At 39.8% G+C, this 143,653-nt stretch overlaps 21 protein-coding genes and 1 long non-coding RNA gene across 22 annotated transcripts; all 22 read left to right on the forward strand.

Moving 5' to 3' along the window:
- The first annotated feature begins 2,684 nt into the window (after positions 1 to 2,684).
- Positions 2,685 to 3,665, forward strand: LOC133133433 (olfactory receptor 1F1-like). Its single transcript, XM_061249530.1, has one exon. The coding sequence runs from the start codon at positions 2,685 to 2,687 to the stop codon at positions 3,663 to 3,665; it is 981 nt and encodes a 326-aa protein (XP_061105514.1).
- Positions 3,666 to 5,774: 2,109 nt separating this feature from the next.
- LOC133133434 (olfactory receptor 1F1-like) lies at positions 5,775 to 17,666 on the forward strand. The gene is made up of 4 exons (XM_061249531.1): positions 5,775 to 5,845; positions 13,027 to 13,156; positions 14,267 to 14,401; positions 16,632 to 17,666. The coding sequence occupies exons 1-4, from the start codon at positions 5,775 to 5,777 to the stop codon at positions 17,664 to 17,666; spliced, it is 1,371 nt and encodes a 456-aa protein (XP_061105515.1).
- Positions 17,667 to 21,287: 3,621 nt separating this feature from the next.
- Positions 21,288 to 22,268, forward strand: LOC133133436 (olfactory receptor 1F1-like). The gene has a single exon (XM_061249533.1). It carries the CDS (start codon positions 21,288 to 21,290, stop codon positions 22,266 to 22,268), a length of 981 nt encoding a protein of 326 aa, XP_061105517.1.
- Positions 22,269 to 25,373: 3,105 nt separating this feature from the next.
- LOC133133437 (olfactory receptor 51F2-like) lies at positions 25,374 to 26,306 on the forward strand (the record flags this gene model as incomplete). Its single annotated transcript, XM_061249534.1, has 1 exon — positions 25,374 to 26,306. A coding segment is annotated over exon 1 (933 nt), but the record flags the coding sequence as incomplete, so codon positions are not given.
- A 6,046-nt stretch (positions 26,307 to 32,352) lies between these two features.
- On the forward strand, positions 32,353 to 33,333 carry LOC133133438 (olfactory receptor 51E2-like). The gene has a single exon (XM_061249535.1). The coding sequence runs from the start codon at positions 32,353 to 32,355 to the stop codon at positions 33,331 to 33,333; it is 981 nt and encodes a 326-aa protein (XP_061105519.1).
- A 2,807-nt stretch (positions 33,334 to 36,140) lies between these two features.
- LOC133133439 (olfactory receptor 1F1-like) lies at positions 36,141 to 37,112 on the forward strand. The gene has a single exon (XM_061249536.1). The coding sequence runs from the start codon at positions 36,141 to 36,143 to the stop codon at positions 37,110 to 37,112; it is 972 nt and encodes a 323-aa protein (XP_061105520.1).
- A 2,170-nt stretch (positions 37,113 to 39,282) lies between these two features.
- LOC133133440 (olfactory receptor 51E2-like) lies at positions 39,283 to 40,263 on the forward strand. The gene has a single exon (XM_061249537.1). The coding sequence runs from the start codon at positions 39,283 to 39,285 to the stop codon at positions 40,261 to 40,263; it is 981 nt and encodes a 326-aa protein (XP_061105521.1).
- A 2,794-nt stretch (positions 40,264 to 43,057) lies between these two features.
- On the forward strand, positions 43,058 to 44,029 carry LOC133133441 (olfactory receptor 1F1-like). The gene has a single exon (XM_061249538.1). The coding sequence runs from the start codon at positions 43,058 to 43,060 to the stop codon at positions 44,027 to 44,029; it is 972 nt and encodes a 323-aa protein (XP_061105522.1).
- Positions 44,030 to 47,393: 3,364 nt separating this feature from the next.
- LOC133134052 (olfactory receptor 1F1-like) lies at positions 47,394 to 49,093 on the forward strand. Its single transcript, XM_061250435.1, has 2 exons — positions 47,394 to 47,525; positions 48,089 to 49,093. Exon 2 carries the CDS (start codon positions 48,122 to 48,124, stop codon positions 49,091 to 49,093), a length of 972 nt encoding a protein of 323 aa, XP_061106419.1. The 5' UTR covers positions 47,394 to 47,525; positions 48,089 to 48,121.
- A 5,151-nt stretch (positions 49,094 to 54,244) lies between these two features.
- On the forward strand, positions 54,245 to 55,225 carry LOC133133442 (olfactory receptor 52E4-like). Its single transcript, XM_061249539.1, has 2 exons — positions 54,245 to 54,686; positions 54,906 to 55,225. Exons 1-2 carry the CDS (start codon positions 54,245 to 54,247, stop codon positions 55,223 to 55,225), a joined length of 762 nt encoding a protein of 253 aa, XP_061105523.1.
- A 5,231-nt stretch (positions 55,226 to 60,456) lies between these two features.
- On the forward strand, positions 60,457 to 61,272 carry LOC133133443 (olfactory receptor 4E2-like). Its single transcript, XM_061249541.1, has 2 exons — positions 60,457 to 60,904; positions 61,088 to 61,272. Exons 1-2 carry the CDS (start codon positions 60,457 to 60,459, stop codon positions 61,270 to 61,272), a joined length of 633 nt encoding a protein of 210 aa, XP_061105525.1.
- A 3,297-nt stretch (positions 61,273 to 64,569) lies between these two features.
- LOC133133444 (olfactory receptor 1-like) lies at positions 64,570 to 65,541 on the forward strand. Its single transcript, XM_061249542.1, has one exon. It carries the CDS (start codon positions 64,570 to 64,572, stop codon positions 65,539 to 65,541), a length of 972 nt encoding a protein of 323 aa, XP_061105526.1.
- A 4,945-nt stretch (positions 65,542 to 70,486) lies between these two features.
- Positions 70,487 to 71,458, forward strand: LOC133133445 (olfactory receptor 1-like). The gene has a single exon (XM_061249543.1). It carries the CDS (start codon positions 70,487 to 70,489, stop codon positions 71,456 to 71,458), a length of 972 nt encoding a protein of 323 aa, XP_061105527.1.
- An 8,583-nt stretch (positions 71,459 to 80,041) lies between these two features.
- Positions 80,042 to 81,013, forward strand: LOC133133446 (olfactory receptor 1468-like). The gene has a single exon (XM_061249544.1). It carries the CDS (start codon positions 80,042 to 80,044, stop codon positions 81,011 to 81,013), a length of 972 nt encoding a protein of 323 aa, XP_061105528.1.
- A 13,975-nt stretch (positions 81,014 to 94,988) lies between these two features.
- LOC133133447 (olfactory receptor 1F1-like) lies at positions 94,989 to 95,969 on the forward strand. Its single transcript, XM_061249545.1, has one exon. The coding sequence runs from the start codon at positions 94,989 to 94,991 to the stop codon at positions 95,967 to 95,969; it is 981 nt and encodes a 326-aa protein (XP_061105529.1).
- A 5,124-nt stretch (positions 95,970 to 101,093) lies between these two features.
- On the forward strand, positions 101,094 to 102,068 carry LOC133133448 (olfactory receptor 8G17-like). The gene has a single exon (XM_061249546.1). The coding sequence runs from the start codon at positions 101,094 to 101,096 to the stop codon at positions 102,066 to 102,068; it is 975 nt and encodes a 324-aa protein (XP_061105530.1).
- A 4,928-nt stretch (positions 102,069 to 106,996) lies between these two features.
- Positions 106,997 to 107,968, forward strand: LOC133133449 (olfactory receptor 1E16-like). The gene has a single exon (XM_061249547.1). The coding sequence runs from the start codon at positions 106,997 to 106,999 to the stop codon at positions 107,966 to 107,968; it is 972 nt and encodes a 323-aa protein (XP_061105531.1).
- Positions 107,969 to 113,272: 5,304 nt separating this feature from the next.
- LOC133134134 (olfactory receptor 1F1-like) lies at positions 113,273 to 114,244 on the forward strand. The gene has a single exon (XM_061250578.1). It carries the CDS (start codon positions 113,273 to 113,275, stop codon positions 114,242 to 114,244), a length of 972 nt encoding a protein of 323 aa, XP_061106562.1.
- A 3,646-nt stretch (positions 114,245 to 117,890) lies between these two features.
- Positions 117,891 to 118,859, forward strand: LOC133133451 (olfactory receptor 1F1-like). The gene has a single exon (XM_061249548.1). It carries the CDS (start codon positions 117,891 to 117,893, stop codon positions 118,857 to 118,859), a length of 969 nt encoding a protein of 322 aa, XP_061105532.1.
- Positions 118,860 to 123,981: 5,122 nt separating this feature from the next.
- Positions 123,982 to 125,147, forward strand: LOC133132144 (uncharacterized). Its single transcript, XR_009709076.1, has 3 exons — positions 123,982 to 124,092; positions 124,516 to 124,563; positions 125,040 to 125,147. It is a non-coding gene; the product is annotated as an uncharacterized LOC133132144 (long non-coding RNA).
- LOC133133452 (olfactory receptor 1F1-like) lies at positions 125,097 to 126,062 on the forward strand. The gene has a single exon (XM_061249549.1). The coding sequence runs from the start codon at positions 125,097 to 125,099 to the stop codon at positions 126,060 to 126,062; it is 966 nt and encodes a 321-aa protein (XP_061105533.1).
- A 14,958-nt stretch (positions 126,063 to 141,020) lies between these two features.
- Positions 141,021 to 142,296, forward strand: LOC133132830 (olfactory receptor 52Z1P-like). The gene is made up of 2 exons (XM_061248586.1): positions 141,021 to 141,976; positions 142,251 to 142,296. The coding sequence occupies exons 1-2, from the start codon at positions 141,042 to 141,044 to the stop codon at positions 142,294 to 142,296; spliced, it is 981 nt and encodes a 326-aa protein (XP_061104570.1). The 5' UTR covers positions 141,021 to 141,041.
- Positions 142,297 to 143,653: the final 1,357 nt, after the last annotated feature.

Genomic DNA, 143,653 nt, shown 5'->3' on the forward strand with positions numbered 1-143,653 from the left:
GAGCCCCAGGGCCCCAGGGTCCTGACTGAATCTCCAGGGTCACTTTGAAATCTCTGAAGGTGTCAGGCACCAGAACACTGAACCCAAGAGCGAGACCACATAAGTTAACATTAAAGTCTTTATTAACAGTGCAGTTCAGACAGGCAGGGTTCGATAACCAGCAAACCGGTAATGGCAGAGATTAGGCAGTTTAGGCAGTTTGTAAACGAGAGTCCAGGCAAAGGTTCGGTTTCCAGGCAAATGGGTGCAACAAGGATAATCCAGAGAATGGTTGAGGTCACAGGCAAAGGGTTGAAAACAAACAGACAGTCCAAACAGAAATGAAATCCAAAATCAAAATCCGAAAAGCCAAAGGGAGTCAAAACACAAACAAATCAGAACAAGAGGGAAATCCAAAAAACAGAAGTCGAAAACAAAACAAGTTGCACAGGAGATCATACAGAAATAAATGCTGGAGAGTATGGCTATGGCATATGACAATCTTACAATGAATGAGACAAACAGAGGGAGTTAAATACACAGATATCGAAGTGGAAATAAAATCAGGTGTGCAAAACAATCAGGAAGTGAGACACGTGAAACGAATGAATGAAGTGACAGAACAGACTACAGTGAGCAGAAAGGGTAAAAATAAACTAAAACACTAAAGATGAAACGGATAATATAAAACACGGAACCTGACACAGAAAATTAAAGCTAGTCATCTTCCATTTTTGTCGTAATTTTTGTAATTATAGCATATGAAGCTCATGATAATGAAATAGTTTTCCAGTTAACCAGTCCCCACACTTAGCTGCTAACGTTATCCTTTTTATTTCCGGACAATAATCTTTGGATACACTTTTCATATTTGGATCTCTGTAGTTCAATTCAATTCAATATTGCCACCCTGGGGTTGGACTGGGCTAATTATTTAGCTGTGTTGTGCTGGTCTTATCATGAAAGGCACACTTCAAGTTTCATAACTTCACATCTTTTTGGATTCATTAGCATTTTTGTCATGCAATATCAATATCATCTGGTCACATTTTGACAAAACCAGCTGAAAAGTAATCTGTGTATGAAGGTCTGTAACGTGGCAACATGCCACCAATTATTGTGCAAATTGGCCTTTTTTGTACGAAGAGAACCATTTTAATTGTTTTCCACATAATTTTAACTGTGTTCCTGTGATGCTTGTGATGGACACAGTTTTGTCCATCCCCCCCCATGCAGGATAGCCCTGGAACACAAAGTCAGTCATTTATCATTGCATCACGTTGCATTCATTTTACATTCACATTTCTCTTGTGTACTGTTACCTTGGTGTGCTGCTCTGTGTCCACACTCTGGGATATAAAAACCACAGTGAACACTTTGGCTCACCAAGTTCTACAACTTTTATCATCAGTTCAAGGATATACATTCACTCAAAGAGAAATATTGAAAGACATTGGCTTCGTAACAGCATTAAAATAGTTACTCTGTATGAGAGATAGATACATTGAGAACATATTTGCTCTTTTTGCCTATTATTACTGGTAAGTAATAGGCACAGCATAATTTAATCCTCCTTTATTTATTTCAAAGAACTGAAAATGTCTTCATTGCTTGATGTGCATTTCACTCATTCAAATTTGATTGAAACACTGGAACTATAATATCTTTACTTTCTTTTAGAAATGGTAAGAAAAGTGTCTTTAAGAAAATTAATATTTTATTCAGAAGAAAATATATTACAATGCAAAACTTTGGCATACAAAACAGCATAAAAATAGTTAAAAATAATTAGTAAACTGAATTTTTCCTTTCAAAAAACTAGATTTTTGGCTTCAGGAGCCAAACTTCACTTTAGATTTCCGAGAGAATATTTTAAATGAAATGTAAAATATTATATCATATATATCATAATTCAGTGTCATTAGGCCTACTAATTTCTGATATTGCTCATCATTCGGCTCTTTTGTTTTATCCTTCTGAGTGCACCTACAATTATCACGTGTTATGTGCCTTAATATATAATATATTATATAAGGTATAGTTATATGATGATCTATGAAAAATATGTAATGAGTTTGTAACGTGATTGTTGTATGTACTGCAGGGTTGTGCTACAGAGACCCTTTCAGGGTCAGTTGTGAGCAAACGGCAGACCAATCAGGTAAAACCCCAGTCATGGCAAGACACAGTTATTGCGCAGGATATAATTTACCTAAATGAATGAATGAAAAGGAACAATTCTAACAAATATATTCTGATTTTTTAAAATCAAAACAAAGGGGAACATTGTGCAAAAGCAGCTTTGGAATTCCATCTTTTGTTTTAGACTTTCAAAGGACACTCCTTAACACAACAATGATCTGAGCCTGGGTAGTGTCTGCAGATCAATATTTGACCTCTATTAACTTTGTAATGTTTGAGGAATTCATACAGTTATATAAGTATATTTTAGCTTTGGAATTCTGGCTTGTTTTGGTGTTCTTGTTTTTGTTGTATGAGACACGCATGGGCCATTAATGCAACAATGTACAAAATTCAGTAATACATTTGAACTTGTATATTTTCTGTATCTCAATATTTGATAAACCACCTGTTGTTAATTTGTCATGTTTGGGGAATTCAGGACTGGTGGTTAACCGATTTTCAGTTCCTGAAGGACTGTTTTTTTACAGGGTGAGAAACTGTGAGGAGCAAACAAAACTGCAATGAGCCCCCTGAATTCAGCCCTCTTTAAAAACACCACTAATGATAATATAGTCCATCCTGATTACTTTGTCATTAGTGGTTTTGCTGGCATTCCCCAAACAAAATACTACTATGTCTTCTTGTGTTTTGTTTATGCTCTGACTATAATAGGAAACACTTTTGTCATGTTTATGATTTACATTGACCACTGTCTTCACAGTCCAAAATACATTGTCGTTTTTAACTTGGCTCTGTCCGACTTGTGTGGAAGCACTGCACTTGTTCCTCTGGTGATTGATACCTTCCTTTTTAAATCGCATTTAATGTCCTTCCATGCCTGCTTAACTAGCATGTTTTTTGTTTTGGGGTTTATCACGGTGCAGTCATTCAGTCTAGCTGCTCTGTCCTACGATAGATGTGTTGCTATCTGCTTTCCACTGAGATTCAATGACATTGTGACAAATAAATCAATGTCATTCATCATAGCCATATTATGGATCATTGCCGCACTGGCTTTTCTCGTAGCTGTGATTTATATTAACAAACTGTCCTTCTGCAGATCCAATGTGATAAACAGTTATTTCTGTGATCACGGACCCCTCCACCTTTTGGCGTGCAATGACAACACTCCAAGTACTGTGATGAATTGGGCATGCCAGGTCGTGATTTTCTGGTTACCAGTAATTTTTATTGTGAGCTCATACATTTGTATAACCAGAGCACTATTGAAAATCGCAGCAGCCTCAGAGCGCCTGAAAGCCATGAAAACCTGCACCTCTCATTTGATCTTGGTGGCCGTGTTTTATCTTCCGTTGTGTGTGTCCTTTGCACTGGGCGGGGCCCTGCACATGAACGCCCGGATCATTAACATGTCACTGGCGAGTGTCATGCCGCAGATGCTGAATCCATTCATCTACTCACTGAAGACAGATGAATTCAGAGAATCCATTAAAAAGCTGTACAGAAGAAAGAAGATGCACATCACCGGAAGGAATACATGAATACATTTTTTATTTACAAATTACTGACCATCAAGTTTGACTATGTTATTTTTTTACCCTCCAATCAACTGATAACTGTAAGACAAAAATCTAATTCAATCAAATGATTTGAATGTCTGTGGCAGACTTGGACTTCAATATGTACAGTTATAGCGCCTTTTCCGTAAAAAGGGTTAAATATACAAAACAGGTTTGAGGCACTGTTTTTCAAAGCACTTCATGAGCCTTAAATAGATATAATTATAATTATACATTCATAACCATACAATCACTTTTTTATTACTTTATATTTGCCTTGCAATATACCACTCGTTTTCAGGAAAAAAAAAATGTCTATATTTCCTATAGTGAAGACGAGGGGCAATTAAGTATGACAAATCTGTGAGAAACATCAGACTGAGGTGCAGGAAGTGAAAGGGATAGTTTCTGCATGAGAAAGTGCCACCAGAATCTGAGATAAAAATAAAAATGGTGGTATATTTTCCGACATTTTATACAGTAACAGAGGGTCACAATAAGCCCACACAACACATGCAAAATTGGTACAGGACTTCTGAAAACATATAATTATTTTTATTTTAATCCCACCAAAATAGAAAATGTTAAAAAATCATACAGTATCAAGATGAAAAAAGGTTCACTGGTTATTACACTGAATGCTCATCCAAAAAATGAGGGTTCAACAAATATTATATCTCTTTGTCAAAGGCTGCATAAGGTTTGATTGAAGGCTCAAAACAATGAACTCCTCAAAGCTTCCTCAAAGAATGCAGGTTTTTCAGGTCTGATCTACCTTGACAAAAAACATGCTGGCTATACCTTAGAATGTTATTATTTTCAATAAATAATTCCAGTTTGTCTTGAATGATAGATTCCAGTATTTTATATGTGATGCAAGTTAAACTGACAGGCCTGTAGTTTCCTAGATCAGTACGATCCCCTTTCTGATACAGTATATTGATATTATATTACCCTGTTTCCAGTCATCCAGTTTCTATAGACTGTCTAAAAATACTTGCCAGTGGTTTAAAAATCTCCCTTAACTCTTGAAGTATCCTTGGGAATATGCCATCAGGGCCTGCTGCCTTATTTGTCTTTTCTTCATCCCCTATCTCAATATTAGCTTAGACGTTCTGAGTACTGACTATACCTTCCGGCCTGTGAGTAAAACTATTGTTTAAACTCTCAACAAAGTAGTCATTTAAGGCATCAACAGTATCTTTATTAGTATGGTAAAACCTTTGTTTCACTTTCAATCCTGAGCTCTCCTTTGAAACAAATACAAAAAGCACTTCTAGAGTTGCTTTATTTCACTTGAGGAATACAGCTGAAATGAGGAAAATGCTGTACATGATGCTGAAAAGTTAGTCCAAGCCTTTGTTACATCCAGATTAATGGGTTATTGTAACGCCCTCTTTTCAGGAGGTGCAAATGCCTCATTAAAGCCCCTAGAGCTCATTCAAAAGGCAGCTGCTCGTATTATAACCAGAACAAAACACTTTGAGGATATCATCCCGCCCTATGGGCTCACCACCTGCAGGGGTCAGCATCGGAGTCGGGTGCGGGTCAGGTGAGAAACCTGGAAGGGGGTGATTGGGAGGAATGGTCTGCCTGATCTTAACCCGAGCGGTGTCTTGTTATTGGACTTATGTGCTGGTCATGGATTGTCCATAACGAACACTATGTTCGAGCATAGGGTAGCTCATAAGTCTGATTGGTACCAGAGCACCTTGGGCCAAAGATCGATGATCGAATTTGTGGTCGTATGTCTTGGACACTCGGGTGAAGAGAGGAGCAGAGCTGTCAACTGATCACCACCTGGTGGTGACTTGGATCAAGTGGCCGTGGAGGCTGCCGGACAGACCCGGTAAACTCAAACGTGTAGTGAGGGTGAACTGGGAACGTCTGGCGGAGGCCCCCGTCTGTGTAGTCTTGAACTGCCACCTCTGGAGGAACTTCTCACACATCCCGGGGGAGGCTGGGGACATGGAGTCCGAGTGGGCCATGTTCAAAGCCTCCATTGCAGAGGCGGCAAGCAGGAGCTGTGGCCAGAAGGTCATCGGTGCCTGTCTGGGTGGCAACCCAAGAACCCGCTGGTGGACACCAGCGATGAGGCAGGCCATCAAACTGAAGGCCTTTCGGGTTTGGCTGGCCCGGGGGTCCCCTGAAGCAGCAGGCAGGTACCGGATGGCCAGAAGGGCTGCGGCTTCGGCAGTCGCTGAAGCAAAAACCCGGTTATGGGAGGAGTTCGGGGAGGCTATGGAGAAGGACTTTCGGTTGGCCTCGAGGAAGTTCTGGCCAACCATCTCAGAAAGGGAAAGCAGGGCTTGTCTCAGGCTGTTTTCAGCAGGGGAGGAGAACTGCTGACCCGGACTGCGGATGTTGTCGGGCGGTGGAAAGAGCACTTCGAGGAGCTCCTGAACCCAAACAACACGTCCTCTGTGGAAGAGGCAGAGCCCGAAGACTCGGGGGAATCTGCACCTATATCCCTGGCCGAAGTTGCTGAGGTAGTCAAAAAGCTCCTCAGCGGCAAGTTGCGGGGGGTGCATGAGATTTGCCCCGAGATGCTGAAGGCTCTGGATATTGTTGGTCTGTCCTGGCTGACATGCCTCTTCAGGCAAGGGGGACCGGAGGTTGTGCTCCAATTATCGGGGTATCACACTCCTCAGCCTCCCTGGGAAAGTTTACTCTAGGGTGCTGGAAAGGAGCCTCCGACTGACGGTCGAACCTCGGATTCAGGAGAAGCAATGTGGCTTCCATCCTGGTCGTAGAACAGTGGACCAGCTCTTTACCTTGGCGGGGTTGCTGGCGGGGTCATGGGAGTTTGCCCATCCAGTCCACATGTGCTTTGTGGACTTGGAGAAGGCTTTCGACCGTGTCCTCTGGGGAACCCTGTGGGGGGTACTGCGGTAGTATGGGGTACCGGGGCTGTTGTAACGAGCCATCCGGTCCCTGTATAACCAAAGTGAGAGCTGTGTCCGCATCCTTGGCACAAAGTCAAGCACGTTTCCAGTGGGTGTGGGACTCCGCCAAGGTTGCCCCTTGTCACTGATATTCATGGACAGGATCTCAAGGTGCAGCCGAGGTGTGGAGAATGTCCGGTTTGGTGACCTCAGACTTGCATCTCTGTTTCTTGTGGACAACGTGGTTCTGCTGGCTTCATCGGACCGTGACCTTCAGCACGCACTGGAGCGGTTCGCGGTTCGAGTGTGAAGCGGCCGGGATGAGAGTCAGCACCTCCAAGTCCGAGGCCATGGTTCTCTGCCGGAAAACGGTGAATTGCTGAATTGCTCCTTTCAGGTTGGGAACGAGTCATTGCACCAAGTGAAGGAGTTCAAGTATCTTGGGGTCTTGTTCACGAGTGAGGGTAGAAGGGAGTGTGAGATCGACAGGCGGATTGGTGCAGTGTCAGCAGTAATGCGAGCGTTGCACCGGCCCGTCGTGGTGAAGAGGGCCGGCAACGCTCTCGATTTACCGGTCGATCTGCGTCCCAACCCTCACCTATGGTCACGAGCTTTGGGTAGTGACCGAAAGACCGAGATTGCGGATACAAGCGGCTGAAATGGGCTTCCTCCGTAGGGTGGCCGGGCTCAGCCTTAGAGATAGGGTGAGGAGCTTGGACATCCAGAGGGAGCTCGGAGTAGAGTCGCTGCTCCTTGGTGTCGAAAGGAGCCAATTGAGGTGGTCATCTGATCAGGATGCCTCCCGGGCGCCTCCCTTTAGAGGTTTTCCGGGCTCGTCCAACTGGGCGGAGACCCCGAGGTAGACCCAGAACCCGCTGAAGAGATTATATATCTCTCCTGGCCTGGGAACACCTCGGGATCCCCCAGGAGGAGCTGGAATCCGTAGCTGGGGAGAGGGACGCCTGGAAGGCCTTAAATCTTAAATATAGCAAATCTTTTAGTTGGGGGACACGGCTTGGTGTTGGCATGGATCATTGAGTCTCTGGTGGGATCTAGCTGTGGTCTGGTGTTGATCGCCTTAGGGTCGCCCTCATGTCTGTGCCAGTTCCCTGCCTCTTGTCTCCTAGTTATGCTGCCATAGTGTTATTCTGCCAGGGTTTTCCTTATCGCACACAGGCATCTCTTTCCCCCATTTTCTGCTGTCCTGCTTCTCTTTTTCAAGTATACCACTTACCACCCACTCCCTCCTGTCCTCCTCCAGGCTGTGGCCTGGAGCTGTACCTCAAGCACCACAACCTGACCGCGGCTTTAGCTAACCTGCCACTTCTGCTCTCCTTGTGCCAAGAACTGACCTTCCCGCAATTACATTCTAATCATAATGTAAACTATCCCTATAACTATAGGTATTGGTTTCACTCCTGTTTCAGCCTTTGCCTTTGTAGTATTATTCTACTTTCCCCCGTTATAGTCTGTTCTTATTTACCCAGTGTTTGCGTGTTGCCAGTTTGTTTAGTTTTGTTGGACAGATTTCTGGTTTGACCTTGGACTTTGTTTAGGCTTACTACGGATTTTGGATTACACCAGAGTTTATCAATTAAACCTATTTCTGCACTTGGATCCTGCATACCTGAGTATCGTTACAAGTTCAAACAAGTTCCAAACAAGCCAAACACATTTGATGATTCTCGGACATATCAGCTCACAGTAATTTGAGAAGGGGAGAATATATATATATTTTTTGTCCAGCAGTGCTTGGGCCCCTACATTTTTTTTATTAATAAATAAATAAAAATTCCAAACAAGGAACACACAATCAATCCTTATCATTGCATCATGTTTCTTTAATTTCACATGAGGAAATATGTTGTCTCATGTTCCCTTGGTATAATGCTTTATGTCATCACCGGTATATAAGAATGAAAACACATGCCATGACTCACCACAATCTTTTCCAACTGATCTATTATCAAGTATCATCTACTACAAGAGTATTATTGAAAGACATTGGTCTATGCAAGTTTGCCAAATTATTGGTAAGTATTATGCATGCCTTAACTTATTCCTTAATTTATTTATTTCAAAGTGCCAATTTTCTGCCTAGCTTGCTGTGGATAGCAGTTATTCAAACTGAATCTAAAATAATTTGAATGTGTTTTGAAACAGAAACAAAAGTATTTTTAAGTCGAATTAGTCTAGCACAGAACCAAATATATCTCATAGACTAACATAAGACCTGACATATTTCTCTAACCTTTCCCTTCATAGGTTTCTGAGAGAAAATCAGAAATCATCTTTCAATAAGGGGTAGCACCACCCTGTCGAGCAATTATTTCCTAATAACTGACACGTTCCTAGGGTATTATCTCTTAATTAATTTGGTGCTTTTCAATTTTTGAGGGATTACTTACCCTCTTAAATCGGAGAAATAGCTATGCATCACATTACATTTTAAGTCCCATATTCACATTGTAATATATTGCAAATGATTATATTATTTTATATCACTGCAGTGTAATTGCATTGCAATGACCATGTAACTGTTTCCCAATACAGTGCAAGCACAATTCGAACATGAGACTTTAGTCTTTATAGTATTCCATTTCTGACATAATGTGGCCGAAGAGAGTAAATAATCCCATAAACATAATTAAGAAAAAGCACCTCATCTTTAAAAAATGAACAGCTTGGTAAAATACTGGGAATGTATACACAGTGGTACCCCAGGACCGAGTCTGAGAGACAATGCGATACATAATATAATTTGCCATAATAAATAAATGAGCATGAACAACAATAAGCCCGGCGGCACGGATGGTGCAGTGGGTAGCACTGCCGCCTCACAGCAAGGAGGTCCTGGGTTCGAATCCCCGTCGGCCGGGGCCTCTCTGTGCGGAGTTTGCATGTTCTCCCCGTGTCTGCGTGGGTTTCCTCCGGGAACTCCGGTTTCCTCCCACAGTCCAAAGACATGCAGGTTAGGCTGATTGGAGAGTCTAAATTGCCCATAGGTATGAGTGTGTGAGTGAATGGTGCGTGTGCCCTGCGATGGACTGGCGACCTGTCCAGGGTGTATTCCTGCCTTTCGCCCAATGTATGCTGGGATAGGCTCCAGCCCCCCTGCGACCCTGTTCAGGATAAGCGGGTTCAGATAATGGATGGATGGATGGATGGAACAACAATAAGAGAAATAATGATAGAAATATTCAAAATATTTGTATTGAATCAAAACATATTTGGCACTTGGGGCAGGTGCTTGGACAGGTGCTGCAAAGAGTTCATGCCTCATTTGGCCTGATGGACCTAAGCCTCCTGCCAGAGGGGAGGGCAGGGTGGCAGCGTGGCTGGGGATGCCCATCATTTTGGCTTTGCGTGTGAGTCTGGTGGAGTAGAGTGCCTTAATAGTGGGGAGGGGGCATCCAGAGACTTTGGAGGCAGATTGCAACACATTCTCCAGCAGCTTCTTGTCCTGGGCAGAGGTGTTGCCATACCATAGTCAAGACCCTTTCATGCGCCGCTCTGTACAACTCTCATGGCTTTAGGCGATACACCAAACTACCTTAACTGTCGTACAAAGAATGAAGTGTTAGCTTCCCACTTACGGGTGTTGGATACAGTGGTGCCCAGGAACATAAAGTTCTCCACAATCTCCAGTCAGGCCACTGATGAGATAATAATGAATAATTAAATAGGAGCTTCTGTGGTTTATGCAGCTAATGTGCATAATAACCACACATAGTTAACTTGATAGTGTTTCAGGATTACTGCAGATTAACCCATTGTTTATTTTCAGGTCTAAAAGGACTGGTGTTTCACAGGGGGAGAAACAGTGAGGAGAAAACAAACTTGTGATGAGCCCCCTGAATTCAGTCTTTTTTATAAACGTCACAATTGCCAATATTGTGCATCCTGACTTCTTTTTTGTGAGTGGTCTTGCCGGTATTCCCCACACAAACTACTATTATATCTTCTTGTGCTTTGTTTATGCTCTGACACTACTGGCAAACACTTTTATCATGTTTGTGATTTTCACTGACCACTGTCTTCACAGTCCAAAATACATTGGAGTTTTTAATTTGGCTTTGTCTGACATTTGCGGAAGCACTGCACTCGTTCCTCAGATGATTGACACCTTCCTGTTTAAATCACACTTAATCTCCTTTGAGGCCTGCTTAACAAGCATGTTTTTTGTTTCAGGGTTTCACACTATGCAGTCTTTCAGTCTTGCTGTTCTTTCCTATGATAGATGTGTTGCTATATGCTTTCCACTGAGATACAATGAGATTGTGACTGGTAAATCAATGTTGGTCATCATAGCTATGTTATGGAGCATTGCTGGACTGGCTTTTCTCATAGCTGTCATTTTTATTAGCAGACTGTCATTTTGCAGATCAACTGTGATAAAAAGCTATTTCTGTGAGCACGGAATCTTAACTCATTTGGTGTGCAATTCCAACACACCAAAACTTTTGATTCGTTGGACATATCCTGTTATGATTCTCTGGTTTCCAGTACTTTTTATCATCTGCACATACATTTGTATAGCCAGAGCATTATTAAAAATTGCAGCAGCCTCAGAGCGTCTCAAAGCCATGAAAACCTGCACCTCTCATTTGATCTTGGTGAGTGTGTTTTATCTTCCTTTATGCTTTGCCCTTGGACTGGGCTCTACAATTCACCAGAACACCAGGATTCTTAACATGTCTTTGGCGACCATCTTGCCACCTATGCTGAATCCAATCATTTACTCACTGAAGACTGAAGAATTCACAGAATCCATCAAGAGGCTGTACAAAAGAAAGAAGATACACATTACTGTAAGAAAAAAAACGAAAAAAAAGTTTTAATCACAAATTACTGACTAGCATGTTTTACTATGATCATTCATTAAAAGGGTTAAATATACAAAAACATTTCTGTTTTGCTCAGATTGATTTCTCGATGTGCACAGGGACTGCTGGTTTTCTTTTCAATATTAACAGGAACTGTGAACCTAAGAAACCAGTCATATAATTCATCCGATTGATCTGTTAAGTGAGCTACAATGAAACCCAGCAGATGAACGTGTCTCTTGGACCAGAGTTAAAGATCCATAGTCACGACTGTCATGACCCCGAGGTGGTCCAACCACAGTTCTAGACTGCTCTGATTAGGGGGTCAGTCTCTGATATTAGGGGGGCACTTTTTTATTCAGGGCACTGTGTATTTTGGCTCTGTACTCCAGAACACTGGATTTGAAAGGAAACAATAAACGGAGGGTATGTACATCCATATTGTGTGACCTATTTTATACATACTTTAGACTTGATTGCAAAAGGAATCTTGGACTTTTGTAACTGCTTTCTGGGCATTATATGCTGGATTCACCATGTGTGCACATCTCACAAGCTGGCTAGATGTCTGTCCTAACTGAAGAGGTTGAGTACGACCAGACTTCTTTAGCTATGTCTTTAACCATGTATTTGGTAGGTCACTTAGGGCCAATTGCACTTAGGGCCAGGGCGAATTAAAACATCAATGAAGGTACTACACTTCTATTATAAAGCAGGAAAATAGTAAAACAGATTACAGAGTCAAATATTTTCATACCTGGCAACAATTATGACTACACACGATGAGTGCAGGAGTCTGGCTGCAGAACTCCCAGATGCTTTGTTTCCCTTGTTTAAGAACCCAAAACCCAGCCTTTGATCCTTCAACAAAAATGTCATAAAAATACTCATGAACTTTCTTATACCTGCACTACAGAAGTGATTGAATACATCTGACTAATCAAAAACAGCTGATAAGCCAACTGTCAAATAATTTTGTTCTCTCCTAAAATGGAGGGATTATGTATAAAAAGGGATGTAATGATGTAGTAATGAGTCTTGACTATGAGGTTTTTTAGTGGTGAGGCTCCGATCCCCATCCTTGTTTAAAACTAAAATAGTAATTTAATAATGGCAAAAGAACAAATCTCGGATTTGGTCAAAAAAATCCAGGACCCTTCTGGGGAAATCAAAGTCAAAACCTCAAGGCTGGAAACAACTTGCAGAAGGTGATGGAAGATAAACTTTTTTTGAAACGTGGTTACCCAAAGTGCTTAACCGGGAAACCTCAAATGGCAAAATCTGCTTTGATTTACAAATCACTCCGCAATCAGGAGGTGAGCCTGACAAGCTGCCAGCTTGCTTTCCTTAATTGGTAATTGTACCAAGGTAATTGGTCTGCTCAGCATCAACTGGTCGATTAACTCACACAGCTGCCACTGGTTTCCTCTGACACAGGGAAAGGGATAAAAGAGCGGAGTTTGTGGCAGTAGGATTCAGGCAGCCAGGGAGAAAACAGGCTGAGGGCCACAATATTTTGTTGGCTGTAACCTGTTTTCTTCTTGTCTTTCTTTTGTTTTTGCTTGGGGAGAAATCCTGGGGGGGGGGGGTGTTCTTTTAGGTGTGATTGAGAGTGTGGTGGAGGGGTGGCAGATCTGGGACTGTGACAGCAGCCGAGCGCAGAGTGGCGGTGGTGCCGGCTGTGGAATCGCGAGGGATGAGAAAGCAGCTGGAGCAAATCAGCAAGAATGCGAATGCGAGTGTGCCACTTTCAAATGGAAGTGTGAGTGTGTCCCGTTCTGTCCAGTCCACAGTCTTCTCCTCTCCATAGTCCCATTCCCCTGACTGGAGGATACTGTAATCTGGGAAACCCACAGCATTCGGCCGTGGCGGTTCCAGACACCAGGAAAGAGGAGCAGTCCCTGCCTGGCTTCTCTTTTGGTTTTGGTTTTTATTTCGGGATGCGGAGATGGCACCTGCAGCATGGGAAGAGCTTGCATCCCTCCCTTAGATTTGTTTGTGTTCGTGTGTGTGTGGACCCCCCCTTCTCCCTGGTTTGTTGATGCCCCATGAACTGTTTTTATAAAAAATGTAATAAAGACTCTGCTTACATTATCCCTGTGTCCTGGTTGTTCGTAGTGGGTGGATTCGTGGAACTGTGGTGGGTCGGGTGAACTCACTGATGAGTAGGTTTATCAAGGTCCTCATTATTTGTCATTTTTCAAAATAAAACGTTTAACTTGATTTATTGTCTGAGGCTACTTTAATTGGTATATTCAGTATTTTAAAGGCACAGTATTTACTAGTTACGTCATGTATTGGACAGAATTGAGGAGTATGGTATTGGTACTCGTACACTATCTGACCATGCTCTCATTCATATTTCAATAGCACCACCATGTCACAATTTGTTATCCTGACACTGGCATCTTAACTCATCTCTGTTGAATAGACCGCCCTTTGTAAGTTATGTCAGAGTACACCTCAACAACCTTGTCAACTAATAACAATGCTGACATAAATCCTCCCAAGTCCAGCAAACCTTAACGTTTGGGGCAAAAGCGAGACACCTTCCGGCCCTCACTGTTTTGGAAGAATATCCTTGGAACACCTCCTTAGAAGCTGCCCAAAAGCCCTTGGAGACGGGTGCCATGACCAGGAGCTTAAGGCTGAGAGTGTAGCCACATCCATTATCACCAGCAAGGGCCAACACCAGCCGAAGACCATCACGATCCTCAGAGCTGGAGAGAAGCCCCACCTACAACTAGAGTAAAGTCTGGACTCCTCACCACTACCACCAACTGGCAACTAGAAGTGGACCTGTGCAAGCTGCTGAAGTTCCCAGCCCAGATAACATCAACGCGGCTATGACCAGACACGATCATCGTTTCAGAGTCCACCAAGCAACTGGTCATGCTGGAACTCACAGTGCCCCGGGAAAAGTGCAGGGACGAGGGCCAAGGAGAGGAAGAGCACCAAGTACCTGGAGCTTGTGGAAGAGGCAGAAGGCAAGGCTGTCAAACTCGCTGTGAGCCTGTGGGGGTGGGCTGCCAAGGATTTGCAGGGCATTCACTCTGCAAAGTCATTACACTACTGGGCATTACCAGGGAGGCAAAGAGAAAGTGCATCTGCGGCATGTATCTTTCATCTTAAGATTAACATAAAACAAACCATCCAGAAGCTTATTTTAAAAAAGCTGATGCTACTAGATCAGCTCTAGATAAATTGCTAATGCAAACACCTCTATGTTTTACGCCAGACGCAGGCTGGGAGACAAGCCAGGCCAGTTGATTTCACGGCTGGCTGCAGGCAGGCAAGACTCCAATACAATCTCCGTACACATTAGAAATAACCCATTATTTGTAACACATTTGCAGTATAGAAGGAAATAATTACTAGGAGAAGGGGCGTTTCCTCATATGGGTCCATACTGATAGGTTCACGGTTTTTACTACTGCTAGTTGTACCAGTACCTTAAACATACACTCAGTTAGCACTTTTTTAGGTTGACCTGTACACAAGATTGTTAATGCAAATATTTAATGAGCCAGTCATATAGCAGCAACTAAATGCATAAAAGCATGCAGAAAAAAGCATGTTGTTTATGAGAGAGGTCAGAGGAGAAGGGCCAGACTGATCGAAGCTGACCAGAAGGTGACAATGAGGCAAATAACCACGCATAACGACGGCGGTATGCAGAAGAGCATCTCTGAACACACAGCACGTCAAACCTCTAAGTAGATGGGCTACAGCAGAAGAAGACCAATACGTCTAAAAAATAAGTGTAATTAATACCCAATGCAAAGTTTCCACTTATGGTTGAACATAACAGATTATTAGCTTTGTTCTTTATTATATGCTGCCTTTTTTCTTCATTTTTATTAAAGGTGCCAATAATTCTGCTCTTTTCCACAGTAGGCATCTGAGGGAACCATGGACATGAGAGCTGTTGTTTGGAGAGACGGGGCTGAAAAGAGACACAAGGCACAGAGAGCAAAAGGCACAGAGTGAAAGCTACAGTTAGGTTTGGTTTGCCTTTATTATTTTAGTTTGTTATATCGTCCCCCAATCCTGTGAGGGTGAAGGGAGCAGACTTTTTGTTTATTTTTTGAGTTCGCTCTCTTTCCCTCTGTTTTCTCTTTTGCTCACCGTTCCTCGCTCTGCATTGTGAATTCAACAAACATAATTGTAAAAACATAATTCAAAATGGCACAGGATCTAGGCTCTTGAATGTCAGAATTTTGTTGTGTTCACTTTTGTCTTGTGCATTCAGCTGTTTAAGCTGCGCTATAGTTTAAATTATCCTAGAGTGCAGAAATTCAAACAAGTCAAACAAGTTTGGTATTTCTTAGGCATATAGTACCAACTGACATTTATTTGAGGTGAAAAGGGAAAGAGACAAAACAGATCCTTAAATGAACATGGGGTTTTCAGCAGCTGCACTATTAGGATCCCGAGATAGATGGACAGACAGACAAGGAACAGACAAGGGACACAAAATCAATCATTATTATTGCATCATGTTGCATAAATGTTGTATTACTCTTGTGCCCTGTTACCTTGGTGTACTGCTCTAGGATATAAAAACCACACTGAACGCTTTGGCTCACCAAGTTCTACAACTTTTATCATCAAGTTCAAGGATATACATCTACTAAAATAGAAATATTTAAAGACATTGGCTTCGTAACAACATTGAAATACTTCCTCTATCTGGAGGGATAGATACATTGACAACATATTTGCTCTGTTTGCCTATAATCTCTGGTAAGTAATTATATTTAGTTGAATAATTTTTTTATTTCAAAGAGCTGGAATTTTCTGCATTGCTTGACGTGCATAGCAATCATTCTACTTTCACACTGGAACCAAAATCGGTTTACTTTCTTTTAAAATGTGTCTTTAAGACACTTAATATTTTATTCAGAACAAAATATTTTACAATGAAAAACTTGGCATACATCTTTCAAAACATTCCCTTTTCTGAAATTGAAAATCAAATATTGATGTTTCATCTGAATTATTGATATTGCTCCTCATTCGGCTTTTTATTTTTCTCTTTCTGAGTGCATCTACAATTGTCAGGTGTTATTTTATTTATCGGCATTTTATTTTAATGCTGAAAGGGATAGTTGTATGAAAATGACACAAAACAGATATAATGAGTTTGTAACATTATTGTTATATGTTCTGAAAGGCTGGGCTGTGTCATGTTCGGGGAATTCATTCATGGAGGTTAACATTTTTATTATTTTCAGGTCCGAGAAACGGGTCCACAGGGTGTGAGACAGCGAGGAGTGAACAAACCTGCAATGAGCCCCCTGAATTCAGCCTTATTGACAAATGACACTAATGACAATATTGTCCATCCTGACTACTTTTTCATAACTGGTCTTGCTGGTATTCCTCACGCTAACTATTACTATATGTTCTTGTGCTTTGTTTATGTTCTAACTGTACTGGGAAACACTTTTATCATGTTTATGATTTACACTGAGCAGTGTCTTCACAGTCCAAAATACATTGTAGTTTTTAATTTGGCTCTGTGCGACTTGTGTGGAAGCACTGCACTCGTTCCTCAGATGATTGACACCTTCCTGTTCAAATCAAATTTAATCTCCTTTGGGGCCTGCTTAGCAAACATGTTTTTTGTTATTGGTTTTCTCGCTATGCAGTCTTTCAGTCTCGCTGTTCTTTCCTATGACAGATGTATTGCGATATGCTTTCCACTGAGATACAATGAGATTGTGACTCATAAATCAATGTTGATCATCATAGCCATATTATGGATCATTGATGGACTGGCTTTTCTCATAGCTGTGATTTTTATTAACAGGCTGTCATTCTGCAAATCCACTGTGATAAAAAGCTATTTCTGTGAGCACGGACCCATTCTGAGTTTGGCGTGCAATGACAACACTCCAAGTTCTGTGATTCATTGGTCACATCCTATTATGATGTTCTGGCTTCCAGTACTTTTTATCACAGGCACATACATTTGCATAACCAGAGCATTATTAAAAATTGTAGCAGCCTCAGAGCGCCTCAAAGCCATGAAAACCTGCACCTCTCATTTGATCTTGGTGAGCATTTTTTATCTTCCTGCAATCATTGCCGTTGCATTGGGCTCAATCATTCACCAGAACGCCAAGATTCTTAACATGTCTTTGGCGGTCATCTTGCCACCTATGCTGAATCCAATCATTTATTCACTGAAGACAGAAGAATTCACAGAAACCATTAAGAAGTTTTACAGAAGGAAGAAGATACACATGCCTGTATGGAATAAATGAAAAAATGTTTTATTCACAAATGACTGACAAGCATGTTTTACTATGATTATTCATTAAAAGGGTTAAATATACAAAAACATTTCTGTTTTGCTCAGTTTGGTTTCTCAATGTGCACAGGGTCTGCTGGTTTTCTTTTCAATATTAACAGGAACCTTGAACCTAAGAAACCAGTTATATAAATCATCTGATTGATCTGTTAAGTGAGCTACAATGAAACCCAGCAGATGAACGTGTCTCTTGGACCAGAGTTAAAGATCCATAGTCACGACTGTCATGACCCCGAGGTGGTGCCAACCACATTTCTAGACTGCTCTGATTAGGGGGTCAGTCTCTGATATTAGGGGGGCACTTTTTTATTCAGGGCACTGTGTATTTTGGCTCTGTACTCCAGAACACTGGATTTGAAATGAAACCATAAACATGAAGTTACAGTGCAACCTGTTCGCTCTGATTTGAGGGCATGTCCATCCATATTGTGTGATCTGTGCAGGAAGAATATTCTTTATTTATTTTAGAACCATTTTATATGCACTTTAGACCTGATTGCTAAAGGAATCATGGACTTTTGTAACCACTCTCTGACCATTATATGCTGGATTCACCATGTGTGCACATCTCACAAGCTGGCTGGATGGCTCACTAACTCAGACGTTTTTATGTATAACTGACGTGGCTCAGGGATGAAGGTTGTAAAGCATGTTTGTACTTTTATTTTTCCTATAAATTATATTTTATTTTGATTTAGAGTGGCAAAACTATTTCAATATGATTGAATATTATAATTATGCATATCATATAAATGCGCAACGGGTTTCAACATTAAATTGGTTATGTCTCATTCCAGTAATCCTGATTAATTAATGCTTAAGTGTAGTTGATACTTTACAATAAGATAAATATGATTTATAATTTCTTGATATAAAAATGTTAAAATGCATTGATTTGCGCTGTAAGGTTAAGACGGGAGTTTAATATGATCCTGATGCCCACTGTTAAGTGCTTTTATTTTGATATGTGGGGTGAAATAGGGAAAAACAGATGGAAGATTGGGGCGAAATAGTTTTTTTTTTACCTCGCTCTCTCGTTCTCTCGCTCTCTTTATAACCTTGAATTCTATGTATTTTGTGGATAACCTTTTTTATTTTTGTAACGATTGCTTCAAGAATTTCAAGTAAACAGTTAAATGCAAGAAGTGGATTCGTGGAATATTTTTCAAGTTTTCTGTGGATTGAGGGAGTATATTGAGCGGCAAGCTAAAGCTTCAATTGGAATTTAGGAAACTACCGTTGGTATTCATCAACATACACACATGGATACGAAAAGAACTTGTGTCCACAAGTGTTTGATAAATCAGGTGGAATTTGTTAGTTTGGTTCCCATCACACGCACATTTGCACACGGATTTAGAAAATATTGATAAATGAGGCCCAGGGAGTGCAGAAGTATGGCTGCAGAGAACACCCCTGATGCTTTGTGTCCCTTATTTAAGACCCCAAACCAGGCGTTTGGTCCTGGAATCAAAAAGTTATAAAAATAGTTATAAATGAACCATTTGGGATTTTGAGCCAAAGTTCCCGGGCCCTCCTCATGAGGTGGGTGCTGGTCGAGGTGTGGGGATAGACGGGGGTTGGTTTGCAGTTTTCTTCTAGGTTATTCGATGTTTGCTAAGCCCAAGGTATACTGCTGTGGAAATTAGACCACTGCACTAGTCGCACTGAGACAATTAAAATGACACCAAACATTAATATGCTCTGAACCTGAATTGACATGAAACATCCCATGCCATTGGCACGGTTTCAGTGGCCAAAACCTGAAAAGAATGAGGGAGTAAGAGTCCCCTCAGGGAAGATGGGTGTTTGAAGGTGCTTAGAAGGAAATGTGGGGACTATTGAGGATGTGTGCTATTTTTATGACCACAGCATCAAAGGAAGTGCCTAGACAACTTGATGCCTCACCAGCACACTAATACAGGTCTAAGTATAAGGATGGCAATATTGAGGATTAATCATTTCAGTCTACCTTACAGACCAAACAATAGGCTTACCAAAGCAAACTATTTGGAACCGTGGTGGTCTTCCTTTGTCTCCTATGTCCTTTGCAATTACTGAGATCGCCAGTGCTCTCTTTCTTCTTAATAATGTTTCAAACAATTTCTTTTGGTAAGCATATTGCCATTTGTCTCTTACAGTTTTTTTTTTTCTCGGCCTCATAATGACTATCAACTCTGGTCCTCATGTTGACTAATGCCAATAACAGACTCCAAAGACAATCAAAAGCCTAGAATCAATATTGAACGCGTCCTTATACCTGCACTATTGTAAGTTATTGAATAAATCTGACTAATCAAAAACAGCTGAGAAGCCAACTGTCCAATTATTTTGTTGTGCTCAATTTTGTCTTGTGCATTCAGCTGTTTAAGCTGTGCTATAGTTTAAATGACCCAAGAGTCCTCAGACATACAGCACCAACTGACATTTATTTGAGGTGAAAAGGGAGAGAGACAAAACAAATTCTTAAACAAACATGGGGGTTCCAGCAGCTGCAGTATTAGGACCGCTAGATAGATGGAGAGACACTCAATCATTATTATTGCATCACGTTGCATTCAATTTGCATGAGCATTTCTCTTGTGTACTGTTACCTTGGTGTGCTGCTCTGTGTCCACACTCTGGGATATAAAACCACAGTGAACACTTTGGCTCACCAACTTCTACAACTTTTATCATCAAGCTCAAGGATACACATCTACTAAAAGAGGAATACTGAAAGACACTGGCTTCATAACAACATTACAATAACTGCTCTATATGAGAGATATTTTCCATTTTCCTATAATTATTGGTAAGAAATTTTCTGCATTGCTTGACATGCATAGCAACCATTCTAATTTAACACTGAAACAATAATACCTTTATTTTCTTTTAAAATGGAAAGACACGTGTTTTTAAGAAAATGCATATTTTAAAACTTTGGAATACAACACTTTCACATTTCTGAGAGAAAATGTGAAAAAGTAAAATGTCAAATATTTATACTAATTATTGATATTGCTCCTTATTTGGCGCCAAGGCACACCCAGACACCCAGTTATTGCACAGGACATTATTTACCGAAATGAATGAATGAAAATAAATGACAGAAATAATATTCATTTTTTATATCAAACCAAAGGGGCACAGGTACTCATACAATATTTATTCAATCACAGATTAATGGGTTAAAAGAAGCTTAGGAATTCTGACTTTTGTATTGTACTTTCAGAGGACACAACAATGAACAATAAATAAATAATCTGAGCATGGGTAGTTTCTGTAGATATTTGCCCTCTATTAACATTGTCATTTTTGAGGAATTCATTTGAGTTTCTTAAAGTATATTTTAGACTTTTTTTCTTTTTTTTTTGACAGACAAGGACCATTAATACAACAATGCACAATAATTAAATAATCAGTAGAATTTTAGAACTGTATTTTCTGTATCTCCATATTTGACAGACCAACTGTTTTTCAATTTTGTCATGTTTGGTGAGTTCATTACTGGAGGTTTAACCTTTTTTATTTTCAGGTCCAAAAAGACTGGTTTTCAGAGCGTGAGAAACAGCAACGAGTGAACCAACCTGCAATGAGCCCTCTGAATTCAGCCTTATTTACAAATGGCAGTAATGACAATATTGTCCATCCTGACTACTTTTTCATAAGTGGTCTTGTTGGTATTCCCCACACTAACTATTACTATATCTTCTTGGGCTTTGTTTATGCTGTGACTGTACTGGGAAACACTTTTATCATGTTTATGATTTACACTGATCACTGTCTCCACAGTCCAAAATACATTGTAGTTTTTAATTTGGCTCTGTCCGACTTGTGCGGAAGCACTGCACTTGTTCCTCAGTTAATTGACACCTTCCTGTTTAAATTACATTTAATATCCTTTGAGGCCTGCTTAACTAGCATGTTTTTTGTTATTGGGTTTCTCACTATGCAGTCGTATAGTCTCGCAGCTCTGTCTTATGATAGATGTATTGCTATATGCTTTCCACTGAGATACAATGAGATTGTGACTAGTAAATCAATGTTGGTCATCATAGCCATATTATGGAGCATTGCCGGACTGGCTTTTCTCATAGCTGTGATTTTTATCAACACACTGTCATTCTGCAAATCCACTGTGATAAAAAGCTATTTCTGTGAGCATGGACCTGTGCTCCGTTTGGCGTGCAATGACAACACTCCAAGTTCTGTGATTCATTGGACACATCCTATTATGATTTTCTGGTTTCCAGCACTTTTTATCATCTGCACATACATTTGTATTGGCAGAGCGTTATTAAAAATTGCAGCAGCTTCAGAGCGCCTCAAAGCCATGAAAACATGCACCTCTCATTTGATCTTGGTGAGTGTGTTTTATCTTCCTTTATGCTTTGGCGTTGCTCTGGGCCCTATCATTCACCAGAATGCAAAGATTCTTAACATGTCTCTGTCGACTGTCTTGCCACCTATGCTGAATCCCATCATTTACTCATTGAAGACAGAAGAATTCACAGAATCCATTAAGAAGCTGTACAGGAGAAAGAAGATGGACATGATTGTCACAAATAAATGAAGAAATGTTGAAATCACAAATGACTGACTAGAAACTTTGTCTTTGATGATTCATAAAAAGGGTTACAGCTATTTCAGTAAAAATGGCACCTAGAGAAGTTTACTGACATGTCATGGACAAATGGTTTGAAGAATCATAAAAGTAATAAACTTTATCAGGGTTACTTCCAGCATTCTCTTTGTCAAATTTGGTGAAGATATATGAACTTTTTTGAAAAAAAAAAAGGAAAAAAAAGTGTTGTTACTTGAGGTTACATAAGTAGCATAACCTAACATAACATAAGGTAATAGCAAGAACAGGCCATTTCCTACCCCTAAGTGTACCTACAGCCTAGTTTTCCTAAAAGATTAATAGAATCTAACACCGTATAAAGCCTGGTTTTGAAAACCCCCAGTCTTTCTGCCTCCACTACATGTACTGGCAAGCTATTCCACACATTGCCCACTCGCTGTGTGAAAAAATACTTCCTAATATCTGTACAGAATTTCTCCTTTGCCAATTCCCATTTGTGCCCTCTCGTTCTGCTGACCGAATACACCCTGAAGAATCCCCTATAATTCACTTTGTTAATCCATTTTAATGAATCCCCCCCAAGTCTCCTTTTACTAAACTTAAAGAGATTTAACATCTTAAGTCTCCAGTAGGCTGTCTATATCCAACAGTATCTATGACACATGACATAAAATGCATAGAATATGGAAAGCCAAAAGGGTGAGAACAGGGAGCATCGGCAGCAATCATGATGACAGTCAGCACCACAGAAATGCCCGGCTTGAACTACAAGACAAATTGTTTAGGCTACTGCGATAATTTAGGAAGGCATATAGTGTCCATGCCAAGTGTCCGAATGGAAATGAAACGTGCATTAACGCTTGCCACATCTATGGCAATGTGTGAAGGTGCCTGCACATCAAATCCGGCACACAACGCCTTCCATTCATTTTATATAGAGAGCCGTGTGGTGCGTGATGTCCAAGGTCCGGCGAGTGCTGTGCATGTTGAACGCTTCTGTATTTGCATATCGTGATCGGCCCGTGTAAATCACCTGTGTCCAGCGCAGCTTGCCTAGCTCACAAAACTAGGACCAAACTTTCAAAAGAGGTGTTGCAGATAAAATATGAATGAAGATTCAGCAACTGCATTGCCTATTTCTCGCCTGTTTTCAGAAACATATTTTACTGGACTGTTTAGGAGGAATAAAATAAATGGTCGCAATTTACAATAAGGTTCCATAAATTGGCAACAATCCTCCCCCTGAGAAATGCAGGGTTAAAGGCCTTGCTCAAGGGCCCAACGGCTGTGCGGATCTTATTGTGGCTACACTGGGAATCAAACCACCAACCTTGTGGGGCCCAGTCATGTACCTTAACCACTATGCTACAGGCCACCCACAAGTTAATCTGTACAGCTCTGTTAATGTATCTGTACATCATTAATTCAGGTTAAGAACTGCATTAGTTATTGCCAATTGGAAAGAAAAAGTCAATGTTAATGTATTTGTTAATGGTTACCTAGCCATTACAAGTTCTTTATATGTATGAATGTATAAATATTAATGTACAAATACATTATTTAGTTGTTAACAAGTGCATTAACTAATGAAAAGTTAATTTCATGCTTTATTAATGTATTTGTCCATAATTAATTCATGCTAACAACTACAGTAGTTAATGTCAATTCATGAACCTTATGTGACCAAATAAAAAAATGCAAAGAAGGACCACAAAATCCATCATTATCATTGCATCCTGTTTCATTAATTATACATGAGCATTTACTTTGTGTTCTGTTCCCCGGGTGTGTCACGTTGGTGTGTGCTCTGTGTCTCTGTGTGGGATATAAGAATGACTGTTAACGCTTTGGCTCTTCACAGTCTTTTCCAACTGATCTATCATCATGTTCCAGGAAATACATATACTAAAAGAGAAATATTGGAAGGCAGTGGCTTTCTAACAATAGAAAAAAGATTTTTATATGTGGGATAGATAGATATATTGAAAACATATTTGCCTGACAACAAGTTTGCCTGAAGTTATTGGTATTGGTAAGTATTAGGCCCATGTGAATTTCTTAATTTTAATTCTTAAGAGCTGCAATTTTCTGCTTAGCTTTAAGCCCATGGCTTATTCTAAATTCTAAAACAATTTAACAGTGTTTACACAAGTAACTTTAAAAAGAATCAAATATTTGTCATATAAAACTGTACATATCTTTCAAAGCTTTCAATTTATAGAATTCTGAGAGAAACTATTAATTATTTCTGTTCATAATACTATTTATTGATTTTGCTCATCATTAGCCTCTTTGGTTTTACCTTTCTGTGTGCTCCTACAATTGCCATGTGTTATTTGCATTTCAATACCTTTCATTGTAATGCTGAAAGTTGCAGGAATACAATACAAATGTAATAGAAAAAGTTGGAATGAGTATCTAACATCATTGTTATTGTGTTCTACAAGGCTGTGCAGAGACATTTTGAGCTGTGAGAAGAGGGCTCATCACTCAGGTAAAATCTTTTAAGGGCACCCCATTATTGTACCAAAATGAACGAGTTATGAGAGCAACAATTACGTTACAAATATTAGCTCAGGAGGTAAGGGCAGTTGTCAGGCAGTTGGAGGGTTGCCGGTTTGATCCCCCACCCTGGATGTGTCCCTGAGCATGACACCAAATCCCCAATTGCTCCTAATAAGCTGATTGGTTCCTTGCATGGCAGCCTTTCACCATTGGCTTGTTTGTGAATGGGCTGCCCAGAGGTCCCCTAACCTTGAACGTGCCTGGTGTTCTATGATGTAAGAGAAAGGTGTTATGCGAGAATGCCTAACTAGAATAAAATGTTTTTCTGTTACAGATTAATGGGTTGCGTGATGCCTAGGGATTCTGTCTAGTTTTTCAGTTTGAGACACTATTAATACAACAATGAAAAATAATGAATACTAAATCTGAGCTTCTCAGATTTCTGTAGCTCAGCATAACCTGCCCATTGTTAACTTTGTCATGTTCATGAAGAGTTCATTACTGCATGTTAATCTATTGCTTGTTTTCAGGTCCTGAAGGACTGGTTTCTCACAGGGTGAGAAACGGTGTGGAGCAAACAAACCTACCATGAGCCCCCTGAACACCAGTATTGTGCATCCTGACTTCTTTTTCATAAGTGGTCTTGCCGGTATTCCCCATACAAAATACTACTATGTCTTCTTGTGCTTTGTGTATGCTGTGACTGTACTGGGAAACTCTTTTGTCATGTGTATGATTTACACTGAGCAGTGTCTTCACAGTCCAAAATACGTCGTAGTTTTTAACTTGGCTCTGTCCGACTTGTGTGGAAGCACGGCACTCATTCCTCAGGTGATTGACACCTTCCTGTTTAAGTCACAGTTAATCTCCTTCGAGGCCTGCTTAACTACCATGTTTTTTGTTTTAGGGTTTCTCCATATGCAGTCTTTCACTCTAACTGTTCTGTCCTATGATAGATGTGTTGCTATATGCTTTCCACTGAGATACAATGAGATTGTGACTAATAAATCAATGTTGGTCATAACAGCCATATTATGGATCATTGCAGGACTGGCCATTCTCATAGTTGTGATTTTTATCACCAGACTGTCCTTCTGCAAATCCACTGTGGTACCCAGTTATTTCTGTGATCCTGGACCCATACCACATTTGGCATGCAATGACAACACTCCAAGTATGGTGATTCGTTGGACAAATCCTGTTCTGATTTTCTGGCTTCCATTACTGTTTATCGTGATCACATACATTTGTATCGCCAGAGCATTGTTCAAAATTGCAGCAGCCTCAGAGCGCCTCAAAGCCATGCAAACCTGCACCTCTCATTTAATCCTGGTGAGTGTGTTTTATCTTCCCATGTGCATCTCATTTGCACTGGGCCCCTCCATTCACCTCCATGCCAGAATAATTAACCTGTCTCTGTCCACTGTCATGCCACCTATGCTGAATCCAATTATCTACTCCCTGATGACTGAAGAATTCAGGGAATCCATTAAAAAGCTGTACAGAAGAAAGAAGATACACATCAATGTAAAAAATTAATGAATAAATGTTTTTTTTTTTATCACAAATGACTGTCTGGCAAGTTTATTATTAGTATTTTCTCAGATTTGTACATGACATATTTTTATCTGTGAGCAAATGCATTAACTAATGAAAAGTTAATTTCATGCTTAATGTATTTGTCCATCATTCATTCATGTTAACAACTACATTAGTTAATGCCAATTCATGAACCTTATTGTAAAGTGTGACCAAATAAAAAAATGAAAACAAGGTCCACAAAATCCATCATTATCATTGCATCCTGTTGCATTAATTATACATGAGCATTTACTTTGTGTTCTGTTCCCCTGGTTTGTTGTGTTGGTGTGTGCTCTGTGTCTCTGTGTTTCTACTAAAAGAGAAATATTGAAAGGCAGTGGCTTTCTAACAATAGAAAAAAGAGAAGCTTTATATGTGAGATAGATACAGTACTGTGCTGAGTTTTAGGCAGGTGTGAAAAAATGCTGTAAAATAAGAATGCTTTCAAAATTAGAAATTAATAGTTTATTTTTATCAATTAACAAAATGCATGAACAGAAGAAGTGGAAAAAAAACTAAATCTAATCAATATTTGGTGTGACCACCCTTTGCCTTCAAAACAGCATCAATTCTTCTAGGTATACTTGCACACAGTTTTTGAAGGAACTCGGCAGGTAGGTTGTTCCAAACATCTTGGAGAACTAGCCACAGTTCTTCTGTGGATTGAGGCAGCCTCAAATGCTTCTGTCTCTTCATGTAATCCCAGACAGACTCGATGATGTTGAGATCAGGACTCTGTGGGGGCCATACCATCACTTCCAGGGCTCCATGTTCTTCTTTACGCTGAAGATAGTTCTTAATGACATTGGCTGTATGTTTTGGGTCATTGTCCTGCTGCAGAATAAATTTGGGGCCAATCAGATGCCTCTTGATAGTATTGCATGATCGATAAGTATCTGCCTGTACTTCTCAGCATTGAGGAGACCATTCATTCTGACCAATCCCCAACTCAATCCAGCATTTGCAGAAATGCAGCCCCAAACTTGCAAGGAACCTCCGCCATGCTTCACTGTTGCCTGCAGACACTCATTCTTGTAAGTAAGTCAATTTTATTTATATAGCACCTTTCACAGACAGAGTCACAAAGTGCTTCACAGGATCAAAATAAAAATAAAAATAAGTAATAACAACAATAATAATACATAAAAGGACAGTCAATAAAACCAACAAATCACAAATAAACTAACATGAAATAAACAGACATACTGTCACAAAAACTGTCTGAAGGGATGTGACTTTAGCTGCTTTTTAAAAATTTCCACAGATGCCACAGCTCTTAAGTCCAGTGGAAGAGTATTCCACAATTTAGGTGCCACCGATTCAAGGGCTCGGTCACCTAGAGCCTAGTGCGAGGGATAACCAGTAAGCCCTGATCAGAAGACCTCAGAGACCTGCTGGCAACATATGGGTAGAGGAGAGCACGAAGCAGGTGCATGACCATGGAGGGCTCTATATGTGATGACAAGAACTGGATCCTGAAATTGACAGGTAGCCAGTGTAAGGAGACCAAGATAGGAGTGATATGACATGACCTCCTGGACCTGGTCAGCAGCCTGGCAGCAGCATTTTGGACCAGTTGTAGCTCAGCTCATTTCCAGCTCAGAGTGTGATACAATAGACCTGAGTTTAGTAATGCTTCTAAGGTGGAAAAAACATGTACGGGACAAAGAATTTATGTGCTTGTCAAGATGCATAGCCTGATCAAAGATAACACCAAGATTTCTCAATTTCGAGTGCACATTTGATTTAAGAGACCCAATACAATTTACAACATTAGAAACAATATTATCAGCAGCAATGATGAGGACTTCAGTTTTGTCTGCATTTAACTGAAGTCCATCCAGTAACTGGCCATCCAGTCCTTAATAGCAGACAAACAGTCATGCAGTACATTAAGTTTATCAATCCTGTCAGGTTTAAAAGAAAGATATAACTGAATGTTGTCCGCATGGTAGGAAATACCTTCAAATTTGTTAATAATGACACCTAAAGGAAGCATGTACAGAGCAAACAAAATGGGACCCAGAACAGAACCCTGAGGGACACCACAGGATAAGGCAGCAGACTCAGATTTGTACGGGCCAACAGCCAATCAGAGAGATTACATTACATTACATTACGTGGCATTTAGCAGACGCTCTTATCCAGAGCGACGTACAACAAAGTGCAAATCAAACACAAGAACAAGTGCAAAAGCGGACCTGAGAGGATAGTACAGTTCAGAGATAAGATGAGAACCAATCTAGAGCACTCCCAGAGACACCCACCCACTCACTAAGCCTATCTATCAGAATGCAGTGATCCACAGTATCAAAAGCTGCACTGAGATCCAGCAGCACCAGGATAGAGCAGTCACCAGCATCAGAGGACATCGTAATGTCATTTGAAACTCTGAGAAGAGCCGTTTCTGTTGAGTGCTTCTGGCGAAAACCAGACTGGAATTTGTCAAGAATGTTGTGGTGATTTAAAACATCAGTGAGCTGATAGGCAACTATTTTTTCTAAAATCTTTGAAATAAAAGGCAGCTTGGATATAGGCCTGTAGTTCTTGGGAAAAGTTAGGTTTTTTAAGGAGCGGCTGTACAACTACCTGTTTAAAATAGGAGGGGACGCAACCAGATTCCAGCGAGCTATTGATGATAGAGACCAAACACGGACCTACTGAGCTAATAACATCTTTCAGCATAGATGTTGGTAAGATGTCTAAAGGGCTAGAGGAAGATTTCATAGAGCTCACTAGATCAGTTTAGTCTTGCAGGGAGATGGGAGAAAAACAACTCAGAATAGACTGTTGGGTAGGACATACAGGAAGGGGGGAGGAAAAGGGGATGATTCTAGACCTGACACTAGCAACCTTGTCCACAAAAAACGAAAGAAAATTACTGCAGTCCCTATTAGAAAAAACAGGTACAGCAGGAGGTGCAGGGCTGACAATGTTATTAATTGTGTCAAAAAGGACTTTTGGATTTTGCCTACTAGAGGAGATAAGATTGGCAAAATACTTGCCCTTGCGTCCTTAACAATGCTGTTAACTTTTAGTTGAATTTATTTTAGGTAAATGCGATGAACCTGGAGCTTGGTGGAAATCCACAAGCGCTCCACTCTCCGACATTTGCGTCTAAAACAACGAATATCGTCATTTAACCAGGGGGATGAAATTAGGGGCACAGATCTGGTTTTCAGGGGAGTGACTTCATCTAAAATGACAGAGCAACGCGAGTTAATAGAGCGGACCAAACAGTCAAGATTAACATGCGGAGGCTGCACTAGATCTACGCAACTGTCAAAAGCAGTGGAGAATTTATCTGCGGAAGAACGATTTAACATGCGCGAGCACTTCACTGAAATGAAAAAAATCAGTACTGCTGATTATACTGCAGTGGTAATTAGACCATTGCACCAGTCACACTGAGACAAGCAAAATGACAGCCAACATTAATATAATCTGAACTTGCTTTGTCATAAACATCCAGTGCTTTATGCATCATTTCAGTGACTGAGCCCTGAGAGAAATGTGAGAGGGAAGGGGTGATAGAGAAGAGTCAAGAGAACAGTTGTCTGAGGACGCTGTGTGAGTTTTTCTTTCAACCCCTCCCGTGCCCTAAAAGGTACGGGGAAGGGGCTGAGGCCCATGGGAATTGGGAACGTGTGTTGGTGTAAACTTTATGACAGCACTACCAGAGGTCCCCTTCACCTGCTCTCTGATAATGTGCAAAGGTTTATACAGACAGTCTGCCCTACATGACCGTGGAATAATTATTGGTGCCAGGCAGGGTGGTTTGAGTCTCTCAGAAACTACTGATCTGTCCTCCTGGGATTTCACGCAGAACAGTGAGCAGCAGTTCTACAAGCAAAAACATGTTGTTAATGAGAGAGGTAGTAGGTGAAGGGCCAGACTGGTCAAAGCTGGCAGGAAAGTGACAGTAACGCAAATAGCAACACATTACGACAGTGGTATCTCTGAACACAAATGCACCAAACCTCTAAGCGGATAGGCTACAGCAACAGAGACCAATAAGTAACAAAAAAAAGTCTAATAAATACCTAACAAAGTGCTCACTGAGTGTTTGTGCAACCATCTGCTCTGACTCATATGCTTTTGTGCCACTTGGGTTCCAAGTGCACACCACTCAGCCACACCTGTATGGGATGCAAGGAGAGAAGGCCCAATTGTTGACATTTTTTTTTAATATAGCATCTTTATCCAAAGCGCTGTACAGTTGATGCTTCTCATTCACCCATTCATACACACACTCACACACCAACGGTGCTTGGCTGCCATGCAATGCGCCGACCAGCTCATCAGGAGCATTTGGGGGTTAGGTGTCTTGCTCAGGGACACTTCGACACAGCCCGGGCGGGGGATCGAACCGGCAACCCTCCAACTGCCAGACGACTGCTCTTACTGCCTGAGCCATGTTGCCCCGATTGTATTCCAATTGTATTCCTGCTGATGCCACATCAGGCCCAAGAGGACAGTGTTTTACTGTTCATGCTTTTAACCATTTATGTATTTCTTTCTACATAAATGGTTAAATGTACCACTTAGCAATATAAATTCTACTCCCACCCATTGCTGTTGCTAGTGCAGCATTGATACCCACTGTTATTTTGTTAATAAAACATATTGGAGCCCTTTAAGGAATATAAACAAAACAGCCGTTAGGGAAATTAGGTTGCAAACCAAGAATCGTTATCATCACGGTTTATTAATTAATCGTTGCGATTAAGGAATCCTAAGAGTGGTGTAAGTGTAACGTTAATATTGTAAACAAGGTCGTATTAACATTACAAAATGCATATATAGAAAGTCGTTTTTTTTTTCTTTCATTTAGACAGTTTATTGTGTGTATTGTGTGCGTACTGGACTTTTTTTTTTAATTACCCAGACATAGATGAGATGTTCGATTTCATTTTAATTTTTGTGCATTCACAGGCTCAATTTCCATGTTAGCATAACATGTTAGCTTAGCATAAAGACTTAAAGCCTATAGGAGTCAGTAGCCTACCTCCTTCAAAGTGAAGAAATACACCTTATAGCAACTCTGAAGCTGTCTTATTTTCATGAGGTATCATGTGTAATTCAAATACCTTGTGGAATCATCATTGCATCATGTTGCATTCATTTCACATGAGCATTTCTTTTGTTTTCTGTTCCCTTGGTGTAATGCTCTGTGTCAATTCTCCAGGATATAAGGAGGACAGCGAACACGTGGGCCCAGCACAGTCTTTTCCAACTGACCATCTAACATCAAGTTCAAGAAAATATATCAACTAAAACAGAAATATTGAAATGCAGTGCTTTCCTGCATATCTTCTAAATGCAAGATTGATTTATTGACAACATATCTGCTCTGTACCAGTTATTGGTAAGCTATTGGTAAGTTACTTTGATAAAACAGTGAAATTATTTTAGATTCAATATTTGATTTGAAAAATTGCTGTGCTTAAAGCTAAAAGAAAATTGCAGCTATTTCAAAGGAATGAATTCTAATAATTCTAATAAATACCTAATAAATTTCAGGTACTCACTGAGTACTTTATAAGGTTTTTTTTTTATTAAAGATATTTTTTAGGCCTTTTTCAGCTTTATTGGACAGTATATAGAGACAGGAAGAATGGGGGCGAGAGAGAGGGAAAGACATGCGACAAATGTCAGACGGTGGGATTCGGACCGCCGACGTTGCGGCTCACAATGAGCATGCGGTCAGTGCTCTACAGGCTGCGCCACCGAGACACCCTATTAGGGATTTATTAGACTTATTACAATTTATTCCTGCAATCTTCTTTGACTTATTGATCTTCAGCTGTGTAGCCTATGCACTTAGAGGTTTGACATGTTGTGTGTTCAGAGATGCTCTTATGCATTGGTAATGTGTGGTTACTTACCTTACAGTCACCTTACTGTCACCTTACTGCTTATTTTCAGGTCCTAAAGGACTGGTTTTTCACAGGGTGAGAAACAGCGAGGAGGAAACCAACCTGTGATGAGCCCCCTGAACTCAACCTTCTTTAAAAACGACACTACATCCAACATTGTGCATCCTGACTTCTTTTTCATTCGTGGTTTTGCCGGTATTCCCTACACAAAATACTATTATGGGTTCTTGTGCTTTGTTTACGCTCTGTCTCTACTGGGAAACACTTTTGTCATGTTTGTCATTTACACTGACCACTGTCTTCACAGTCCAAAATACATTCCAGTTTTTAATTTGGCTGTGTCCGACTTGTGTGGAAGCACTGCACTCATTCCTCAGATGATTGACACCTTCCTGTTCAAATCACATTTAATCCCCTTTGAGACCTGCTTAACGAATATGTTTTTTGCTTTTTGGTTTGTTGCTATGCAGTCTTTCACTCTCACCGTTTTGTCATATGACAGATGTGTTGCTATATGCTTTCCACTGAGATACAATGAGATTGTGACTAGTAAATCAATGTTTGTGATCATAGCCATATTATGGATTTTTGCAGGAACGGTCATTTTCACAGCTGTGATTTTTATCAGCACACTGTCATTCTGCAAATCCACTGTGGTAAACAGTTATTACTGTCATCATGGACCCTTACTTCGTTTGGCGTGCAATGACAACACTCCCAGTACTGTGATTAATCGGACACATCCTGTTGTGATTTTCTGGCTTCCAGTACTTTTTATTACAGCTACTTACATCTGTATAGCCAGAGCATTATTAAAAATTGCAGCAGCCTCAGAGCGCTTCAAAGCCATGAAAACCTGCACCTCTCATTTGATCTTGGTGAGTGTGTTTTATCTTCCGATAGCCTTCTCTGTCGCACTGGGCTCTACCATTGAACAGAACACCAGGGTTATTAACATGTCTATGTCAACTGTCTTACCACCTGTACTGAATCCAATCATTTACTCACTGAAGACAGAAGAATTCAGAGAATCCATTAAAAAGCTGTACAGACGAAAGAAGCTTCACCTCACTGTAAGGAATGCATGAATAAAGGCTTTAATCATAAATTAATGACTGGTAAGCTTTCACTGAACTCTGAACTGAAGAGCAATTTCCAATAATTTCCATAAGGTTTCAATAAATATGGATGTGAATAGTGAGAATACCCCTTTGACTGCATACCACCCTTAGGATGTTAAGGATACTAATCCTCAGCATCCATTTTTGACCAAAGACAAATATTCATCTCCAGGACCAGTTAAAGATCCATAGTGATGGCTGTAATGGCCCTGATGTAGGATCAGTCCAAATGCAGGACACATTGATGGTCATTATTAATTAGTCACCACTGCACCTGATTTTTCTAAGTAGGCATAAAATAAAATAAAATCACAAATCTTGCTTGTCAAAATCAAATGTCTGCTCCATTGTTATAAAATCCAGTTATGCCAGTTTGACCAACTTGAAAATTGAGCTGGTCATAGGCTAGTCTAGCTGGGTATGAGCTGGTCAACCAGCTAGTGCTGGTAGCTTGTCTGAGCTAGTAGCTGATCAATCCGCTATCGGCTTTTTCAAAAACATAGCTTAAGCTGGTTAGGCTGGTCGGAACTGGCCAACCATCAACCAGCTGTTTGAAAACCTGGCTTGAGCTGGGTTTTTTCCCACCAGGGCTGGCTGGACATGAATTGTATGATTTGTAGGATTTAAAAACACAAATGACGGCCAAATTACATTTTCTTTCCAGTCATGGCAAAAGTATGGCAAAATGACAGGACTAGCTTGCTACCACAGTCAGCTGACCCGTATGAATGGGAGCAGTGCACAATGTGATATGCTCGTTATCTCAGCCATCTCTCTCCTCCCTAACCCGGCATGCCATCCGAAGGTGCTGCCTCGCTCCTTTGTGGCAAGGCCTTTGGTTTTGGACCCCTTTCATCCTCCTCCTCACTGATCTCCAGAGGCGGCTAGGTTGCACCTAGTCTGCCCAGTCCAGTCCCAGGAGGAGTTAGATTGCTGGCACCTGTTCAATTAGACGGACAGATCAGCTTTTTATCGGTTTTGGGGAGTCAGTGCAAGGCCAGGCTGTGTCTAATTAGCGTCTGACTCACTGGGCGGTAAGGCTGTTACTACAGGAGTGCTGGGTTGCCCCCTCCCACCTTCCAAATGCATGGGATCTATTCCTACAAGTTTCACCACATGCAGTCCCATGTAATTCCAATGGAGGGAAGAAGTAAGTCCACTTGCCTAAGTAGCTCAAAATCAAATACTATTTACAGCACAACAGCTACCCTGAATCACTCTCTCTGTGAGTTCAGTCAACATCCCCTTTGCTTGCATTGGCAGTATCTCCAATTTCAAATGATCAATTGAGGTGCATGTCTTATGACAGAGGCCTACTCTGCCAAAATGTTCACGTTCACTGCTAATATCTCTGTACCGAGATTGCATTGGCCAGCCAAACAGCGAGCATTGATCAGCTATGGCTTCTATGTTAAATGAGCTAAATGTTGTTTTTCAGTTGCATTCTCCTTTAATGCACTTCAAGCTTGTGAAAAGTGACCCAGTTTAGTCCACTTAAGTACAACTATGGGCACAAAAGTTATGTACTTACTAGATTTAAAGTGTAGCCAATGAAACACAAAATGTATATAGTTCATATTTATTAAAAGTATACATACTGTTAGTATGACTAAATGAATCCAAACAAGGAACACGAAGTCAGTCATTTTCATTGCATCATGTTGGATTCATTTCACATGAGCACATGAGCACTTATTTTGTTTTGTCCCCTTGGTGTCCACACTCCAGGATATAAGAAGGATGGTGAACACTTTTGGCTCACCACACTCTTTTACAACAGATCTGTCGTCAAGATCAAGAACATACATCTACTAAAATCTACTAAAAACATTGAAAGACATTTGACTTCCGAACAACATAAAAAGAGTCATTTTTGAGCGATAGATACATTGAAAACACATTTGGTCTGTGAATGTTTTCCTGACATTATTGGGAAGTATTTGGCTCACCTTAAGGTATTCCTTCATTTAATTGTTTCAGAATGCTGCAATTCTTTTGCTTAGCTATAAGTGCAGAGCAATTACTCGAATTGAAAATTGAATCTAAAATAATCTCAGTGTTTTAAAAGTAACAAAAGTATCCGAAAGAATAATACTTATACAGAACCAAAAAAACATGTCTTTCAAAGCCTTCATTCCCAGATTTCTGAGAAAATGTAAAATGTAAAATATTTATAAGCATATACTCTTTATTGATTTTCTAATCGAAGAGTAAGGCTGTAAGCACTAGAATAAAGATGGAATGAGTATGTAACATGATTGTATGTGCAGCAGGACTGTGCAGAGGCTGTTTTCAGCACCAGGTGCTCATGAGAAGGGCACCAACAAACGCATTTATTGTACAGAATATAATTAACCTAAATTAATTAAAGAACACTAATGTCTTGAACAATGATAAAACAATTATGATTTTATTTATCAAATCAAAGGGGCACCTCGGGCACTTTGGGTTAAAGTAGCAGGGGCTTAGATACATAGAGACCCCCTCCCATCACACCATTGCACATGCCTGGTGTTTTATGATGTCAATAAAGGCAGAATGTGAATCTAATGTGTAATATGTTGGGGTACTGTGTTTCTGTGTTTCTCAGTTCAGAGCCACACTGACATACAACATCTCCTCATACAACAATGAACAATAAATAATACATCTGAACTTTCCACTGTGCAGTTTCCATCGCTCATTTGATAACCCATTGTTAAGGTTTGAGTTCAAGACTGCAGGTTAATCTATTGTTTTTACAGGGTGAGAAACAGTGAGGAGAGAAACCTGAGATGAGCCCCCTGAACTCAACCTTCTTTAAAAACACCACTATTGTGCATCCGGACTTCTTTTTCATTAGTGGTTTTGCCGGTATTCCTCACACAAAATATTACTATGTTTTCTTGTGCTTTGTTTATGCTGTGACTGTACTGGGAAACACTTTTGTCATGTTTATGATTTATACTGACCACTGTCTTCACAGTCCGAAATCCATTCCAGTTTTTAATTTGGCTGTGTCTGATTTATGTGGAAGCACTGCACTCATTCCTCAGATGATTGACACCTTCATGTTCAAATCACATTTAATCTCCTTTGAGGCCTGCCTGACTAACATGTATTTTTATTTTTGGTTTATCTGTATGCAATCCTTCACTCTCACTGTCTTGTCCTATGACAGATGTGTCGCTATATGCTTACCACTGAGATACAATGAGATTGTGACTAGTAAATCAATGTTGGTGATCATAGCCATATTATGGATTTTTGCAGGAACAGTCGTTTGCTTAGCTGTTATTTTTCTCAGCGCACTGTCATTCTGCAAATCCACCGTGATAAACAGTTATTTCTGTGATCACGGACCCATGCACCATTTGGCGTGCAATGACAACACTCAAAGTACTGTGATTGATAAGACACATCCTGTTATGATTCTCTTCTTACCGGTTTTTTTTATCATAGTCACGTACATCTGTATAGCCAGAGCATTATTAAAAATTGCAGCAGCCTCAGAGCGCCTCAAAGCTATGAAAACCTGCACCTCTCATTTGATCTTGGTGAGTGTGTTTTATCTTCCTATAAGCATTTCCGTTGCACTGGGCCCTATGATTCACCATAATGTCAGGATCATTAACATGTCTATGTCAACTGTCTTGCCGCCTATGCTGAATCCAATCATTTACTCATTGAAAACGGAAGAATTCAGAGAATCCATTAAAAAGTTTTACAGAAGAAAGATGATAGACATGACTGTATGGAATAAATGAAGAAATGTTTTAATCACAAATGACTGACTATCATTTCACATCTTTTTTTAACCTTCCACTCAACTCTGTCATATATCAAAAAGCTGTCAAATGCAACAAGGGTCTCAAAGAAAAGACTATACTTTTCACACTGAATTTCACCTTGATTTCACCTTGGTCCAGTTCTCCAATAGCTTGCCCATAGTGAAAACCTATTTCAATATGAACTATTATTGTATGTGGTATTTTACAAGCAAATCTTCAGCTGTTAAAAGAAAAACGCCTGTTTAAAAAACTAATTAAAATATGCTCTGACTCATATGCTTTTGTGCCACTTGGGTTCCAAGTGCACACCACTCAGCCACACCTGCATAGGATGCAAGGAGACAAGGCCCAATTGTTGGCATTTTTTTTATATAGCACCTTTATCCAAAGCGCTGTACAATTGATGCTTCTCATTCACCCATTCACACACCAACGGCTGCCATGCAAGGCGCCGACCAGCTCGTCAGGAGCATTTGGGGGTTAGGTGTCTTGCTCAGGGACACTTCGACACAGCCCGGGCGGGGGATCGAACCGGCAACCCTCCGACTGCCAGACGACTGCTCTCACTGCCTGAGCCATGTCGCCCTAGTTGTATTCCAATTGTATTCCTGCTGATGCCACATCAGGCCCAAGAGGACAGTGTTTTACTGTTCATGCTTTTAACCATTTATGTATTTCTTTCTACATAAATGGTTAAATGTACCACTTAGCAATATAAATTCTACTCCCACCCATTGCCTTTGCTAGTGCAGCATTGATACCCACTGTTATTTTGTTAATAAAACATATTGGAGCCCTTTAAGGAATATAAACAAAACAGCCGTTAGGGAAATTAGGTTGCAAACCAAGAATCGTTATCATCACGGTTTATTAATTCATCGTCACCATTAAGGAATCCCAAGAGTGGTGTAAGTGTAACGTTAATATTGTAAACAAGGTTGTATTAACATTACAAAATGTTTATATAGAAAGTTTTTTTTTTTTTTTCATTTAGACAGTTTATTGTGTGTATTGTGTGCGTACTGGACCTTTTTTTTGAATTACCCAGACATAGATGAGATGTTCGATTTCATTTTAATTTGTGTGCATTCACAGGCTCAATTTCCATGTTAGCATAACATGTTAGCTTAGCATAAAGACTTAAAGCCTATAGGAGTCAGTAGCCTACCTCCTTCAAAGTGAAGAAATACACCTTATAGCAACTCTGAAGCTGTCTTATTTTCATGAGGTATCATGTGTAATTCAAATACCTTGTGGAATCATCATTGCATCATGTTGCATTCATTTCACATGAGCATTTCTTTTGTTTTCTGTTCCCTTGGTGTAATGCTCTGTGTCAATTCTCCAGGATATAAGGAGGACAGCGAACACGTGGGCCCAGCACAGTCTTTTCCAACTGACCATCTAACATCAAGTTCAAGAAAATATATCTACTAAAAGAGAAATATTGAAATGCAGTGCTTTCCTGCATATCTTCTAAATGCAAGATTGATTTATTGACAACATATCTGCTCTGTACCAGTTATTGATAAGCTATTGGTAAGTTACTTTGATAAAACAGTGAAATTATTTTAGATTCAATATTTGATTTGAAAAATTGCTGTGCTTAAAGCTAAAAGAAAATTGCAGCTATTTCAAAGGAATGAATTCTAATAATTCTAATAAATACCTAATAAATTTCAGGTACTCACTGAGTACTTTATAAGGTTTTTTTTTTATTAAAGATATTTTCTAGGCCTTTTTCAGCTTTATTGGACAGTATATAGAGACAGGAAGAATGGGGGCGAGAGAGAGGAAAAGACATGCGACAAATGTCAGACGGTCGGATTCGGACCGCCGACGTCGCGGCTCACAATGAGCATACAGTCAGTGCTCTACAGGCTGCGCCACCGAGACACCCTATTGGGTATTTATTAGACTTATTACAATTTATTCCTGCAATCTTCTTTGACTTATTGATCTTCAGCTGTGTAGCCTATGCACTTAGAGGTTTGACATGTTGTGTGTTCAGAGATGCTCTTGTGCATTGGTAATGTGTGGTTACTTACCTTACAGTCACCTTACTGTCACCTTACTGCTTATTTTCAGGTCCTAAAGGACTGGTTTTTCACAGGGTGAGAAACAGCGAGGAGGAAACCAACCTGTGATGAGCCCCCTGAACTCAACCTTCTTTAAAAACGACACTACATCCAACATTGTGCATCCTGACTTCTTTTTCATTCGTGGTTTTGCCGGTATTCCCTACACAAAATACTATTATGGGTTCTTGTGCTTTGTTTACGCTCTGTCTCTACTGGGAAACACTTTTGTCATGTTTGTCATTTACACTGACCACTGTCTTCACAGTCCAAAATACATTCCAGTTTTTAATTTGGCTGTGTCCGACTTGTGTGGAAGCACTGCACTCATTCCTCAGATGATTGACACCTTCCTGTTCAAATCACATTTAATCCCCTTTGAGACCTGCTTAACGAATATGTTTTTTGCTTTTTGGTTTGTTGCTATGCAGTCTTTCACTCTCACCGTTTTGTCATATGACAGATGTGTTGCTATATGCTTTCCACTGAGATACAATGAGATTGTGACTAGTAAATCAATGTTTGTGATCATAGCCATATTATGGATTTTTGCAGGAACGGTCATTTTCACAGCTGTGATTTTTATCAGCACACTGTCATTCTGCAAATCCACTGTGGTAAACAGTTATTACTGTCATCATGGACCCTTACTTCGTTTGGCGTGCAATGACAACACTCCCAGTACTGTGATTAATCGGACACATCCTGTTGTGATTTTCTGGCTTCCAGTACTTTTTATTACAGCTACTTACATCTGTATAGCCAGAGCATTATTAAAAATTGCAGCAGCCTCAGAGCGCTTCAAAGCCATGAAAACCTGCACCTCTCATTTGATCTTGGTGAGTGTGTTTTATCTTCCGATAGCCTTCTCTGTCGCACTGGGCTCTACCATTGAACAGAACACCAGGGTTATTAACATGTCTATGTCAACTGTCTTGCCACCTGTACTGAATCCAATCATTTACTCACTGAAGACAGAAGAATTCAGAGAATCCATTAAAAAGCTGTACAGACGAAAGAAGCTTCACCTCACTGTAAGGAATGCATGAATAAAGGCTTTAATCATAAATTAATGACTGGTAAGCTTTCACTGAACTCTGAACTGAAGAGCAATTTCCAATAATTTCCATAAGGTTTCAATAAATATGGATGTGAATAGTGAGAATACCCCTTTGACTGCATACCACCCTTAGGATGTTAAGGATACTAATCCTCAGCATCCATTTTTGACCAAAGACAAATATTCATCTCCAGGACCCGTTAAAGATCCATAGTGATGGCTGTAATGGCCCTGATGTAGGATCAGTCCAAATGCAGGACACATTGATGGTCATTATTAATTAGTCACCACTACACCTGATTTTTCTAAGTAGGCATAAAATAAAATAAAATCACAAATCTTGCTTGTCAAAATCAAATGTCTGCTCCATTGTTATAAAATCCAGTTATGCCACTTTGACCAACTTGAAAATTGAGCTGGTCATAGGCTAGTCTAGCTGGGTATGAGCTGGTCAACCAGCTAGTGCTGGTAGCTTGTCTGAGCTAGTAGCTGATCAATCCGCTATCGGCTTTTTCAAAAACATAGCTTAAGCTGGTTAGGCTGGTCGGAACTGGCCAACCATCAACCAGCTGTTTCAAAACCTGGCTTGAGCTGGGTTTTTTCCCACCAGGGCTGGCTGGACATGAATTGTATGATTTGTAGGATTTAAAAACACAAATGACGGCCAAATTACATTTTCTTTCCAGTCATGGCAAAAGTATGGCAAAATGACAGGACTAGCTTGCTACCACAGTCAGCTGACCCGTATGAATGGGAGCAGTGCACAATGTGATATGCTCGTTATCTCAGCCATCTCTCTCCTCCCTAACCCGGCATGCCATCCGAAGGTGCTGCCTCGCTCCTTTGTGGCAAGGCCTTTGGTTTTGGACCCCTTTCATCCTCCTCCTCACTGATCTCCAGAGGCGGCTAGGTTGCACCTAGTCTGCCCAGTCCAGTCCCAGGAGGAGTTAGATTGCTGGCACCTGTTCAATTAGACGGACAGATCAGCTTTTTATCGGTTTTGGGGAGTCAGTGCAAGGCCAGGCTGTGTCTAATTAGCGTCTGACTCACTGGGCGGTAAGGCTGTTACTACAGGAGTGCTGGGTTGCCCCCTCCCACCTTCCAAATGCATGGGATCTATTCCTACAAGTTTCACCACATGCAGTCCCATGTAATTCCAAAGGAGGGAAGAAGTAAGTCCACTTGCCTAAGTAGCTCAAAATCAAATACTATTTACAGCACAGCAGCTACCCTGAATCACTCTCTCTGTGAGTTCAGTCAACATCCCCTTTGCTTGCATTGGCAGTATCTCCAATTTCAAATGATCAATTGAGGTGCATGTCTTATGACAAAGGCCTACTCTGCCAAAATGTTCACTTTCACTGCTAATATCTCTGTACCGAGATTGCATTGGCCAGCCAAACAGTGAGCATTAATCAGCTATGCCTTGGTATGTTAAATGAGCTAAATGTGGTTTTTCAGTTGCATTCTCTTTTAATGCACTTCAAGCTTGTGAAAAGTGACCCAGTTTAGTCCACTTAAGTACAACTATGGGCACTAAAGTTGAGTACTTACTAGATTTAAAGTGTAGCCAACGAAACTCAAAATGTGTATAGTTCATGATTAGACATATTTATTAAAAGTATACATACTGTTAGTATGAATAAATTAATCCAAACAAGGAGCACAAAGTCAGTCCTTTTCATTGCATCATGTTGGATTCATTTCACATGAGCATTTATTTTGTTTTGTCCCCTTGGTGTCCACACTCCAGGATATAAGAAGGATGGTGAACACTTTTGGCTCACCACACTCTTTTACAACAGATTTGTTGTCAAGTTCAAGGACATACATCTACTAAAATCAAAACATTGAAAGACATTTGACTTCCGAACAACATAAAGAGTCATTTTTGAGAGATAGATACATTGAAAACACATTTGGTCTGTGAATGTTTTCCTGAAATTATTGGTAAGTATTTGGCTCACCTTAAGGTATTCCTTCATTTATCTGTTTCAGAATGCTGCAATTTTTTGCTTAGCTATAAGTGCATAGCAATTTCTCTAATTGAAAATTGAATCTAAAATAATCTCAGTGTTTTAAAAGTAACAAAAGTATCCTCAAGAATAATACTTATACAGAACCAAAAAAACATGTCTTTCATGTCATTCCCAGAGTTCTGAGAAAATGTAAAATGTGAAATATTTATAATTTTTTTTTTATTTTCTAATCGAAGAGTAAGGCTGTGAGCACTAGAATAAAGATGGAATGAGTATGTAACATGATTGTGTGTGCAGCAGGACTGTGCAGAGGCTGTTTTCAGCATCAGGTGCTCATAGTGAGAAGGGCACCAACAAACCCAATTACTGTACAGAATATAATTAACCTAAATGAATTAAAGAACACTAATGTCTTGAACAATATAAAACAATTATTATTTTATTTATCAAATCAAAAGGGCATCTCGGGCACGTTGGGTTAAAGTAGCAGGGGCTTAGATACATAGAGACCCCCATCCCATCACACCATTACACATGCCTGGTGTTTTATGATGTCAATAAAGGCAGAATGTGAATCTAATGTGTAATACGTTGGGATACTGTGTTTCTGTGTTTCTCAGTTCAGAGCCACACTGACATACAACATCTACTCATACAACAATGAACAATAAATAATTCATCTGAACTTTCCACTGTGCCGTTTCCATAGCTCATTTGACAATCCGTGGTTAAGTTTTGAGTTCAAGACTGCAGGTTAATCTATTGTTTTTACAGGGTGAGAAACAGTGAGGAGAGAAACCTGAGATGAGCCCCCTGAACTCAACCTTCTTTAAAAACACCACTATTGTGCATCCGGACTTCTTTTTCATTAGTGGTTTTGCCGGTATTCCTCACACAAAATATTACTACGTTTTCTTGTGCTTTGTTTATGCTGTGACTGTACTGGGAAACACTTTTGTCATGTTTATGATTTACACTGACCACTGTCTTCACAGTCCGAAATCCATTCCAGTTTTTAATTTGGCTGTGTCTGATTTATGTGGAAGCACTGCAATCATTCCTCAGATGATTGACACCTTCATGTTCAAATCACATTTAATCTCCTTTGAGGCCTGCCTGACTAACATGTATTTTTATTTTTGGTTTATCTGTATGCAATCCTTCACTCTCACTGTCTTGTCCTATGACAGATGTGTCGCTATATGCTTACCACTGAGATACAATGAGATTGTGACTAGTAAATCAATGTTGATGATCATAGCCATATTATGGATTTTTGCAGGAATGGTCATTTTCACAGCTGTGATTTTTCTCAGCACATTGTCATTCTGCAAATCCACTGTGGTAAACAGTTATTTCTGTGATCACGGACCCATGCACCGTTTGGCGTGCAATGACAACACTCGAAGTACTGTGATTAATAAGACACATCCTGTTATGATTCTCTTCTTACCAGTTTCTTTTATCGTAGTCACGTACATCTGTATAGCCAGAGCATTATTAAAAATTGCAGCAGCCTCAGAGCGCCTCAAAGCTATGAAAACCTGCACCTCTCATTTGATCTTGGTAAGTGTGTTTTATCTTCCTATAAGCATCTCCGTTGCACTCGGCCCTATGATTCACCATAATGTCAGGATCATTAACATGTCTCTGTCAACTGTCTTGCCACCTATGCTGAATCCAATCATTTACTCATTGAAAACGGAAGAATTCAGAGAATCCATTAAAAAGTTTTACAAAAGAAAGGTGATAGACATGACTGTATGGAATAAATGAAGAAATGTTTTAATCACAAATGACTGACTATCATTTAACTATATCTTTTTTTAACCTTCCACTCAACTCTGTCATATATCAAAAAGCTGTCAAATGCAACAAGGGTCTCAAAGAAAAGACTACACTTTTCACACTGAATTTCACCTTGATTTCACCTTGGTCCAGTTCTCCAATAGCTTGCCCATAGTGAAAACCTATTTCAATATGAACTATTACTGTATGTGGTATTTTACAAGCAAATGTTCAACTGTTAAAAGAAAAACACGCCTGTTTAAAAAACTAACTAAAATCACCTCAACGGCATGCAAAACATCTGCCCATTTTATCTGTGCTAACTTTATCCTTTTGATGCATTTACCAGCAGTGTCTCATGTTCACACACACACACACACACACAAAGCTAACATAATAATAGTGATGCCACATTCCCGGTCGCGAGAGTAAAGTTCCAAACAAATACACATAGAAATATAGCTGCAAGATCTGATTCCTTCCAACCACTAAGTTTTCAAGAATGGAATATTGGTCCTACCACGTTTGAATTCTCTCAAACATTGACATGGGGGGCTATGTATAAAAAGTGATGCAATTACAATTACATGGTGAAGCCAAAATGTATAAAAATATGCTTTAATAAAAGCTGACACTTTGTCCACGTGTGAATTGTTTGATGTTTTATTTCCTCTGAATTCCTGGACGTGTCAGGCAGGAACCCATGAGCAGTCTTTAGGCTTATACCCCTCCCAGTCGACCAGGTACTGGAGCTGCCCACATCTGGTGAACGGTGTACACTGGCTGGCTGTTAAATGATGAGGGGAGCAGGAGGCGGCTTGGTGGCCGGAGACAAGGGACTTTCAGGCCTGCAGACATGAAAGGTTGGGTTCATGTGCACAGCGTGAGGCAGCAGGAGGCCATACGTTGCCAGACAGACCTTCCATAGGACTTTGAAGGCCCCAAAGTAACGAGGGGCCAGCTTACGGGACTCAAACTGTTGAGGAGGGTCTGCAGCAGAGAGCCAGACCCTCTCCCCAGTATGGAGAGATGGGCCAACTCTCCAGTGATAGTTGGCTTGATGTCACATCTGTACAGATGCCTTAAGCAGGACGTCCTCTCCTCCAGGTTTAAGGGTAGCGTGGAACTAACCGCTCAGCTGTTGGGAACCCCCACGCCAAACTCCTGCTCTGGAAGCAAGGGTGGTTGGCTCCCTTCATGCTTGGCCACCAGAATCACCTCCTGAGGAAGTCCTAGGTGCCCTGTGAGCCAATGAAGGGCGCCCCCACTGCATGCCATTAGAATGGACAGGATTAGGAACAAATAGACGGTTTAGTGGGCCACCACTCGGGTCCGCCTCCTGGCCTTGTGTACCGCTGAAGGCGGTGTAAATATCCCAACGGACAGGTGCCACAATCCTTGAACTCAGGAGGATGGGTTCTGGGCAGTGCCAAGGCCATGGGGATCAAACTGCCAGGGGAATACGTCAGGTTTTTCATTCTTGGACCCCAGGCAGTAGGAGATGACAACGTTGAGGCGGTTGAAGAAGAGAGCCTGTGTGTATTGGTTTTGTGTCCGTTTTCTCACACTCTCCCTTCAGACCAGTGCTGCCATCGTCCTGTTCGCTGCCATTTGCCATGCTCCTGGCCTCGCCCTCTATGGCCATTTATTCATGGCCCTGTCATTATTCGTTAAACTACTGCATCCTATCCACCCAACACCAATTGGAGTAAGACATTCCGTTTAAATACCCACCGACCACATCTCGCAGAGCGAAAGCCCTTTCTGACAGTGGTGTATTGAGACTTAGCGCAATATGTATGAGAACAGACAAAAACTTGAACAAAAACTGAAACAATGAGTTTTGAAAGTGACAAAAAAAAAAAGTGCCAAGAGCAAGTTCCACATATGGTTTATCCCTTATGCTTGATCAAAGCTCAAGGTAGTCTGAGCCAGTTTTTTAATTACAAGAGTGTGTCAGTACTCATAGGTCCACCTTGAGTAAGCTAAGAGCTCCTTCCTTCCTAAAGGTAGCTTTTAAACAAGGTGGAAACAAGCTATGTGGACGAATGAGAAATGATAGCAAGCGTGTGGAAAAGGGTGCATTAAACTCAAACCCTAACTCTTGGCCTAGACAGAAGGAAGATTCTGAAGGGTTCTCAATTCCCGAGGGAATCCCTTCTTCCAACTGCTGCTATTTGTGCGCACAAATACAATAGGAAAGTCAAGGTGAGACGGACCATCCTCATTACCCTAAAATGATGAAGGGTTGCTGAATGTTCAGCTCCCATACCCTTCACCACAACAGGTAAATAAGTCTAGTCCATGCACACCTCAGATTGGTGCACAAACAAAAAATAAATGATACGTGCAATGAGAAATGGGGAAGTAACAAACTGGGCTTATAAAGATCAGATACACCTGTTCGCGATTACCCGCTCTTCGTGCGATCAGTGATTCCCGACTACATGAGGGAGACATGGATGTGACAGGAGCACCCTCTCATATGACCTCATTTGGTCACTTGAGGGTTAACTGTCTATAACAGTCATGAAATAAGATATGAAGATGTGCAGAATGCAGAATATGTGCTTGGGGATTCATCGTTTCATTTGGTATGATGGCGTATTGAGCTCGATAAATGTAAGACAGAGTGAAAAGTGTGACAACTTGCCCCACTCTCCCCTACTATGGATACCGTCAGTGTTCCCCATGTCATGCACAGTGAGCACATAAGAGCAAGTAAGTCCAGTAGGCTAGGTAGCTCACAATATAATACTATTCACAGCACAGCAGCTACCCCGAGTCGCTCTCTGTGTGAGTTCAGTCAATGCATTGGCATTGTCTCCAATTTCAAATTACCAACCTATTGTTGCTCTTCAGAAATGAGGAAGGGGTGAGGTCCTACTCATGTTGAATCCAAAATGTTCACTTTCACTGCTAATATCTCTGTACAGAAATTGCTTTGGCCAGCCGGACAGTGAGCATTAATCAGCTATGCCTTGGTATGTTAAATGAGCAAAATGTAGTTTTTCAATTGCATTCTCCTTTAGTGCACTTCAAGCTTGTGAAAAGTGACCCAGTTTAGTTCACTTAAGTACACCTATGGACACTAAAGTTGCGTACTTATTAGATTTAAAGTGTAGCCAATTAAACACAACATTTGTATAGTTCATGATTAGACATATATAAAAGTATACATACTGTTAGTAAGAATAAATGAATCCAAACAAGGAACACAAAGTCAGTCCTTTTCATTGCATCATGTTGGATTCATTTCACATGAGCTTTTTGTTTTTGTTTTGTCCCCTTGGTGTCCAAACTCCAGGATATAAGAAGGGCAGTGAACACCTTTGGCTCACCACACTCTCTACAACAGATCTCTTGTCAAGTTCATGGACATACATCTACTCAATGAAAACCATTGAAAGACATTTGACTTCCGAACAACAGAAAAAGGGTTCTTAGATAGATACACTGAAATCATTTTAAACGTTTTCCTGAGGTAAGTAATAGGCACACCTGAAGGTATTCCTACATTTATGTGTTTCAGAATGTTTTGCTATTTCAGAATGTTTTGTTTGGCTTTAAGTGCATAGCAATTTCTCTAATTGAAAATTGAATCTAAAATGATCTCAGTATTTTAAAAGTCTCTCAATTTCTGCAAAAAATGAAAATGTAATATATTTCTATGCATATACCACTTTTTAAATTTTTTAAATCTTTTGTGTGCATCTTCTATTGACAGACGTTATTTGCATTTAAACTCATAGTCATTCATTTTAATATTGAAAGGCTAAGAGGACTAGAATAAAGACGGAACGAGAATGTAACATGATTGTGTGTGCAGCAGGACTGTGCAGAGGCTGTTTTCAGCATCAGGTGCTCATTGAGAGAAGGGCACCAACAAACGCATTTATTGTACAGAGACACGGGGACATAGAACATCTATTAATACAACAATGAACTGATAATTCATCAATAATAAATCTGAAAGTTTCAGGAGTTAAAAACTGCAGGTTTATCTATTGTTTATTTTCAGGTCTTAAAGGACTGTTTTTTTTACAGGGTAAGAAGCAGTGAGGAGGAGAGAAACCTGAGATGAGCCCCCTGAACTCAACCTTCTTTAAAAACACCACTATTGTGCATCCAGACTTCTTTTTCATTAGTGGTTTTGCCGGTATTCCCCACACAAAATACTACTATGTCTTCTTGTGCTTTGTCTACGTTGTGACTGTACTGGGAAACACTTTTGTCATGTTTATCATTTACACTGACCACTGTCTTCACAATCCAAAATCCATTCCAGTTTTTAATTTGGCTGTGTCTGACTTGTGTGGAAGCACTGTACTCATTCCTCAGATGATTGACACCTTCCTGTTCAAATCACATTTAATCTCCTTTGAGGCCTGCATGGCAAATATGTATTTCGCTTTTTTGTTTATCTGTATGCAATCCTTCACTCTCACTGTCTTGTCCTATGATAGATGTATCGCTATATGCTTACCACTGAGATACAATGGGATTGTGACTATTAAATCAATGTTGGTGATCATAGCCATATTATGGATATTTGGAGGAATGGTAATGGTAGCAGTTGTGTTTTTTATCAGCACACTGTCGTTCTGTAAATCTGTTGTGGTAAACAGTTATTTCTGTGATCACGGACCAATATTCCGTTTGGCATGCAATGACAACTTTCCAAGTACAGTGATTAATTGGTCACACCCTATTATGATTCTCTGGTTTCCATTACTTTTTATAACAGGTACATACATTTGTATAGCCAGAGCATTATTAAAAATCGCAGCAGCCTCAGAGCGCCTCAAAGCCATGAAAACCTGCACCTCTCATTTGATCTTGGTGTGTGTGTTTTATCTTCCTATAAGCATCTCTGCTGCACTGGGCCCTACCATTCACCATAATGTCAGGATCATTAACATGTCTATGTCAACTGTCTTGCCACCTATGCTGAATCCAATAATTTACTCACTGAAGACAGAAGAATTAAGAGAATCCATTAAAAAGTTTTACAGAAGAAAGAAGATAGAAACAACTGTATGGAATAAATGAAGGAATGTTTTACAAATAAAAAATGACTGACTATTGTTTAACTATTCTTAACCTTCCAGTCAACACAGTCAGTCTCCAACATATTTCCTACCACTGGAAAAAAGCGTGTAAATTGTCGTGAGCCACGGACCCCTTGCCGAGCTCAGACCTCATGTTCCCACGAGCAGTACCCCACGAGGATGTGTCTCGGGGACGAACTCTCTTTTCCTTTAAGTACTCCGAACGTCCGGGAGCCCTGGTAAGTTCTACTGAACTTCCAGCCCAGTCTCGAAGTGAAGGGGTGTGATGCAAATCTGGTATATGATTTCCTGTATTCACTGTATTCCTCTAAAAGAACCTTTCTCACATATGATTATAGTCAGATATACTTTATTATAATCAAAAGAATAGAGTTATACAGCTGACAGGTTAAATATCATCTTTCAGTTTGCTAATCACATACAAGGTTCATATAACCCCTTTAGCTCTTTCTAATTCACCTTTCCACCAGATGTTAAATTCAAGGTACACCCCTCAAATATCCATCCTCTTTGGCCTTTACCTTATCCTATAGCTCCCCCTTCTGGAAGTTAAAAGAAACTATTCCTAGAATATTATGTGCATCTACACTCTAAAACTTTTCAACATTTTTTCTACCTTATATAGTATCTTAATGAAAAATAAAAGACATAAAAATGAAAGGAAACTTATAACGTTGAACTTCTATGTGCTACTTTTCCTACTTCTACAAGTAATACAGATTATAATTACCACTTGAGCTTGATTATAGTTGTTCTGCGTTGCTCTTTCTTCAACAGCCCATAGATATCTTGTGAAGCGAAATTCTAAGAGGCTCCTCTAACGTCTAAAAGCTCACTCCTTATATGTCCTTAAACTTGTATAAAAGTGTACCTTTTTTGATAAGAAATGTCCCCAGTATACCGAGTGGGAAGACACTTATCTCTTATGCTACTTTTTTAATGAGCATATTCATCACTTTTATCTGTCTTACTGTCATTTCCCCATACCTTAAAGGGATTTTCCCAACACTTTATCTCATATACCCCTCCAATAGGGAGTTTCCACCATTATACGAGTGGGAAAATACTAGCTTTTATGTAACTTTTTTACTGAGCATTTGCCTCACTTGTCATAGTCTCTCCTGGACGCTCTCCAAACTTTGACATCATACAAGCCAGCAGTAAGTGCCTTCCACCAGCTCAAAACATTCTTCAGGTGCTCTTTTTTGTGGCGCCTTAAGGAATCTACAAAGGACATCCAATTAATAGCTGAGTGTAATTCATCCCCCAACTCCTCTACAGTCAGTCCTTTGAATCTATCCAATAAATTATCAGATTATCATTTCCCCATCATCTATTTTGTTTTCCTCATCTTTTTGCTTTAACCAGGCATTATGCTCCTCCCCTGTAGGGTTGGGGTATTCCCCGACTGCTCGCTCAGCATGTTGAATCTCCTCCAAGGTCATGCTGGAACTCATTCTATGCATGGCCTCAGTCAGACCTTTAACCTTGCTCCTTAGTACTCTAAATCTAAGTCCCCCGACTTCTGACTCCTCTGCTGACAATTAGGGCTGCTCATTAGCTCTGAACCGCATATTTTTCCTCTTACGGGCGTTCTTGCTACCACCTCAATGGCGTGTGCGAGGGGTTAACAATGCATTCCTGCCTAACCCATCTCTGTCAATCTCTCATCAGGGGGGCCTAGGGCCGGGTCCTCGACAATATCTAAAATTTAAAAAAAATCTAATTCAACAACGGAAAGACTATACTTGTCAGATTGAACTTTCACACTGATCAAGTTCTTCAATGGCTACTTTTGTTATGTACGGCACTGAGGACCCAGACGCAGACCAAGGGATAATCCAAAACGTTGTAATTTATTCCGAGTTCATAAGCCAAGAGATCCAAGACAATGCCAAAAACAGAAAGCAAAAGAATAGTTGAGTAAACAGGCGAAAAGGTCAAAAATCCAATAAATCAAAAGGCAAAAGTACAGAAGGGTGAAGGCAAAAATCGAAGTCACGAAAACAAAGCAGATAATCAAAAACCAGGAAAACAGATGGGCAAATAAAACAAGAGGGCAAGGCCCTATAAATGATCAACGTTCTGACAATGGGTGAAACGGAGACTGAGGTTTAAATACATGAGGGAAGGTGATAATCTAGGCGGGCTGGGCAGAAGGTGGGCTAAACAAATAGACAACAGGTGGGGAAACATAATAGGGTAATAACATCATAAAAGGAGGGAGATGAAAACTCGGACTGGATGCACGTAACCAAAGATGTCAAACATACGGCTCCGGATGAGGGAGTAGACATTTGCATAGATTGAAGACGTAGTGATAGTCAGAGACAGGTGCAAACACTTTGCTGAAACTAAGCGAGTAATCAGGGATAGCATAGGGAGGCGGAGTTATAGGACAGTGCAGAAACACTAAGAGATTGCGTTAGTGAATTAGTTACGTGAATATTACTACCCAATAAAAGTGACTGTTAGTTAGTTAGTCAGACAGACAGTAAGTGTATTAATTGGATTAGTACTGTACGATATCAAGATTAGTAGTAGTTAGTGAGAATAGTGCTTTACAACATTTACAACCAAGAGAAGCAGGAAGTAAGAACTGCAAGATTGGAAGAAACGTTGAAATACCGTAAACTACCGGAAACACCCGAATAGTGGGACACGCAGACAGGGGAGTGACTCGGCTGGTAAACATTCAGACGCAGACATAACAGTGGATAACAAATGAGAATCTGTAATGGAAAACAATAACCAAGGATGTATGAAAATGAATAAATAACAAGAATAAACATAAATACAAACAGGACAGATACAGAAACATTACAACTTTATTTCAATATGAACTGTTATTGTTCATGGTATTTTAAAAGCAAATGTTCAGCTGTTAAAAGAAAAACAAAATCTCTTTAAAAACCCATTTAAACCACCTCAGTGGGTACTGTGCCTTCTTCCTTCAAACAACAGGCAAAATGTGTGCCCGTTTTAAGCTTATGATGCATTTACCAGCACAGTGTTTCACACACACGCACACACACACACACACACACACACACAGCTGAAATAATAAGTCATGCCACATTCCCGGTTGTGAGACTGAGGTTACACTTACATTACATACACATATACATACAAATAAATATTGCTACACGAAGAGATTCCTTCAAGCCAAAATGCCTTCAAGACCATAGAATTATAGGGTTCCATCTCCCGTTGTTATCAAAATTGAGTTTTGTTTACAAATACTTGACTGTCGGAAGTTTATCTACAATGGCGCAGGGCACTTTTTTTAAATAAATAAATAAATAAAAGGTTCTATAAGGGTTGTACTTGGGGCCTAATCAGAAGCACTGAATGAATGCAGGTGGACCAATCAGAATCCATCTCTTTGCCATGCAAGTCTGTGGAAAGCACTCGATGGTAGAAAGCAACCCGCTTTTACTTGAAATAGTAGCTAGCTAATGCAAACTGCACCATCAGCAACATGAAATTGCTTTCGATTTCATCGATCGTTATCCAGTCATCATAACAGTGACAAATTAGCCATTGCAACAAAACTTCAATTATCTTCCGGTTAATTATTATAGAGGGGCTATAATGTTATTTGTTGAGTCATTAAATTGAATTTATATCAGCAGGCTCTGTAGATAAAGCAATGTAAATGCGCACAAAAAGTGTGGATAGTTAGACTAACGTTTTTCAAAGTGCAGATGGCGTGACTGCAGTATAATTAGCCATATGAATCATGACTGATTCATTCACAGATTAGACCAGAACAACATTTTACAAGAAAAGAACATTTATCAGCTGCTGTTTATATCATGGAATGTGGCTATAAATGACAGAGCATGGAAATGATTTTGTTCTCCTGTTTCTGGTTTTCTCTGAGAGGATTTTCTTGTATTTTGCCTGAATATTGTCAGGATAGATACTGAGACTGCTACCAATTTAACACACGAGGTGTGCATTGAGTACATGAATCCATTTGTGTTCAAACTACTTGAACACAAAATGGATAATTATCATTACATCATGTTGCATTAATTATACATGAGCATTTATTTGGTTCCCTTGGTGTAATACCTGTGTCAACACGCCAGGATATAAGGAGGAAAGCACACGCTTTGACTCACTGCAGTCTTCAACAACTGACATATCATCAAGTTCAATTACATACTAAAAGAGAATTATTGAGTGACTTTAGTTTCCTAACAATAGAGTTAGAGATAGATACATTGATACCATATTTGGGCTGTGCAAGTTTGCCAAAGGTTATTGGTAAGTATTAGGCCCACATTTTATTTATCTCAAAGGGCTGCAGTTTCGTAATTGAAAAATGAATCTAATATGATTTCAGTGTGTTTTGAAAACAGAAAAAGTTTAAAACATTTCCATTTGAAAATTCATCAGAGAAAATGTCAAATCACAAATATTTTGGTGCAATTAATTGATTTTGCTCATCATTAGGCTCTTTGCTCTTATCATTTTGAGTGCATCTACAATTGTCAGACCGTATATCAATGTAAAGAGTTAGCCTTTTTTCAGAGCAGTTTAACCTTTTAATACTGAAAGGTACAGTAATACTGGGAAAATGTCATTTAAAAATATGGAATGAGTGTGTAACATTATTGCTGTGGGTCTGTATGTTTGTGATGCAGAGACACTCTGAGTGTCTGGTGGTCAAAGTGAGAAAAGGGCACACCAAGCAGGTGAGGCTATTCAGGACACCCAGTTATTGTACAGAATATAATTCACCCAAAAATGGAAATGAATTCACCCAAAATTAATTCATGCACATTAATGACAAGAACAGTAATACGAACAACAATATTTATGTTATTTATTAACTCAAACGTATGTTGATTGAAAGTATGACATGTCAGGATGTAATTTTAAGTTAAATGAAGGGTTTTTTGAGACAAACAAAATCTATTGATTCATTAATGAAAAATGAATAATAAATAATAAATGACCTTGTGCAGCTTGTGGAGAAAAATATTTACTGGTCAACACACTGTTACCTTTGGAGTGTTTGAGGAATTAATTACCGCATGTTAACCTATTGTCTATTTTCAGGTCCTAAAAGACTGGTTTTTCACAGGGTGAGAAACAGTGAAGACCAAACAAACCTGCAATGAACCCCCTGCATTCAGTCTTCTTTAAAAATGCCACTATAGGCAATATTGTGAAACCTGACTTCTTTTTCCTAAGTGGTTTTGCCGGTATTCCACACACAAAATACTACTATGTCTTCTTGTGCTTTGTGTATGCTGTGACTGTAGTGGGAAACATTTTTGTCATGTTTGTGATTTACACTGACCACTGTCTCCACAGTCCAAAATACATTATAGTTTTTAATTTAGCTGTGTCTGACTTGTGTGGAAGCACTGCAGTCATTCCTCAGGTGATTGACACCTTCCTCTTGAAATCACATATAATCTCTTTCAAGGTTTGCTTGACTCATATGTTTTTTGCTTTTTGGTTTGTCACCATGGAGTCTCTGACTCTCACTTTTTTGTCCTATGATAGGTATGTTGCTATATGCCATCCACTGAGATACAATGAGATTGTGACAAGTACTTCAATGTTGGTGATCACAGCCACATTATGGATTTCAGGAGGAGTGATTATGCTTGTAGCTGTGATTTATATCAGCAGACTGTCATACTGCAAAACCAATGTGATAAACAGTTATTTCTGTGATCACGGACCCATGCACATTTTGGCGTGCAATGACAACACTCCAAGTACTATAATGAATTTGACCCATCCTCTTATTACTGTCTGGATTCCAGCACTTTTTATTGTGATTACGTACATTTGTATAGGCAGAGCATTATTAAAAATTGCGACAACCTCAGAGCGCCTCAAAGCCATGAAAACCTGCACCTCTCATTTGATGTTGGTGAGTGCGTTTTATCTTCCTTTAGGTTTCGCCCTTGTACTGGGCTCTACCATTCACCAGAACGCCAGGATCCTTAATATGTCACTGGCGACTGTCTTGCCACCTATGCTGAATCCAATCATTTACTCTCTGAAGACAGACGAATTCAGAGAATCCATTCAGAAGCTTTACAGAAGAAGGAAGATACACATCAATGGCAGCAATAAGTGAATACATATTTTAATGACAAATGAGTGACAGTCCCCTTGTGTTTGGTTTTTGCAATACACTGAAGACAATTGAGTTTGAGATGACTTATCCGAATTTGAGCTTTTATTTCCTGGTATTTTTCATAAAGATTTATAAAAAACTTAGAACATATCACCTTTTGTATCAGACTAGGTGAGCAAAACTATTGGAACATGTGATTGACAGACGTCTCTCATTAACAAGGCGTTTCTGCCCTCAGAAAGGTTTTTTGTCACCATTCTTTGCAAACTCTTTGCATACTCAAAACCACCCTGTCTGACACCAACAATCATCCCACGGTCAAAGTCACTTAGATCACATTTTTTCCTCATTCTGATGGTTGGTGTGAACATTCACTGAAGCTCCTGACCCTTATCTACATGATTGTATGCATTGCACTACTGCCACACAATTGGCTGATTAGATAATCACATGAATAAGTAGGTGTAATAAAGTGAAAATGTTCCTAATAAAGTGCTTGGTGAGTTTATATATTTTCTTCTCATGTGATGTTCCTGTTATCGGTCTGTTATCTGTCTTGCAATTTACTATTTTTAATTTTCATGTCTGGTGTTCTGTTTACATTCATTAGTCTTTGCACTCATCTTCCCCTGTGATGTCTGAGTCTGAATGTCTGCGTGCTCCACTATTCGGGTGTTTATGGTAGTTCCGGGGTTCAACCTTCCTTCCAATCTTGCATTCCTTACTTCCGGCTTCTTTTGCAAGTTAATGTTGTAAAGTACTATTCTCACTAACAACTACTAACTTAGATATTGTAGTCATAATTATGGCGGCATGGATGGTGCAGTGGGTAGCACTGCCGCCTCACAGCTGTTAAAAGAAAAACACATCTCTTTAAAAACCCATTTAAACCACCTCAGTACTGTGCCTTCTTCCTTCAGACAACAGGCAAAATGTGGGCCGCTTTAACCTTATGATGCATTTACCAGCACAGTGTTTCACACACACGCACACATACACACACACACACAGTTGAAATAATAAGTCATGTCACATTCCCAGTTGTGAGACTGAGGTTACACATTTTACATTTTCGTCATTTAGCAGACGCTTTTAATCCAAAGCAATTTACAAGTGCATAGGTTCTTCCACAAGTTAAAGCATCACATCCATAGCTTGTAAAATACACATGAAGTGTTGTTCTAAACATATAGTCATCATAAGAGCAATTTCCTTTTTCTTTTTTTTTGGGGGGGTTAGACAAGAGGGATAGGGATATCAGAAAAGGGGGCAGGGGAAATCAGGAGGGAGGACTAAGGTATAGTTTGAAAAGGTGTGCTTTTAGTCTGGGTCGAAATAGGGAGAGGGATTCTGCTGTCCTGACAGTGGTAGGCAAGTCATTCCACCACTGAGGCACCAGAGCGGAAAACAGGCGTGAACGTGCAGCTCGACCGCCAGGTGCTCGTAGAGAGGGAACCATAAGGCGACCAGAGCTGGCAGACCGGAGTGGTCTAGCTGGGGAGTAGGGAGTGATTAAGGATTGTATATAAGGTGGGGCAGTCCACTTAGCAGCCTGAAATGGCAACACTAGGGCCTTGAATCGGATGCATGTGGCAATAGGAAGCCAGTGGAGGTCAATGAGGAGCGGGGTGACAAGAGCCGACCTGGGCTGACTGGTGATCAGGCAGGCTGCAGCATTCTGGACCAGCTGGAGGGGCTTGATGGCACAAGCTGGGAGACCGGCTAGGAGGGAGTTGCAGTAATCCAGGCAGGAAATGACGAGCGCCTGGACTAGGAGCTCGGTGGCTTTCTCCGTCAGGAGATGACGGATACGGCGTATATTGTAGAGAAAGAACCTGCAGTTTCTGGCAGTGGAGGATACTTGTGGAGCCAGGGTGAGGCAGTTATCAAAAGTCACCCCAAGATTCTTTGCCATATGGGAGGAGGAAACTACAAAGTCCTCAACAGTGAGTGACAGGTCGATTGTCGGAGAGGACTTAGCAGGGATGTAGAGAAGCTCAGTTTTGGCAAGGTTAAGCTTCAGGTGGTGGGAAGTCATCCACTCAGAGATATCAGCCAAGCAGGCAGAGATCTGTGTGGTGACCTGGGTATCGGGGGGGAAGGAAATAAAGAGTTGGGTGTCATCGGCGTAAGAGTGGTAAGAAAAGCCATGGGAAGAGATAACAGAACCAAGAGACATGGTGTATAGCGAGAAGAGGAGAGGACCAAGAACTGAGCCCTGCGGGACTCAAGTTTGTAGGGGGTGAGGGTCAGAGACTGAGCCCCTCCAAGTCACCTGGTAGGAACGACCAGAGAGGTAGGAGGAAAACCAAGCAAGTGCAGACCCTGTGACGCCCATCCCAGACAGCGATGAGAGCAGAATCTCATGGTTGACTGTATCGAAGGCGGCCGACAGGTCGAGGAAGATGAGGACAGAGGAGAGGGATTTGGCTTTAGCAGAGTGGAGTGCCTCAGTGACTGCGAGCAGGGCGGTCTCAGTGGAGTGGCTACTCTTGAAGCTGGACTGGTTGGGATCGTGGAGATTGTTGTGAAGAAGATAAGTGGACAGTTGGGAGCAGATCGCCCATTCCAGAGTTTTCGATAGAAAGGGAAGAAGAGAGACGGACTGGTAGTTGTTCAGAGCAGAGGGGTCAATTGTAGGTTTTTTGAGCAGGGGAGTGACTCTGGCCCTCTTCAGGGAAGAGAGGGAGGTGTTGATTTGAGAGGAGAGAAAAGGGAGTATGTCATTAGAGATAGATTGTAGAAGGGGAGAAGGGATGGGGTCAAGAGGACAGGTGGTCGGGCGGTGGGATGTAAGGAGTTTGAAAGTGTCGGAGTCAGAGAGGGGAGAAAAGGAGGCTAGGGAGCTGGGGAAGGTAGGAGGGTCAGCAGGGGGAGAGGGTTGGGAGAAGGAATTGCGAATGGTGTCGACCTTCTTTTCAAAGAAGGAGACAAAGTCATCAGGTGTGAGTGATGAGGGAGGTGGGGGGGGGCAGAAGAGGGGAGAAGGTTGAAAACAGGTTACACTTACATTACATACACATACACATACACATACAAATAAATATTGCTACACGAAGAGATTTTTTCAAGCCAAAACGCCTTCAAGACCATAGAATTATAGGGTTCCATCTCCCATTGTTATCGAAATTGAGTTTTGTTTACAAATACTTGACTGTCGGATGTTTATCTACACTGGCACAGGGCACTTTTATAAAATAAATGAATAAAGAAAAAGTTCTATCAGGGTTGTACTTGTGGCCTAATCAGAAGCACTGAATGAATGCAGGTGGACCAATCAGAAGCACTGAATGAATGCAGGTGGACCAATCAGAATCCATCTCTTTGCCATGCAAGTCTGTGGAAAGCACTTGATGGTAGAAAGCAACTAGCGTTTACTTGAAATAGTAGCTAGCTGATGCAAACTGCACCATCAGCAACATAAAATTGCTTTTGATTTCATTGATCGATATCCAGTCATCATAACAGTGACAAATTAGCCATTGCAACAAAACTTCAATTATCTTCCGGTTAATTATTATAGAGGGGCTATAATGTTATTTGTTGAGTCATTAAATTGAATTTATATCAGCAGGCTCTGTAGATAAAGCAATGTAAATGCGCACAAAAAGTGTGGATAGTTAGACTAATGTTTTTCAAAGTGCAGATGGGGTGACTGCAGTGTAATTAGCCATATGAATCATGACTGATTCATTCGCAGATTAGACCAGAACAACATTTTACAAGAAAAGAACATTTATCAGCTGCTGTTTATATCATGGAATGTGGCAATGAATGACAGAGCATGTAAATGATTTTGTTCTCCTGTTTCTGGTTTTCTCTGAGAGGATTTTCTTGTATCTTGCCTGAATATTGTCAGGATAGATATTGAGACTGCTGCCAATTTAACACACGAGGTGTGCATTGAGTACATGAATCCATTTGTGTTCAAGCTACTTGAACACAAAATGGATAATTATCATTACATCATGTTGCATTAATTATACATGAGCATTTATTTGGTGTCCTGTTCCCTTGGTGTAATACCTGTGTCAACACGCCAGGATATAAGGAGGAAAGCACACGCTTTGACAGTCTTCAACAACTGACATATCATCAAGTTCAATTACATACTAAAAGAGAATTATTGAGTGACTTTAGTTTCCTAACAATAGAGTTAGAGATAGATACATTGATACCATATTTGGGCTGTGCAAGTTTGCCGAAGGTTATTGGTAAGTATTAAGCCCACAATTTATTTATCTCAAAGGGCTGCAGTTTCATAACTGAAAAATGAATCTAATATGATTTCAGATATGTTTTGAAAACAGAAAAAGTATGAAACATTTCCATTTGAAAATTCATCAGAGAAAATGTCAAATCACAAATATTTTGGTGCAATTAATTGATTTTGCTCATCATTAGGCTCTTTGCTCTTATCATTTTGAGTGCATCTACAATTGTCAGACCGTATTTCAATGTAAAGAGTTAGCCTTTTTTCAGGGCAGTTTAACCTTTTAATACTGAAAGGTATAGTAATACTGGGAAAATGTCATTTAAAAATATGGAATGAGTATGTAACATTATTGCTGTGTGCTCTGGTCAAAGTGAGAAAAGGGCACACCAAGCAGGTGAGGCTATTCAGGACACCCAGTTATTGTACAGAATATAATTCACCCAAAAATGGAAATTAATTCACCCAAAATTAATTAATGCACATTAATGACAAGAACAGTAATACAAACAACAATATTTATGTTATTTATTAACTCAAACGTATGTTGATTGAAAGTATGACATGTCAGGATGTACTCTGTACTTCATGAAATAAAAAACGAACTGATTTTAAGTTAAAGGAAGGGTTTTTTGAGACAAACAAAATCTATTGATTCATTTATGATTAATGAATAATAAATAATAAATGACCTTGTGCAGCTTGTGGAGAAAAATATTTACTGGACAACACACTGTTACCTTTGGAGTGTTTGAGGAATTAATTTCCGCATGTTAACCTATTGTCTATTTTCAGGTCCTAAAAGACTGGTTTTTCACAGGGTAAGAAACAGTGAAGACCAAACAAACCTGCAATGAACCCCCTGCATTCAGTCTTCTTTAAAAATGCCACTATAGGCAATATTGTGAAACCTGACTTCTTTTTCCTAAGTGGTTTTGCCGGTATTCCACACACAAAATACTACTATGTCTTCTTGTGCTTTGTGTATGCTGTGACTGTAGTGGGAAACATTTTTGTCATGTTTGTGATTTACACTGACCACTGTCTCCACAGTCCAAAATACATTATAGTTTTTAATTTGGCTGTGTCTGACTTGTGTGGAAGCACTGCAGCCATTCCTCCGGTGATTGACACCTTCCTCTTGAAATCACATATAATCTCTTTCAAGGCCTGCTTGACTCATATGTTTTTTGGTTTTTGGTTTGTCACCATGGAGTCTCTGACTCTCACTGTTTTGTCCTATGATAGGTATGTTGCTATATGCTTTCCACTGAGATACAATGAGATTGTGACAAGTACTTCAATGTTGGTGATCACAGCCACATTATGGATTTCAGGAGGAGTGATCATGCTTGTAGCTGTGATTTATGTCAGCAGACTGTCATACTGCAAAACCAATGTGATAAACAGTTATTTCTGTGATCACGGACCCATGCACATTTTGGCGTGCAATGACAACACTCCAAGTACTATAATGAATTTGACCCATCCTCTTATTACTGTCTGGATTCCAGCACTTTTTATTGTGATTACGTACATTTGTATAGGCAGAGCGTTATTAAAAATTGCGACAACCTCAGAGCGCCTCAAAGCCATGAAAACCTGCACCTCTCATTTGATGTTGGTGAGTGCATTTTATCTTCCTTTAGGTTTCGCCCTTGTACTGGGCTCTACCATTCACCAGAACGCCAGGATCCTTAATATGTCACTAGCTACTGTCTTGCCACCTATGCTGAATCCAATCATTTACTCTCTGAAGACAGATGAATTCAGAGAATCCATTCAGAAGCTTTACAGAAGAAGGAAGATACACATCAATGGCAGCAATAAGTGAATACATATTCAAATGAGTGATAGTCCCCTTGTGTTTAGTTTTTGCAATACACTGAAGACAATTGAGTTTGAGATGACTGATCCGAATTTCAGCTTTTATTTCCTGGCATTTTTTATATAGATTTATAAAAATCATATCACCTTTTGTATCAGACCATCCAATTTTTAGGTGAGCAAAACTATTGGAACATGTGATTGACAGGTGTTTCTTGTTGCCCAGATGTGCCCTGTTGACACATCTGATTGAATGGTTAAACAATAAATAATTCTGAATGTCTACTCTCAGTTTTAGCCTCGGGTTTTTCCTGTGAAGACAAATTTCTACATTTGTGTAGAAAAGATAAACCAACACGAAGACAAGAGAGCTGTTTTTGTGAGAAAAGCAAGCCATTTTGGAGCTTAAAAAAGAGGGGAAATCAAGCAGAGCCACTGCTCAAGCATTGGGGATAGCTTGTACAACAACTTGAAATGTCCTAAAAAAGAAATAAACTACTGGGGTACTGAGCAACAGACATTGAACAGGTTGACCAAGGAAAACAACAGCAGTTGAGTTGTGAGAGCAAAACATCAGTCAGTGATATCACAAACAAATTCCATAGGGCAGGGATGAAGCTATCTCAATCAACCTTTCGAAGAAGGCTTAAAGAGCAGCAATATATACCACGATGCAAACACTTAAGAGTTTGATGTGTTGTGTTCAGGGATTCTCTTCTGCATACCACTGTTGTAATGTGTGGTTATTTGCATTACTGTCACCTTCCTATCAGTTTTGACCAGTCTGGCCATTCTCCTCTGACGTCTCTCATTAACAAGGCGTTTCTGCGCCAGAAATGCTGCTCACTGGATTTTTTCATTTTTTGCCACCATTCTTTGCAAACTCTTTGCATACTCAAAACCACCCTGTCTGACACCAACAATCATTCCACTATCAAAGTCACTTAGATCACATTTTTTCCTCATTCTGATGGTTGGTGTGAACATTCACTGAAGCTCCTGACCCTTATCTACATGATTGTATGCATTGCACTACTGCCACACAATTGGCTGATTAGATAATCACATGAATAAGTCGCTGTAATAAAGTGAAAATGTTCCTAATAAAGTGCTTGGTGAGTTTATATATTTTCTTCTCATGTTATGTTCCTGTTATTTGTCTGTTATCTGTCTTGCAATTTACTATTTTTCATATTCATGTCTGGTGTTCTGTTTACATTCATTAGTCTTTGCACTCGTCTTCCCCTGTGATGTCTGAGTCTGAATGTCTGCGTGCTCCACTATTCGGGTGTTTATGGTAGTTCCGGGGTTCAACCTTCCTTCCAATCTTGCATTCCTTACTTCCGGCTTCTTTTGCTAGTTAATGTTGTAAAGCACTATTCTCACTAACAACTACTACCTTAGATATTGTACAGTCCTAATCAGGGCGGCATGGATGGTGCAGTGGCTAGCACTGCCGCCTCACAGCAAAAGTCCTGGGTTTGAATCTCGGTTGGCCAGGGCCTCTCTGTGTGGAGTTTACATGTTCTCCCTGTCCTTTTCAGTTGCACCTTGCTAGTTCGTCTTGTCCTGTTGTTGAGTCCCAAGCCCTTTATTCCTTTGCCCTGTTCTAGCCCCCGTATTCCCGAGCCCTTGCCCTTGTGGTATTGTGCCTTGTTTATTTCTTGTCTCCGGATTTCTTGCGTATGACCCCTGCCTGCTCTTGACTCATCTCCTTGGATCACACCTTTGGACCTCCGCCTTGTTCTGAACTTTGCCTGTTTTTTGATTACGCTCTGTCTGCCCCTTCATCTGCCATTAAACGTGCAATTTTTTCACATTCCGGTGTCTGCACATGGTTCCTCTGCTCCATCTGGCGTGACATCTCACTTGCCTCCCTCTCATGTTATTTCTCTTTAGCCTTATTTTCAGGTTGTCGTACAGGCGATACTGAAACTCTTTGCATTTGAATGCTCATTTGATACCTTGGACCGTTGATGACTTGATGACTTGATTTTGCCAACAAATGTGTTCCATACGGTATAAGCATAATTTATAAGTGAATTTAGTCCCACCCGCCAATTCCCATTGAAATTCATTCACATTTTTAGTTTCAGTCTTAGTATTGCTTGTAGGATAACCCTAAAATAAGATTTCCAGACTCTGATGCTGTTGATTGGTCACAGGCACCCGGAAGTCATGGCCTGCAAAGGATATACAACCAAATACAAAACATGAATCTTATTTAACATTAATTTAAAATTGACATTAACATTGAATTGGGGGTCTAGATGAAAACAAGTACTGTAATTATTACATAGCGAAACAGAGATGTATATTAAAAAAACTTTAATAAAAGCCGTTTCCGCGCTTTGACCACATGAACTGTTTCATTACAAACATAGAAAATAAAATTTTTAATCAAGTCAAAAGTCAAGGTTATTCCAAACTTTTGAAGGGTAGTGTATATAAATACACAAATAAATGAGTAAAGAAACAAATCATTATTTAAATAAAGAAATAACACAAAATCAACCATTATCATTGCATCATGTTGCATCAATTATACATGAGCATTTCTTCTGTGTCCTGTTCCCTTGGTGTGATGTTCTATTTCACTGTGGGATATAAGAACGAAAGCACACACTTTGACTCACCACACGGATCTATCATCAAGTTCAATGACATACTACATCTACTAAAAGAGAAACACTGAAAGACATTTGACTTCCGAACAACAGAAAAATTGTTTCTTCTGTAGAAGAGATACATTGAAAACATGCTGTGAGCATTTGCCTGACGTTGTTGGTAAGTATTAGGCACACCTTAAGGTATTCCTTTAATTATTCACTTATTCATTTTTTTATTTCAAATTGAAAATTGAATCTAAAATAATTTCAGTATTATAAAAGTAACAAAAGTATAATTAAGAAGAATAATACTGAATATTAATATTAAATATTATCTTAAGATTGAAAGGCTAAGAGGACTAGAATTAAGACGGAACGAGAATGTAACATGATTCTGTGTGCAGCAGGACTGTGCAGAGGCTGTTTTGAGCACCAACCCATTTACTGTACAGAATATAATTGACCAAAAGTAATTAATTTACACTAATGCCTTGAACAATGATAAAACAAATATTTTATTTATTAAGTTGAAGGGGCACCTTGAGCACTTTGGGTAAAAGCAGCAGGGGCTTGGGCACCCAGAGATTGAGGATTTCAATACTACAGGTTACAGGTTAATCTATTGTTTATTTTCAGGTCTAAACGGGAATGGCTTTTCACAGGGTGAGAAACGGTGACGAGGAAATGAGCCTGAGATGAGCCCCCTGAACTCAACCTTCTTTACAAACACCAGTATTGTTCGTCCTGACTTCTTTTTCATTAGTGGTTTTCTTGGTATTCCACACACAATATACTACTATGTCTTTTTGTGCTTTGTTTATGCCGTGACTCTACTGGGAAACACTTTTGTCATGTTTATGATTTACACTGATCACTGTCTTCACAATCCAAAATATATTCCAGTCTTTAATTTGGCTGTGTCTGACTTGTGTGGAAGCACTGCAATCATTCCTCAGGTGATTGACACCTTCATGTTCAAATCACATTTAATCTCTTTTGAGGCCTGTCTGACTAGCTTGTATTTTGCTTTAGGGTTCATCACTATGCAATCACTCACTCTCACTGTTTTGTCCTATGACAGATGTGTCGCTATATGTTTACCACTGAGATACAATGAGATTGTGACTAGTAAATCAATGTTGGTGATCCTAGCCATGTTATGGATTTCTACAGGAATGGCTATTTTCTTAGCTGTGCTTTTTCTCAGCACACTGTCCTTCTGCAAATCCATTGTGATAAACAGTTATTTCTGTGACCATGGACCCATATACCTTTTGGCATGCAATGATAACACTCCAAGTACTGTGATTAATGCAATAATTCCTATGATGATGCTCTTCTTACCAGTTTTTTTTATAGTGGTCACATACATTTGCATAGCCAGAGCATTATTAAAAACCGCAGCAGCCTCAGAGCGCCTCAAAGCCATGAAAACCTGCACCTCTCATTTGATCTTGGTGAGCGTGTTTTACTTTCCTGTATGTATCACCTACGCAATGGGCTCCTCCTTGCGCCAGAACATCAGGATGATTAACTATTCTCTGGCGACTGCGTTGCCCCCTATGCTGAATCCAATCATTTACTCACTGAAGACAGAAGAATTCAGAGAATCCATTAAAAAGTTTTACAGAAGAAATAAATTTCACATCACTGTATGGAATAAATGAATCAATGTTTCAATCACAAATGTCTGACTGGAAAATGTAACTATATATATAGCTTTAACCTTCCAATCAGGTTTGCAGAGTTAAATGAATGAATGAGAATACAGTGATACAACTTTCGATGAATTAATAAATATTTATTCAGGTTTAATGTAAATGCGTTTTGGCATCAAGGCTTTGCCTCTCGTCACTCCCTGTTGTAAGGTAGCCGAAACAGGGAGTGACTACAAACCCCTCTCATGGGGACAAGCAGAGGTGCATACTGGGGTGGTGGCAGGACAGCATGGCAAAGCAAGCAAAATGACAAGGGTCTGAACAGGTAAGGCTGATGCTCTATATAGCCCCTCCCACCCTGTAACTGGTTTTCTTTTCTACCTTAAAATCAGCAACTAGTTTTTAAACAGGGATGTGTTTTATTTGTGCAATCAACTTTCATTGATCTATTATGTGAAGTTACTGGGCTCTATTCTACATCTGACCAATGGAATATGTGACACCGCGCTCTAAAGGGGGTAACATCACGTAGTTCGCGATTTTACAGAAAACTTAAGTGGCCACTACCACCAGAAGTTAACATCCGTTAAGTGGAAGTTTTTCTCCTAAGAAATCTGATTTATTATTATGGTTGCTTATTGACTATTCCAGACACTAAAATAGTTTGATTGATGTGAATAGGACCAATTTTTATAGAGAAAACAACAAACAACTGTGTGTTCAGAAGACCGTGTAAGCTCACAATGGTCGGAACTACTATTCACTCCATTATGCAGCGTGAGGTGTATAAGCCTGCCCGGTTTGTGGTCTCTGGTTACCAACAGCTACCCCACCATAACGTCACAGTGGATCACCATCACCATGTCACTGTATGCTGAAATGGATGGGGTATGTCACTTGTACTAAGTTTTTATGAAAATGGAAGGAATTAGACTTTACACACACAAACCAAAGCTGATCAGTAAGTATTTTAAAATTTATTCATCATAGAAGTTGCACTGTTCAGAACATGGTGAGCTAACTTTGCGCCAGGAACATGTTGAGTTTACGTTACCATTAAGCCAGCCACTGCAAGAAATAACAGTTTGTTGTTGGAGATAAGAAACCATTTCTTCAAGCCGACAGCCTTACATTGTGCTGTTGACCTCTTAGACAACATACATTTCAATCCTGAATAAAAATAAAATGACTTAGAAATGCCATGTTAACCCAGTAACATTATGGTACAACTATAGCTAACGTGAACCACTGAACATTTTTTGTGGTCAGGTGAAATCCCGTCTTGGTGTTCCGGCGAAAACCCAGCTACATTTGCCTGAAAAGTAAAGCTGTACTAGATGAATCCGACGTAGCTAGCTTTATCCTATATTGGGGTACTGAGTTATAAATCGGTCTGTGTATGTGAAAAAGTCTCTTTTAGCTTTAGTTGCCTGAGGCTGCCTAGTTATATGGTGTAACAGTAGCCTACTTAAAATAAAATTCCAGCAATACGCTTCACTTTCGGTTGTCAGTTGCATTGTAGGTGGCAGGTCAAGGTAATACATAGCTAACAGATCAGCTAGCCAAGTTAGTTAACTTTGTTAACAAAGTTATTTTACTTACTTAGACTAATGTAGACTCACTGTGTTCCTTATTAGCGAACACAGACACAAAACACTTGGATTAAAGTGCATTTTTCCGAAGACCGTATCTGCTCAAGATGTTCAGAACACCTATTCACAATGTTCCGAACAGCACCTGAAACACAACTACTACAGTTTTAACATTAATTCAAAACAGATACCGTCTGCATGACGTAACCTGGAAGAGATTGCAATTTGCAGTAAAGTACAGGAATACCTCGATTTACGAAGGGGTTATGTTCCTGAGAAACTGTAAACTGAATTTTCGTAAACTGAACAGCATTTATCATTGATTTAATGGATACGTTCCGGGAGTTGATAACAATAAATACAACTAAATAAATAATAATAATCTTTAGGCGTATTGTCATTCATTGCTAAACCACCGGAACATCTGTGTGGTTATTGTATTAAAGTAATGACTGAAACTGCAATGGCAACTACATAAAGAAAAACAAAAATGTGCATGGATGTCAGCTAATGTGATGTTCCTCTCAGCCACCCATCACTGTATAGAAATGAATTGATCATTGCAATCGCAAACAACTGAAAAGTAGAAAGTTTGTCAACTGCCTAGTGAACTAGTTGATCAATACATGGGCGGATTTAATGTTCGGTTTGTAAATGAAGTCTACCTCTTTTCCATGCTCAAATGGAATCTCCATTTTCATATCGAGGTGACTTTCGCTTTTTGGCAAGAGTAACTGTTAATTTGAGTAAATCACGGAGCTTCACCCTCCATTTGAGTTTAAACTGGTTAACGTGCTAATGCAAATTAGGCTACTGCAGATGGTAAAGTGAAACTGTTTAAATAGGGCGGTCTGTAGCGTTGTGATCAAGGTACCTGACTGGGACATGCAAGGTTGGTGGTTCAATCCCTGGTGTAGCCACAATAATAAATGTTTTTCTCCATTTAAAATTTAGTTAAACTGAACTTTTTTTTAAATGAAAAAATGCTGCTAAAATGTCGAGTTCGTAAAAGTGTGAGTTTCGTAAATCGAGGTATACCTGGATATTGTAAGGCCCAGACTTTCACCTGAAGCACAACTACTTCTGTTCTGCACTCTGTTATTGTTGCGATAACACCAAAGCTGTGCCTGGGTTAAAAATGAAGAGTCAGAGAGCCATGTTTACATTGCATGAACGTTTACTCTTGACGCAAGACTCCTGTGTACCCCACGTATCCACTCGTAATGCGCATCTTGGTTTTCTATCCCACTCTTAAATGTACAATAGGTAATTTAGGACTCCTAACAGTCAAGAGACGAATTGCAGCAACAATTCGAACATGTAGTTCTGGAAAGTTGACAGTGACAAACGCGAGAGAGCCAGCCGTCTAAAACATTAAAATAGTGTGCTGATGGAAGGACTTGCAAATCCAATCCTTACATTCTTCTTTCGTTTCATTCTTTCCTCTTCTCCGACCCGGCAGGAAGTATATGGAGGATGGGACAGGGATGATGAGTGCTAGGAGTCACTGCCAGTAGTCACTGCTCTAGCAAGGGCACTGGGTGGGAATAGAATGACTATTGGCCATAGTCCCTAAAATGTGCACCCTGCCAGGTTTCTGGCAGCAGCCAATCAGTGTGGCACAAATAGTCATCCACAAGATACACCATGCCACTCCAATTGAACACCCGTGTTAACTTTATGTAATGCAGCAAGTAAAAAAATAAATAATAATAAAGCAGGCCTGAAATAGTGAAATTCTTTTAATTTGAATTCTCATTTGATACCTTGGACCCTTGATGACTTAAAGCCATTTAACCAACAAATGTGTTCCATACTGTATCAGCATAATTTACAGCTGAATCTAGTCCCACCCTCCCAATTCCCATTGAGATCCATTCAATTGCAAAGAGTTTTAGTATCACTTGTAGGACAACCTGAAAATAAGATATCCACTCTGGATTCTGGACTCTGATGATGTTGATAGGTCACAGTCAGGGCAGGCAAAGGATATACAAACAAATACAAAACATGACTCTTTTAGCTGACATGACGTTAATTTGTGTCAAACATTAAAAAAAGTGCTGTAATTAACTACTTGGTGAAACCAAAATGTATAAATACCCTTTACTAATAGCTCTGAGTATTTGCTTTGACCATATGAATAGTTTCATTAAAAACATAGAAGAGAAAAAAAAATCAGAAAAAGACAAGGTGATTCCAAACTTCTGAATGGTAATGCACATAAATATACAAATATACAAGTAAAGCATTAAACTAAATAATGATTAAATAATGGAGTAAAACATCATTATTTAAATAAATAAATAAATAAGACAACAAAATCAACCATTATCATTGCATCATGTGGCATTAATTATACATGAGCATTTGAAGTCCTGTTCCCTTGGTATAATGCTCTGTCTCAAAACTGTGGAATATAAGAACAAAAGCACACACTTTGACTCACCAGTTTTTTACAACGGATCTATCATCAAGTTCAAGGACATACATCTACAAAAAGAGAAACACTGAAAGACATTTGACTTCCGAACAACAGAAAAAGAGTTATTCTGTATGATAGATAGATACATTGGAAACACATTTGGTCTGTGAATGTTTGCCTGACTTTATCGGTAAGTATTATGCACACCTTAAGGCATTCCTTCATTTATTTATTTGAAATTGAAAATTGAATCTAAAATAATTTCAGTGTTCTAAAAGTAATAAAATTATCAGTAAGAAGAATAATACTCACACAAAACCAAATACATTTAGCAAAACAAAGAAAACATATATTTTAAATCTTTCAAACTCGAGATTTCTGCAAAAATGTAAAATTTTACATTTATATTTCTGTGAGCATACCATTTTTTTAATTCTCTCATCATTTGGCTTAATCTTTTGTGGGCATCTACAACTGACAGATGTTATTTGCATGTAAACTCATAGCCATTCATTTTAATATTGAAAGGCTGAGAGTACTAGAATAAAGACGGAACGAGAATGTAACATGACTGTGTGTGCAGCAGGACTGTGCAGAGGCTGTTTTGAGCACCAACCCATTTACTGTACAGAATATAATTAACCAAAAGTAATTAATTAACACAAATGCCTTGAACAATAATAATACAAATATTATTTTATTTATCAAATCAAAGGGGCACTTTGGGCACACAACATATATTATGATAACAATAATCAATAATTAAATAATAAATCTGAGCTTGTGCAGTTTCTGTAGCTCAACATTTGATAAACCATCCGTTGTTAAATTTTCTATTTGAGGAGTTCAATACTGCGTGTTAATCGTTTATTTTCAGGTGCTAAAAGTGAATGGTTTGTCACAGGGTGGGAAACGGTGACGAGGAAATGAACCTGGGATGAGCCCCCTGAACTCAACCTTCTTTACAAACACCAGTATTGTTCGTCCTGACTTCTTTTTCATTAGTGGTTTTCTTGGTATTCCACACACAATATACTACTATGTCTTTTTGTGCTTTGTTTATGCCGTGACTCTACTGGGAAACACTTTTGTCATGTTTATGATTTACACTGATCACTGTCTTCACAATCCAAAATATATTCCAGTCTTTAATTTGGCTGTGTCTGACTTGTGTGGAAGCACTGCAATCATTCCTCAGGTGATTGACACCTTCATGTTCAAATCACATTTAATCTCTTTTGAGGCCTGTCTGACTAGCTTGTATTTTGCTTTAGGGTTCATCACTATGCAATCACTCACTCTCACTGTTTTGTCCTATGACAGATGTGTCGCTATATGCTTACCACTGAGGTACAATGAGATTGTGACTAGTAAATCAATGTTGGTGATCCTAGCCATGTTATGGGTTTTTACAGGAATGGCTATTTTCTTAGCTGTGCTTTTTCTCAGCACACTGTCCTTCTGCAAATCCATTGTGATAAACAGTTATTTCTGTGACCATGGACCCATATACCTTTTGGCATGCAATGATAACACTCCAAGTACTGTGATTAACGCAATAATTCCTATGATGATGCTCTTCTTACCAGTTTTTTTTATAGTGGTCACATACATTTGTATAGCCAGAGCATTATTAAAAATCGCAGCAGCCTCAGAGCGCCTCAAAGCCATGAAAACCTGCACCTCTCATTTGATCTTGGTGAGCGTGTTTTACTTTCCTGTATGTATCACCTACGCAATGGGCTCCTCCATGCCCCAGAACATCAGGATGATTAACTATTCTCTGGCGAATGCATTGCCCCCTATGCTGAATCCAATCATTTACTCACTGAAGACAGAAGAATTCAGAGAATCCATTAAAAAGTTTTACAGAAGAAATAAATTTCACATCACTGTATGGAATAAATGAATCAATGTTTCAATCACAAATGTCTGACTGGAAAATGTAACTATATATATAGCTTTAACCTTCCAATCAGGTTTGCAGATTTAAATGAATGAATAAGATTACAGTGATACAACTTTCGATTAATTAGGAAATATTTATTCAGGTTTAATGTAAATGCGTTTTGGCATCAAGGCTCTGCCTCTCGTCACTCCCTGTTGTAAGGTAGCTGAAACAGAGAGTGACTACAAACCCCTCTCATGAGGAGAAGCAGAGGTAACAGGTGGATACTGGGGTGGTGGCGGGACAGCATGGCAAAGCAAAATGAGCAAGGTTCTGAACAGGTAAGGCTGTTGCTCTATATAGCCCCTCCCATTAGACTTAAGCACCACGTAAGGACACGGTGCATGTGATGCTGTCTGCCTGAACTGAATGTATCGTGCCATTTTCATAAAATGGGTAAAATATACAAAACGTGTTTCACACACCGTTTCTCAATAGCAGTTAATAAGGCTTCAATAAATGTGAGTTTGAATAGTAAGAATGTATTTGTCACTGCGTAGCACCCTGTAACTGGTTTTCTTTTGTACCTTAAAATCAGCAACTAGTTATTAAACAGGGATGTGTTTTATTTGTGCAATCAACTTTCATTGATCTATTATGTGAAGTTACTGGGCTCTATTCTACATCTGACCAATGGAATATGTGACACCGCGCTCTAAAGGGGGTACCATCATGTAGTTCGCGATTTTACAGAAAACTTAAGCGGCCACTACCACCAGAAGTTAACGTCCGTTAAGTGGAAGTTTTTCTCCTAAGAAATCTGATTTATTATTATGGTTGCTTATTGACTATTCCAGACACTAAAATAATTTGATTGATGTGAATAGGACCAATTTTTATAGAGAAAACAACAAACAACTGTGTGTTCAGAAGACCGTGTAAGCTCACAATGGTCGGAACTACTATTCACTCCATTATGCAGCGTGAGGTGTATAAGCCTGCCCGGTTTGTGGTCTCTGGTTACCAACAGCTACCCCACCATAACGTCACAGTGGATCACCATCACCATGTCACTGTATGCTGAAATGGATGGGGTATGTGACTAAGTTTTTATGAAAATGGAAGGAATTAGACTTTACACACACAAACCAAAGCTGATCGGTAAGTATTTTTAAATTTATTCATCATAGAAGTTGCACTGTTCAGAACATGGTGAGCTAACTTTGCGCCAGGAACATGTTGAGTTTACGTTACCATTAAGCCAGCCACTGCAAGAAATAACAGTTTGTTGTTGGAGATAAGAAACCATTTCTTCAAGCCGACAGCCTTACATTGTGCTGTTGACCTCTTAGACAACATACATTTCAATCCTGAATAAAAATAAAATGACTTAGAAATGCCATGTTAACCCAGTAACATTATGGTACAACTATAGCTAACATGAACCACTGAACATTTTTTGTGGTAAAAAGTCAGGTGAAATCCCGTTTTGGTGTTCCCGCGAAAACCCAGCTACATTTGCTTGAAAAGTAAAGCTGTACTCGATGAATCCGACGTAGCTAGCTTCATCCTGGGAAGCCCTGAGTTATATTGGGGTACTGGATTATAAATCGGTCTGTGTATGTGAAAAAGTCTCTTTTAGCTTTAGTTGCCTGAGGCTGCCTAGTTATATGGTGTAACAGTAGCCTACTTAAAATAAAATTCCGGCAATATGCTTCACTTTCGGTTGTCAGTTGCATTGTAGGTGGCAGGTCAAGGTAATACATAGCTAACAGATTAGTTGGCCAAGTTAGTTACCTTTGTTAACAAAGTTATTTTACTTACTTAGACTAATGTAGACTCACTGGGTCTCATTCATGAAACGTTAGTAAGTCTATGTGCAGATTTCCACATAAACGTCCACGCTACTAAAAACCTACTCCGGATTCATGAACGCCGCGGGAAACCCAGATCTGATCGTAAACACATGTGTATGATCATGAATGCCAATCCATCGTAAAGTGAAAGCGCGCTCCCGGTAATCAGCAATTAGCATAAATCCCCGCCCATGAATAGACAATGATTGCCATATAAGGAGGTGTAGACGCATCCAGTCGACCTGTCAGTCATCATGGCGCAAACAAGGAAAGAGAGAGAAAGAAAGAAAAAAAATAAAAATGAAAAAAATAATAAAATTTCCGAAATAATCTTGGGTGAAATATATATTTTATTGAGTAAAAAATGTTTTATTTTCTTCTATCAGTAGTGGTGTTGTGACAGGGACAGGCAAAGCGAAGGCCTGGAAGGAGGTGACAGATGCTGTTAATGTTGCCTCTGTAGACAATAGAACCATATCCGAGGTTAAACGTAAATGGTTTGACATGAAACTGAAGGCAAAGAAACGCATAAGAGCACAAAAAAAAACATGCATCAGCCACAGGAGGAGGAGGCTCACAGGCACAAATATCACCTGCTGACGAGCGCATCGCTGGCATTGGGGAGACCTCTCTGTTAGGAATTATACCTGACGGAGACACCGACATGCCTCCACTGGAGACAACATCAAACCCAGATGGTAAGGTGATAATTGTTGTATCATAATACATTCTGAATACCATCACTGATAGCTTAGTGGTTAGTGTAGTTTAACCTAGGTCGTACAGTCCCACCAAACAAACAGAACATTTGTGGGGGTTTCTCTTCGGATTGAAGTGGAAACGGGAAACCAGTAATGTTATATTGTGCGATATGGTGCGTAATGGATATCAGTGTCGGAATGTAGAGCTATTTAACATTCATTTCAAGAAAGGATACGGATAGCGTATAGCCCACTGCAGTTTTGTATGCATCGTCTTCAAATTTTTTGAATCTTAATAGCCTAAAGCTCTGTTTTATACTATACAGCTCCAAACAACTCTTCAAGGGTTCTGAATTTCTGTATGTTTACACTAGGACTCGGAACTGTACTGTCCTCTCAGGTCCACTTTTGCACGTGTTCTTGTGTTTGATTTGCACTTTGTTGTACGTCGCTCTGGATAAGAGCGTCTGCTAAATGCCATGTAATGTAACGTAATGTAATGTAAAAATAAGTCAGTCTGCAGCCAACGTAAATTAAAGATTTTTCAAATAAGATTTATTTAATGTTTCTTTCAAATGAAAAAAGAGCCACACATAAAACGAAAAAAAACAAACGTTGTGTCATATTTCTAGCTGGCGAGTGCTCCTCCCATGATGTGGCTCCACCACCTGCTGCCGCCGCTGCTGCTCCTGCTGCACCCAGGTACCGAGGCCGAAGAGGTGATCCGGCTGTCCTTACGGATGAGGTCCTGAGAAATCAAGGAAGTCTACTTACAGCAGTCAACCAAATCAACACGTCCCTCCAAGAAATTAACACCAGCTTGAAGGAAATCTGCAAGGCACTTTTGCGTCCTCAACAATAAAGTGTTATGTTGTCAGTATTGTGTGATGTCTGTGTTTATCCTGGGAAAACACTTATTTACTACAAGATAATCAAGCTACTCTCTTTTACTCTGATAATTAAATATAGCCTATTTGTATACATTTTAAAGAGCATGACCTGAAAATGAACTGAGGTAGCCTACTGAAACAGGATGTTGTACATAAATATAAAACAAAATACAAATGAAACTAACTTTTTGCAAAGCTTGTCGGCCTAAAATGTACACGGCTTATTCAGTCTTAGCAACACTTACCTTAAAATTGCTCTACAAGTCGCTGGCGTGTCTGTATAGCAGCCGCATTTCGAGGCCCAAGAGCTGGTTCCGGAGGCAGTCGTTCCTCTGCATTGGGGACTTCAGGCAGGGGAAGGCCCTGTTTAATGGCCACATTGTGCAGGACACAGCAGGCTAATATTATTTTGCACACCTTCACGGGTGCATAAAGAAGGGTACCACCTTTATTGTCCAGGCAGATCCATCTTGCCTTCAAGACCCCGTTTGTGCGCTCCACAACGGCCTGAGTAGCAGCGTGTGCCTCACAGATCAGTTGCACATTAACGGAATGAAAGTTTTTCCGGTTTATGCAAGCAAATGCATCACAAAGAATGTGTAATCTATTGAGTTGATTTTCATAGATAATTCACAATCATGAACCTAATCTGGATCTTAAACCTGCTAATTGCCAACTAATTTAACTAAATGTATTATATTTTTAATTGTCATGTTCATATCAAAGGCATCTGCGTATTGTTTACATAACAGATCGCAATATGAATAAAAACGTAAATTTCCAATAGTGACAAGCATTATTTATGTGCATTCTTGAATTTACACAAGCACTACGCGTGGTCAGCAGCAGGTGTAGATTTTGTTAGTAGCTACGAAAAGATCGGAGCTACTAAAATATTGATGAATGCCAAAAACCCGTAAATTTCCCTCTACTCGCATTTTACACACAAATTCGTTCAGCTCACGTTTCATGAATGAGACCCACTGTGTTCCTTATTAGCGAACACAGACACAAAAACACTTGGATTAATGTGAATTGTTCCGAAGAACCTGCTCAAGATGTTCAGAACACCTATTCACAATGTACCGAACAGCACCTGAAACACAACTACGACTGTTTTAACATTAATTTAAAACAGATACCATCTGCGTGACGTAACCTGGAAGAGATTGCAATTTGCAGTAAAGTACAGGAATACCTCGATTTATGAAGGGGTTATGTTCCTGAGAAACTGTAAACTGAGATTTCGTAAACTGAACAGCATTTATCATTGATTTAATCGATACGTTCCGGGAGTTGATAACAATAGATACAACTAAATAAATAATAATAATCTTTAGGCCTATTGTCATTCATTGGTAAACCACCGGAACATCTGTGTGGTTATTGAATTAAAGTAATGCCTGAAACTGCAATGGCAACTCCATCCATCCATCCATCCATTATCTGAACCTGCTTATCCTGATCAGGGTCGCAGGGGGGCTGGAGCCTATCCCAGCATACATTGGGCGAAAGGCAGGAATACACCCTGGACAGGTCGCCAGTCCATCGCAGGGCACACGCACCATTCACTCACACACTCATGCCTACGGGCAATTTAGACTCTCCAATCGGCCTAACATGCATGTCTTTGGACTGTGGGAGGAAACCGGAGTACCCGGAGGAAACCCACGCAGACACGGGGAGAACATGCAAACTCCGCACAGAGAGGCCCTGGCCGACGGGGATTCGAACCCAGGACCTCCTTGCTGTGAGGCGGCAGTGCTACCCACTGCACCATCCGTGCCGCCGCGCAATGGCAACTCCATAAAGAAAAACAAAAATGTGCATGGATGTCAGCTAATGTGATGTTCCTCTCAGCCACCCATCATTGTATAGAAATGAATTGATCATTGCAATCGCAAACGACTGAAAAGTAGAAAGTTTGTCAACTGCCTAGTGAACTAGTTGATCAATACGTGGGCGGATTTAATGTTCGGTTTGTAAAAGAAGTCCACCTCTTTTCCATGCTCAAATGGAATCTCCATTTTCATATCGAGGTGACTTTCACTTTTTGGCTAGAGTAACTGTTAATTTGAGTAAATCCCGGAGCTTCACCCTCGATTTGAGTTTAAACTGGTTAACGTGCTAATGCAAATTAGGCTACTGCAGATGGTAAAGTGAAACTGTTTAAATAGGGCGGTCTGTAGCGTTGTGATCAAAGTACCTGACTGGGACCTGCAAGGTTGGTGGTTCAATCCCTGGTGTAGCCACAATAATAAACATTTTTCTCCATTTAAAATTTCGTTAAACTGAACATACTTTTTGTTCAATGAAAAAATGCTGCTAAAATGTTGAGTTCGTAAAAGTGTGAGTTTTGTAAATCGAGGTATACCTGTATATTGTAAGGCCCAGACTTTAACCTGAAGCACAACTACTACTGTTCTGCACTCTGTTATTGTTGCGATAACACCAAAGCTGTGCCTGGGTTAAAAATGAAGAGACAGAGAGCCATGTTTACAATGCATGAACATTTACTCTTGACGCAAGACAAGATTAAAACTAGCCTTACCAGCCTTACCTGTTTAGACGTGTACCCCACGTATCCACTCGTAATGCGAGTAATCTTGGTTTTCTATCCCACTCTTAAATGTACAATAGGTAATTTAGGACTCCTAACAGTCTTGCAGCAACAATTCGAACATGCAGTTCTGGAAAGTTGACAGTGACAAACGCGAGAGAGCCAGCCGTCTTTTTATCTACTATACAGTTACCATTTAGGCCTCTATTTAAAACATTAAAATAGTGTGCTGATGGAAAGACTTGCAAATCCAATCCTTACATTCTTCTTTCGTTTCATTCTTTCCTCTTCTCCGACCCGGCAGGAAGTATATGGAGGATGGGACAGGGATGATGAGTGCTAGGAGTCGCTGCCAGTGGTCACTGCTCTAGCAAGGGCACTGGGTGGGAATAGAATGACTATTGGCCATAGTCCCTAAAATGTGCACCCTGCCAGGTTTCTGGCAGCAGCCAATCAGTGTGGCACAAATAGTCATCCACAAGATACACCATGCCACTCCAATTGAACACCCGTGTTAACTTTATGTAATGCAGCAAGTAAAAAAATAAATAATAATAAAGCAGGCCTGAAATAGTGAAATTCTTTTCATTTGAATTCTCATTTGATATCTTGGACCCTTGATGACTTAAAGCCATTTAACCAACAAATGTGTTCCATACTGTATCAGCATAATTTACAGCTGAATCTAGTCCCACCCTCCCAATTCCCATTGAGATCCATTCAATTGCATAGAGTTTTAGTATCACTTGTAGGACAACCTGAAAATAAGATATCCACTCTGGATTCTGGACTCTGATGATGTTGATAGGTCACAGTCAGGGCAGGCAAAGGATATACAAACAAATACAAAACATGACTCTTTTAGCTGACATGAAGTTTAATTTGTGTCAAACATAAAAAAAAAGTGCTGTAATTAACTACTTGGTGAAACCAAAATGTATAAATAGCCTTTACTAATAGCTCTGAGTTTTTGCTTTGACCATATGAATAGTTTCATTACAAACATAGAAGAGAAAAAAAAATCAGAAAAAGACAAGGTGATTCCAAACTTCTGAATGGTAATGCACATAAATATACAAATATACAAGTAAAGCATTACACTAAATAATGATTAAATAATGGAGTAAAACATCCATCCATCCATCCATCCATCCATTATCTGAACCCACTTATCCTGATCAGGGTCGCAGGGGGGCTGGAGCCTATCCCAGCATACATTGGGCGAAAGGCAGGAATACACCCTGGACAGGTCGCCAGTCTATCACAGGGCACACACACCATTCACTCACACACTCATACCTACGGACAATTAGACTCTCCAATCAGCCTAACGTGCATGTCTTTGGACTGTGGGAGGAAACCAGAGTATCCGGAGGAAACCCACGCAGACACGGGGAGAACATGCAAACTCCACACAGAGAGGCCCCGGCCGACGGGGATTCGAACCCAGGACCTCCTTGCTGTGAGGCGGCAGTGCTACCCATTGCACCATCCGTGCCGCCGAGTAAAACATCATTATTTAAATAAATAACTAAATGAATAAGATAACAAAATCAACCATTATCATTGCATCATGTGGCATTAATTATACATGAGCATTTGAAGTCCTGTTCCCTTGGTGTAATGCTCTGTCTCAAAACTGTGGAATATAAGAACAAAAGCACACACTTTGACTCACCAGTTTTTTACAACGGATCTATCATCAAGTTCAAGGACATACATCTACAAAAAGAGAAACACTGAAGGACATTTGACAACAGAAAAAGAGTTATTCTGTATGATAGATAGATACATTGGAAACACATTTGGTCTGTGAATGTTTGCCTGACTTTATCGGTAAGTATTATGCACACCTTAAGGCATTCCTTCATTTATTTATTTGAAATTGAAAATTGGATCTAAAATAATTTCAGTGTTTTAAAAGTAATAAAAGTATCAGTAAGAAGAATAATACTCACACAAAACCAAATACATTTAGCAAAACAAAGCAAATATATATAAACTCATATATTTTAAATCTTTCAAACTCGCGATTTCTGCAAAACTGTAAAATTTTACATTTATATTTCTGTGCGCATACCATTTTTTTAATTCTCTCATCATTCGGCTTAATCTTTTGTGGGCATCTACAACTGACAGATGTTATTTGCATGTAAACTCATAGCCATTCATTTTAATATTGAAAGGCTGAGAGTACTAGAATAAAGACGGAACGAGAATGTAACATGATTGTGTGTGCAGCAGGACTGTGCAGAGGCTGTTTTGAGCACCAACCCATTTACTGTACAGAATATAATTAACCAAAAGTAATTAATTAACACAAATTCCTTGAACAATAATAATACAAATATTATTTTATTTATCAAATCAAAGGGGCACCTTGGGCACACACAACATATATTATGATAACAATAATCAATAATTAAATAATAAATCTGAGCTTGTGCAGTTTCTGTAGCTCAACATTTGATAAACCATCCGTTGTTAAATTTTCTATTTGAGGAGTTCAATACTGCGTGTTAATCGTTTATTTTCAGGTGCTAAAAGTGAATGGTTTGTCACGGGGTGGGAAACAGTGACGAGGAAATGAACCTGGGATGAGCCCCCTGAACTCAACCTTCTTTACAAACACCAGTATTGTTCGTCCTGACTTCTTTTTCATTAGTGGTTTTCTTGGTATTCCACACACAATATACTACTATGTCTTTTTGTGCTTTGTTTATGCCGTGACTCTACTGGGAAACACTTTTGTCATGTTTATGATTTACACTGATCACTGTCTTCACAATCCAAAATATATTCCAGTTTTTAATTTGGCTGTGTCTGACTTGTGTGGAAGCACTGCAATCATTCCTCAGGTGATTGACACCTTCATGTTCAAATCACATTTAATCTCTTTTGAGGCCTGTCTGACTAGCTTGTATTTTGCTTTAGGGTTCATCACTATGCAATCACTCACTCTCACTGTTTTGTCCTATGACAGATGTGTCGCTATATGCTTACCACTGAGATACAATGAGATTGTGACTAGTAAATCAATGTTGGTGATCCTAGCCATGTTATGGATTTCTACAGGAATGGTTATTTTTTTAGCTGTGCTTTTTCTCAGCACACTGTCCTTCTGCAAATCCATTGTGATAAACAGTTATTTCTGTGACCATGGACCCATATACCTTTTGGCATGCAATGACAACACTCCAAGTACTGTGATTAACGCAATAATTCCTATGATGATGCTCTTCTTACCAGTTTTTTATATCGTGGTCACATACAGTTGCATAGCCAGAGCGTTATTAAAAATCGCAGCAGCCTCAGAGCGCCTCAAAGCCATGAAAACCTGCAGCTCTCATTTGATCTTGGTGAGCGTGTTTTACTTTCCTTTTTGTATCACATATGCAATGGGCTCCTCCATTCACCAGAACGCCAGGATGATTAACTATTCTCTGGCATCCGCCTTGCCCCCTATGCTGAATCCAATCATTTACTCACTGAAGACAGAAGAATTCAGACAATCCATTAAAAAGTTTTACAGAAGAAAGAAGTTTCACTTCACTGTTTGGAATAAATGAATCAATGTTTTAATCACAAATGTCTGACTGGAAAATGTAACTGTATATATAGTTTTAACCTTCCACTCAACTGTGAACTGTACAGCAAGTGCAATTTGCAGATTTAACTGAATGAATAGGAATACAGTGATATATATATGAAAAATAAATATCGTTCAGTCAGACAACTAACAATTAATTAACAAATATTTATTGAGGTTTAATGTAAATGCATTTTGGCATGAAGCCACTGCCTCTCGTCACTCCCCCGCCTAAGGTAGCCGAATAGAGGCTAAGGACTACTATACCTGCCTGGCTAGCTTGCCATCTAGCTAAGGAAATACCATTGCACACAGCATGATGCATTTAAAAAAAATCTAATAACTCAACGGCATCGCTGGTTAACATTTACATATTCACCCAGTAAACTTACACGGTTTAGAGGGGAGCAGCATGAGACGGGTGCGTGGGGGTTGGACCCAAAATGCACGACTCAGAAACAATAATGGAATAAAGTCCCGTCAGGGCTTTATTTGGGACGAATCCCAGGAGCGTAGTCACAACAAGCAAAGTCCATACACGTAGATCCAGCCAAACAAACGATAAACAAACAAAAAGCACGGTGCCGAGGGAAGAGGCAAACTCGTAGTCGGTAAATGTGCAGGGAGGTCCGGTAGCAGGAGAGCTGTCAGCGGGGCAGATGTACAGGCGGACGGCAGGCAGAGTCGTAGTCGAGGGCGATGCGGAAGTCGAAACCATAAAACAATCAGCGAGGCAAAAGTACAAAGACGGTAGGCGAGGACGTGGTCAAAAAACAAAACTATGGTAAACAAAACAGAAATCAATAAACAATAGTCGGTAAACAGGCTTGGATCTTAACGTGAATCAATCAGAACTAATGCTCAAGAGTTGCATAGTAAGACTAGAGGCAGACAATTTCGCGAAGAACAGTTGCGCGACTGGGCTATAAATGCGGGTGTAGACAGGTGTAGACGATTAGTTAGAGCGTAGCAAGGAAATGGAAAACAGGTGCGATGGATGACAAGTTTAACAAGGAGATTAGTAATCGTTAGTAATAAACCTATCCTGCCCTAGCATTAGTAAATTAGTAAATGACATGCACAAGAAACGTAAGGTAACATGAACACATGATTAGTTTGTTAGTTTCTACCCAATCCTGATCTATCGTTAGTAGTTTTAGTAAATAGACAAATGGAAACACTTAGGGAGTGAATGACAGAAGGAGAGAGAGAGAAAAGGCGGAACGCAAGGTTTGCGGAAAGACATGTAAAAGTGTATGCATAAACAACGACCAGTTAACGTAACAATAAACATAAATCAAAACATAACACAAAGCGAAACTAAGACGATAACCAATCAACATAACAAGGTAATATAATCGTACGAAACATAACTAGACATGACAAGAAAATAAATCGTAACGAAACATAACTAAAAAACATGACGAACCTAGACTAACATAATACATGATAAGACACTACGTGACTAAGACAACATGAATAAACATAAAACATGGCGAGACAGACCTGAAACGTGACAGGACCCCCCCCTTAACGACTGACTCCTGGCGGTCCTTGGAATTTATCAGGGTGGTCACGATGGAAGTCCTTGATCAATGTCTTATCTAGGATGAGACTGGGAGCTACCCAGGAACGCTCCTCAGGGCCATAGCCCTCCCAGTCAACCAGATATTGCACACCACGGCCCCTCTTACGAATGTTCAAGAGCTTTTTCACGGTGAATGCAGGGTGGTTATCAATGATGCGGGGGGGAGGGGGTGGGGGATCGGGGGGACAAAGGGGGTGAGAGGATACAGGCTTAATACATGAAACGTGGAATGTAGGGTGCATCTTAAGTGAAGCGGGGAGTGACAGTTTAACAGAAGATGGATTGATAATGGTGTGGATCTTAAAGGGGCCAATGAAGCGGGGTTGTAGTTTGTGCGATGTGGCTTGGAGGGGAATGTCCTTAGTGGACAGCCAGACGGAGTCACCTGGTTTGTAGGCTGGTGCTGGTGTGTGGTGGCGATCAGCAAAGCGCCGATTACGATCTGCCGTGCGTGTTGGGGATCATGGTGCTCCACCAGAACTTTCGCTTAAGCACCGCCAAAGTGCGGGTAAAGCCGGGATGGCAGGACAGGGGAGATGAATGAGCCCATTGGAGCACCTGTGTCCGAGCAGCTGATGGGACATAGAGGCGTATTCCTGGGTTGGACCTGGGATCGGGTTCCTCCTGTAGAGCCCTCTGGATAACAGCCTCAATCTTCCAGGTTACGGATGCGACAGTGCAGGAACCCGGGAGGATGTTCTCAGGTGCCTCACGCTCAGGACAGGTGTCGAATTGTCGGGATAGGGCATCTGGCTTGACGTTCTTAGAACCCGGGCGGTAAGTGAGAGTGAAGTTGAATCTTCCGAAGAACAGCGCCCATCTGGCTTGGCGTGAGTTCAGTCTTTTGGCCGTCTGGAGGTACGCCAAGTTCTTTTGGTCGGTCCAGACGATGAAAGACTTCTCGGATCCCTCCAGCCAATGCCTCCACTCCTCTAGTGCCAGTTTGACTGCGCGGAGTTCTCGATTTCCCACGTCATAATTTCTCTCCGCTGGTGAGAGCTTCTTGGAGAAGAAGGCACATGGGTGTAACCGGTTGTCGGAGGCAGAGACTTGTGACAGCACAGCTCCCACCCCAGTGTCGGACGCATCAGTCTCCACAATAAACTGGCGAGTGGGATCGGGGTGCACCAGGATAGGGGCGGTAGAGAACAGTCTCTTAATTTTTACAAATGCCCCATCTGCTTCGGGGCCCCAACGGAATGGCATGGCAGTGGATGTGAGCTTGGTGAGGGGGGAGACAACTTGGCTGTATGATCTTACGAATCTGCGGTAAAAGTTGGCGAATCCCAAGAAGCGTTGGAGTTGTTTCCGGGTGGAAGGCGTAGGCCAGTCAGTGACCGCTTGAATCTTCTTGGGATCCGCCCTGATCTGTCCCTTCTCCAGAATGAAGCCAAGGAACTCGACAGTGTCGGTGTGGAAGACACACTTCTCCGCCTTGACAAACAATTTGTTCTCCAAAAGTCTCTGGAGAACTTGCCTGACGTGAATCTCATGTTCCTTGGCATTGGTAGAGTAAATTAGAATGTCGTCCAGGTAAACAAATACGTGTCAGCCCAGTAAGTCCCGAAGAACATTATTGACTAGCGCCTGGAACACAGCAGGTGCGTTAGTGAGGCCGAATGGCATGACCAGGTACTCAAAGTGTCCAAGGGAGGTATTGAAGGCGGTTTTCCACTCATCACCTTCTCAGATACGAACCAGGTGGTAGGCATTGCGTAGGTCTAACTTGGTGAAGATCGTGGCATCGTGTAGAGGGTGAAAGGCAGAGTCCATCAATGGCAGAGGGTATTTGTTTTTTATTGTAATGTTAAGTTCTCTGAAGTCAATACAGGGACGCAATGAGCCATCCTTCTTCTGCACGAAGAAGAATCCGGCGCCCACAGGTGAGGAGGATGGGCGAATCAGTCCATTGGCTAGGCTGTCCCGGATGTATTTCTCCATGGCCTCCCTCTCAGGTCTGGAGACTTTGTATAAACGGCTTGAGGGGAGTGTGGAACCGGGTAGCAGCTCGATGGCGCAGTCGTAGGGTCGATGAGGGGGGAAGCGTCCGTGCCTGTGTCTTGGAGAAGACCATGCCTAGGTCATGGTAAGGGGTGGGCACCTTCTCCAGGGAGGGCTTGGGGACCTGTGGTGGGTTGGGTGCACCCTCTGCTGGTGCAGGAGCGGATCGTAGGCAGGATTGGTGACACTCACGACTCCAGGCTTGAATCTGGCATGAACTCCAGTCAATGGTGGGGTTGTGTCTCTGGAGCCAGGGTAATCCCAAAATGAGCTGGTCGTTAGGGGACCGGATGACACGGAACTGAATCATCTCATGGTGGTTTCCAGAAATGATCAGCTGAATGGGTTTGGTGATGTGGGTCATGCGGCAGAACGTCTTTCCGTCCAATGACCGAGCATTCTCGGGGTGGGGTAGTGGGAGGGTGGGAATGTCCAATTCGATGGCCATCATTTCGTCAATGAGGTTCGCGTCAGCTCCAGAATCAACCAATGCGTTAACCTGGATTGCTCTGTCGGGAAGCATCAACATGGCCGTAAGCGTGGAGCGATGGTCGTTCCTGGCAGCGCCTTCATATCTGTTGAGCACTTTCACCTCAACAGATGAGGCAGAGTTCTTGGACCGGAGGGTGCACCGAACTTGGGTGTGTCCCAGCCTCCCACAATAGAAGCAGGAACCGGTTGCTCTCCGACGTGTCCGTTCCTCAGGCGATACTTTCATGCCTGCACGGGAAAGGTCCATGGGTTCGACTCCTTCGGCTAGCTTCTCCTCCGGTCGGGGACTTAACCCTCGCCTGGGGTATGCCTGGGTGGGTGGGACCTGTCTCTCAATCCGGCGTTGTCTGGCACGGTTGTCCAAACGGATGGCAGCACGGACGAGTGGGTCGAACTGAATGATGGGTTCGAGACATGCCAACTCGTCCTGGAGTGCCTCACTCAGGCTGGCCAGGAACAGGTTAGCCAACGCTTCATCATTCCAGCTAGTGGCTGCCGCGAGAGTACGGAACTTGTTAGAATGGTCCGCCGCAGTTCTCCTGCCTTGGCGAAGGGCGATCAGACGTTGGGATGGCTCTTGGTCACTGGAAGCATGCTGGAAAACCTTGCGGATCTCCTCGGCGAACTCCGGGTACCGGGGAGGGAATGAACCCCCGGACCACACAGCTGTCGCCCAGTCCAAGGCTCTCCCCTTCAGTAATCCCATCACGTAGCCGATCCGGCGGTCATCGCTGTTGTAGGTCTGAGGTTGCTGTCTGAACACAAAGTCGCACTGGAGCAGGAATGCCTTGCAACTCTCAGGTTCTCCGCCGAACCTCTCCGGGGGGGGTTGTTGTGGCTCCCGGAATTGCCAGGTTCCCATGGGGTGGGAAGGTAGAGGTGCAGGCGGGTTGGCAGGTTCCTCCAGTGGGTGTGGCTGGACCGCGATGGCGAGTCTCCTCATCTCCGCACACAGCTCACGAATCTCCAGACGAAGTTCGGAGATTCCTTGTGAGTGTTGCTGGACAATGGTGCCTTGTTCCTGGAGTGCGTAGAACATGGCGGTTGAGTCAGCAGGGTCCATTCTGGCGAAATTGTTCTGAGACGGGTGCGTGGGGGTTGGACCCAAAATGCATGACTCAGAAACAATAATGGAATAAAGTCCCGTCAGGGCTTTATTTGGGACGAATCCCAGGAGCGTAGTCACAACAAGCAAAGTCCATACACGTAGATCCAGCCAAACAAACGATAAACAAACAAAAAGCACGGTGCCGAGGGAAGAGGCAAACTCGTAGTCGGTAAACATGCAGGGAGGTCCGGTAGCAGGAGAGCTGTCAGTGGGGCAGATATACAGGCGGACGGCAGGCAGAGTCGTAGTCGAGGGCGATGCGGAAGTCGAAAACATAAAACAATCAGCGAGGCAAAAGTACAAAGACGGTAGGCGAGGACGTGGTCAAAAAACAAAACGATGGTAAACGAAACAGAAATCAATAAACAATAGTCGGTAAACAGGCTTGGATCTTAACGTGAATCAATCAGAAATAATGCTCAAGAGTTGCGTAGTAAGACTAGAGGCAGACAATTTCGCGAAGAACAGTTGCGCGACTGGGCTATAAATGCGGGTGTAGACGATTAGTTAGAGCGTAGCAAGGAAATGGAAAACAGGTGCGATGGATGACAAGTTTAACAAGGAGATTAGTAATCGTTAGTAATAAACCTATCCTGCCCTAGCATTAGTAAATTAGTAAATGACATGCACAAGAAACGTAAGGTAACATGAACACATGATTAGTTTGTTAGTTTCTACCCAATCCTGATCTAGTGTTAGTAGTTTTAGTAAATAGACAAATGGAAACACTTAGGGAGTGAATGACAGAAGGAGAGAGAGAGAAAAGGCGGAACGCAAGGTTTGCGGAAAGACATGTAAAAGTGTATGCATAAACAACGACCAGTTAACGTAACAATAAACATAAATCAAAACATAACACAAAGCGAAACTAAGACGATAACCAATCAACATAACAAGGTAATATAATCGTACGAAACATAACTAGACATGACAAGAAAATAAATCGTAACGAAACATAACTAAAAAACATGACGAACCTAGACTAACATAATACATGATAAGACACTACGTGACTAAGACAACATGAATAAACATAAAACATGGCGAGACAGACCTGAAACGTGACAGGACCCCCCCCTTAACGACCGACTCCTGGCGGTCCTTGGAATTTATCAGGGTGGTCACGATGGAAGTCCTTGATCAATGTCTTATCTAGGATGAGACTGACATGAATAAACATAAAACATGGCGAGACAGACCTGAAACGTGACACAGCATGATGCCAGAAACACTTGCAATGCAACTGTAGAAATTTTCCCTTTCTTATTGAGGATAGTTTTAATAATGAGACGATATCCACTCGTAAGCGCGTCTTGGTTTTCTATCAGGCCTTTAAAGGTGCAATAGATACTTTCAGACTCCTAACGGTTGAATTTACAAATATCCACCTGAGGCACAACGCTTATGTGCTCGCAACGCTTGTTCCTATGTTCGTATTGCCTCAGGTGGTATTTGTTAATTCATCGAGCAAACTATAGCTTGCTTGTTACAACCAAAAGCCAACTGGTTTGGTAGCAACTTGTTTTATAACTAGATATGTAGTCTTAGCTTGGATAATATACTTGGATAATAGCAGCAGTATACAGAGTTTCAGTGATAGCTTGTCTGGAGTACAATTTGGGAAGCTGCACGCGAACACACGCGAATAAGTCACCATGCCATTGGCTGTGGCAATTAGAACCAATTTTCAACCATTGAGCTTGAATTATTGTACAGCTGTACAATGTTTTGATACAGAGTGACGGGCCAACAAATCTACACTTTGAAACCTGAATTTAAGGACTATAAACACTGCTCTAGCAAAGACACTGGGTGGGATTAGAATGACTATTGGCCATAGTCCCTAAAATGTGCACCCTGCCAGGTTTCTAGCAGCAGCCAATCAGTGTGGCAAAAATAGTCACCCACAAGATACACCATGCCACTCCAATTGAACACCCGTGTTAACTTTATGTAATGCAGCAAGTAAAAAAAAAAGAATTATAATAAAGCAGGTCTGAAATAGTGAAAAATCAGAAAAAGCTGAAAAAGACAAGGTGATTCCAAACTTCTGAATGGTAATGCACATACATATACAAATATATAAGTAAAGCATTACACTAAATAATGATTAAATGATGGATTAAAACCGCATTATTTAAATAAATAAATAAGACAAAAAAATCAACCATTATCATTGCATCATGTGGCATAAATTATACATGAGCATTCATTGCAAGTCCTGTTCCCTTGGTGTAATGCTCTGTCTCAAAACTGTGGAATATAAGAACGAAAGCACACACTTTTACTCACCAGTTTTTTACAACGGCTCAAGGACATACATCTACTAAAAGAGAAACACTGAAAGACATTTGACTTCCGAACAACAGAAAAGGGGTTCTTCTGTATGATAGATAGATACATTGGAAACACATTTTGTCTGTGAGTGTTTGCCTGACTTTATTGGTAAGTTTTATGGACCCCTTAAAGTTTTCTAAAATAATTTGAATCAAAAATAATTTCAGTGTTCTAAAAGTAACAAAAGTATTAGTAAGAAGAATAATACAAAACCAAATACATTTAGAAAAACATACCATACATATATTTCAAAGCTTTCAATCTCTCGATTTCTGCAAAAATGTAAAATGTAAAATTTATATTTCTATGTGTATACCATTTTTTAAATTTTAATATTGAAAGGCTAAGAGTACTAGAATAAAGATGGAATGAGTATGTAACATGATTGTGTGTGCAGCAGGACATTTGATAAACTATCTGTTGTTAAGTTTGCCATTTGAGGATAATCTATTGCTTATTTTCAGGTCATAAAAGGGAATGGTTTTTCACAGGGTGAGAAACGGTGACGACGAAACAAACCTGGGATGAGCCCCCTGAATTCAACCTTCTTTACAAACGACAGTATTGTGCGTCCTGACTTCTTTTTCATTAGTGGTTTTCTTGGTATTCCACACACAATATACTATTATGTCTTCTTATGCTTTGTTTATGCTCTGACTGTAATGGGAAACACATTTGTCATGTTTATGATTTGCACTGACCACTGTCTTCACAGTCCGAAATCCATTCCAGTTTTTAACTTGGCTGTGTCTGACTTGTGTGGAAGCACAGCACTCATTCCTCAGATGATTGACACCTTCCTGTTCAATTCGCATTTAATCTCCTTTGAGGCCTGCCTGACTAACATGTATTTTTCTTTTTGGTTTATCTGTATGCAATCCTTCACTCTCACGGTCTTGTCCTATGATAGATGTATCGCTATATGCTTACCACTGAGATACAATGAGATTGTGACTAGTAAATCAATGTTGATGATCCTAGCCATATTATGGATTTTTGCAGGAATGGTCATTTTTTTAGCTGTGATTTTTCTCAGCACACTGTCATTTTGCAAATCCACTGTGATAAACAGTTATATCTGTGATCACGGACCCATGGTCCATTTAGCGTGCAATGACAACACTCCAAGTACTGTGATTAACAACACACATCCTGTTGTGATACTCTTCATACCAGTTCTTTTTATAGTGGTCACATACATTTGCATAGCCAGAGCATTATTAAAAATTGCAGCAGCCTCAGAGCGCCTTAAAGCCATGAAAACATGCACCTCTCATTTGATCTTGGTGAGTGTATTTTATCTTCCTATAAGCATCTCAGAAGCAATGGGCCCCTCCATGCATCTGAATGCCAGGATGCTGAACTTGTCTCTGGCGACCGCGTTGCCCCCTGTGCTGAATCCATTCATTTACTCACTGAAGACTGAAGAATTCAGAGAATCCATCAAAAAGTTTTACAGAAGACAGAAGATGAACATGACTGTATGGAATAAATGAATAAATGTTTTAATCACAAATGTCAGACTGGCAAATTGAAGTGTATATATACTTTTAACCTTCCACTCAACTGTGAACTATACAGCAACTGCAATGTGCAGATTTCATTTAATTAATAGGAATACAGTAAATGGTAGGCATTGATAAAGCCCCCTTTACCCAAAGCGTGGTACAATAGATACTTCTCATTCACCCATTCAGACACACACTCACACACCAATGTCAATTGCCTGCTATACCCCCAGCCCGTCAGGTTCAATAGGGGGTTAAGTGACTTGCTCAGGGACACTTCGACACCCCCGGGACCGGCAGCTCTCTGCTCTTACCTCCTAAGCCAATGTCCCCCAATGATAGATTTAGTTTTTTAGGCGTTTTCATGAAACGGGTAAAATATGCAAAACATGTTTCACACACTGTTCTTCAATAGCAGTTAATATGCTTCAATAAATTTAGATGTGAATAGTAAGAACGCACGTGTGATTGGGGTGAGCCGGGTAATCGTTTCATACGAATACTTGTAACCAATATTGACTCTCTATTGAACACAAGTGTAATTTCATCAGTGATGAATGTATAACAGTAAGTTGACACTGTTTCGTGAGACTAGTTCCTCCCTGGTTCCCCCCCCTAAGATCAATAAAACTACTGCCTGCTGTTATTTTCCTCACTTCTCTCTTGCGCATGTCAAGAGACTGGCTGCGTCAGCCATGTGCTTCAGAGCTAATTTTACACAAATGATCCAGTATTAAAAATGCCTAAAGTAAAGGTACAATAGGTAATTTGATTTGATGACTCTTAACGGTCAAGAGAGGAATTGCAGCAACAAACATCCTCAAACCACAACACAACACTACTTTTTGTAGTGTTCTAGTCAGAAAATGTTCGCCAAAAGACACAACACTATTTATATTTTTTGTCTTTTTGAGGTTTTCACTTAAGCTAACCAACTAGGCTATATTATGAGCAAGCAATGTATTTGGTTATGTAACTAGCTGGCTATATATCTAAGATATAATATGGTTGGAATTTTATATAGCAGGTTTTATATAGCAAATTGCAGGTATTCTTCCATGCCTGGAAAGATAGCCTACTAACCTATAAACATGCCCTCTCCACAGCACGTTCATCATATTTCTCTACCTTAATTGATGAAAATAGAATGACTCCTGTTATCAATCCAGTGTTAGATACGGAGTACCACAAGGATCTGTGCTTGGGCCCTTGCTTTTCTCTCTATATATGCTTCCCCTGGGACAAGTTATTCGCAAACATGGCATTAACTTCCACGGCTATGCTGACGACACACAGTTGTATTTATCAGTCAAACCTGAGGAAGATGTCCAGCTGTCAAAAATGGAAGCTTGTCTTAAAGACATAAAGAAATGGATGAATCATAACTTTCTTTTGCTAAACTCAGATAAAACTGAGATAATGGTAGTGGAGCCCAAGTCCTTGAGATGTAAATTATCTGACGATACGCCAAACATTGATGGATTTTGCATCACCTCAAGTGCTGTCATCAAAGACCTTGGAGTTACTTTTGATCCAGATCTTGCGTTTGATGCACATATTAAAACCATCTCGGGTTGCTTTTTATCACTTAAGGAATATCTCCAAAATTCGGAAGATACTGTTACCTAAATAATGCAGAAAAGCTAGTGCATGCTTTTGTTACCTCAAGATTAGATTACTGCAATGCTCTTTTGTCTGGATGTGCAAATTCCTCTCGGAAAGGGCTCCAGCTAATTCAAAATGCAGCAGCTCGTATTCTTACTACAACAAGGAGATTTAAGCACATCAGCCCAGTGTTAGCTTCACTTCACTGGCTGCCTGTTAAATTATGAATAGATTACAAAATACTACTTCTGACTTTCAAAGCCTTACATGGGCTTGCCCCTCTGTACTTAAAAGATTTACTTAATCCTTATACTCCCTCACAAATACTCCATTCGCAAGGTGCAGGCCTCCTTGTTATTCCTAGAATAACTAAAAGTTCCATAGGTGGCAGAGCCTTTTCCTATCGTGCTCCTTTCCTGTGGAACAAATTGCCTGCTCATGTTCGGGATGCAGACATTATCACCTTATTTAAAGCTAGGCTAAAAACCTATCTCTTTAGTTTGTCCTATAGTTGAGGGGCAGGAGTGGGTGGCTGGCATAAGCTATAGAGTCTCTGGTGGACTTGGCGGTCAGTGCTATCAGTGGATGATTGTTGGTAGTGCTGTGTTAAGTATAACCAGTCATGGTCTGGTGGTGACCGTCTCAAGCCTGCCCTCATGGATGTGTTGGCCACTGCCTCTGTTTCCCATAGCTACGCTGCCATAGCCTTATTCTGCCAGGGTTCTCCTTATCGCACGCAGGTACCTCTCCCTCCTGCTGTGATTGACCAATTACTATCTGGACCCCCTAACAATGTTACTTTCCTCTTCTCCCCGCTCTAGGCACCTGCCCGGAGTGCTAGCCCAACTTTCCTGCCCACCCCCTCCTGGCCTGGAGCTCCAGCCCAAGACCAGCCGCACAACTCCCACCTGTCACTGCTGATTCAGCTGTGGCACCAGTCCTGTCCCCTTGCCTGACAGTGCCACCCATTGGTGTTCCTGCCATCTGTGCTTCAAGTTATTGAACATTTATGTACTTTTATTTAATCTGGTTTTCTGTTTAAAACCATTGTTTATACAAACCGGGGTTAACCAGCGGCAGATGGGTTCCCCTACTGAGTCAGGTTCTGCTCAAGGTTTCTTCCTGTTTCCAGGGAGTTTTTCCTTGCCACTGTTGCCCGAGGCGTACTCTTGGGGCCCGGTTTCTAATTCTGTAAAGCTGCTTTGCGACAAAGGCCCTTTGTAAAAAGCGCTATACAAATAAAATTGAATTGAACTGAATATACAGAGTTTCAGTGATCGCTTGTCTGGAGTGCTATTTGGGCTGTGGCAGTTAGCACCAATTTTTAACCAATGAGCTTGTGTTATTGTACAGTTGTACAATGTTTTGGTACAGAGTGACGGCCCATTAACTGTATATTTTGAAATGCGAATTTAAAGACTATAAACACAGGTAACAATCTTTTAACGTAAAAATCTTACCTATTGTACCTTTAATTGTAAGGATGGAGGATGCGGTCACAATTTTGTGGACATGGACATTATTTTAGCTAGAGGTAAAGTAATACATTTTGTCAATTTCGTTGCGGTGATTCTTGTTATTTAGTTATTCACTTTCACACCGATTCATGATTTTCAGAAAAGCACAACTACTACAGTTTTGCACTCTGTTATACCGGCATCGTATTTATTAAACGATGTGTGTAAGTGCATGAAAACGTTTACCAGGAACACTTTTGCCTGAGCCGTATAAACCTGTCCGATTCTCGTTAGCAACAGCTTCTCCACCACACTACCACTGGAGCACCATTACCTTTTCACAGTATTCGGAAGTGTATTGCGTACGTGACTCTTTATGAGAACACTTTACACACACACAAATACCAAAGTTGACCTCGAAGTAATTTCTTATTTTAAGTAGCAATGTTCTGATCATTGTGAGCAACGTGTACGGAACACGTCGAGTCTACGTTACCCGATGTAATGTTAGCATTTTAGGTCCAACGCCTTAACTTAACTTCCCTTTAAAATAAAATTATTTTGACATTCAGTCAGTTTTTACTCTTTCTTTTGTTTCTCCTGATGTTACCTGATGGTTGAAAACCATGATAAAAACATTAACTAGCTTGCTAGATTTGGACTGGTGTTCAGCTGCAACGCGGGATGGACTGATCCTAGATCTGTCTGCAGGGGTCCTGTAGATAATGATTTATAATCTGCTCATGGCATTGAACTGTTGTGTATGGAAAAGTAGTCTATTTGCATTGCATTGCCATTGAATTCACAAACAATCTAACAAAGCTAACAATTTACCGGCATGACTATTAGAATCTACATGATTTATCATAGGTGTTATGGACATATTGCTTATATTTAATGAGGAGGCCAGACTTGCTTTGCATGGATCAAAGGGAGGTATAAAAAAATCATTAATCATTATGGAGTATTTAGAACACTTAAAATGTGACCAATTTAACACAAAACTTATACAGTTCAAAAAGACCACAAAGGCCATCCTTTTCATTGCATTGTGTTGCATTCATTTCACATGAGCATTTCTTTGGTGTCCTGTTCCCTTGGTGAGGGCTCTTTGTCAACACGCCCAGATATAAGAAGAAATGCTCACCGCAGTCTTTTCCAACTGATCTATCACCAAGTTCAAGGACATACAGTCAACTCAAGAGAAATATTGAGCTGCAGTGGTTTCCTAAGAATAGTAAGCATCATATCTGCTCCATTCATATTTGCCTGAAGTTATTGGTAAGTACTAGGCACACCTTCATTTATTCTTTCCTTTATTGATTTCAAACGGCTGCAATTTTCTGCTTCGTGTTTAGTGAATACCAATTTCTGGAATTTACATCTGAATCTAAAATAATGTCAGTGTTTTCAAAGAAAGAAAAAAAAAATAATAATACACAGAACCATATATATTTTATTGAAAAATCTAGATCTTACGTTTCTTTTAAAAAACAACAATTTATATATTTCTGAGAGAAATGTAATGTGTAATGTTTATGTGCGTTTACTATATATTGATTTGTTCATTATTACAGTACACGGTTTTACCTTTCCATGCATAGCTACAATTGTCAGGTTTTATGTACATTTTACTCTTTGCCTTTCCATTTAATACTGAAAGGTACAGTAATACAAAAGTAATGGAAAAAGATGTATACATCTGTGCTTGTGTAGTCTCAGTAGATCAACGTTTGATAAACCACCAGCTGTTAACTTTTAGGGATTCATTACTGCAGGCTAATCTATTGTTTACTTTCAGGTCCTAAAGGGCAGGTTTTTCACAGGGGGAGAAACAGTGAGGCGCAAACAAACCTGTGATGAGCCCCCTGAATTCAGCCATCTTTATAAATGCCACTATTGCCAATATTGTGCATCCTGACTTCTTTTTCATCAGTGGTTTTGCCGGTATTCCCCACACAGAATACTATTATGTCTTCTTGTGCTCTGTTTATGCTGTGACTGTACTGGCAAATGCTTTTGTCATGTGTATGATTTACACTGACCACTGTCTTCACAGTCCAAAATACATTGCAGTTTTCAATTTGGCTCTGTCTGACATGTGTGGAAGCACTGCTCTCGTTCCTCAGGTGATTGACACCTTCCTGTATAAAGCACATTTAATCTCTTTCGAGGCCTGCATGACTAATATGTTTTTTGTTTTTTGGTTTGTCACTATGCAGTCTTTCACTCTCACTGTTTTGTCCTATGACCGATGTGTTGCTATATGCTTTCCACTGAGATACAATGAGATTGTGACAATTAAATCAATATTGGTGATCACAGCCACATTATGGATCTTTGCAGGAATGGCCACTCTCATAGCTGTGAGTTTTATCAGCACACTGTCATTCTGCAAATCCACTGTGATCAATAGTTATTTCTGTGATCATGGACCCATACTCCGTTTGGCATGCAACGATAATGCTCCAAGTTCTGTAATTAATTTAACAAATCCTCTTGTGATTCTGTGGTGTCCAGTATTTTTTATCACAGGCACATACATTTGCATAGCTAGGGCATTATTAAAAATCGCAGCAGCCTCAGAGCGCCTCAAAGCCATGAAAACCTGCACCTCTCATTTGATCTTGGTGAGTGTGTTTTATCTTCCTTTATGCTTCTCGTTTGCACTGGCCTCTATTATTCACCAGAATGCCAGGATTATTAACATGTCTCTATCCACTCTAATGCCGCCTATGTTGAATCCAATCATTTACTCACTGAAGACTGAAGATTTCAGAGAATCCATTAAAAAGCTTTACAGAAGAAAGAAGATACACATCACTCTAAGAAATAATTAAATAAATGTTGTCACAAATGACTGACATACAGTGATAGATACCATGTCTTGTAAAAGTATTCGCCACCTTCCTGTTTTTCTGTACTATTGCATATTTTTCATACTGAATGGTCTTGAGTCTTTAAACAGAGATAAATGAAGGTATTGCTTCATTTATTTATTTCAAATTGAAAATTGAATCTAAAATAATGTCAGTGTTCTAAAAGTAAAAAAAGTAATAATAATAATAATTTTAGAGAACTAAAGCTTTCAATTTCTAGATTTCTGCAAAATTTCTACATTAAAAATGTTCATAGGGGCGGCACGGGTTTCCCCCGGGTACTCCGGTTTCCTCCCACAGTCCAAAGACATGCAGGTTAGGCTGATTGGAGAGTCTAAATTGCCCGTAGGTATGAGTGTATGAGTGTGTGAGTAAATGGTGTGTGTGCCCTGTGATGGTCTGGCGACCTGTCCAGGGTGTATTCCTGCCTTTCGCCCATGTATGCTGGGATAGGCTCCAGCCCCCCCTGCAACCCTGTTCAGGATAAGCGGGTTAGAATGAATGAAAATATTATATATATATATTTTTATGCATATACTATTCATTGATTTTCTCATCATTAGGCTGCTTGGCTTAATCTTTTTTCTGCATCTTCAATTGATGTTTTTTGCATTTAAACTCATAGCCATTTATTTTAATATTGAAAGGCTGTGAGCACTAGAATAAAGACGGAACGAGTAACATGATTGTGTGTGCAGCAGGACTGTGCAGAGGCTGTTTTCAGCATCAGGTGCTCATAGTGAGAAGGGCACCAACCAACCCAATTACTGTACAGAATATAATTAACCTAAATTAAGTAATGAACAAATTAAAGGGACACCTTGGGTAAAAGTAGCAGGTGCTTGGGTACCCAGAGACCTAAGCACACCTCTCTCTCTCTCTCTCTCTCTCTCTCTCTCTCCCTCCCTCCCTCCCTCCCTCCCTCATCACACCCTTGCACACTCCTGGTGTTTTATATTGTCAGAAAAGGCTGTTCTGGAAGAATGACAAACTAATGTGTAATGTTTTGGGATACTGTGTTTCCCAGTTTAAGACACAGGGACATACAGCATTTATTAATACACCAATAAACAATAATTTTTTATTTTAATTTTCTATTTCCGTGGCTCAACATTTCATAAACCATCCGTTGTTAAGGGTACAATAAGTAATATCAGCCTTCTAACAGTCAAGAGAGGAATTGCAGCAACAGACACCCTCAAACCACAACACTGTTTATCCCACCCCAACGGGCCTACGTTGAAACCCCCCACACCATTTATGTGGCAATTAGAACCAATTTTCAACAAATGAGCTTGAATTATTGTATAGCTGTACAATGTTTTGGTACAGAGTGTTGGTCCGTCAACTGCATATTTTGAAAACCGAATTCATGGACTATAACCACAAGCATAGGGTGAGTGAACATGTGAGCGAGCCATTTTTCAATGATAGGAAGGGATTTACAATGATCTTGTATTATGTCTTAACACAAAAATCCTATCTACTGTACCTTTAAGTGTAAGGGGCGACTGAGTTGGGTTCTAAAAGTTACCTACAAAACGTGAGATAACCGCTGATATTTCCTGGGGACATCCCTAGAGACAAAGTATGTACCCCAGGCACCCCAAGAAAGGGAATAAATAACTTGCCAGCAATTAGCCAACCAATAAAACAACCTTTCAAAAAGGTCAGGAAGGCTGATCTGACTGGAGCGAGAAAATAGCGAACAGCAGAGAAACTGAACCTCACGCCCTACTGATTAAGGCGGTCGTCAAACCTGAGATAAGTAATAACGAGGTATGCGAACAGCGCCAGGGAGAACACTACGCAGGCTCCCAACTGCATTATAGCCTACCGAGAACTGAGAACGAAGATGTGATAACAAAAGACAAACAAGAGATCCCTTCTCTGACAGAGCTGGAATACTCACCCTAATACTGGCATACACAAACAAAAAACATCAACAGTCTAATTCAACTAACAAGACAGGATTAGTTCTACATAAGCAAACAGCGACAGGGTTCTCAGAAACAGCACCCTCAGCTATCAGGAGTTTGTAGCTCTTCACTTAGAAGGGTGAGACTCCCAACAACCATGTACACCACTTCAGCAACCATGGATATTCACCAGATGCTCACCTAGGCTCATCTGACTATGCAGGAGAATTATGAGACCTATGCCTCCCACCCTTATGGGGCGACACCCGGTGCCCCTAGAGTCCAAGTCCAAGTGTTCAATAAAAAAATAAGCCGGAGCAGGAGGGGAGAATTGGGAGGTAATGAACGGCCTATTGTGGGAAACAGACTGGGTGGATGCAGCACAGAGGAGGTGGGAGGTTGAGTTGAACGGCTGAGGGGCTGATGACTGTAGTGATGGTGTGGGGCCAATGAACCATGGTGCCAACTTGTCAGAGGTGGTGCGTAGGGGAATCTCCCGGGATGAAAGCCAAACCCGCTGCCCGCTGCATTGGTGTCGGTCGGCGTACCGCTTCATATCACCGACATTCCTGAGCAGCATGGCAGGCCAGGGGGGAGAACCTGGGACCAGACCGGAACGGGGGTCAAGTGTCGGTTGCAAGGCGTGTCAACAGGAGTACGATTGCCCCTCAAAGGTTCCTTTACTGAATGGGTAATCTCTAGCTGGGTGACAGTGACGAGGGTCCCGGATAGTAGGATGGGGGCCGGGCCCTCCTCGGTCAGAGCAGGTGAGTGCAGCTAGGAGAGAGCATCAGCTTTAGTGTTCTTGGTCCCAGGGCGGTAAGTGAGGGTGTGGTTGAAGCAAGCGAAGAACAGAGACCACCAAGCTTGTTGGGGGTTAAGCCTCTTGGCGGAGTGCAAGTACTCCACATTACGATGATCGGTCCACGCCACGGACGGAATGGTTTCTCTGGGTTTGGGTCAGGTGATGGGACAAGAATGCACAGGGGTGCAAATCATTATCAGGTGCCCGTTGGGAAAGCACAGCTCCGACGCCTGTGTCAGAGGCATCCACCTCCTGGATTGCCTTACTACAATTTACTGTAGTTAGTACAGGGGCAGACAAGAAGCACCACTTAAGGTTCAGAAACATCTTCTCAGCTTCAGGAGACCAGCGAAAGGAACTTTTAACTGAGGTGAGGGCTGTGATGGGTGCAGCGACAGTACTGTCGTTCCGTATGAACCTACGGTAAAAGTTGGCAAACCCCAGGAAGCTTGGAGTTCTCTTCTGTTAGCAGGAGTGGGCCCATTCAGCCACAGCCTTGGTTTTAGCAAGGTCCATATCTCCAGATAGCCTCAGAAGACCACAAACCTCAAGAACTGAAATTGTGGTCTTGTGGAACTCGCACTTTTCAGCTTTCACAAATGACTGTTAGCTTTTCTAACAGTCATTGCAGGACTCAATGGACATGTTGGACGTGTTCCTTGAGGGAATCACATCAAAACAAGCACATCATCCAGGTAAACGAACACAAACGGATTGATTGTGTCCCGTAAACTGTACTGTCCTCTCAGGTCCTCTTCGCACTTATACTTGTGTTTGATCTGCACTTCGTTGTACGTCGCTCTGGATAAGAGCGTCTGCTAAATGCCATGTAATGTAATGTAATGTTATTAAACATAGCTTAGAATACTGCTTTATTCAGTACAGTACAATAAGAGTACTGTACTGAGCCTGGCAGAGCATCACCGGGGGAAGATGCCCAGTGTCTGGTGATGTCTACTTCACCAGACTTCAAGCAGCAACCAAATATTAAAATGTTTCTTTTATGCTGACTTTTTATGCTGCCTCTTGGCCAGGTCTCTTTTTTAAAAGATCATTTTAATCTCAGTGTGCCTACCTGGTTAAATAAAGGTTAATAAATAATCCAATAATTGTATCATTATTTTATTTACTTTCCTTACTTTAAGTTTGTAAAAAAAAAAAGGTAATACACGTCAGTACAACTGAGTACACTAAAGTTGTAGAAGGGTTGTACAAAAGTGTATTTAGTAAACTTAAAGTTTGTCCAATTTAACACAAAATGTGTACAGATATGATCAGCACGTGTTTAAATTATATATTAAATTATATTTGTTAGTATGTCCATAAATAAACAAATAAGTAAAGAAACAAATGATTATTTTAATAAATAAATGAAAATCTCAAAAAAGGAACAACATCATCTTGCATTCATTATACATGAGCATTTCTTCTGTGTCCTGTTCCCTTGGTGTATGTAATGCTCTGCGTCAACACTCTGGGATATAAGAACGAAAGAACACGCTTTCACTCACTACAGTCTTTTAACAACTGACCTTTCATCAAGTTCAGTGACATACTGAAAGAGAATTATTGAAAGGCATTTCATAATTATTCCATTAATTAATTGGTTTCCTAACGAGAAAGAAAGAGCCAGATAGGCTGAAGACATTTGGTAAGTGCAAATTTTCCCCTATACTGATAAGTATTTGACATTAATATTTTCCTACATTTATATCTTTCAAAAGAGTTAACATTATCTGCTTAATCACTCTGTTTTAAAAAGTAACAAAAAGTATTTGTCGGAATTACTGATACAGAACCAAATATAGTTAATCAAAAATACTTACCTTTTTCGAGAAAATGTAACATTTCTGTGCATATAAAATGTATTATTGATTCTCATTAGAGACTTTAGTGTTGTATTTTATTGCGTTCATTTTAATACTGAATTGTTGAGCAATACAAAATGTAAAAATATGAATGAAAAATATTATATTGAATAGAATGTGTGTAACATGATTGTTATGTTTTGGCAGGTCTGTGATGCAGAGCCCATTTGAGGATCAGGTGCTCAAACTGGGAAAAGGGCAGGCCAACCAGGTATATCGTTTAGGACACTAGGTGTTAATGTGCAGAATACAATTTAATAACAGCCGTAATATGAACAGTAATATTTATGTGATTAATCAAGTTAAAAATGTTAGAATGTCACCCATTAATAGGTTAAATTAAGGTTTGTTTTTTTCATTTAGATGCTTAAGATGCATAGATTCATTCATTAATAACTCACTACTGCAGGTTCATGTACCTATTGTCTATCTTCATGTCATTAAGGACTGCTTTTTCACAGGGTGAACAGAGTGAGGAGGAAACAAAACTGTGATGAGCCCCCTGAATTCAGCCTTCTTTAAAAACATCACTTTTGACAATATTGTGAAACCTGACTACTTTTTCATCAGTGGTCTTGCTGGTATTCCCCACACAAAATACTACCATGTCTTCTTGTGCTTTGTTTATGCTCTGACACTACTCGGAAATGCTTTCGTTATGTTTATGATTTACACCGACCACTGTCTCCACAGTCCAAAATATATTCCAGTTTTTAATTTGGCTGTGTCTGACTTGTGTGGAAGCACTGCAATCGTTCCTCAGATGATTGACACCTTCCTGTTTAAATCACATTTAATATCCTTTGAGGCCTGCTTGGCTGATATGTTTTTTGCAATTTGGTTTGTCACTATGCAGTCTTTCACTCTCACCCTTTTGTCCTATGATAGATGTGTTGCTATATGCTTACCACTGAGATACAATGAGATTGTTACTAGTAAATCAATGCTGGTGATCATAGCCACATTATGGATTTTTGCAGGAATTGCCATTCTCATAGCTGTGATTTTTATTAGCAGACTATCATTCTGCAAATCCACTATGATAGACAGTTATTTCTGTGATCACGGACCCATACACCTTTTGGCGTGCAATGACAACACCCCAAGTATCGTGATTAATTGGACACATCCTATTATGATTCTCTGGTTTCCAGTACTTTTTATCACAGGAACGTACATTTGTATAGGCAGAGCATTGTTAAAAATAGCAGCAGCCTCTGAGCGCCTCAAAGCCATGCAAACCTGCACCTCTCATTTGATCTTGGTGAGCATATTTTATCTTCCTCTAGGCTTTACCGCTGCACTGGGCTCCGCCATTCACCAAAACGCCAGGATCCTAAACATGTCTTTGGCGTCCATCTTGCCATCTATGGTGAATCCAATCATTTACTCACTGAAGACAGAAGACTTCAGAGAATCTATTAAAAAGTTTTACAGAAGAAACAAGAGAGACATCACTAAGGAATAAATAAATTCATGTTATCATCACAAATGAACTATACTCTTTTATTGAACCATCCACTCAACTGTGAACTGGAAGAACAATTAAAAAACGTATTCTAATGAATTGGAATACAATGATCGATATGTAAAACAAGCAGACTTCAATAACCGCATTTATAGTGGCTTTTTCATGAAATTGTAAAATAGGTGATAACATTTCTGAATGTGTTTGAGGCACAGGTGTCAATAGCATAGTCTTTGAAGCACAGGTGTATGGCAATTTTCAGTATCTAGTTTTTATTCTAGGCGTTTGATTGTCTTGGAGTCTGTTATTGGCAGTTGTCAACATGAGTACACAACAGCAAATACAGAGTTCGAAAATAGTATCACTGACTCCCCGGATTGAGTTCACAAATAATTATCAGAGAACAGTGTCATATCATATTCAAAACAAGGATATATGTGATTTATCACAATGCTACCTCAGTAACATTATGTAACATTATACGGGTTACATGGTTTACTACTCCTTTATTCCCCTATATAAAGCCAATCTGGATTATTAATGATTATTAAATGTGCTATAATTGTAATAATATTTATATACACTTTCGTTTTTTAATGAAAATTAAATGTCTTTTACATATTTAATGACATTTTAAGGTAAAAGAAATGTTTCTGAATTAATTTGGGTTTCATATTCAAGCGTTTGATATTGGGGTTATATCTGACCCCAGTTGGTCATTAATGTGTGTAAGATACGTTTGCTTGAGGGTTAAGAAGGAAAAGCACTGGTGTATGTTTTGGATCAGTGCACTGCTGTGGGATGAAGCACTATCACATGCATATGGTGGCATTTGATTGAACTTCGTCAGATGAGATGGTTCTGGACACGTCTGACTTAATTAATCAATTATCAATTAAGAAAAGGGAGCCAGCACCTGTGGCATCCATGCATGCCCAAGCTATGTACAGCCCGCTCACCAGCATATTTCACGAAATGGAGGGGGGGGGGGTTGCTTGCCATGGTAAAAGGTTGGCATTTATATAGCGCCTTTATCCAAAGCACTACAATTCACCTATTCATACACACACTCACACACCAATGGTGATTGGCTGCCATGCAAGGCACCAGGAGCATTTCAGGGTTAGGTGTCTTGCTCAGGGACACTTGCCAGACGACTGCACTGAGCCAGTGTTGCCAATGGCAGCACTCTGATGCAAGTCAATCTTGGTCTCATCTGTCTACAAGACAGGAACTCTGCGGGAAAACATGGTAACATGGCAATCCTGTTGTTGTCCTGTTCTTCCTTTTTGAATACATATTCTGCAAGTAAACAACGTTTTAGTTTATATATTAAATATATTGAAACACACAAACAAAAGAATATAAATGATTAAATGAATACAAATAATATACACTCAGTGAGCACTTTATTAGGTATGTATTAGACTTATGTTTTGGACTTCTACTGCTGTAGCCTATCCACTTACAGTTATGATGTGTTGTGTGTTTAGAGATGCTCTTCTGCATACCACTGTTGTAATATGTGATTATTTGCATTACCGTCACCTTCCTGTCAGCTTTGACCAGTCTGGTCATTCTCCTCTAACGTCTCATTAACAAGGTGTTTCTGTCTGCAGAACTGCTGCTCACTCTTTTTTTTTCAACATTCTTTGCAAACTCTAGAGACTAGTATGTGTTTCTGTGTGCAAATCCCAGGATATCAGCAGTTTCTGAGATACTCAAACCACCCTGTCTGCCACGAACAATCATTTCACGATCAAAGTTACTTAGATCACATTTTTTCCCCATTCTGATGGTTGATGTGAACATTACCTGAAGCGCCTGACCCGTATCTACACGATTGTATACATTGCACTGCTGCCAGACAATTGGCTGATTAGATAATCACATGAATAAGTAGGTGTAATAAAGTGCTCTGTGAGTGTAAATGATATAAATGGATAGAAATGAATATAAATGAATGATTGACTACTTTATTAATACACAGTGGTTAACTGAAAATGATTAGTATTTAGTATTTATTTTACAGAATTCACATTGACCATAAATTATCTTTTAAATCTCACATTGAAAATCTTGTCTCTAAGTTTGTCGGTATGGAGCTGCTATGTTATGGTTCTTTTTGAGATTTGGTGACTCCAAGTACTATGTTTAGCCATTAATGAATACTTTTTGTACCTATTACCATCTGTCGCTTTTTAATTAACAGTTTTTTGGCTTTTCTCATGCTGCTGGATGACAAAGGAAATTTGCATGCGTCTTATCTCATCTTTAGTCTCTTGTAAAACAGGAAGTGATGGAATGACACAATATAGTTCCATTAGAGTGAAATTAACTAAACTAACTTAGATTTTTGAGACAATTTCAATTTGTTTAATTTTATTTACTGTTTGGGGTGCCAATAATTTTGACACCAATGGTCAAAATTTGATTATTTAATAAACAACATTAAAACATGAGAAGAAATGTATTGAAATAAAAGTATGCCATTTCCCCCATATGTTTTAGATAACATACAGATATTATCTGTGTTTATGACATGGAGCCATTTTTCTTCATTTTTATTAAGGTGCCAATAATTCCGGAGTCCACTGTAGATAGATAGACAAGCAAATCAATAAATAAAAATCTAACAAAAGAAGGAACTCAAAATAAATCCCTATCATTGCATCATGTTGCATTAATTATACACAAGCCATTCTTTTGTGTCCTGTTCCCTCTGTGTAATACTCAGTGTCAACACTGTATAAAAAGGACAGTGAATGCTCAGTGTCAACACTTGAAGAAAGACACTGAATGCTTTGACTCATCAAGTTCAAGGTGATACATCTACTAAAAGAGAAACACTGAAAGACGTTAGTCTGCAAACAATAGAAGAAAAGTTATTCTATATGAGAGATAGATAACATTGTGTACGTTTGCCTAAAGTTATTGGTAAGTATTATTCCCACCTTAATTTATTCCTTGTGAATTAATTATTCCTTAATTTATTAACTTCAAAATGCTACAATTTTCTGTTTAGCTTGAAGTGCAAAGCAATTATTGTAAAAAGTAATTAAATATAAAACAATTCACTTAAAACAAGGAACAAAGGATTCTTTAACAAAATGTATGTTCTATTCAGAACAATATATATTGCATCAAATAACTTTGACCTCTTATATCTTTCAAATGTTTTACTTTTTTGATTTTTGAAAGAAAATGTAAAATGTAAAATATTTCAGTGTATATATCAATTATTGTTATTGGTCATTATAAGGCTCTTTTTGGTTTAACGTTTCAGACTGCATCTAATATTTTTAATGATTTTTAAAATAATAATAATAATAATAATAATAATAATAATAATAATAATAATAATAATTAGCATTTGACTTGAATGCTGAAAGGTTTAGTTGTAAAAGAGAAATAAAAAAGATGTGAGTATGTAACATGGCCATTGTGTATTCCGCAGGGCCATGCCGCAGACACCGGTTTAAGGGCAGGAGCTCAAAGTGAGAAAAGGTCCCACAAACCAGGTAGGTCACCCAGTTATTGCACAGGATATATGTCATTTACCAAAATAAGTTATTGAAAATAAATGACAGGAAAAATAATAAAACAGATATTTTATCAAACCAAATGGTTACATTGGGCACAAAAGCCTTGCTGGAAGCTAGAATTTATAACATGTTTTTCAATCACAGATGAATGGATTGGAATGATCTTCGGAATTCTGGGCCGCGTTTCCCGATAACGGTGTTTCTTAGCGTTTTATGAAGACTCGAAAGGTATACCTTACTAAAGTTGTTTACTTTTCTACGTGTATTCCCCGAACTATCACTTAGGCTGTTGCTTAAGGGATAGGTTCCATTCGCGACGTTACTAGGTTTATTAACCTTTCTGATATCGATTACTCACCCCATGCAGCGACTGCTTGACTGCGTTATGACTGAAAGTAGTGTTCTTTTTTAATTGAACACTACTATTGCATTATCCTACCGTATGGTTTGTGATATGAGATTGTGGTATCACACCTTGTCCCAACGCCACCTAGCAATGCGCGTTCTTTGGCGCGTCATGTATTATTTACATTATTTTAATATCTTTGTCATGGTGCCTTAAATGCCTTTCAATCAGGGTTGATTTTCCAGAAGCACCATCACATTACTGGTGTAATTCACTATTTTCGCTAATTAGCTGATGTTTTCGAAAAAAACGCACCAACAAGCAAAACGCACCAACACGGAAACAACATAAGCTATGGCAAAAAAAAACAAAGAAGCGGTCCCACAGCTTCACAGCAAACAAAATGAGGATTGTTAGAGGACATGGCGTGGAAATTTTGTTCCAGTTTTAGGACTACAGTGTCCAACAAGACAAAAAATAACTATGGTTAAACATCGCTCCAGCCCACAGCGAGAGTGGGAAATCATCAGTTTATGAATATCATATAAAAGGGAATTAGGCAACATGTTCAATAAAGTGCAACATGCAGGCTTCGAAATGTACACTTTTATTCTTTGCCTGAAGACAGTGCCATTAATGTCGTATTTTAGTAATATTATTAGCCAACTACAACTACTGTACAATTATTAGTATACATATTGCTTAACAGATTGAGATGTCTGTACGACCTACAGAAGGTATACTTAGTTAAGAACGTTTCGGGAAACACACTGAAACGTTAAGAAACAGCTTGGGGTACAACTTACGAACGACGTAACGTGAAGACGGCTTCGGGAAACGCAGCCCTGTTTTGTAGTTGTCACATTAAGTTGTCATTTCAAACACAAGGATACACATTCCGTGTTACAACAATGATCAGTTTTATGACCAATTTAATAATCAGGTTTCATACTGAACATTAACCTATATTTTATTTGCAGGTCCTAAAGGACTCGTTTTTTAGGGGGTGAAAAACAGTGAGGAGCAAACAACCCGCAATGAGCCTGCTGAATTCAACCTTTCTAAACACCAGTCTTATGCGTCCTGACTTCTTTTTTATAACTGGTCTTGCTGGTATTCCCCACACAAAATACTATTATATCTTCTTGTCCCTTATTTATGCTGTGACTGTACTGGGAAACACTTTTGTCATGTTTATGATTTACAGTGACCACTGTCTTCACAGTCCAAAATACATTGCAGTTTTTACTTTGGCTGTGTCTGATTTGTGTGGAAGTACTGCACTTGTTCCACAGATGATTGACACCTTCCTGGTTAAATCACATTTAATCTCCTTTCAGGCCTGCTTAACTAGCATTTTTTATTTAGGGTTTTATTTAGGGTTTCTCGCTATGCAGTCTTTCACTCTCACTGTTCTGTCCTATGATAGACTTGTTGCTATATGCTTGCCACTGAGATACAATGAGATTGTTACTAATAAATCAATGTTGGTCATTATAGTCATATTATGGATAATTGCAGCACTGGCTTTTCTCATAGCTGTGATTTTTCTCAGCAAATTGTCATTATGCAAATCCAATGTGCTAAACAGCTATTTCTGTGATCATGGACTCATATACCGTCTGGCGTGCAATGACTACACTCCCAGTTCAGTGATTCACTGGACACATCCTGTAATGATTCTCTGCGTTCCAGTACTTTTTATCACAGTTTCATACATTTGTATTGGCAGAGCATTATTAAAAATTGCAGCAACCTCAGAGCGCGTCAAAGCCCTGAAAACCTGCACCTCTCATTTGATCTTGGTGAGTGTGTTCTATTTTCCTATATGCTTTGCCGTTTTACTGGGCTCCACCATTCACCAAAACGCCAGGATCCTTAACATGTCTTTGGCATCCACCCTGCCATCTATGATGAATCCAATCATTTACTCACTGAAGACAGAGGATTTCAGAGAATCTATTAAAAAGTTTTACAGAAGAAATAAGAGAGACATCACTAAGAAATAAATAAATTAATGTTTTAATGGGTGTCTCGGTGGCACAGCCTGTAGAGCACTGACCGCATGCTCATTGCGAGCCGCGACGTCGGCGGCTCAAATCCGACCATCTGACATTTGTTGCATGTCTTTCCCTCTCTCTCCCTCCCATTCTTCCTGTCTCTCTATACTACACTGTCCAATAAAGCTGAAAAAGGCCTAAAAAATATCTTAAAATTTTTTTTTAATGTTTTCATCGAAAATGACTCACTGGCAAATTTAACCATTTTCTTTTTTCAAAAGCCTCCGCTTTAGAGTAATTTGCAAATGTATCCAATGAATGGGAAGACAGTGAATGATATTTAAAAAAAAACAATCCAACATGGCCTTGAATAATTGCAGCTAGAATAATTGTATTATGATTATGGTTATTATTGGGTGTCAAGCAATGAAGCTGCGTAGACACACAATGGGCCTCATTTATCAAACGTGAGCTGAACAAAATTCACCATGAATCCAAATATTGTGGGATTTATCAAAGTTTTTGGATGTCAGCTTTTTCGTAGGAGCCAAAAGAACTTCACGAGTGGTCTCAGCTGTTTGTATTGTGTGCGGAAATGAAAGCGCACCGTTGTAAAGCGTGCTTTGTGCATGTATTATTCCATTCATTTATATTTAGGGGATATAAATGAACCTTAGTGTTTTGGTTTGGATTTCCCTTCTTCTTCTTATTATTATTATTATTTTATTTTTGTATTACTGTATTTTTGTTTATTTATTTATTTTTGTATTATTATTTTTTACTCCAGTTTTGGGCCTATAACTTCTGTTTGGACAGGTGACAACTCTTGAAAATTTGCAGGCCTATGAAGAATGGTGGCCGCTACAAGCCCTATTAATATTTAACCGATTGGCCTGTAGGTGGCGCTATAGCGTTTGTTCTTACATTTTATATTCAAACACTAATAGCTTTTTATCTATCTACCTTTCATCGTAGGAAGATGGGATTAGGCTTAATCGAATCGGTTTATCATGCTGAACGGCCTCTGGGTTTGTAATCTACTTTTGGTTCAAATTTTTTATATTATTAATTTTATGCGAAACGCTTAAACGACATCTCCTCCAAAACCAACTGACCGATTTGCATGCAACTTAAATTAAAACGTTTACAGCCACCTTCTCTTTAAAATTTATATAATGACAGTTTCTATGTCAAAAATTGTGCCTGCTGTGATAAATCATATGATTTTGGGGGCGTGGCCAAGTTTAGTAAAACGGGTATAACGCGTGACTGCTTTGATCGATCCTAATAAAATTTGGTAGACGTATATGTACCTTGACCCAATTTGACATCACTGTACCCATAGGTGGCGCTATAACAATAAAAAATGTGTAAATGCCTCTACCTTTTGGACCATTTGACCAATCATGTTGATATTTTGGATACATTGTCTGTGCTGAAGTCCCTAAAATTATGTCCAAGGAAAAAAAGATGGCCACCATTAGCCAATCAGTAATCAGTTGCCATTTGACAGACTTAGAAATGCCTGATCATCATGAAACTTGGTGGATAAATTGACCTCCTGACTTCTTAGGAATGTGGAAAATTTTGAATCAATTAGCCTTTAGGCAGCGCTACACCAAATATTCAGATTTCTAAGAGTGCATCATTGGCTGTGATTAATGGAAAATCTTATACTTTATATCATTTTATGTACATCTTCTACCCAAACAACTTTGCCTCAAGAAGCAACATTGCCAGCCATTTTTATTTTTTGCTATTTTTACTTATTTGCAAAACCTACTTTCATAAAGGTTTTGACCCACGTTCACCAAATATGCCTAGAAATGATCTATATAGCCTGACATACATTAATAATGACAAAGATTTGGGCTTTTCATTACACAATGATCAGTAGGCATCAATAAATATTTGTAGGATGGCCAATTTCACCAAAACAGCTGTAACTCATGACCGCTTTTGCATAAAAATATGCAGCTTATATGGTCTTGTCCAAAAGATCGTTCTGAATTTAATAATATTGGGATGGATCAGGCAAGAATTGTAGAAACTAGACCAAGTTTTGTTGTTTGCTATGCATATATTATGTACATTTCCTTCATTAATTCATGATTTCAGTCATAGTTTTGCAACGCACATCAACATGTAAAATAGCAAAATTTGAACGGTATCAATTGTGTCCAAGCTGTGAAGCTGCATGAATCCTATTGTATTTGCCGATTCAAGGCCTACACTGCCATTTTGGACTTGTCAAAACTTTTGGGCAAACTGTTCAGGCTGATTCCCCCTACAATCAGTATTATAGGCCAGTTTGTGGGGCTAAACCATGCAGTCAAATACTCAATATTTAAATGGTCAGTAGGACACGCGCCTCATTCATTCAACCTCTTTTACAATTTGTTGTCATATTGCTCAAAGCACTGGTCTGTCAGACCGGTCCCTTGGTTAATGGCAGGGTCTGGCAGGGTATCGGTCTGCCGGTGACTTCCGAGTGCTGAGATGCTCGGACCCCGAGCAGCTATATTTTAATTTGATTTTGAGTGGCAAAATTATTTTAATAAGCCAATTGAATGTTATAATTATTAATCTCATATAAATACGCAACAGGATTCAACATGAAAATGGGTTGTTTCATTCCGGTAATCCTGATTAATTAATGCATAAGTGGGGTTTAATATAAATTCCATAAAACATGTAAAAAGTTTGCTATAAATAGGGCGTAGTCTGCTTAGGCCGTCGTTTATATGTCTGGCCTCTGTTTACATTACTTTAGCCTATTAGGAGATTTGGGGCATGGTGTAGCCTACTTCGGAAAAAGACAAAATATTCAAATACTGAGCAGGGGTGTGTGTCTTTTAGCGCTTTATGAAGACTCTCTAAGGTATACCTTACTAACGTTGTTTACTTTTCTACCTGTGTTCCCCGAACTATCACTTAGGCGGTTGCTTAAGGGATAGCTTCTAAGTGCGACGTTACTAGGCCCATCGACTCACTCTAAGATCGATTATGCACTCCATGCAGTGACTGTTTGACTGTGTTAAGAGAGAAAGTGTTATTTATGAATGAAACACTGCAAGAATACTTCCAAATATTGCATTTTTCACGACCGGTGGGAACATGTTACTAGAATTTAAAAAATTTTGTCTAAATTTTATCTTTGTCATAGTGCCCATAGAAGCACCATCACATTACTGGTGTCATTCACTATTTTCTCTGATTAGCTGATGTTTTCAATAAAAACGCACCAACAAGCAAAACGCACCAACATAAAAACAATATCTAAAAAAAAATTATGGTTAAACATCACTCCAGCACACAGAGAGAGTGGGAAATCGTCAGTTTATGAATATCATTTAAAAGGCAATTAGGCAACATGCATCCTTCGTAATTTACAATTTTATTATTTCTCATTCATTTTTGAACAGAATAAACAACGGACAATAACTGCGAGTTGAAGTTCAAGTTCATAATAAGAAAACATCATGGTATAGAAGATGTTAATTCGTAAATAAGTTTTCATATATATTTTCACATTCATAAAGACAAGTTACAAAGTAGCTGTAGCACACACAGTCATATAATGATTTTTTTTTTTATCAGATCATGTGTTAGTTTATGCTAATTATACATTTTGTGTGCACGCTTTTTGTTTACGCTTGATTGGTATTTATCAACATACACACTTGGATACAAAAAAATCTGTGTCTACTCCTGTTTCATCCTGTTTTCCTGCGCAAATTTTTAGTTTGTTTCTGATCACACATACATTTGCATGCGGATTTGCGTGGAAAATATTGATAAATGAGGCCCAATGTATTTCTACCTTGTAATTATTCATCATCATCATCTTTTTCTTTTGGCAAGGGTGTCTATGGCAGCCCCTAGAACCGTAAGGTAAAAAGTTTTGAAATTTGGCACACTTTTTACAGACAGTCCCCTGATTCTTTTCACCAAGATTCATGTTTCCATCTCGAGTGCTCTAGCGCCAGCAACAGGGCAGATTTGGAGGTACTTTTATGTTTAAGTTTTGAGCCGATTTAAAAAAATCATTAGATTTCTTGGAAAAGTGGATTTTCACAGGCCACAAATTTTGTACAATCTTCACAAAATCTGGCAAAAAATGTTCAGACCAAGCCTCACAAAAGTCATCAAATTGATTTTTCATCCAGCCAATCAAAAACGGCGCCTAAAAGGAAGAGAGGGCATATCTCAGCAATGCTTTGATGTGTTGATACCAAACTTGGTATATGGACTCTGGACTCCTTCCTGAGGATGTCCACACAATTTGGTGTAATATGACCACTGCAATAAGCAAACACAACTTTTTACACCATTAGTGTTGATGCGTTTCCCTGAATAAAACTGATTATTATGTGTGCTGATACCTTGGCACATCCCAAAGCTGAGACATGACAACCTGTTATCTCAACTGAATTGATGTGTGAATTTATGTGGCTGAACTTGATCAAAATGTTTAAAAACATTGCAACACCAACATATTTCGTCCAATCTTCACCAAATGTGGCACATATCGTATTCAGACCAATCCTCAAAAAATGTATTTTAAAAAACATTCATCCATTACAGCCAAATCAAAGGCAAACAAAATTTGAGGTGAAAAAGTAAAGAGAAACAGAATAGAGACATATAAATAAAAAAATAAAAAAATAAAAACCTCAAAGAAGGAACACAAAATCAATATCATTGCATCATGTTGCATTAATTATACATGCGCATTTTTTTGTGTGCTGTTCCTTTGGTGTCTACACTCCAGGATATAAAAAACCACTGTGAACACTTTGGCTCAGCAGTCTTTTCTAACAGATCTGTCTGTTCAAGGACATACTACTATCTACTAATCTACGTCTACTCATTTTGAAAGACAGTGGTTTCCAAACAATAGAAGATAAGTTTTTCTATATGAGAGTCAGATATATTGACAACATATGTGGCCTGTGTAAGTTTACCTAAAGTTATTGGTAAGTATTAGGCACAACTTAATTTATTCCTTCATTTAGTCATTTTAAAGAGCTGTGATGTTCTGCTTAGCTTGGAGTTCATAGCTTTTATTCTAATGGAAATTTAAATTAAAAATAACTTTCCTGCATTTAAAAAAAGTAAAATGCAGGAAATGTTTTGTAGTTTCACACACATTGCTTTATTCCTTAGTACAACAATTATTAATAATAAAATGATAAATCTGAGCATCAATACTTTCTGGAGCTCAGGACTTCTAATCTATGTTCTATTTTCAGGGCCTAAAAGACAGTATTTTCAGGCGGTGAGAAACAGTGAATAGCAAACAAACCCGCAATGAGCCCCCTGAATTCAGCCTACTTTACAAACGGCAGTATTGTGCATCCTGACTTCTTTTACATAAGTGGACTTGCTGGTATTCCCCTCACAAACTACTACTATGTCTTCTTGAGCTTTGTCTACGCTGTGACTGTACTCGGAAACACTTTTGTCATGTTTGTGATTTACACTGACCACTGCCTTCACAGTCCAAAATACATTGCAGTTTTTAATTTGGCTGTGTCTGACTTGTTTGGAAGCACTGCACTCATTCCTCAGTTGATTGACACCTTCCTGGTTAAGTCGCATTTAATCTCCTTTGAGGCCTGCTTAACAAACATGTTTTTTGTTTTAGGGTTTCTCACTGTGCAGTCGTTCACTCTCACTGTTCTGTCCTATGATAGATGTGTTGCTATATGCTTTCCACTGAGATACAATGAGATTGTGACTCATAAATCAATGGCGGTCATCATAGCCATGTTATGGATAATTTCTGGAATAGCCTTTGTCATAGCTATACTTTTTATCAGCAGACTGTCCTTCTGCAAATCCACTGTGATAAACAGTTATTTCTGTGATCACGGAGTCATGTACCGTTTGGCGTGTAATGATAACACTCCAAGTTCTGTGATTCACTGGACACATCCTCTTCTAATTTTGTGGTTTCCAGTACTTTTTATCACAGGTACATACCTGTGTATAGCCAGAGCATTATTAAAAATTGCAGCAGCCTCAGAGCGCCTCAAAGCCATGAAAACCTGCACCTCTCATTTGATCTTGGTGAGCGTGTTTTACCTTCCCATGTGCATCTCCGTTGCACTGGGCTCAATCATTCATCAGAATGCCCGGATCATTAATATGTCTCTATCTACTGTCATGCCACCTATGCTGAATCCAATCATTTACTCTCTTAAGACAGAAGAATTCACAGAATGTATTAAAAAACTGTACAGAAGAAAGATGATACACATCGCTGTAACAAAAAAATGAATAAATCTTTTAATCACAAGTTACTGACTGGCAAGTTTAATCATGTTCATTATTCCTCCACTTAACTATCAACTGTAATTCACAAAGTTCACAAAGTTTATCCAATGAATGAAAATACGGTGAAAGATATAAAAACCAGCCAGATTATTATTAGGGGTCCAAGTACGTGTTGATGGGACCCTATTTTATATTTTTTTGTTATTTTTTGATTGTAAATTATTTTTTACTGTAAGTTCTCTAAAGAAAAGCAGCAAAATCACAGAGCTAAGGCACTTGGAAGGTATGTCCCAAAACCACAACTGTACTTAGGGCTGCGTTTCCCGAAGCCTTCTTAACGCTACATTGTTCGCAAGTTATACCTTAAGCTCTACCTTAACATTTCAGCATGTTTCCCAAAATGTTCTTAACTAAGTATACCTTCTGTACGTCGTACTTTTGTAAGGTTGGTCTGGACCGCTCTTAGCTATACCTTAGCGATGTTGTCAGCTCACTCCGCTAGTGGCACCACTGTTACGACTGCAAGCCTCTGAAATCAGCTGTTGCTCTTAGTTACATCTAAATCTGTTAAGCAATATGTACACTAATAATTGTACAGTTGTAGTTGGCTAATAATGTTAATAAAATACCACATTAATGGGACTTTTCATGCAAAGAATAAAAGTGTACATTACGAAGGATGCATGTTGCCTAATTGCCTTTTAAATGATATTCATAAACTGACGATTTCCCACTCTCTCTGAGGGCTGGAGCGATGTTTAACCATAGTTCTTTTTTGGTCTTGTTGGACACTGTAGTCCTAAAACTGGAAAATAATGTTTCTTTATTCAGCGCCACGTCTGCCTCTAACAATATCGGCATTTTGCTTGTTGGTGCGCCTTTATGGAAAACGTTGGCTAATCAGAGAAAATAGTGAATTACACCAGTAATGGCCACTAGCTGAGTCTGCTGCCTTTCACACTGTGGATCACTCCATCCTCCTGTCCTCCCTGTCAGCAACAGGGATCTGTGGCACAGCCCTGAACTGGATCGAGTCCAACCTCTCTGGTCGCTCCTTCCAGGTTGCCTGGGCTGGGTAAGTGGTTTGTTCATACATTTGCGTGTTGCGGGACTACGATCAAAAAAATTATGAAATTAAGTTAGCCAGGTAGCTAGCACTATGATAAATTGGTCTGTCTTGTTCAACTAGCCAAACTAGGGTAGGCCAATGCATTTCATTCATTTTCATGAGTAACATACTGCGTGGCTAGTAAGTAACTGTTAGACCTAACAATCCATTCTACCTATAGTACCTGTTAGCTTAATGTATAGTGTTTAACTTAGCTCTAACATGAGACATTTCTAGCTCTAGCCAAGTGCATGTATTATAGTGAGCGTGGATAAATCAATTGTTATGCATACTAGTACAAGCTATGAAAATAAAACATTTGGTTGTGAACATAGACTGTAAAAAGTTGAGAACCAATAATTTATCATCAATATGTATTGTAGGAGAAGAAGCCATCCATCTGTCCATCCATTATCTTTAACCCACTTATCCTGAACAGGGTTGCGGGGGGCTGGAGCCTATCCCAGCATACATTGGGCGAAAGGCAGGAATACACCCTGGACAGGTCGCCAGTCTGTTGCACACACACCATTCACTCACATACTCATACCCACGGGCAATTTCGACTCTCCAATCAGCCTAACCTGCATGTCTTTGGACTGTGGGAGGAAACCGGAGTACCCGGAGGAAATCCACGCAAACACAGGGATAACATGCAAACTCCACACAGAGAGGCCCCGGCCGACCGGGATTCAAACCCTCCACGCTGTGAGGCAGCAATGCTACCCACTGCACCACCCGTGCCACCCCTTGGAGAAGAAGCATTTTTCTAATAACAATAATAATAAATAAAATATAAATAAATACAAATAAAATAAAATAAAATAATAATAATTAGCAAGAAATCCAGTAGGCTGACAAAAAGAGAAGATGAATCTACACCAAATTTTGTGACATTCGGGGACATTTTGTATGGGGGCTGGGCTTGAATGTCAGTGTGCACTACACCACTATGGACACAAGAGTTCAGCATGCCAACTGAGTGTGGTGATTCTGGGCCATTCCAGTTCACAGTTATTTGAGATGAAAGTGCAGAAGAAACAAAAATCCTAATCCAATATGCTTCCAGCAGCTGCTTAAACCCCTAGCAAATACCCCAAAGAAGGTGTTACGGTTCCTGTGTTTTGCCGCTAAAAATTAACCAAATCCCTTTTATTGGTTTCACAAGTTGATTTGAGCATTCCCTGTGTTCCTACATTCATGCCTGGTATTCATGTGAGCTTTGTTTACAGCCCTGTGGCAGGCCTTCAAGTTTCTGGTTCAACTGCTTTTCGTGTTTCACTTGCTTTCCTCTGTTTCCTCCATTGTTTTTTTGGATTTTAGGTTCTGAGTAAAGATCTTTTAGACATTTACCACAGGACCTCTTGTGTCCCTCTCTACACCTGCATCTCTCTCTTCCAGTTTTGAACACAAAATCAGTATCATTATCATTAGATCACAATGTACAATGCTTGGATGTCTCATTGATTCCACATGTGTGTTTCTTTTGTATCCTGTTCCCTTGGTGTACTGCTCTGTCAACACTCTGGGATATAAGAACCACAGCACAGCCTTTGACTCACCACAATGCTTTCCAGAAGATCGACAGTATCATCAAGGTCAAGGTCATACTGGGCATCAACTTAAAGAGGACTATTGAACGACATTGGCTTCCTAAAAAAAAGTTAAAAAATAAAAAAGTAATTCTATGGTTGAGATTGATACATTGACAATATATTGGGTCTGTGCAAGTTTGTTATTGGTAAGTATTTAGCACACCTTAATTCATTCTGTCATTTATTCATTTCAAAGAGCTGCAATTTTCTGCTAAGCTTGAACTGAATTATTCTGATATAATTTCACTGTCAGGTAAAATATTATTAGTATTATTAAACAATTAGCCGTTCTTTTAAAACTGACCGGTGGAATGAATATATTACACAACTGTTATGTGCTCTGCAGGCCAGAGCTACGGAGACCTTTTGAGCATCAAGTGCCCAGCATAACAAGGTAAAACTGTTCAAGGAACACGATTTACCAAAATAATACAAATATTCATCCACAAATATTCGGACACAAATCTCTCTGGCCTCAAGACGCACACCAGATGGGTCATGGGGAAGTGGAGGCAGTTGTTCTGTGTCCCTGCTTGCTTGCACATTCTGGGCAGCACTGTTGATTGATTTTTCATTTTGACTGTTTGAATGACTGCTTAGCCGCAGAGTGACAATGGAAACAGAACAGTAAACAAACATTGGCGGTCATAGCCTTGGTAAATGGCTATTCTATCACTGCTATTATCCAATCAGATTGCAAGATTTGTCCTGCATGTTTTATAAAATGACTTTCAATTACAGATTAATGGGTTGAAAGAAGCTGAATAATTATGTATTTTAGGACATGTAACATTTTGTATTGCAACAATGACCAATAAAGCTTGTGTAGTTAATGTAGCTCAATATTTGCCCAGTGTTAAGTTTTTATTGTTAGAGGACTTCTTACTTTAGGGTAATTCATTTATTTTTTTCAGATCCTAAACAGTGAGGAGCAAACAGACCTGCAATGAGCCCCCTGAATTCAACCTTCTTTATAAATGATGATATTGTGCATCCTGACTTCTTTTTCATAAGTGGTCTTGCTGGTATTCCCCACACAAACTATTACTATATCTTCTTGGGCTTTGTTTATGCAGTGACTGTACTGGGAAACACTTTTGTCATGTTTATGATTTACAGTGACCACTGCCTTCACAGTCCAAAATACATTGTAGTTTTTAATTTGGCTCTGTCCGACTTGTGTGGAAGCACTGCAGTCATTCCTCAGGTGATTGACACTTTCCTGTTTAAATCACACTTAATCTCATTTGAAGCCTGCTTGACTAATATGTATTTTGTTTTAGGTTTTCTCACTATGCAGTCTTTCACTCTAACACTGCTGTCCTATGATAGATGTGTTGCTATATGCTTTCCACTGAGATACAATGACCTTGTGACTCATAAGTCAATCCTGTTGATCATAGCCATATTATGGATGATTGCAGGAATGGCCATTCTCATTGCAGTGATGTTCATCAGCACACTGTCCTTCTGCAAATCCACTGTGGTAAACAGTTATTTCTGTGATCACGGACCTATATACCTTATGGCGTGCAATGACAACACTCCAAGTGCTGTGATTCGTTGGACACATCCTGTTCTGATTCTCTGGCTTCCAGTACCTTTTATCACAGGCACATACATTTGTATAGCCAGGGCGTTATTAAAAATCGCAGCCTCAGAACGCCTCAAAGCCATGAAAACCTGCACCTCTCATTTGATCTTGGTGAGCGTGTTTTATTTTCCTTTATGCTTCACCTTTGCACTGGCCTCTATCATCCACCGGAACGCCAGGATTATTAACCTGTCTCTGTCGACTGTCATGCCGCCTATGCTGAATCCAATCATCTACTCACTGAAGACAGAAGAATTCACAGAATCCATTAAAAAGCTGTACAGAAGAACAATGATACACATCACTGTAAGGAAAAAATGAGTAAATATTTTCATCACAAATTACTGACTACCAAATATTACCGTGTTAATTTTTTACAAAGCCTCTACTTAACTCTCAATTGTAAAAGTACTGCTCACAAATGTTATCCAATGAATGGGAATACAGTGAAAAATATAAAAACATAGTCGGCCTTAAATAATTGCAGCTGGAATAATTGTATTTTATTATTACTATTATTAGGATTATTATTAGTATTAATATCTATATATTTACAAGTTCCACCTTACCATTTTGTCCAATTTGTAATCAGCATTTACTTATGTTTTAATAAGCTGTAACGAAAACTAAGTCTGGGTACAATACCAGACCATGGGGGAAATCAATTTATTTCCATTTTTGCCCCCGTGTTCTGCTTAGCAAACTCAACCTGAATAATCTCTTACAGTTCACTTTGAGGCTTTTACATTTATTAAAGCAATTCAAAAATCAAATCTACTCTAAGTCTCCTTGACGAGCCTCTCACAAGCATGACAAGATTAAGCAAGTATTTCCTCATAACTTTTTCCTATTATACCAGAAATCAATCTGGTTGCCCTTCCTTGAACCTTTTCCAACACCTCTATATCTTTCTTGTTGTATGGTCCCCAGTACTGCACACAATACTCAAAGAGTGGTCTTAGAAAGATATTGAATAAGGCGAGTATAACTTCCTTACATTCATACTCGTTCATTCGTACTCTTGGCTATATATCCCAGCATGTTTTACTGCTGCAGCACATTGACTAGAACCTGAAAGCCTTTGATCAGCTATTCCTGCCAAGTCTTTTTCAACGTGGGCAGATTCAAATCTAAGGGACCGGCCATAAAATAATCCTGCATTCTGTTTATATTTCCTACATGTAGAGCTTGACATGTAGCTATAAGTAATTTCATTTGCCAGGTTTCTGCCCACTTCTGGATTATGGATTATTATTTTAAAACGAGCAACCAGTTTTGACCTACTAAACCATGTAATGTGATTTATCTGTTCAATTAACTGCTTCCATGGGTCGATTTCGTGAGGTACAATGAAGACGAGCATAAGCATAGGCCTCATGCAGGAACATTTTCGTATTCATTTCCCTCACCTTTTCCAAACAAAGGGTTCATACGACTGTGCCACGTCGCATTCAACAAATGCACCTCACTGCGCTATTTATTTGTTTGTTTATTGATTCATATGTTTATCTGTTTATACATTCAACAGCCTTGTCCCTACTCACAGTTTCCCCTCGAGTCAAACATTGTGATCCTCCTCCTCATGAGGAAAAAATCATCCTCAAGGTCCAATATAGTCCTTTATTTCATTTTCCCCCACAATGATTTGGAAAACACTGAAATGCTTCCCCTCCGGCAAAACTTGAAGAATTTGCACAAAATGTGATATCTTTCCTCATGTCACATACCTATATACATGGATTACTTGTCTAGTGGTTATGTGAGATCATTTTTAAACCATTAGCAAGTATTTTTAGACAATCTTTAGAACTAGATAAATACCTGATGAAGGATAAAGAATTTAAAATGCTCTTTGAATATTCTCTTACAAGGTAGCTATAGCAGCACACAGGGACTCGAGTTGCACTAGCGGTACTCTGTCTGTAAAATAGGAACTGTGATGCTGATCACATTAATCCTAAATACCAGAATGTGAAAAAGGTTGAAATTACAATTAAATTTGGATTCAAAAGTAAAATGCAATTAATTATTAAAATTACTTTGATAAAGTAATCATAATTAATAATACAGTACCGTTAATAATACTATTATTCATAATATGTATTATACCAGAAGGTAAATGCCAATCAACAGACTACCGTGTAGGATTACGAATGTTACACGAGGGGGCAGTGTATTGAGAAAGCTGGTCATGCAGGCTTTCAAAAATGGTTCAAGGGGGCCGCGGTGGCGCAACAGGCTAAGATGCAGCAGACTTGTGGTTGCAGTTCACTGCAGCTGCACACCGGGGACCGGGGTTTGACTCCCGGTCCTGCCAAAAGTTTGGCCGGCTCATGTGGAGCGGCATTAATTGGCTTGCCACTCCAGAGGGAGGGCTAGCTGATCGCCATACAATAAGCGCCTCGGACGCCCTGCAACCACGGACACGATTAGAGAGATGAGACGTCTTGAAGAAGGCGTGTCGCTCTTCCTCGGGGTATGGACGGTGTATCTAACACTAACTGGAACTGAATTAGAGGAGGGTACAATTGGCTACTAAATTGGGAGAAAAGGGGAAAAATCTGAAAAATAAAAAGAATAAAAAATGGTACAAGGGTGACATGTAGTGGTCTTTTCAGAAAATTGCACTTGTGGCTATTTAGCTGAGAAAGCCAAAGAATGCCAAGAATTCGTTCTGAAGCTATTCTGCCTCACACAGGGCACCAAATTATGTAGGTTCCTTGCATGGGCTGCAAAATAACTTAGGGATATTACTCTCTACGAAAACAGGGCGCCAATTAATGTTATGTAGCAGTATAACTGCCAAAAGTAATCAGTCTCATAAAATTACTGTTATCAGAAATATCTAACCACAAATTTTGTATTTTAATTAATAATTAAAATAACCAATATTAATGATTGAACATACCGATGACCTGAAGGTTGGAAGTTCTTCGAAAGACTGCTTTAATTCGGCTCTCATGTCTATGTGATTCCAAAACGGACACCGGGGTTTAACAAAATATATTTATTAAACAACGTACAAACACAGAACAGATAAAATAAATGGAAGTTAGTAGGTCAAGGTATGTTAGGAATTTGTGTGTATGTGTATGTGTATGTCCCTTGGAACAAAGGGAAAGGTAAGTGTAGCTAGCTTGGATGGCTAGCATGGGAGTGTTAGTGTTATCTGTGAGAAGAGCGACTACTTGCATAGTTTAGTTATAATATATATATATATTAGAATTAAACTATGTTTAAACTATGTATTAGAATTAAACTATGAGCAAGTAGTCGCTCTTCTCACAGAATTAGATTTGCCGTCTTTCGCATATATATATATATATATATATATATGCGAAAGACGACAAATCTATTCACATACATATACAGCTAACAGAATGCATAAAGCAAATACAAAAACACAGATTCACAATATCAGTTAAGACTAAGCTAACACTGCCTATGCCTGCAAATGCTTGTTTAGTCTTACGGAGTCCATACGCATTGCTGGATCCAAAAGACGTGCTGTCCTTGTAGGAGCGGCGATGGTGCGGTGTATGGTGGCGATGATGCGGTGAATGGTGGCTTGTCCTGGAGAGGTGCGCAGAGCCAGAGCTGAGATGTTCCTGTGGGCAGTGTGGTCCGGTCCGGTCTGTTTGGTTCTGGAAAAATGTCTGCTGTTCCGTTTTCCGTGTGGAAAAGTTTGTTCCTGTAGTTTGTAGTGGTAAACTGATGCAGCGGTTCGCATACACCAGTTTCCACTCACTAGAGGCCCCTAAATTACCGCGAGGTAAACTAGGCAGTGCGCTGTAGAGGCCTCTGTCTGAGTGTCGAGACAGGGCGTTGATGTTGCAGGAGTCGGAGGCCGGAAGCTGCTGAGGTGAAGAAAAGAGCGTCAAAAGAGGGGCCAAAAAAAAGAGGGCCTAGCTCTTTTTACGAGGAAGGTTTATTACTCCCGCCGGTACAGGTTTGGCTAAACCATAAATAGACGTCATGCTGGAATGGACGTCCTGGAATTCTCCTGTGGGATTGCGGGAAATGTAGTTTTGTGATTCCGACACGGATGACTGTAAACACATACCTATAGGCCTGTCACTTTAACTTGCATCACATGCAAAACACATTATTTATTGGAAATAATAACATTGTAATGGTCAGCCAACATGATTTTTGCAAGGGATAGTCATGGAATTATTTGAGGAAGCTACCAAGTGTTTAATGGTAGAAGGGCTTATATTTTATACTTATATTTCCAAAAATCATTTGAGAAGGGACCACATGACAATCTCATTACAAAAAATAGAAGGGATCTTATCTGAGCGGGGTATTGTGGGAAGTGGAGTCCCACAAGGATCAGTGCAGGGACCACTGCTCTTCCACTCTTTCCACAAAAGCAGACGCTTTTATCCAGAGCAACGTACAATTGATTAAACCAAGCAGGAGACAACCTTCCCCTGGAGCAATGCAGGGTTAAGGGCTTTGCTCAAGGGCCCAACAGCTGTGCGGATCTTATTGTGGCTACACCGTTAACAACCCTGTTAAGGAATAGGGTTCCATCTGTTAGCAGGGCCTGGGAACTCTTCCGTATCTCTTTGTAGCTATACCTTTTCTCACCACCAGGAGTCAGGAAGGGGGTATGCTAGAGACAGGAAGGGGAGGTGCTAAGGAGAACAAAGGAAAAAATGTTTGGCGGTGTGAGAGAAAATGGTTGTGGGGCTAAGGCCTAGTTAGGACTGTTGGGGATCACTTTAATAAACAAGGAAACGGATTGCTTTGTTGGACTGATGGAACCATTGGGAAAAGGAAAGACAAAGGCCTATTTGATTTAAAATACTTTTCTTTTTCTTTGGATACCATGGATTATAAGAACTGAAATGATGGACTTCCAAACCACAGAGGGGTGAGATCTAATCTTTTTCTTTTTACCCTGCGGATTGTGGACTATTTCATCTTTTTGGTTTTTGTATGAACTTTTCAGCGGTGGACTGGGAATCTTGACTGTCAGCCTTTAACCTTGGGGAGTGATTCTGTCTGCCATTGCATTGAACTGCATAAATGTATACAGCTACTTTTTGTTTGGCATGACCACGTTCCGTCTCCTTCTCATTGTTATTAATATCATTAATGGCTTTAGTCTCAGGACAAAGCAACCGTTATACTGGGGATCGAACCACCGACCTTGTGGGTCCCAGTCATGTACCTTAACCACTACACTACAGGCTGCCATGTAGATTAGTTACATTTCTAGATGATACAAAGCTGGGAGGTTTAGCTAACAGTTAAATCTCCGTCTCTGCTCCCGTTCTGACAAGAAGGAACAAAACCACTTTCATTATCATTACATCATGTCTCATTGATTCCACATGTGTGTTTCTTTGGTATCCTGTTCCCTTGGTGTACTGCTCTGTCAACACTCTGGGATATAAGAAGCGCAGCACAGCCTTTGACTCACCACAATGCTTTCCAACAGATCGACAGTTTCATCCAGGTCAACAACTTAAAGAGGAATATTGAACGACACTGGCAACGACAGCGACATATTGGGTCTGTGCAAGTTTGTCTAAAGTTATTGGTAAGTATTTAGGACACCTTCATTTATTCTGTCATTTATTCGTTTCAAATTGCTGTGAAATTTTCTGCTAAGCTTGAACTGAATATAAATTATTGTCCTTGGAAAAAATAAAGAAAAAATAATTTCACTGTCAGACAAAATATTACTAGTATTCATATTGTATGCAGAACAAAATATATTTCATCAAATAACCCTGACCTGACAAATCTTTCGACCATTTCCCTTTTAATATTTTGATAAGAATCATGATCAGTCAAATATTTCTACAATTAATTGATACTGGTCATTATGAAGCCCCCTCTGGTTAAATTTATCTCACTAGATCCTAAATTATCAGGTTTCATTCATCATTAAACTATTAGCCGTTCTTTTAAAACTGACCGGTGGAATGAATATATTCCACAACTGTTATGTGCTCTGCAGGCCAGAGCTACGGAGACCTTTTGAGCATCAAGTGCCCAGCATAACAAGGTAAAACTGTTCAAGGAACACGATTTACCAAAATACTACAAATATTCATCCACAAATATTCGGACACAAATCTCTCTGGCCTCAAGACCCACACCAGATGGGTCATGGGGAAGTGGAGACAGTTGTTCTGTGTCCCTGCATTCTGGGCAGCACTGTTGATTGATTTTTCATTTTGACTTGAATGACTGCTTAGCCGCGGAATGATAATGGAAACAGAACAGTAAACAGAACAGTAAACAAAGGTAATAGCCTTGGTATATCATTCTTTTATCACTGCTATTATCCATTCAGATTGTAGGTGTCTTTCATTAACAGATTAATGGGTTGAAAGAAGCTAAATTCTGTCTTTTAGGACATGCAACATTTTGTATTGCAAAAATAAAGCTTGTGTAGTTTATGTAGCTCAATATTTGCCTACTGTTAAGCTTTTCTTGTTAGAGGACTTCTTACTTTAGTTAATTACATTTTTTTTTCAGGTCCTAAAGGACTGGTTTTCATTGTGTGAAAAACAGTGAGGAGCAAACAGACCTGCAATGAGCCCCCTGAATTCAACTTTTATAAATGAGGATATTGTGCATCCTGACTACTTTTTCATAAGCGGTCTTGCTGGTATTCCCTACACAAATTATTACTATATGTTCTTGGGCTTTGTTTATGCTGTGACTGTACTGGGAAACGGTTTCATCATGTTTATGATTTACACTGATCACTGTCTCCACAGTCCAAAATACATTGTAGTTTTTAATTTGGCTCTTTCCGACTTGTGTGGAAGCACTGCACTCATTCCTCAGTTGATTGACACCTTCCTGTTTAAATCACATTTAATCTCCTTTGAAGCCTGCTTGACCAATATGTTTTTTGTTTTAGGGTTTCTCCATATGCAGTCTTTCACTCTAACTCTTCTGTCCTATGATCGATGTGTTGCTATATGCTTTCCACTGAGATACAATGAGATTGTGACTAATAAATCAATGTTGGTCATAACAGCCATATTATGGGTCATTGGAGCAGTGGCCATTCTTGTTGCAGTGATGTTCATTAACACACTGTCATTCTGCAAAGCCACTGTGATAAACAGTTATTTCTGTGATCATGGACCCTTACACCGTATGGCATGCAACGACAACACTCCAAGTACTGTGATTCGTTGGTCACATCCTGTTCTGATTTTCTGGTTTCCGTCACTTCTTATCGTATTCACATACATTTGTATAGCCAGAGCGTTATTAAAAATCGCAGCCTCAGAGCGCGTCAAAGCCATGCAAACCTGCACCTCTCATTTGATCTTGGTGTGTGTCTTTTATCTTCCTTTGTGCTTCGCCTTTGCACTGGGCACTATCATTCACCAGAATGCCCGGATCATTAATATGTCTCTGTCTACTGTCATGCCACCTATGCTGAATCCAATTATCTACTCACTCAAGACAGAAGAATTCACGGAATCCATTAAAAGACTGTACAGAAGAACGATGATACACATCACTGAAAGGAAAAAATGAATACATGAATAAAAACAAATTGCTGAATGCCAAAATTTACTATGTTCATTTTTTTACAAAGCCTCTACTTAACCCTCAACTGTAAGAGTACTGTTCACAAATGTTATCCAATGAATGAGAATACAGAAAAACAGGTATAACGTAGTTTAAGCAGTTCGCCCTTAAATAATTGCAGCTTTTTACTGTATTTTATTATTATTATTATATTATTATTAGTAGTACTAGTAGTAGTAGTAGTAGTATCTATATATTTACAATGTGTTCCACCTCATCATTGTTGAGAACACATTTTGTACAATTTGAAATCAGCATTTACTTATGTTTCAATAAGCTGTAAAGAAAACTAAGTCTGGGTACAATACCAGACCATGGGTGAAATTTCCACTTATGAGCCCTTGTGCTGCTAAACCCAACCTGAATAATCTCCTGCAGTTCACTTTGAAGCTTTAAATTCATTAAAGCGATTAACAATCAAATCTACTCCATTATGAGCTTGATGAGATTAAGCATCACAAGTATTTCCTCATAACTTTTTTCTATTATACTAGGAATCAATCTGTTTACCCTTCTTTGAACCTTTTCCAGCACCTCTATATCTTTCTTGTTGTATGGTCCCCAGAACTGCACACAATACTGAAAGAGTGGTCTGACAAAGGTGTTGAATAAGGTGAATACGCTGAGCTATATATCCCAACATCCTGTTGGATTTATTTTTTAAACTGCTACAACACATTCATGTCATCTCAGTAAATGTGTCACGGAGTTAGCCAGGGCGGCTAGTTTCCTTCTGAGGTCCCTGGGCTGGATGTTTTTGCTGTGAGAGGAAACCAGAGCAGCCGGACAGAACCCACGTGACCCAGGTGAGAATGGCAGGCGGGATGCAGGCCAGCAGGGACTCGACCCCAGAGACTCCGTGCCCACCACTGGGCCACCTTACCACCTGAGGCTCATTAAACTTACTTTTGCATCATTGCATCAAGCGCAAATGACTCAACTTTCTTCTTTCTTTTCTAAGAACAACCTGCTAGACCCCCATCAGTCTAGCTTCAGATCGGGCCACTCGACAGAGACCGCGCTCCTCTCCATCAGTGAGTCGCTTCATGCCACACAAGCAGCCTCCCTCTCCTCTGTCCTCATTCTTCTAGATCTCTCTGCTGCCTTCGACACTGTGGATCACTCCATCCTCCTGTCCACCCTGTCAGCAACGGGCATCTGTGGCACAGCCCTGGACTGGATTGAGTCCGACCTCTCTGGTCACTCCTTCCAGGTTTCCTGGGCCGGTACGGTATCGACACCTCGGCCCATTGCCACAGGAGTTCCCCAGGGCTCAGTCCTAGGCCCGCTTCTTTTTTCTCTTTACACTCGTTCCCTTGGCCCTGTGATCACTGCACATGGGCTATCCTACCACTGCTATGCGGATGATACCCAACTCTTCATCTCGTTCCCACCATCTGATACACAGGTTTCTGCCCGTATCTCTGCTTGCCTGAGTGACATCCAGAGCTGGATGGACAACCACTATCTAAAGCTCAACCCAGGCAAGACTGAAATGATATTCATCTCTGCTGATACCTCTCCCCACCTGGATCTCTCCATTTCCCTCGGGGATACCACACTCACGCCATCACCCAGTGCAAGGAACCTCGGCGTGGTGATGGACAGCAGACTGTCCCTTTCCGAGAACATTGCAGGTCATGCAGGTTCTTCCTATACAACATACGGAGAATGCGGCCCTTTCTCATCCCCTACTCGACCCAGCTCCTGGTCCAAGCGATGGTTCTGTCCCGCCTGGACTACTGCAATTCCCTCTTGGCTGGCCAACCAGCGTCCGCCATCAGACCCCTCCAACTTATCCAGAATGCAGCAGCTCGTCTGGTCTTCAACCTTCCCAAATACTCACACGTCACCCCCCTGCCTACTTCCCTCCACTGGCTGCCTGTCATGGATCGCATCAAATTCAAAACATTGGTGCTAGCCTTCCGAGCAGTTAAGGGGTCTTCCCCAGCTTACCTACAGAAAATCATCAGACCCTACACCCCTGCCAGACCTCTTCGTTCAGCCTCCACAGGCCGCTTGGCACCTCCCCCTCTCCGAACCTCCACCTCACGCTCACGACTACTGTCTGTTCTGGCTCCACGGTGGTGGAACGAACTCCCCGTTGAGGTCAGAACTGTAGAATCTCTCCCCACCTTCAAGCGCAAACTGAAGACGCACCTCTTCAAGCAGCACCTCTCCCCATCCCTCCCTGCCTCACTGTGAACCTTAAGTGTTGTCTTTGTGATTTACGTAGTGTTTCGGTATTTTTAGTTGGCTAGGTAAGCAGTATTTGGATAGTTAAGTTTGGTCACTTTTGCTTTGTTGTTTGTTTATTTGTTGATTAAAAAAAATAATAATAATAATTTTTTTTAAAAGGCCCTGGTCCTTATCTTTGTTGTACGGGTAGCAATTGAAATTGTACCTCCCTCTAGGGTCTTTCAGCACACTTAGCCCTGGTTATGGGTATGCACTTTGTTGTACGTCGCTCAGGATAAGAGCGTCTGCCAAATGCCAATAATGTAATGTAATGTAATATTATTATTAATTTTTATTTATTTATTTATTTTTCTCCCCATTGGCTGTGGGGGGTAGGGGGGGAAAGGAACGATAGAATGTTCTCTTTTTTAAACCTTTTTTTTATTATCTACTCATCTGATTTGTCATGTTGTGCCTGAGCTGTGTTTTGTCTTGTACATGAAAAAAAGCAATAAAAATATTCTTTAAAAAAAAAATACACTTGGCTATATATCCCAACATCCTGTTGGCCTTTTTTTAAACTGCTACAGCACATTGACTACAACCTGAAAGGCTTTGATCAACAATTCCTCCCAAGTATTTTTCAACATGAGCAGATGCCAACCCAAGGTACCACCCATAAAATAATCCTGCCTTTTGTTTATATTTCCAACAGGTGGAGCTATATTTAATTTCATTTGCCAGGTTTCTGCCCACTTGTTTTGGTTTTTCTTTCACCTTAAAATCAGCAACCTGAACAATGAACCCAATAGCGAGACCACAGAAGTTCAGGTTAAAGTCTTTATTAGCTTTGCAGCAGATCAGACTGGTAGGGGTTGAGAACCAGCAATGTAGTTTAAAGTATTAAATGTAATGTATTAAAGTATAATGTAGTTTAAGCAGTTTGTAATCTAAAGTCCAAGCAATGGTCCGGTATCCAGGCAAACATAAACAACTCAGGTAATCCAAAGAATGGTCGCAGTCACAGGCAGAGAGTCGAAAACAATAAGGCAGTCGAAAGTCGGAAACAAAACAGGTCAAAACACAGGAAATAAACGCTGAAGAGTGTGGCAAAAGCCCATGACAATCTGGCAACGAGTAGAACAAACAGAGGGGTTTAAATACACATATGAAGGGGAAATAATAATCAGGTGTGCAAAACAGGAGAGTGGAAATGAATGAACTCACAGACAGACTACGGTGATTACAGAGAGTAACGGAAACACTTATCCATCTATACATTCAACAGCTAGTCCCTACTCCCAGTTTCCCCTCGAGTCAAAAACTGTGTGTACAGATCCTCCTCTTCATGAGGCCAGCCAGTTCTCTACTGTGTAGTAAATATAATCTAAAATAGAGTGAAAAGCAAACAGTATTTTAACAAGTTCATTAATAGAAATTTCATACCTATAGGCCTACTATTCTCTTCATTTATTGTTCTCCCTTTCTCTTTCCTCTCATGCGGCCTGTAGCGTAGTGGTTAAGGTAAATAACTGGGACACGCAAGGTTGGTGGTTCTAATCCGGGTGAAGCCAAAATAAGATCTGCCTTGAGCAAGGCCCTTAACGCTGCATTGTTCCAGGGGAAGATTGTCTCCTGCTTAGTCTAATCAACTGTATGTCGCTCTGGATAAGAACGTCTGCCAAATGTCTGCCAATAATGTAATGTAATATAATGTGTGCATTTGTGTGTGTTCATGGTAATGCATGATTGTCACATTATGTGCACCAACCAAACCCATGCAATCACAATGCAGCCTCTTCCGATCTCTACTAACTGGAAGTAAGGAATTTGTGATATCTCTCTGTCAGACAGTTTTATGCTATGAAGACCTTTTTTTTTTTTTACTTTTGATACTACAAAACTGAAATGTTTACCTATTATATTTTTTACATAAAAGATGAGTGCAGTTTAAGAAAATAAACATTTTCATGTTACATTTTTGTGTCTATAAGGACCAGAAAATACTAGTGTGCCAACCGACTCTGCTCTACCCTACCTACATATGGTACTTACAAACTTTGTTTCATTGTACTTAGCACTGAAATCAAAGTAGTTACCTGATGATTACAGAAGTAGCTGTGTATGTACCCAGTAAATACTAGGTAATTAACAAGTAGTAAAATAAAGCATTACCACAAAAAGTAAGCAGTGTACCATGGTGTGTCCCTTAGTGTATCCAAACCAACCCAAAATGGCTAAATTGTGCTTTGCTGTAAATCATAATGTTGTCAATCGAATCATATTTTACTATAAAACAACAGTTCAATTCATAATTTAATTTATTAGTTTTTATTTTAGAGGGAAAATACACATTCATGTCATCTCAGTGAATGTGTCAGGGAGTTAGCCAGGGGGGCTAGTTTCCTTCTGAGGTCCCTGGGCTGGATGTTTTTGCTGTGAGAGGAAACCCAGAGCAGCCGGACAGAACCCACGCGACCCAGGTGAGAATGGCAGGCGGGATGCAGGCCAGCAGGGACTCGACCCCAGAGACTCAGTGCCAACCACTGGGCTACCTTACCACCTGAGGCTCATTAAACTTACTTTTGCATCATTGCATCAAGCGCAAATGATTGGCATGTGTCCTGCAGGGGCCATGCAGAGACCTTTTGAGCATCGGGCGCTCACAGTGAGAAAAGGGCTCACAAAATAAGGTGCTCAGGCACCCGGAGATCCCCAGCCTTGCTGTTTTAGGCTTTAAATTCATTAAAGCGATTGACAATCAAATGTACTCTAAGTCTCCATTATGAGCTTGACGAGATTAAGTATCACAAGTATTTCCTCGTAATTTTCGATCCATTATACCAGCAATCAATATGGTTGCCCTTCTTTAAACCTTTTTCCAGCACCTCTATATCTTTCTTGTTGTATGGTCCCCAGAACTGCACACAATACTCAAAGAGTGGTCTGACAAAGGTATTAAATAAGATTTGTATAACTTCCTTGACTCATACTCAATACACTTGGCTAAAGTCTGTTAAGGACCTCTGCAGTAACCCTATCACTTTAAGTGCAGTTAAGGTTTGGAGGTCTGTTCGTAATATAGAGGGCTTTGCTCAATTTACATCTCCTCTTACTCCCATTCTGCACAACCCAGACTTTCTCCCACACTGTCAAGACCAGGGCCTTAAAAGGTGGCACAGACAGGGGATAACAAAGCTAGGAGATCTATTTGAGGGCCAGATTTTATTATCCTTTTAGCAACGCTTTGGCCTACACAAATCTGAGTTTTTTAGATATCTACAGATTAGACATTTCATTACTAAAGACACTACATTAATGACCAATAATGCCATTTCACATGTGGAAAGAGTCTTGTCTTTACAGATAACTAGAAAGCGCATTTGTGTATTCTATGGAGCCCTAAATTCCTATTTATCTCTAACCTCCAGTGCCACGAAGCAAGCCTGGGAGAGAGACTTGGGCATCTCCATTCGCGATGTGGTCTGGCAGAGAGTGTGGGAGCATGCGGGAAAAATTTCCATTTGTAACAGAACTAAATCCACACAGCTTAGAATTTTACACCATACACATATAACACCTGTTCTTGAAAAAATACATCTCTGCTTTGCTGGAAGTGTGACACAGAGACTGGCAATTATATTCATTGTTTGTGGTCATGTATGAAGTTGAAACGGTACTGGTCTGGTATTGTAGATGAATTGTGTCTCATTTTCGGTATTCAAATTGAATTAGGCCCTATGTGCCTTCTACTGGGCCTTCCAGATTGTCATATAACAAATAACAATCACAAGCGGTTATTCAATTTACTGTCCTTTGCTGCCATGAAGAATATTTTGTTATTCTGGATCAAGGATACTGCCCCAACCAATAAATCGTGGCACAAATTGGTAATGGAGTGTATTCCAAAGGAATACATATCGTGTATGTTGCACTCCTCCGTAGACACCTTTCATAAAGTCTGGGACCCTTATTTAAATTATATTGGTTCTACGCTATCCTCCTCCTTATTAAAGGGGTTTCCTTAAGGGGCCTAACATTTTCTGGTACTTCATTTGAGGGAAGCCAATCTACATGTAACTTTATAGTAACCTTGTAGCTCCTATATCTAAGTATCTATTCTTATGATGCTGCCTGTATTATTATTATTATTATTATTATTATTATTATAATAAATTATTATTATTATAATAAATGTTTTTCTCCCCATTGGCTGTGGGAGGTAGGGGGGGAAAGGAAAGAATGGAATTTTCTCTTTTTTAAACCTTTTTTTTTTATCTACTCATCTGATTTGTCATGTTGTGCCTGAGTTGTGGTTTGTGTTATATATGAAAAAAAGCAATAAAAATATTCTTAAAAAAAAAATACACTTGGCTATATATTGCAAACATCCTGTTGCCCTTTTTTTAAACTGCTACAGCACATTGACTAGAACCTGAAAGGCTTTGATCAACAATTCGTCCCAAGTATTTTTTAACATGAGCAGATTCCAACCCAAGGTACCACCCATAAAATAATCCTGCCTTTTGTTTATATTTATATTTGTTTATATTATATGGGGGGTGACATGGCTCAGGCAGTAAGAGCAGTCGTCTGGCAGTCGGAGGGTTGCCTGTTCGATCCCCCGCCCGGGCTGTGCCGAAGTGTCCCTGAGCAAGACACCTAACCCCTAAATGCTCCTGACGAGCTGGTCGGCGCCTTGCATGGCAGCCAATCGCCATTGGTGTGTGAGTGTGTGTTTGAATGGCTGAATGAGAAGCATCAATTGTACAGCGCTTTGGATAAAGGCGCTATATAAATGCCAGCCATTTACCATTTACCATATTTCCAACGGGTGGAGCTATATTTAATTTCATTTGCCAGGTTTCTGCCCACTTCTGGGTTATGTTTAGGTTTTTCTTTCACCTTACAATGAACCTGAACAATGAACCCAATAGCGAGACCACAGAAGTTCAGGTTAAAGTCTTTATTAGCTTTGCAGCAGATCAGACTGGTAGGGGTTGAGAACCAGCAAACAGGTATAATGTAGTTTAAGCAGTTCATAATCTAAAGTCCAAGCAATGGTCCGGTATCCAGGCAAACATAAACAACACAGGCAATCCAAAGAATGGTCGCAGTCACAGGCAGAGAGTCGAAAACAATAAGGCAGTCGAAAGTCGGAAACAAAACAGGTCGAAAAACAGGAAATAAATGCTGGAGAGTGTGGCAAAAGCCCATGACAATCTGGCAACGAGTAGAACAAACAGAGGGGTTTAAATACACAGATATGAAGGGGAAATAATAATCAGGTGTGCAAAACAGGAGAGTGGAAATGAATGAACTCACAGACAGACTACGGTGAGTACAGAGAGTAATGGAAACGCTTATCCATCTATACATTCAACAGCTAGTCCCTACTCCCAGTTTCCCCTCGAGTCAAAAACTGTGGGTACAGATCCTCCTCTCCATGAGGCCAGCCAGTTCTCTACTGTATAGTAAATATAATCTAAAATAGAGTGAAAAGCAAACAGTATTTTAACAAGTTCATTAATAGAAATTTCATACCTATAGGCCTACTATTCTCTTAATTTATTGTTCTCCCTTTCTCTTTCCACTCATGCGTAGCGTAGTGGTTAAGGTAAATGACTGGGACACGCAAGGTTTGGGGTTCTAATCCTGGTGAAGCCAAAATAAGATCTGCCTTGAGCAAGGCCCTTAACTCTGCATTGTTCCAGGGGAAGATTGTCTCCTGCTTAGTCTAATCAACTGTATGTCGCTCTGGATAAGAGCGTCTGCCAAATGTCTGCCAATAATGTAATGTAATATAATGTGTGCATTTGTGTGTGTTCATGATAATGCATGATTGTCACCTTATGTGCACCAACCAAACCCATGCAATCACAATGCAGCCTCTTCCGATCTCTACTAACTGGAAGTAAGGAATTTGTGATATCTCTCTGTCAGACAGTTTTATGCTATGAAGACCTTTTTTTTTTTACTTTTGATACTACAAAACTGAAATGTCTACCTATTATATTTTTTACATAAAAGATGAGTGCAGTTTAAGAAAAGAAACTGTCACGTTTCAGGTCTGTCTCGCCATGTTTTATGTTTATTCATGTTGTCTTAGTCACGTAGTGTCTTCATGTATTATGTTAGTCTAGGTTCGTCATGTTTAGTTATGTTTCGTTACGATTTATTTTCTTGTCATGTTTAGTTATGTCTCGTTACGATTTATTTTCTTGTCATGTCTAGTTTTGTTTTCGTACGATTATATTCCTGGTTATGTTTAGTGGTTATCGTCTTAGTTTCGCGTTGTGTCATGTTTTGATTTATGTTTATTGTTACGTTAACTGGTCACGGTTTATGCATACACTTTTACATGTTTTTCCGCAAACCTTGCGTTCCGCCTTTTCTCTCTCTCTCCTTCTGTCATTCACTTCCGAATTGTTTCTATTTGTCTATTTACTAAAACTACTAACGCTAGATCAGGATTGAGTAGAGACTAACAAACTAATCATGTGTTCATGTTACCTTACGTTTCTCGTGCATGTCATTTACTAATTTACTAATGCTAGGGCAGGATAGGTTTATTACTAACGATTACTAATCTCCTTGTTAAACTTGTCATCCATCGCACCTGTTTTCCATTTCCTTGCTACGCTCTAACTAATTGTCTACACCTGTCTACACCTGCATTTATAGCCCAGTCGCGCAACTGTTCACTGCGAAATTGTCTGCCTCTGTTTTCCACGCAACTCTTGAGCATTTACTGTTTTGATTACACGTTACGATCCAAGCCTGTTTACCGACCATAGTTTATTGATTTCTGTTTTGTGACCATCGTTTGTTTTTTGACTACGTCCTCGCCTACCGTTTTTGTACTTTTGCCCCGCTGATTGTTTCATGGTTTCGACTCCCGCTTCGCCCACGACTACGCCTCTGCCTGCCGTCCGCCTGTTCATCTGCCCCGCTGACAGCTCTCCTGCTACCGGACCTCCCTGCACGTCTACCGACAACGAGATTGCCTCTTCCCTCGGCACCGTGCTTTTTGTTTGTTTTATATTTGTTTGGCTGGATCGTCGTGTATGGACTTTGCTTGTGTTTACTACGCTCCTGGGACTCGTCCCGAATAAAGCCCTAACGGGACTTTATTTAACTATTGTTTCTGAGTCGTGCATTTTGGGTCCAACCCCCACGCACCCGTCTCAGAAACATTTTCATGTTACATTTTTGTGTCTATAAGGACCAGAAAATACTAGTGTGCCAACCGACTCTGCTCTACCCTACCTACATATGGTACTTACACATTTTGTTTCATTGTACTTAGCACTGAAATCAAAGTAGTTACCTGATGATTACAGAAGTAGCTGTGTATGTACCCAGTAAATACTAGGTAATTAACAAGTAGTAAAATAAAGCATTACCACAAAAAGTAAGCAGTGTACCATGGTGTGTGCCTTAGTGTATCCAAACCAACCCAAAATGGCTAAATTGTGCTTTGCTGTAAATCATAATGTTGTCAACCGAATCATATTTTACTATAAAACAACAGTTCAATTCATAATTAAATTTTTTAGTTTTTATTTTAGAGGGAAAATACACATTCATGTCATCTCAGTGAATGTGTCAGGGAGTTAGCCAGGGGGGCTAGTTTCCTTCTGAGGTCCCTGGGCTGGATGTTTTTGCTGTGAGAGGAAACCCAGAGCAGCCGGACAGAACCCACGCGACCCAGGTGAGAATGGCAGGAGGGATGCAGGCCAGCAGGGACTCGACCCCAGAGACTCCGTGCCAACCACTGGGCCACCTTACCACCTGAGGCTCATTAAACTTACTTTTGCATCATTGCATCAAGCGCAAATGATTGGCATGTGTCCTGTAGGGGCCATGCAGAGACCTTTTGAGCATCGGGCGCTCACAGTGCGAAAAGGGCTCACAAAATAAGGTGCTCAGGCACCCAGAGGTCCCCCAGCCCTGCTTTTCTGGAAGTAGGCCAACAAACTAATGGGCTGGGAGAATTTTGTCTTTTGTTTTTGTTTTTTTGATTTGAGACACAAGGAAGGACACACCACATCTATTAAAACAACATTAAATCATAAATCTGAGCTTGAGTTGTTTCTGTAGCTCAATGTTTGATAAATGTAAGGCCACTGAATTACTTTTGTGAAGGATGTCAGGCTGGGACACAGAGACAGAGGATACCACTGATCTTCTGTTCATAATGCACAGTACAGCACATTGCAATACAAAGGCACATACAGTTAGATCTCCATGTGCTGTGGGTGAGGCTTCCTAGTGGAAGTGCTTGTGTTACGCAATGATGGTGACAGATGTGTGTGGTGTGTTGCCCTTCTGTGAATGGATAAATAAATAAATAATGTGTGAGGGACGCTATCTATATACTAAACTAATTGCTATGACTGTTAGTAAATATTATGCAAAATTACAGCAAAACATGTGCATTGATATTAATAAGGTAAGCATTATGAACACCAATATTCAGAAAAAAGCACTTAATTATAATTCAGGACAATACCATACATTTGCAAACATGTTAACGTGCATTCTCTGCAGTAGGGCTGCACGATGTATACCGTTTTTTTTGTTCCTGCAATATGAACCAAATTTAGTGAGCACATTTCCATGGTTGCGATAGCAAAATGGTTTTCATTTCTAAATTCATAAAGTTTATGGAGACACAGAGAGGAGAGAATTATGGGCCTCATCAGTAAGACGAGTAACTTTCACCCCAAGGAACATTTTGACCTTTACATGAAGTGCAGTCCGAAAGTATTTGGAAAATGGTATAAGTAAAAGTGCAGACTGTCACCTTTAATTTGAGGATATTTACACAGGTGATCCATGTAGGAATTACATGCCCTTTTTATACATTTTATACATGCCCTTTTTATACATTCATTTTAGGGGTCCAAAAGTAATTGGACAGTTGGCTTCTCAGCTGTCTCTGATTAGTCATGTCATGTGTATTCAATTCCTTCCTGAATGCAGGTCACTCTTGGCCTCATCTATCCACAAGACCTTTTACCAGATCTCTGCAGGCTCTTTTAAAAATAATAATAATAAATAATTAGTATAGAGTATAGAAATGAGGTAACAAGCATGAAAAGTCATCCATCAGCATGGGACAAGTGAAATACCTATCAATTCCAAGGAGACAAATGGTAATTGGCCTTCACAAAGCAGGTTCAGATAATGGATGGATGGATGGAAGTCTGGTAATGCATAATACATAAACGGTTAAACATACCACTTAGCACTGCAAGGGACTGTCAGAGCAAAACTAAAAAAGATTTAAAACATATGGCATGGTTGCAAATTTGCAAATTTGCAAAATCAGGGGGGCCAGAAAGAACCCAAGGATCAGAGTTTAAGAATAGCAGAGATTGGTTGCATATTGGGGTCACCAAGTCTCAAAAAGAACCATGAAAACAGCACCAGAATATTTTGGCAGAATATCTGGTTGCCTCTGCTAGGAAGCTCAGACTTTGTTCCAGACCACGTTCTGCAGTGACCTTTTCAGTCAATTAAATTCCATCCAAAACCTGTGGTCTGAACTGTAGAGGTAGGTCTACATGGAGGTCTGGTCATACGTCCCCCAGATGTGCTCTCTAATCTCATCATAATTCATAGGAAAAGACTCATGGCTGTCCTTTGTGCTTTGGTATTAACCCACGGGTGCCAATAATGGCAAAACTTTTTTTTTTTTTAAGGAGGGAAATACATGTTTTATAAAAATAAAATAAAAACTTTTGTTGATTCCATTGCATCATCAAAAAAGCACTCAAAATAAATCATGTTTCAATGACTGTATAATTTTGTTTTTTCATTATTTTATTTTATTTGCGATGCTTTTTTTCCTGGAAATAAACAGAAAGCTTTAGGATTTTGAAGTTACTTCAAAACTTTCCAAGAACTGCTTGAAGACCAAGGAAGAGCAAGGAGTGCTGCACAATCCACAGTCACCTCACCTCAACCCCACTGAACTTTAATTGGGGCACTTGAAGTCTGAAAAAAGCCAAGCATTCAGTAACATCACAAGATGCTCTTTGGAACATTGTCAAATAATACTAGGATGACATGTCCATGCCAGCTGTACATAAGTGCACATTGCAATTAAAGGTGGACATACCAAATACGAATCACTTTTCACTCAAATTGTTGTGCAGATAATATAATTTATAATGAAAAAGTTTGTATTAAATTAGAAAAGAATGCAAAATAGAAGCATTTTCACTAGTGGTCTCAGACTTTGGACCCCACTGTATATATGAAAGCATATTTGTATCATTTAGCGGCTTTTCTTATTTAAATATTTAATAAATGTATAAAACAATTAGCAAGTTAGCAAATATTGTCAAAATATACTAAAAATAAGATATAAACATTAGTCCTGCACCAACTTTGCATACGAATGTTTTGTGTGGGGTTCTTTTGACCCTTTGTAAAATGTAAGAAAATATACAACCATTTTTATTTTTATCTCAGATTCAGATTATCTTTGCAGATGATTCTGGTGACACTTTCTCAAACAGGTGCCAAAGTTTCACTTTCACTTGAAATTTTGGGCTTAGGCTAATGAGATGTTTCTCACAGATTATTCATATTTATGGATAAAAGGCTTGTCATTTTGGAAATATTCATATTAAAATAATTGTTTGTTTATTTCTGGCTCAATTAGACCCCAAACATAAAAGCAGTCATAAAATCGTAAATAATAGGAGGGTTAAAAGAAGCATTTGGAAGTTGTCAAACACTTTTTTTTTTCAGTTTGTAAAAATTCACCAAATAAAAGGTATTAGTCCATTTAAACTTACAGAAATATGTAATGTTTACATTTCTTCCTTGTAGTAGTTGTGTTGTCTGAAAATTAACAACACAAGCACTGTAAAAAGGCTCATTGGAATACAGTATCGAACATTTTCCATTGCATAAGTACAATGACCATAATGAAACTACATTAGTTTCAGCATGCAGTGTTTATTTTTCTCTAATTGGGGGTGGGGGGAGTGTGCGTGTGTGAGTGTGTGTGTGTGTGTGTGTGTGTGTGTGAGTGTGTGTGTTTGTGTGTGTGTGTGAGTGTGTGTGTGAGAGTGTGTAAATGTGTGTGAGAGTGTGTGTCTGTGAGTGTGAGTGTGTGTGTATGTGTGTGTAAATGTGTGTGTGTGTGGAGGAGTGGGTCAGTGGGAATTACCCAGTTTATCTCCACCACTGTCATTATGGGATTGGCTACATAAGGCTGTTCTCTGTCTACAGATCTGCATGCAAGTGAAACTCCCTGTTAAAGCTGTGATGTTGCTGCACGGAAAGTAAACACGGTTCACCGAAGACATTGTTCATGATTTGAGAGGTAACACTATTCTTCACAGAATCTCTGAAAAAACGGAATGTTGAATATCAATATTTGGAGAACAAAAATCACATGAAATTAATGTAAAAAATGAATTGATTTTTGTGGGTAAGTTTTTTTCTCTTTTTAATCTGACGGTAACACTGTACAATTAGGTTCCATGAATTGGCATGAAATAATGTCGTTGTTAACTCACTAACTACTGCGAAGTTAATATGTACAGCTCTGTTAATGTATTTGTACATCATTAATCCATGTTAACAAATACATTAGTTATTCACGTTGGAATAAAAAATTCAGCCAATATATTTGTTAATGGTTAATGAATTGTGTTCATCCTATGGTTTGCTAATATATAAATCATCATGTAACAAATAAGTTCGTTGTTAACAAATGCATTAACTAATTAAATTAATTTTATGCTTAATTAATGTATTTGTCCACTGATTCATTTTAACGACCACATGAGTTAATATCAATTAATTAATCTTATTTTAAAGTGACCAATCTGACTTAACCCTCCTATTATGTCTATTATTCAGTGTTTGACGTCTCTTAAAAACCAGTTCACCATGTTTTGACCTTCTGTGTAAAATGTGAGAAAATATACAACCATTTTTATGTTTATCTCAGATATCTTTGTGGATGATTCTGATGACACTTTCCCAAACAGGTGCCAAACTTTCACTTACTGTAAAATTAGATGTTTCTACATCTAAACAGATTTTTCATATTTACGGATAAAAGGTTAGTCATTTGGGAGACAATAAGGCACAAAGTGTCAAAACGTTTGCAATAATGTTGCGTTTATTTCAACTGTTGGGGTCAATTTAACCCCAAAAATAAAAGCAGTCATGAACTCATAACCTAACAGGAGGCTTAACTGATAATAGTACACTTACTTGGAATGACCTAATTTGAACGGGTAATGTAAATTCGAAATAATCTACTGAATGTTCTGCAGATAATAGATTAGATACCAAAAAAAAAACTGTCTAAAACATGAACACAAATAAAAAGTATATATAATATACACATATAATACGTGTACTGATATGTAGATATTTTTGTTTTCCATAGGTGTGACCTCAACATTACATTTCCTGCTCACCCTGCAATGTATAAATAAATACAGTTAAAGTCTATATTTCCACTAGTCATCCTGTTTAATGTCTTATTTTACTCTGTATAACTATGACTAACAATATTATTGCACTATACACTCATATCAGTGGCCTTTTCGAGAAGTGTCGACAAGAAGTAGTTCATATGGGACTGTAAAATAGTTCCAATTAACTTTAAAGTTAGGATTGTAAAATGAAACGTTCATGTTTGTAATATCTTATGACGTTCTGACTGCAGGGTGTGAGGAGAACCAGCAAGAAAGCAAAAGCAGCACAATGAGCTCAACGCTGTCTTCAAATGCAACTATTGTTCGTCCTGCAAGATTTTACATCAATGGACTTCACGGTGTTCCACACGTGAAGTACTATTACATATTTCTGTGTCTGGTGTATGTTGTGACAGTGATCGGAAACGTTTTCATTATGCTTGTTATATACCTCCAACGCACTCTTCACACCCCGAAATACATCGCCGTATTCAATCTGGCTGTGGCCGATTTTGGTGGAAGCAGTGCGTTAATCCCAAAGATAATTGACGTTTTTTTCTTTAAATCGCAATACATTTCATACGAGGCATGCTTCTCCACCATGTTTTTTTGTTTTCTCTTCATCCTCATACAGTCCCTGACTCTTCTTATTTTGGCATATGACAGATTAATTGCAATATGTCTTCCCCTAAGATACCACGCCATTATCACTAATATAGCAATGAGTAGCATGATAATGGGTGCGTGGGCTTTCTCATTGATATTGATTGGTTTTAGTACAGGTTGGGCCTCGAGGTTGTCTTTCTGTAATTCGATTGTCATAAATAGTTACTTCTGTGACCATGGCCCAACATATAAACTGGCCTGTGGCAACACAAACGTGAATAACATCATGGCCTACATTGGCTTCGTGGCTACACTCTGCGCACCTGTGATTTTGATTACAATCACTTATTTCTGCATCGCCCTTGCGTTGATGAGGATCGCGTCTTGGGCGGAACGCACCAAAGCCCTAAAAACCTGTATTTCCCACCTGATTTTAGTCACCATGTTTTACCTTCCCATAATAGCCATCAACATAGCGGCGGTGACCATCCCTGTCCACCCGAACACACGGATCATTAACTTGTCTCTCTCGGCCACAATGCCGCCTATGCTAAATCCCATAATATACACACTCAAAACAGAGGAGGTTGTGGAATCAGTGAAGAAACTCTACCAAAGATTCATGGGAAGGACGCCAATGGCCAAGAATTAACGAAGCTCAGCGGGCGGACAGCCATTATAAATGCTGTGCCGCACAACATAGCGAACCTCCCCTGACTGCAAAGCTAAATAGGGCCGTCTGTGGGAGTGAGCTCCATATAGCCTGGAGGTTCTCTCATTACTAAGATCTACATTGTGTACCTCGTCAATTTCAAAACAGAATACTCATTATTACATTCCATTACATTACATTATTGGCATTTGGCAGACACTCTTATCCAGAGCGACGTACAACAAAGTGCAAAGTGCATACTCCTAACCAGGACCAAGTGCACTGAAAGACCCTCACAATTTCAAGTGCTTAGAGTACAACAAAGATAAGGACTTGGGCCTATTTGATTAATCTGACGAATCTGACAAATAGCAGAACGCAATAGAATGATATACACTTACGTAGGGACAATAAACAGCTTACATAGCCAAACATAACTAGCAAAAATAGCATCCCAGTGAACAAGTTATGACACTATCGAGAACTGAAAAACAACAACTATCTATCAGTTTACAGAGATTGCAGGAAGCCAGTGCAGGGAAGAGAGCAGGGGGGTGACGTGGGAGTGTCTGGGGAGGTTGAATACCAGACGAGCTGCTGCTGTAGTCCAGGCGGGACAGAACCATGGCTTGGACCATGAGCTGGGTCGAGTAGGGGGTGAGAAAGGGGCGGATTCTCCGGATGTTTTATAGAAAGAATCTGTATGATCGGGTCATGTTCTCGGACAGAGGGACAGTCTGCTGTCCATCACCACTCTGCCCGATGCCATCACTGGAGTGTCCACGAGGGAAATGGAGAAATCAAGCAATCCAACCATTCCAACGATAGAGTATAATATGTAGAGACAGCAAAGGGATTTAAGGGATTGGAATGAGCCCCCTCTGGAGTTGAGAAACACTACATGGCTGTCTGCACCTTAGTAAAGTAATGTAGAAGAAGAGATTTAAACGGTAGCAAACACAAATAAATCACTTAACGGATTGACATGATTGTGCTGAACTGCCACATACAAGTAGCCTGTGTAGGATTCACCAACGGTTGGTGGAAACGACTGATATAAAGTAGCCTATAAGGATATTAAATTAACTGAAAAGCAATTTGATCTACGTTGACTACAATTTAAGTCAATCATATCATGCTCATATCATGCTGCTTAAAATACTCTACTCGGGAAGGGGCATTCATTATTCATTATTGCTCCAATGCCGTCCCCTTGAAACTGCTATTTTACTCAGTATAGCCTACTCATCCTGTTATTCATTTGGCAGAAAACATTTAATAAAGCGTTGATGTTTTTTGCATTTGTCCAATGCTCTTCTGTTTGAGTGTAATTAATCGTTTGGAATGTGTAACACTTTAATAAACATTTTTATGTTGTTCACTGTAAAGACTGCTACTGTTTTATTTATATTTTACAGTCCCATTGATCATCATTTTTAATATTTTATGCTAATATGGAATGTAAAATACCGTGCTTACTGTGTGACATGACCGAGACAAGTTCACTTGAATTAACGTATTTTTGCAGGTACAATATTTCAAACAAAACATACAAAGACAATGTTACATCCTACTGTACTTACTCATAAATGTGCAATAAAATGAATAATTAACCCTTAAACACGACTGAAAAAATATACTCT

Source organism: Conger conger, chromosome 7 (assembly GCF_963514075.1).
Source record: "Conger conger chromosome 7, fConCon1.1, whole genome shotgun sequence".
NCBI lineage: Eukaryota > Metazoa > Chordata > Actinopteri > Anguilliformes > Congridae > Conger > Conger conger.

What these genes read in the sequence shown, in the direction of transcription:
- LOC133133447 (XM_061249545.1), top strand. Translation starts at nt 94,989, where the DNA reads ATGAGCCCCCTGAATTCAGCCATCTTTATAAATGCCACTATTGCCAAT.
- LOC133133443 (XM_061249541.1), top strand. Translation starts at nt 60,457, where the DNA reads ATGTTTGTGATTTACACTGACCACTGTCTCCACAGTCCAAAATACATT. An exon ending in GTGCAATGACAACACTCCAA is followed by an intron (nt 60,905 to 61,087) that starts GTACTATAATGA and finishes ATCTTCCTTTAG; the next exon opens with GTTTCGCCCTTGTACTGGGC.
- LOC133133444 (XM_061249542.1), top strand. Translation starts at nt 64,570, where the DNA reads ATGAGCCCCCTGAACTCAACCTTCTTTACAAACACCAGTATTGTTCGT.
- LOC133133440 (XM_061249537.1), top strand. Translation starts at nt 39,283, where the DNA reads ATGAGCCCCCTGAACTCAACCTTCTTTAAAAACGACACTACATCCAAC.
- LOC133133439 (XM_061249536.1), top strand. Translation starts at nt 36,141, where the DNA reads ATGAGCCCCCTGAACTCAACCTTCTTTAAAAACACCACTATTGTGCAT.
- LOC133133438 (XM_061249535.1), top strand. Translation starts at nt 32,353, where the DNA reads ATGAGCCCCCTGAACTCAACCTTCTTTAAAAACGACACTACATCCAAC.
- LOC133133433 (XM_061249530.1), top strand. Translation starts at nt 2,685, where the DNA reads ATGAGCCCCCTGAATTCAGCCCTCTTTAAAAACACCACTAATGATAAT.
- LOC133132830 (XM_061248586.1), top strand. Translation starts at nt 141,042, where the DNA reads ATGAGCTCAACGCTGTCTTCAAATGCAACTATTGTTCGTCCTGCAAGA. An exon ending in GTGAAGAAACTCTACCAAAG is followed by an intron (nt 141,977 to 142,250) that starts ATTCATGGGAAG and finishes AGAGCGACGTAC; the next exon opens with AACAAAGTGCAAAGTGCATA.
- LOC133134134 (XM_061250578.1), top strand. Translation starts at nt 113,273, where the DNA reads ATGAGCCCCCTGAATTCAGCCTACTTTACAAACGGCAGTATTGTGCAT.
- LOC133133434 (XM_061249531.1), top strand. Translation starts at nt 5,775, where the DNA reads ATGAGGCAGGCCATCAAACTGAAGGCCTTTCGGGTTTGGCTGGCCCGG. An exon ending in TGCCACTTTCAAATGGAAGT is followed by an intron (nt 13,157 to 14,266) that starts GTGAGTGTGTCC and finishes TCATCGTTTCAG; the next exon opens with AGTCCACCAAGCAACTGGTC. An exon ending in GCAAGGCTGTCAAACTCGCT is followed by an intron (nt 14,402 to 16,631) that starts GTGAGCCTGTGG and finishes TATTATTTTCAG; the next exon opens with GTCCGAGAAACGGGTCCACA.
- LOC133133445 (XM_061249543.1), top strand. Translation starts at nt 70,487, where the DNA reads ATGAGCCCCCTGAACTCAACCTTCTTTACAAACACCAGTATTGTTCGT.
- LOC133133442 (XM_061249539.1), top strand. Translation starts at nt 54,245, where the DNA reads ATGAACCCCCTGCATTCAGTCTTCTTTAAAAATGCCACTATAGGCAAT. An exon ending in ATACAATGAGATTGTGACAA is followed by an intron (nt 54,687 to 54,905) that starts GTACTTCAATGT and finishes TCTGGATTCCAG; the next exon opens with CACTTTTTATTGTGATTACG.
- LOC133133441 (XM_061249538.1), top strand. Translation starts at nt 43,058, where the DNA reads ATGAGCCCCCTGAACTCAACCTTCTTTAAAAACACCACTATTGTGCAT.
- LOC133133448 (XM_061249546.1), top strand. Translation starts at nt 101,094, where the DNA reads ATGAGCCCCCTGAATTCAGCCTTCTTTAAAAACATCACTTTTGACAAT.
- LOC133133451 (XM_061249548.1), top strand. Translation starts at nt 117,891, where the DNA reads ATGAGCCCCCTGAATTCAACCTTCTTTATAAATGATGATATTGTGCAT.
- LOC133133446 (XM_061249544.1), top strand. Translation starts at nt 80,042, where the DNA reads ATGAGCCCCCTGAACTCAACCTTCTTTACAAACACCAGTATTGTTCGT.
- LOC133133449 (XM_061249547.1), top strand. Translation starts at nt 106,997, where the DNA reads ATGAGCCTGCTGAATTCAACCTTTCTAAACACCAGTCTTATGCGTCCT.
- LOC133134052 (XM_061250435.1), top strand. Translation starts at nt 48,122, where the DNA reads ATGAGCCCCCTGAACTCAACCTTCTTTAAAAACACCACTATTGTGCAT.
- LOC133133452 (XM_061249549.1), top strand. Translation starts at nt 125,097, where the DNA reads ATGAGCCCCCTGAATTCAACTTTTATAAATGAGGATATTGTGCATCCT.
- LOC133133436 (XM_061249533.1), top strand. Translation starts at nt 21,288, where the DNA reads ATGAGCCCTCTGAATTCAGCCTTATTTACAAATGGCAGTAATGACAAT.